This window comes from Nerophis ophidion, linkage group LG10 (genome assembly GCF_033978795.1).
Source record: "Nerophis ophidion isolate RoL-2023_Sa linkage group LG10, RoL_Noph_v1.0, whole genome shotgun sequence".
NCBI lineage: Eukaryota > Metazoa > Chordata > Actinopteri > Syngnathiformes > Syngnathidae > Nerophis > Nerophis ophidion.
The window spans coordinates 7,617,801-7,761,979 of NC_084620.1; the positions used below are offsets into that span (position 1 = coordinate 7,617,801).

General features: G+C 42.3%; 5 protein-coding genes and 2 long non-coding RNA genes across 11 annotated transcripts in view; 3 read left to right on the plus strand and 4 right to left on the minus strand.

The window, feature by feature from the left end:
- The first annotated feature begins 6,338 nt into the window (after positions 1 to 6,338).
- prmt8b (protein arginine methyltransferase 8b) lies at positions 6,339 to 32,639 on the plus strand. 2 transcript variants are annotated; one of them, XM_061912210.1, is made up of 10 exons: positions 6,339 to 6,618; positions 14,986 to 15,198; positions 16,711 to 16,866; positions 19,941 to 20,004; positions 22,647 to 22,789; positions 22,864 to 22,951; positions 23,017 to 23,132; positions 28,420 to 28,570; positions 31,078 to 31,199; positions 31,273 to 32,629. In XM_061912210.1, exons 1-10 carry the CDS (start codon positions 6,550 to 6,552, stop codon positions 31,354 to 31,356), a joined length of 1,206 nt encoding a protein of 401 aa, XP_061768194.1. In that variant the 5' UTR covers positions 6,339 to 6,549; the 3' UTR covers positions 31,357 to 32,629. The 2 variants fall into 2 exon arrangements, with proteins under 2 accessions (XP_061768194.1, XP_061768195.1); XM_061912211.1 differs by lacking the exon at positions 14,986 to 15,198 and having other exon boundaries at positions 31,273 to 32,639.
- On the minus strand, positions 22,156 to 31,377 carry LOC133560103 (uncharacterized). Its single transcript, XR_009808385.1, has 3 exons — positions 30,928 to 31,377; positions 22,616 to 22,688; positions 22,156 to 22,543 (listed from the first exon to the last, which is right to left on the minus strand). It is a non-coding gene; the product is annotated as an uncharacterized LOC133560103 (long non-coding RNA).
- A 1,513-nt stretch (positions 32,640 to 34,152) lies between the features above and the next one.
- Positions 34,153 to 67,752, minus strand: cracr2ab (calcium release activated channel regulator 2Ab). 4 transcript variants are annotated; one of them, XM_061912207.1, is made up of 18 exons: positions 67,455 to 67,752; positions 67,268 to 67,379; positions 55,986 to 56,172; positions 55,771 to 55,917; positions 52,363 to 52,453; positions 52,207 to 52,302; positions 46,254 to 46,441; positions 46,109 to 46,180; positions 45,998 to 46,046; positions 41,900 to 41,982; positions 41,211 to 41,769; positions 39,465 to 39,600; positions 39,085 to 39,166; positions 38,800 to 38,914; positions 38,628 to 38,729; positions 35,430 to 35,506; positions 35,260 to 35,357; positions 34,153 to 35,160 (listed from the first exon to the last, which is right to left on the minus strand). In XM_061912207.1, the coding sequence occupies exons 1-17, from the start codon at positions 67,581 to 67,583 to the stop codon at positions 35,270 to 35,272; spliced, it is 2,313 nt and encodes a 770-aa protein (XP_061768191.1). In that variant the 5' UTR covers positions 67,584 to 67,752; the 3' UTR covers positions 34,153 to 35,160; positions 35,260 to 35,269. The 4 variants fall into 4 exon arrangements, with proteins under 4 accessions (XP_061768191.1, XP_061768192.1, XP_061768190.1 ...); XM_061912208.1 differs by having other exon boundaries at positions 34,153 to 35,357; positions 41,211 to 41,676; positions 67,455 to 67,751; XM_061912206.1 differs by having other exon boundaries at positions 34,153 to 35,357; positions 67,455 to 67,751.
- Positions 67,753 to 93,659: 25,907 nt separating this feature from the next.
- ccdc59 (coiled-coil domain containing 59) lies at positions 93,660 to 101,981 on the minus strand. Its single transcript, XM_061912213.1, has 4 exons — positions 101,329 to 101,981; positions 95,448 to 95,793; positions 95,264 to 95,372; positions 93,660 to 95,185 (listed from the first exon to the last, which is right to left on the minus strand). Exons 1-4 carry the CDS (start codon positions 101,474 to 101,476, stop codon positions 95,009 to 95,011), a joined length of 780 nt encoding a protein of 259 aa, XP_061768197.1. The 5' UTR covers positions 101,477 to 101,981; the 3' UTR covers positions 93,660 to 95,008.
- mettl25 (methyltransferase like 25) lies at positions 101,650 to 116,405 on the plus strand. The gene is made up of 11 exons (XM_061912214.1): positions 101,650 to 102,034; positions 105,474 to 105,781; positions 105,826 to 106,308; positions 106,373 to 106,520; positions 109,710 to 109,804; positions 109,879 to 109,908; positions 110,211 to 110,284; positions 113,109 to 113,202; positions 113,282 to 113,356; positions 113,560 to 113,631; positions 116,014 to 116,405. Exons 1-11 carry the CDS (start codon positions 101,731 to 101,733, stop codon positions 116,140 to 116,142), a joined length of 1,812 nt encoding a protein of 603 aa, XP_061768198.1. The 5' UTR covers positions 101,650 to 101,730; the 3' UTR covers positions 116,143 to 116,405.
- LOC133560106 (uncharacterized) lies at positions 104,601 to 106,012 on the minus strand. Its single transcript, XR_009808386.1, has 2 exons — positions 105,856 to 106,012; positions 104,601 to 105,738 (listed from the first exon to the last, which is right to left on the minus strand). It is a non-coding gene; the product is annotated as an uncharacterized LOC133560106 (long non-coding RNA).
- A 17,068-nt stretch (positions 116,406 to 133,473) lies between the features above and the next one.
- The window catches only part of tmtc2a (transmembrane O-mannosyltransferase targeting cadherins 2a), a 119,393-nt gene continuing 108,687 nt past the window's right edge, over positions 133,474 to 144,179 (plus strand). The window contains exon 1 of the mRNA XM_061912215.1: positions 133,474 to 133,844. Coding sequence (XP_061768199.1) covers positions 133,762 to 133,844 — 83 coding nt within the window. The 5' untranslated portion in view covers positions 133,474 to 133,761. The remainder of the gene's footprint in view (positions 133,845 to 144,179) is intronic.

Below are 144,179 nucleotides of genomic sequence, written 5' to 3' on the forward strand. Positions count from 1 at the left end.
TGTAATGAATCCTGTTTAATGCTGAATTGAATACTGCGACTGTGGATGTTTGAACTGCAGATTTACTCCTACAGATTTGAACGCCTGTTGAGACAGTGGGTGCAAACTATAGGAGTTTAAATTAAAGTATGGGACTAATCCAATTCAATGAGAGCCAAATGCCAGAGTTAAAACATAAAAGCAACATTTCAAAATACAAACCCCGTTTCCATATGAGTTGGGAAAGCAGGTTAGACGTAAATATAAACGGAATACAATGATTTGCGAATCATTTTCAACCCATATTCAGTTGAATATGCTACAAAGACAACATAATTGATGTTCAAACTCCCCAAAAAAATTTATTTTGCAAATAATCATTAACTTTAGAATTTGATGCCAGCAACACGTGACAAAGAAGTTGGGAAAGGTGGCAATAAATACTGATAAAGTTGAGAAATGCTCCTCAAACACTTACTTGGAACATCCCACAGTTTGCAGACTAATTGGGAACAGTTGGGTGCCATGATTGGGTATAAAAGCAGCTTCCATGAAATGCTAAGTACTTCACAAACAAGGATGGGGCGAGGGTCACCAATTTGTAAGCAAATTGTCGAACAGTTTTAGAACATTTCTCAACAAGCCATTGCAAGGAATTTAGGGATTTTACCATCTATGGTCCGCAAAATCATCAAAAAGTTCAGAGAATCTGGAGAAATCACTGCACGTAAGCGATTATATTACGGACTTTTGATCCCTCAGGCGGTACTGCATTAACAACCGAAATCAGTGTGTAAAGGATATCACCACATGGGCTCAGGACCACTTCATAAAACCACTGTCATTAACTACAGTTCGTTTCTACATCTGTAAGTGCAAGTTAAAACTCTACTATGCAAAGCCAAACCCATTGATCAACAACACCAAGGAACGCAGCCGGCTTGCCTGGACCCAAGCTCATCTAAGATGGACTGATGCAAAGTGCAAAAGTGTTTTGTGGTCTGACAAGTCCACATTTCAAATTATATTTGGAAACTGTGGACGTGGTGTCCTCCGGAACAAAGAGGAAAATAACCATCCAGATTGTTATAGGCGCAAAGTTCAAAAGCCAGCATCTGTGATGGTATGGGGGTGTATTAGTGCCCAAGGCATGGGTAACTTACACATCTGTGAAGGCACCATTAATGCTGAAAGGTCCATACAGGTTTTGGAGCAACATATGTTGTCATCCAAGCAACGTTATCATTGACGCCCCTGCTTATTTCAGCAAGACAATGCAAACAGCGTGGTTTCGTAGTAAAAGAGTGCGGGTACTTTCCTGGCCCGCCTGCAGTCCAGACATGTCTCCCATCGAAAATGTGTGGCGCATTATGAAGCGTAAAATACAACAGCGGAGACCCCGGACTGTTGAACGACTAAAGCTCTACATAAAACAAGAATGAGAAATAATTCGACTTTCAAAGCTTCAACAATTAGTTTCCTCCGTTCCCAAACGTTTATTGAGTGTTGTTAAAAGAAAAGGTGATGTAACACAGTGGCGAACATGCCCTTTCCCAACTACTTTGGCACGTGTTGCAGCCATGAAATTCTAAGATGATTATTATTTGCAAAAAAAATAAAGTTTATGAGTTTGAATATAAAATACCTTGTCTTTGTAGTGCATTAATCTGAATATGGGTTGAAAAGGATTTGCAAATCATTGTATTCTGTTTATATTTACATCAAACACAATTTCCCAACTCATATTGAAACGGGGTTTGTATGATAATAATACCTTTCAAAAGACAACAGTGAACTAGTTATTGCTTTTTTGTTGTTGTTTTTACACACATGCACAGCATCATTCGGCTAGCTTTGTTTGATTTGATATTCCCCCCACCCCCTCGTGTACAGTATTTAACTATATTAAGTTAAACGACAGTACAACCAGAAGTTTTAAAACTCTGTGATTTTCAATGGACATCTTGTATTGAATCTGTTCTACAATCGGGCGGAAGGCGGCATACACCCTGGACAAGTCGCCACCTCATCGCAGGGCCAACACAGATAGACCGACAACATTCACACTCACATTCACACACTAGGGCCAATTTAGTGTTGCCAATCAACCTATCCCCAGGTGCATGTCTTTGAAATTGGGAGGAAGCCGGAGTACCCGGAGGGAACCCACGCAGTCACGGGGAGAACATGCAAACTCCACACAGAAAGATCACGAGCCCGGGATTGAACCCAGGACTACTTAGGACCTTCGTATTGTGAGGCAGACGCACTAACCCCTCTGTCACCGTGCTGACCTTGAATCTGGTTTAATGGTGCACTAATACCGTGACAGTGGACGTTCAAACTGCAGATCTATTCAGCGAGGCAGCTGTATGGGTGGGACTTGTGAGAAATTAAAGTAAGGAACAAATCCAATCCAATGAGAGCCAATGCAAGCATTTCCAAAAATCTACGTTTCCAAAAACAATAATGACTACTTTGAACTACAACAATGGGATAATTATTGTTTTTTAGAAACAGACTGCATCATTCGGCCAGCTGCTTTTTATATATTTGACACCCTCATCTACAATATTTGGACAAATTAACCTAAAATGGAGGCAGCACAGTGGAACGGGGGTTACTGCATGTGCCTCACAATATGAAGGTCCCGGGTTCTATCCCCGGGCTCGGGGTCTTTCTGTGTGGAGTTTGCATGTTCTCCCCATGACTGCGTGGGTTCCCTCCAGGTACTCCGGCTTCCCCCCACCTCCAAAGGCATACACCTGGGGATAGGTTGATTGGCAACACTACATTGGGATGAATGTGAGTGTGAATGTTGTCTGTCTGTCCGTGTTGGCCCTGCGATGAAGTGGCGACCTATTTAGGGTGTGCCCCACCTTCTGCCTGAATGCAGCTGAGATAGGCTCCAGCACCCCTCGACATCAAAAGGGACAAGCGGTAGAACATGGATTGTGAAGTCAATTATATTTATATAACACTTTTCTCTAGTTACTCAAACTGCTTTTACATAGTGAAACCCAATATCTAAGTTACATTCTCCCAATCCTCTGCTGTATCAGCTCAGCTCGTCGAGTTTGGAGGAGGAGGAATGCTGAGTTGCATCCCAGGAGCACCGTGCCTGCTGTGGGGCATGGGGGTGGAGGCGTCGTGCTTTGGGGCTGTTTTTCTGCTAGGGGGGACGGGACGATTGATCCGTGTTAAGGAAAGTGGAGCTTTTTGGTATGGGCTCGGCTCGTGGTGTTTGGAGGAGGAGGAGTGCTGAGTTGCATCCCAAGAACACCATAACTACTGTGAAGCATGGGTGTGGAAACATCATGCTTCCTCCTCTCCAAGGTTCTCATAGTCATCATTGTCACCAATGTCCCACTGGGTGTGAGTTTTCCTTGCCCTTATGTGGGCCTACCGAGGATGTCATAGTGGTTTGTGCAGCCCTTTGAGACACTAGTGATTTAGGGCTATATAAGTAAACATTGATTGATTGATTGATTGACATTTAAACCAGTTTGGGTGTCACTGGGAGCAGTTGGGTAAAGTGTCTTGAGGCAGTGACAAGGATGGCAGAAGCGGGGATCGAACCTGGAACCCTCAAGATGCTGGCACGGCCACTCTACCAACCGAGCTATACCGTCCGATTGAATCGTTACCTGAAATGGCAGTACTATTAATAGCAAATAGCTTTATAATACTGTAATTTTCTATGGAGCTTTTGTATTGAAGCCAATTGGATTGTGACAATGGATGTTTAAAGGCCTACTGAAACCCACTACTACCAACCACACAGTCTGATAGTTTATATATCAATGATGAAATATTAACTGCAACACATGCCAATACGGCCTTTTCAGTTTACTAAATTGCAGTTTTAAATTTCCCGCGGAGTTTCTTGTTGAAAACGTCGCGGAATGATGACGCATGTGGGTGACGTCACGGACTGTAAGGAAATATTAGCGCTGCACCACTCGCGGCTAAAAGTCGTCTGCTTTAACCGCATAATTACACAGTATTTTGGACATCTGTGTTGCTGAATCTTTTGCAATTTGTTCAATTAATAATGGCGAAGTAGAAGTAGAAAGATGGAGTTGGGAAGCTTTAGCCTTTAGCCACACAAACACACGGTGATTCCTTGTTTAACATTCCCAGAGGTGAAACTTTACTATGGATCAGAGCGGTCAAGCGAACATGGTTCCCGACCACTTGTCAACCAGCAGTTTTTGGTGAGAAAATTGTTGTAAAAAGTCCCCTCTTACCGGAGATCAGCTGAGCTTGCGCCGCCCGTACAGCTGCCGTCGACTTCCCTCAGACACTGGCCTCAAGACACCCGTGGACACACCCCTCTGACTATCAGGTACTATCAAACTCATTAAAACACTAGCAACACAATAGAAAGATAAGGGATTTCCCAGAATTATCCTAGTAAATGTGTCCAAAAACATCTGAATCCGTCGCAATGCAATCGCCTTTTTTTTTTCTTTCTAGTCCTTCGCTATCAATATCCTCAAACACAAATCTTTCATCCTCGCTCAAATTAATGGGGAAATTGTCGTTTTCTCGGTCCGAATAGCTCTTTTTGTTGGAGGCTCCCATTAAAAACAATGTGAATATGTGAGGAGCTGTCACGCCAAATTTCTTTCCCCATACAAAAACCATTTCTCCCCCCATTTACTTCCGGGGTCATGATTAATACAGACGTTTTGTTAACGCTATTTATAAAAATATAACGCTATATTATAAAAATATAACGCTATATTATAAAAATATAACGCTATATTATAAAAATATAACGCTATATTATAAAAATGCAGACGTTTTGTTAACGCTATATTATAAAAAAAATTCAAAAAACATTTTACAAACACAAGCTATGGATGACGCATTTACTTCCGGGGTCACGTTTCCTCTTATGTCATCCCATAGCTTGTGTTAGTGAATTGTTTTTTAAATTTTTTTATAATATAGCGTTAACAAAACGTCTGTATTTTTATAATATGCAATACAAAAAGCGGCTGCTAGACTTTCGACAAGAACAAGAAAGTTTGATCATATTACACCTGTACTGGCTCACCTGCACTGGCTTCCTGTGCACTTAAGATGTGACTTTAAGGTTTTACTACTTACGTATAAAACACTACACGGTCTAGCTCCAGCCTATCTTGCCGATTGTATTGTACCATATGTCCCGGCAAGAAATCTGCGTTCAAAGGACTCCGGCTTATTAGTGATTCCTAGAGCCCAAAAAAAGTCTGCGGGCTATAGAGCGTTTTCCGTTCGGGCTCCAGTACTCTGGAATGCCCTCCCGGTAACAGTTCGAGATGCTACCTCAGTAGAAGCATTTAAGTCTCACCTTAAAACTCATCTGTATACTCTAGCCTTTAAATAGACCTCCTTTTTAGACCAGTTGATCTGCCACTTCTCTTCTTTCTCCTATGTCCCCCCCTCCCTTGTGGAGGGGGTCCGGTCCGATGACCATGGATGAAGTACTGGCTGTCCAGAGTCGAGACCCAGGATGGACCGCTCGTCGGGACCCAGGATGGACCGCTCGCCTGTATCGGTTGGGGACATCTCTACGCTGCTGATCCGCCTCCGCTTGAGATGGTCTCCTGTGGACGGGACTCTCGCTGCTGTCTTGGATCCGCTTGAACTGAACTCTTGCGGCTGTGTTGGAGCCACTATGGATTGAACTTTCACAGTATCATGTTAGACCCGCTCGACATCCATTGCTTTCGGTCCCCTAGAGGGGGGGGGGTCCTCTCCAAGGTTTCTCATAGTCAGCATTGTCACTGGCGTCCCACTGGATGTGAATTCTCCCTGCCCACTGGGTGTGAGTTTTCCTTGCCCTTTTGTGGGTTCTTTCGAGGATGTTGTAGTCGTAATGATTTGTGCAGTCCTTTGAGACATTTGTGATTTGGGGCTATATAAATAAACATCGATTGATTGATAATATAGCTTCATATTTTTATATTATAGCGTTAACAAAACGTCTGTATTAATCATGATCCCAGAAGTAAATGGGGGAGGGGTTGTAGGGAGAAGAAATTTGGCGTGACAGCGCCCTGCAACTCGTGACGTCACACGCACATACTTCCGGTAACGGCAGGGCTTTTCTATTAGCGACCAAAAGTTGCAAACTTTATCGTCAATGTTCTCTACTAAATCCTTTCAGCAAAAATATGGCAATATCGCGAAATGATCAAGTATGACACAGAGAATGGACCTGCTATCCCCGTTTAAATAAGAACATCTCATTTCAGTAGGCCTTTAAACTGCAGATTTATTCCCACAGATTTGAACGCCCCTCAACTAAAGAGAGAGAGGTGCGCGCACACGCTCTCCAAAGTTCGTGGGAGCCCTCACGACCACGCAAGTGTCTCCTCATGTGGACTTCGTGTCGCCTTTCAAATGCGCACGGCGGAAGAGGGGCTCGAACCTGCAACCTCCCACCTGCATTGCACATTAAACTTTTTTGACGGCGCGCATTTTCCGCGGGTGTGTCCAATCGAATGAAGCCGTGAGCGGCTCACAAATCCCGCACAGTTGCACTGAGTTGGTGCGGAAATCTCGCCGCCTCTCATGGGACTCGCTCATTCGTCACGGTGTTTGCTGCTCCGGCGGAAGATGGCGGAGGCGGACGGTTCCGAGGTAGGACCTTGAAAGGGGTGTCTTGTCATTAACGTCTGTTGTTTTGCAGCATTAATTCCACGCAGCAAAAACTGCTGCATTAACAACAAAAGAAGCGCACGATTTGTGGCTCCATTTGATGTAAATGTCGCGTCTTGTTCTCCTGCCAAAGGACACTTCCGCTGTCCTTGGTGCTGAAACCCAACCGAGCGCCTTTTTTTGTTAAACACGCTTACTTTCACCTATTTTTAGCCAGACGCAAACTATTAATTATAGCGGGGGGGTTGACTAGTAGTCACGTGACCAGGCTTCCATTCATTTGGAATGAGCAGTGACTGAAAATGAGAAAGTTGAAGAGAACGTCTAAAACCGCCTCCAAAACAATGCCAGCACCTGTTTGACTATAGCATTGGTTCTTAACCTTTTTTTTTTTAGTTATGTACCCCCTGTGAACATTTTTTTTAATTCAAGTACCCCCTAATCCATGGGTTTCAAACTCTGGCCCGCGGGCCAAATTTGACCCGCCGTGTAATTTCATTTGGCCCTTGAGGCAATATCAAATTAAACATTAGAGCTGGCCTGCCGGTATTATACAGCGGCGATGCCGATCTAACACCGCTAATCCTCATACTTGCTAACCCTACCGAGACTCCAGAAGTTCAGAGCCCCTCCCGAAAATCTCCTGGGGGAACCATTCTCCCAAATTTCTACCGATTTCCACTTGAACAACAATATTGTTTTAATGGTACTTCCTTTAGCCTTCTCTACAACCTTGCATCACGTCCGCTTTCCCTAAATACAAACATTGTGCCGTCCTTGTGAATTAGTGAATTATATTTATATAGCGCTTTTCTCTAGTGACTCAAAGCGCTTTACATAGTGACACCCAATATTTAAGTTACATTTAAACCAGTGTGGGTGGCACTGGGAGCAGGTGGGTAAAGTGTCTTGCCCAAGGACACAACGGCATTGACTAGGATGGCGGAAGCGGGAATCGAACCTGCAACCCTCAAGTTGCTGGCACGGCCGCTCTACCAACCGAGCTAAACCGCCGTCACACAATATAAGCAGATTTTACACATACAAGTTAATGAAAGGCATGCTTGATCAGGTCACACTCAGGGTGGCTGAATAAACAACTTTAACGCTTTTACAAATATGCGCCACACCGTGAACCCACACCAAACAAGCATGACAAACACATTTCGGGAGAACATCCGCACCGTAACACAACATAAACACAACAGAAGAAATACTCAGAACCCCTTGCAGCGCTAACACCTCTGGGACGCTACAATATATAATTTGATATGCCATTGATATTTTTTATTATTATTATTGTTTATTTGAAACTGCCAATTAACAACAAATCCACTAGTGAAACTAGTGGATGGAGAGATCGACAGGCGGATCGGTGCGGCGTCTTCAGTAACGCGGACGTTGTACCGATCAGTTGTGGTGAAGAAGGAGCTGAGCTGGAAGGCAAAGCTCTCAATTTACCGGTCGATCTACGTTCCCATCCTCACCTATGGTCATGAGCTTAGGGTCATGACCGAAAGGATAAGATCACGGGTACAAGCGGCCGAAATGAGTTTCCTCCGCCGTGTGGCGGGGCTCTCCCTTAGAGATAGGGTGAGAAGCTCTGTCATCCGGGAGGAACTCAAAGTAAAGCCGCTGCTCCTTCAAATCGAGAGGAGCCAGATGAGGTGGTTCGGGCATCTGGTCAGGATGCCACCCGAACGCCTCCCTAGGGAGGTGTTTAGGGCACGTCCAACCGGTAGGAGGCCACGGGGAAGACCCAGGACACGTTGGGAAGACTATGTCTCCCGGCTGGCCTGGGAACGCCTCGGGATCCCCCGGGAAGAGCTAGACGAAGTGGCTGGGGAGAGGGAAGTCTGGGTTTCCCTGCTTAGGCTGTTGCCCCCGCGACCCGACCTCGGATAAGCGGAAGATGATGGATGGATGGATGGATTTATTTGAAACTCTATTTTGCATGTCATTATAAAATTATATAAGCCTTGCTTGTTCAATATTCAATGCAAAACTTGTTTGGGTCCCTATTAAAAGGCTAATTTGTTCAACCTTGGCCCGCGGCTTTGTTCAGTTTAAAATGTTGGCCCACTCTGTATTTGAGTTTGACACCCCTGCCCTAATCAGAGCAAAGCATTTTTGGTTGAAAAATAAGAGATAAAGGAGTAAAATACAGCACTATGTCATCAGTTTCTGATTTATCAAATTGTATAACAGTGCAAAATATTGCTCATTTGTAGTGGTCTTTCTTGAACTATTTGGAAAAAAAGACATAAAAATAACTAAAAACTTGTTGAAAAATAAAGAAGTGATTCAATTATAAATAAAGATTTCTACACATAGAAGTAATCATCAACTTAAAGTGCCCTCTTTGGAGATTGTAAAACAGATCCATCTGGATTCATGAACTTAACTATAAACATTTCTTCACAAAAAAGAAATCTTTAACATCAATATTTACGGAATATGTCCACAAAAAATCTAGCTGTCAACACTGAATATTGCATCGTTGCATTTCTTTTCACAGTTTATGAACTTACATTCATATTTTGTTGAAGTATTATTCAATGAATATATTTATAAAGGATTTTTGAATTGTTGCTATTTTTTAAATATTTTTAAAAAAATCTCACATACCCCTTGGCATACCTTCAAATACGCCCAGGGGTACGCGTACCCCCATTTGAGAACCACTGGACTATAGTGTGAAAGTACACCGGTTAGGTACACCTGCGGGGATTGTTATCCAATCATCCATAACAAGAAGAGGTTGAAAGCTGTTTCTAATATTTTGACCCTTGTGCTGCAAAAGAGTGGAGCCGAAAAGCACAATTTTTCTTCACCCGTTTCTTGTTTTGGAAGACAATATAGCGCAGGCGTGGCCATGCTTGGCCCTTGCTAAATTGGGGACCAATTCCCCCATTACATTTGTTTACACTTTTTTTTTTTTTTTTTTTAAATATGTGTGAACTTTAAACGTGGATGTAATTTGATGATTGTTTTGGACTAAAATGTTACATTGTTCAATAATTACATAGTTTTGTGTGCAAAATAACACATTTGACGTCATTTAACTTAGGGGTGTCAAGATGTGGCAGCACGGTGGAGGAGGGGTTAGAGCGTCTGCCTCACAGTACGAAGGTCCTGAGTAGTCCTGGGTTCAATCCCGGGCTCGTGATCTTTCTGTGTGGAGTTTGCATGTTCTCCCCGTGACTCCGTGGGTTCCCTTTCGGGTACTCCGGCTTCCTCCCACCTCCAAAGACATGCACCTGGGGATAGGTTGATTGGCAACACTAAATTGGCCCTAGTGTGTGAATGTGAGTGTGAATGTTGTCTGTCTATCTGTGTTGGCCCTGCCATGAGGTGGGGACATGTCCACGGTGTACCTCGCCTTCCGTCTAATTGTAGCTGAGATAGGCACCAGCGCCCCCAAAGGGAATAACCGGTAGAAAATGGATGGATGGATGGACATTTGGGGCGGTATAGCTCGGTTGGTAGAGCGGCCGTGCCAGCAACTTGAGGGTTCCAGGTTCGATCCATCCTAGTCACTGCCGTTGAGTCCGTGGGCAAAACACTTTACCCACCTGCTCCCAGTGCCACCCACACTGGTGTAAATGTAACTTAGATATTGGGTTTCACTATGTAAAAGTGCTTTGAGTCACTAGAGAAAAGCGCTATATAAATATAATTCACTTCACTTCACATTGTTCAAGAATTACATTGTTTTGCGTGCAAAATTAACACATTTTACATCATTAAACTTAGGGGTGTCATGATGTATCAATTCACTTTTGATACGATACCGATATTGGAGCCTCGAGTATTAGCGGATACCGATATAAAGTCGATAGGATATCATCAGAAATCATACTTGTATTATTTTGCAGTGTGGAATGTTAGAAAAGGTTTGAGCAAGTGAAATTAGTCAAGCCGAACAATGGTAGACATGAAGAACACCTCTTTATTATCAACTATTTGGAATGGACCTACGTTGTCTTTAAGTTGAAGTGGAGTGGTAATTGTTTTTTGGGCACAATAATTCATGTAATCACGCTAATGACGCAGTAAGTTGAATGATGCGGACAAGTTTGGTAATGGATACGTTCTGATACAGTTCTGCCATGGAGACTTTGTATGTGTAGAAAATAGGCAACTATAATTTGTTTATATTGACTAATGTGCTGTTTTAGACGGCAATATTGTTCAATGAAAGACACTTATTACGTACAGTACAGTGCAGCTTGTGTGCTTAGCTGTTGTGTAGCTGCTCGCTCTTAGTAGCCTATAGCCTACCATGTTTACCTTTTGTAAATGAATTGACTAAAATAGAAGAAAAGACCAACCAAGTGTGTTTATTGGAGGACATTTAGGTGTTAACTGGCTGTCCAGCTTTTCACAAGTAAACACGCTGCAGGACTGCTTGTATCGCACTTTATATCTCACATTTTACATGCAAGCACATATAAGCCATACTTGTCTTTTTGATGAAGTCAGGCTATATTCGATAATATTATATCAGATTGGGACACTTCTAATTAAAACAAAAAAAAGCAATTCTTCTTGACACCGTTAATGCCGGGGATTGAGTCCCACGTCTGCCTTTCAAACCCAGACCATATTGCCGCACGGCACGAAAAAGGGTGACAATTACAAGAGCAATTTGCCATGTAATACTCATCAGGGACTGAGGAGGAAAGGGCTAGGAACAATATTGCGGAACAATTTCAAGTGAAGCGCCCTGTTATGTTCATTAATTAGTTTTTTTACATGCATTTATTTGAGGGGCTCCCCTATTACTAATGAATACATACAGCAGTCCATCATCTTCCGCTTATCCGAGGTCGGGTCGCGGGGGCAACAGCCTAAGCAGGGAAACCCAGACTTCCCTCTCCCCAGCCACTTCGTCTAGCTCTTCCCGGGGGATCCCGAGGCGTTCCCAGGCCAGCCAGGAGACATAGTCTTCCCAACGTGTCCTGGGTCTTCCCCGTGGCCTCCTACCGGTTGGACGTGCCCTAAACACCTCCCTCGGGAGGCGTTCGGGTGGCATCCTGACCAGATGCCCGAACCACCTCATCTGGCTCCTCTCGATGTGAAGGAGCAGCGGCTTTACTTTGAGTTCCTCCCGGATGGCAGAGCTTCTCACCCTATCTCTAAGGGAGAGACCCGCCACCCGGCGGAGGAAACTCATTTCGGCCGCTTGTACCCGTGATCTTATCCTTTCGGTCATGACCATAGGTGAGGATGGGAACGTAGATCGACCGGTAAATTGAGAGCTTTGCCTTCCGGCTCAGCTCCTTCTTCACCACAACGGATCGATACAACGTCTGCATTACTGAAGACGCCGCACCGATCCGCCTGTCGATCTCACGATCCACTGTTCCCTCACTCGTGAACAAGACTCCTAGGTACTTGAACTCCTCCACTTGGGGCAGGGTCTCCTCCCCAACCTGGAGATGGCACTCCACCCTTTTCCGGGCGAGAACCATGGACTCGGACTTGGAGGTGCTGATTCTCATTCCGGCCGCTTCACACTCGGCTGCAAACCGATCCAGCGAGAGCTGAAGATCCCGGTCAGATGAAGCCATCAGGACCACATCATCTGCAAAAAGCAGAGACCTAATCCTGCGGTTACCAAACCGGAACCCCTCAACGCCTTGACTGCGCCTAGAAATTCTGTCCATAAAAGTTATGAACAGAATCGGTGACGAGATCCGCCCGGAGTTCCTTAAGGCCCTGGATGCTGTGGGGCTGTCTTGGTTGACAAGACTTTGCAGCATCGCGTGGACATCGGGGGCGGTACCTCTGGATTGACAGACCGGGGTGGTGGTCCCTCTCTTTAAGAAGGGGGACCGGAGGGTGTGTTCCAACTATCGTGGGATCACACTCCTCAGCCTTCCCGGTAAGGTTTATTCAGGTGTACTGGAGAGGAGGCTTCGCCGGATAGTCGAACCTCGGATTCAGGAGGAACAGTGTGGTTTTCGTCCTGGTCGTGGAACTGTGGACCAGCTCTATACTCTCGGCAGGGTTCTTGAGGGTGCATGGGAGTTTGCCCAACCAGTCTACATGTGCTTTGTGGACTTGGAGAAGGCATTCGACCGTGTCCCTCGGGAAGACCTGTGGGGAGTGCTCAGAGAGTATGGGGTATCGGACTGTCTTATTGTGGCGGTCCGTTCCCTGTACGATCAGTGCCAGAGCTTGGTCCGCATTGCCGGCAGTAAGTCGAACACATTTCCAGTGAGGGTTGGACTCCGCCAAGGCTGTCCTTTGTCACATACAGCAGTGGTTTTTAAAAAGTAGCACCTTAGAAAACACATGTCTCTCCAAGTACCACCATAATGACCAACGGTAAAACACCGCAATGTAGTAGGCCTAAGTATTCATTACAGCAAGGCAGAGGGTTTTAGTTAACAAGTATATAGTATATCATATTTTTGGCCATTGTAACATTACTCACAGTTTGAACAGTAACACTGTGTTTGAGTATAGACAAAACAAAAACAAAACTGTACTTTAATCAAGTGATTCTTTGGCTAGTCGTAGCTTGAACCCGCATACACCACAGTTGTAGAATCCCCAGTCAGAATTGTGTCAAGAAGGTTCGCAAATGTTTATGTTTTTAGTGATTTTGCTCTAGAATAATTAGTTATTAAACAATTTATTTTTCCACAAAACATCCATCAAAATCAAATAAAGTTAGATTTTTTTAAGAAGTAGTTCAATCATTTCACATTAGTAAAAAAAAGTGTTACGTTTGGAACGCATATTGAATGCGCGAGTTACCATCCCAAGATGCTGCAGGACTCGGACAAGGCAGGATTGCAGGTAGGAGCTTGTTTTAATATAAAAATGACAAAAGAACACCGACAAAAGGCAAAGAAACGGCGTGCTTACGCATGGGAAGCTAAATGCTAATGGTTAGCAAGCATCGAGTTCAAAGTCCAAGAGTGTCGACCTGCAGAGCGCACGCCAAGCGAAGACATGATTTAGCAAGGTAAATACAGTGGGGCAAAAAATTATTTAGTCAGCCACCGATTGTGCAAGTTCTCCCACTTAAAATGATGACAGAGGTCTGTAATTTTCATCTTAGGTACACTTCAACTGTGAGAGACAGAATGTGGGGAAAAAATCCAGGAATTCACATTGTAGGAATTTTAAAGAATTTATTTGTAAATTATTGTGGAAAATAAGTATTTGGTCAACCATTCAAAGCTGATGGAAGGAGGTTTTGGCTCAAAATCTCACGATACATGGCCCTATTCATTTTTTCCTTAACACGGATCAATCGTCCTGTCTCCTTAGCAGAAAAACAGCCACAAAGCATGATGTTTCCACCCCCATGCTTCACAGTAGGTGTGGTGTTCTTGGGATGCAACTCAGTATTCTTCTTCCTCCAAACACGACGAGTTGAGTTTATACCAAAATGGATACACTGATGATACAGCAGAGGATTGGGAGAATGTCATGTGGTCAGATGAAACCAAAATAGAACTTTTTGGAATAAACTCAACTCGTTGTGTTTGGCGGAAGAAGAATAGTGAGTTGCATCCCAAGAACACCATACCTACTGTGAAGCATGGGGGTGGAAACATCATGCTTTTGGGCTGTTTTTTCTGCTAAGGGGACAGGATGATTGATCCTTGTTAAGGAAAGAATGAATGGGGCCATGTATCGTGAGATTTTGAACCAAAACCTCCTTCAATCAGTGAGAGCTTTGAATGGTTGACCAAATACTTATTTTCCACCATAATTTCCAAATAAATTCTTTAAAATTCCTACAATGTGAACTCCTGGATTTTTGTTCACATTCTGCCTCTCACAGTTGAAGTGTACCTATGATGAACATTACAGACCTCTGTCATCATTTTAAGTGGGAGAACTTGCACAATCGGTGGCTGACTAAATAATTTTTTGCCCCACTGTACAAAGGCAGAATAACAAACGTGACCGTTGCATAGAGCAAACAAAACATCCAGGACGAACACAGGTAGCAGGCAGGCTTAAATACTCAAACAATAATCAAAAACAGGTGTGCGTCAGAAAGTCAGTGCAGGTGGAGCAAATGAAGTCGCCATGGTGACAAATACAAACAAGGAAGTGCACACACAACTCAGGGAACGGAAGAGTCCAAAAAATGATTAGAAAACACACAAAAGGACTCAAGAACAAAACTATGTCCGATCCGGGGGGCGGATCGTGACAAAAAGTTTAAAAAAAAAATCTTGTAAATGAAGGGTGTCAAATAAAATTCTGCCAGAGGGTTATTTTTCAAACACATCACTTGACTGTAACAAAGATGGCAGCATGATGCAGGTGATCACTAACAAAATGATTTCCTTTGACGTCTCCTCCCCCCGCTAGCGGCACCAGGCCGTCACTTCCCATTTCTCCCAGTCTCCCCAGCCGCCCCCTCTGTCCAAACCAGTGCCTAGCAACAACGCCCACCACGCGCACCGCGTCAGTGCCCTGTCCGCCTCGTCCACTCGCAGCAAAGGCGCCAAGCTGATGAGTCCCGAGGAGATGACATCACGGGATTACTACTTTGACTCCTACGCCCACTTTGGCATCCATGAGGTAAACTCAAATCCATGCAGTATCAAGTCCACAGCATACTTGCCAACCTTGAGATTTTGGGAGATGGGGGGTGGGGCGCAGGTGTTGTTTGGGGGCGTGGTTGGGGCGGGGGGCGTGGTTAAGAGTGGAGGGGTGTATATTTACAGCCAATTCATCAACTCGAGTATTTCATACATATATATATATATACACAGTTATATATGTATGAAATACTTAACTTTCAGTGATTTCTAGCTATATATATTTATTTTATTATATATATATATATATATATATATATATATATATATATATATATATATATATATATATATATATATATATATATATATAATTAAATAAATAGTTGAATTTCAGACGGCACCTATCAAATACACGGTGATAAAAACACAGTTGTTCCACTAACTGTACTGTGCTTGCTGGTTACTAAAAAAAACAAAAAAAACAACACTTACCTTTCACTATTTGAGTAACGTCACTTCTCAGTTTCCAGAAGATGGCGCTAGTATGTGCTTTGCCCTGCCGTCTCTCGCTGTCAGCTCAGTTCGTTTTTGTGTTGTTTGCGTCTATTTTCGTCTCTGTCAGCTCACTGCTTGTGTATGACCGCCAAACACTGTTGGATCTTTGCCCCTCACCCACTGATATGATTAAGTTCGACGTTGGTTTTTCGACGTCCCAGTCAGCTTTTTCCCCTGGCCGGATTCCTACCTTCCTTTCCCGCCTCATGGCTCCTCTCCCCCGCCACCTGCGGGGTGTGTGTCGGGCCCCACCTGGATTAGCTGCGCCCTTGGACGTGCTGGCCCCCGCCAGGTTCGGTCTTGTGAAAGCAAGATCTTTGACAAACAAAACATTTATCCTGAAGGATTTCTTTACTTCCCGCGGACTTGATTTCCTCTGCGTGACGGAAACATGGCTGAGAGCCGGGGAGTCCGCCCTTCTTAATGAACTTCTGCCTCTGGAGTGTTCCTACTTTAATTCTCCGCGGTCGTCCGGCCGAAAATGAAGAGGATTAGAAGTCGTTTTTAAAAATGTCTTTAAATGTAGTTATATCCGCCTGCAATCATCCTTTTCAAGCTTCGAACTGTGCATGTTTGAGCTGGGGGGGGGGGGGGGAGATTTTCGGGAGAAAATTTCTTCCGGGAGGTTTTCGGGAGAGGCGCTGAATTCCGGGAGTCTCCCGGAAAATCCGGGAGGGTTGGCAAGTATGCTCCACAGGTCAATTTCCACACACAACTAGTTAGCTAATGACGTTGGATGGAAACAAGGTGCATGTTAAAAGATAAATGAGGGCGTCTTTCGTTCTCCCAGCGGCGTCCAAATTTAGCAGTTAGATAAAGAAGGCCTTTTGCACAAAGAGAGCGCCCCCGATTAGAGCTGAGGGGGAAGTAGCGAGGAAGATATCAGGTTTCTCTCGGGGGATTTGCGATATACGCTCCCGTCTATTTCAAGACGCCGACGAAGGCTTTTGACCCACATTAAAAAACATGTCAACTTCCTGTCTGACTCATCCAGGAGATGCTGAAGGACGAGGTGCGCACGCTCACCTACCGCAACGCCATGTACCACAACAAGCACGTGTTCAAGGACAAGATCGTGTTGGACGTCGGCAGCGGGACGGGGATTTTGTCCATGTTTGCCGCCAACGCCGGCGCCAAACACGTCTACGGGGTGAGCCAAGGCCAGCGATGGGTACTGAAACCCGGTTCATAAAGGCCACGGTGTAAACGGGTAGTAACCAAAAACCAAAAATAACTTTTCAGTGCGTAAGTTGGTGCTAAATAAATGCTGACTCAGCAACCTCCAACAAGTGCTTTTTTAAGTCAATCAATCAATCAATCAATGTTTACTTATATAGCCCTAAATCACTAGTGTCTCAAAGGGCTGCACAAACCACTACGACATCCTCGGTAGGCCCATGGGACGTCGGTGACAATGATGACTATGAGAACATGATACTGTGATACTGATGATACTGATGACTATGAGAACATATGAGAACATGATACTGTGAAAGATCAATCCATAATGGATCCAACACAGTCGCGAGAGTCCAGTCCAAAGCGGATCCAACACAGCAGCGAGAGTCCCGTTCACAGCGGAGCCAGCAGGAAACCATCCCAAGCGGAGGCTGATCAGCACCGCAGAGATGTCCCCAGCCGATACACAGGCGAGCAGTACATGGCCACCGGATCGGACCGGACTCCCTCCACAAAGGAGAGTGGGACATAGAAGAAAAAGAAAAGAAACGGCAGATCAACTGGTCTAAAAAGGGAGTCTATTTAAAGGCTAGAGTATACAAATGAGTTTTAAGGTGAGACTTAAATGATTCTACTGAGGGGGCATCTCGAACTATTACCGGGAGGGCATTCCAGAGTACTGGAGCCCGAAATGAAAAAGCTCTACAGCCCGCAGACTTTTTTTGGGCTTTGGGGATCACTAATAAGCCGGAGTCCTTTGAACGCAGATTTCTTGCCGGGACATATGGTACAATACAATCGGCAAGATAGGATGGAGCTAGACCGTGTAGTATTTTATACGTAAGTAGTAAAACCTTAAAGTCACATCTTAAGTCACAAATTGTAAGTAATGTGCTATGAAAAAAAAAGGTTAGTCGATTTTACGTTAAAATACAAAACAAACTGGCAGCTCAGTTGCCAGAATTAATGCCAAAATAACAGTGGAACCAATGCTCTGTAAAATCCATGACTGTAGATCAAATCAGTCACCAGAATTTAAAAAAACAAACAAAAAAACACTTCTACTTAAAGGCCTTCTAAAACCCACTACTACCGACCACGCAGTCTGATAGTTTATACATCAAGGATGAAATATTAACATTGCAACACATGCCAATACAGCCTTTTTAGTTTACTAAATTACAATTTTAAATTTCCCGTGGAGTTTCTTGTTGAAAACGTCGCGGAATGATGACGTGTGTTTGTGACGTCTCGGGTTGTAGCGGACATATTAGCCCAGCACCAATTACGGCTAAAAGTCGTCGCTTTTTATCGCATAATTACACAGTAATTTGGACATCTGTGTTGCTGAATCTTTTGCAATTTGTTCAATTAATAATGGAGACTATAAAGAATAATGCTGTTGGTGGAAAGCGGTGGATTGCAGCTGCCTTTAGCACCGAAACACAGCCGGTGTTTGTTTGTTGTGAGGCTTTAACACAGAGCGATCAAGCATACATGTTTCTCTACGTCAACCAGCAAGTTTTTGGATGCGAAAATTGTGATATCAAGTCGGCTCTTACCGGAGACTTCAGTGGATTATGTGACCTCATCCTGCAGCTCAAAAAGGCAGCTGTGATCTTGGCTCCTCAGCTTCTCTCAGAGACACTGCTGTTCACCGCAGTCATCCGACTTTCATGTATGACTTTACAATCTCAATAAAACACTATTAAAACAATAAGCAGATAAGGGATCTTCCAAAATTGTCCTAGTAAATGTGTCTAATTACATCTGAAACGCTCACACTGCTGCCGCCTGGAGCCGTCGCCTTTTCTTTTTTTTAAATTGTATTTCTTTTTTTTTTTTTTAGTGCCTTACTCTAACTTTCCTCATCCACAAATCTTTCATCCTCGCTCAAATTAATGGGAAAATCGTCGCTTTCTCGGTCCGAATAGCTCTTGCTGCTGGAGGCTATGATTATAAACAATGTGAGGATGTGGGGAGCCCTACAACCCGTGACGTCACGCGCACATCGTCTGCTACTTCCGGTAAAGGCAAGGCTTTTTAATTAGTGACCAAAAGTTGCGAACTTTAACGTCGATGTTCTCTACTAAATCCTTTCAGCAAAAATATGGCAATATCGCGAAATGATCAAGTATGACACATAGAATGGACCTGCTATCCCCGTTTGAATAAGAAAATCTCATTTCAGTAGGCCTTTAAAACATCCTTTAGTTTATATACTTTCCAAAAGGGACAAGCGGTAGAAAATGGATGTATGGATGGGTATTTCAATTTCTAGCTTATTCAACTTGAATGTCACAGAATTCTCTGAAAATAAAAAGGTTCAGGGTTTTTTGGGTTGGTTTTATAAAAATGTTCACGTTTTCTGTTTTTCTAAGCACCGATTTGGGCAGCACTTAAGCACCGCCATCCATTTAGAACACAGGCGTCCCAACTTCATTCATCAACTGCCGCAGACTAAAAAGCTAAAACATGTGTGGGCCATTTAGATATTTCTTTATATATATATATATAAAATTATTTTTAAAGAAAACATGTTGTGTTATCGGTGACACAGCGTATTATTATTATTGGTTATAAATATCAACATTTCTGCTTTTTCTCATTAAATTGTGTCTTTTTGCTTTTTTTTCTGACATTTTTTTTTCTTTAATTTTATTTGGACAACATGCTGAGCGCTAACAAAACTCGAGCTGCAGGTCACAACTTTGGACATTCCTGGTTTTAAAAGTAGCTGTTTTAAATTTCTGTTTTAAAAAATGATGATAAAATGTATTAAAAACAGTAGATTCCTGCTGTAAAATGGTGCAATAAAATGACCAATAACGTTATACTGTTTATGTACGGAGGGTCAATTAAATAAATGTTTAAGTAATTGCTTAAATGTGTAATTATTTAATTATAATTTGAATTTAATACATAAATGTGTGATGAAACGTGCCATCCATTAATTGTATTGTAAATGTACGTATAATTATTTATTCATTTCAATATTTAATTAATCATTCATAACATAAGTGCTTTTCTTCCCTGTACCCTCAGATCGAATGTTCCAGCATATCGGAATATTCCGAGAAGATCATCAAGTCCAACCACCTTCACAATGGTAAGCAATGTGCTAATAAACATTTGCATATTCCCAACATTACTGTCAACATTATGAGTCACGGCTCTGAGGGGGAATTCATCCTACTATGTCAAAAAGACATCAACTCCCTCGCCATCGGTTGTGATGCTGACACCTGCTGTCTTTACAGATGGAAGATGAGTATTTTACAAATCAAGTTTTGACCCTCGGGAGCAATTATTGTTTGATTTGGCATAAGCTGCACAAATGGTAGAGAACGCAAATTGCCCCAGGAATGTGATGAATGAAGACTTGAATGTATAAGATATCATAGTAATACACTGTTACTGTGCAAACAGTGCCCCTGGTGGCTGTAAGTGGTATAAAAAAATGATATCGCACTTCAATGTTAGCGGCCTCACTCTTTTGCGGAATTTTTTCCTTTTTTTTTTAAAGCTATTTATAAAAAAAATTCCTTAAATAAAGCCATTTCGAACATTAAAATGTCTAAAAGAAGTACAAATATCAATACTACACAAGTATGGGCCACGAGATGAGACCAAAACAATCACAGCGTACTGCTCAGTATCGTGGCCACTGATTGGCTGAGCCTTAGGCTGCATTACTATATTGAATTACAGGAGTGTAAATGTGAATACATGGGTGTTAATTCATGTGTTCATGCTCTAGCTATTAAAAATTTCAATTTAAATTAATTCCTACTTTGCGGATATTCATTTACCACGGTTAGGCCCGGAACCAATTAACAGCGATAAATGAGGGTTTACTCTACAAGTCGAAAAAATATTAAATATTGGTCAATAACTGTGAATGTTGTCTGTTTATCTGTGTTGGCCCAGCGATGAGGTGGTGACTTGTCCAGGGTGTACCGAACCTTCCGCCTATATGCAGCTGAGATAGGCTCAAGCAACCCCCATTACACCCAAAAGGGAGAAGCGGTAGAAAATGAATGGATGGATGGAAAAAATATATATATTTATGTATGAATTTTCTTGCTTTAAACTTGAATTTTGTTCAAGTAAAAAAACAAACATTTTTCAATTTAATAATGAATAAGTTACAGAAAAGCAAATTAATTTGCCAGAATCAGGCCTATTTCAGTAACAGCGATAAATAAGGGTTTACTATACAGGTATAAAATATTAGAAATGACCCGAATTTGGTTGATAAATTCAATTAATTAAATCAAACTTAATGAAAAATAACATGAAAGAATAAAACCAAATATTTGTATTACCGTATTTCCTTGAATTGCCGCCGGGGCGCTAATTAATTTAAAACCTCTTCTCACTCCTGCGCTTACCAAAGGCATGCGGTAAAAGTAAGCATGCGCTAATTACATTAAAACTTCTTCTCCCTCTGGCACTGACCAAAGGTATGCAGTAAAAATTTGAGTGTGATGTAAGCTTGGACCTTAAATCCTACTGAATAGCTCTTAATCTTCTTCCCTTTATGCGATTTCAAATTACCGGTATTCAAATCAGCCTCATCCATTTTGAAAATGATGACAGGGGAAGTGTCACTCGTGACGTTACGAGTTTGACCAGGCGGTAATACTATTATTTATTCATTATTTTGCGAAGCGAGTTTGACCCGGCAGTAATTCAAGGCAGGCGCATATTAAATAACCTCCGGCAATTCAAGGAAACACGGTATCTTAACTTCAACATTGTTCAAGGAACAACAGTTCAATGATGAGTAGAGGATGAATACAAAATATTGAAAGTTGTTGGAATATCAAGCACTACAACGAGCTAATGCAACAAAATTTAGTTTTTATCTTGACAGTAAAAGCAAGACTAAGTCCAGTCTAATATTGTGGAAGAGCCAGACAAAGTTACTCATCAATAATTAGTGAAGTGAAGTATATTTATATAGCGCTTTTTCTCTAGTGAAACCCAATATCTAAGTTACATTCAAACCAGTGTGGGTGGCACTGGGAGCAGGTGGGTAAAGCGTCCCGCCCAAGGACACAACGGCAGTGACTAGGATGGCGGGAGCGGGAATCGAACCTGCAACCCTCAAGTTGCTGGCACGGCCACTCTACCAACCGAGCTAAACCGCCCCGTCCATCCATCCATTTTCTACCGCTTATTCCCTTTCGGGGTCGCGGGGGGCGATGGCGCCTATCTCAGCTACAATCGGGCGGAAGGCGGTGTACACCCTGGACAAGTCGCCACCTCATCGCAGGGCCAACACAGATAGACAGACAACATTCACACCCACATTCACACACTAGGGCCAATTTTAGTGTTGCCAATCAACCTATCCCCAGGTGCATGTCTTTGGAAGTGGGAGGAAGCCGGAGTACCCGGAGGGAACCCACGCATTCACGGGGAGAACATGCAAACTCCACACAGAAAGATCCCGAGCCTGGATTTGAACCCAGGACTGCAGGAACTTCGTATTGTGAGGCAGACGCACTAACCCCTCTGCCACCGTGAAGCCCCTAAACCGCCCCGTAATAGTAAATATTACAAATACATGGTGTAAAATACTTACCAGCAAAATACGCCCACAGATGTCCAAAGATGGTCCAAAAGAAGCTGGAATTGTCCTGTAACACGAGACAAATGTCAACCAACAACGCATTTGTGGGATGATTTTTGGATTCCCAGCGGAATGTCACCTGCAGCTTAGTTTCTTTTCCCCGCATGCAGTCATCACCATCTTCAAAGGCAAGGTGGAGGAGGTGGAGCTCCCTGTGGAGAAGGTGGACATCATCATCTCCGAGTGGATGGGCTACTGCCTCTTCTACGAGTCCATGCTCAACACCGTCATCTTCGCCAGGGACAAGTGGCTGGTACGGTACGCCAAAGGGGGGGGGGTGCTGGCGACCTTTGACCTCTAGAGTGCTAACGCTCTGGTTGTTCTCAGAAACCCGGAGGTCTGATGTTTCCTGACCGTGCTGCTCTTTATGTGGTGGCCATCGAGGACAGGCAGTACAAAGACTTCAAGATCCACTGTGAGTTATTCTGCTTGAAGCACTTTCAAAAATGCAAACAGTACTTTAGGTGGTTGTGTGTACAGGGTGGGAGAACGTGTACGGCTTTGATATGAGCTGCATCCGCAATGTGGCCATCAAGGAGCCTTTGGTGGACGTGGTGGACCCCAAGCAGGTGCTCACCAACACCTGTCTGCTTAAGGTACGCACACATACTGTACTCTAATACTGCACTCTCACACTGTACTCTAATGCTGTACTCTGATACTGCACTCTAATACTGTACTCTAACACAGTACTCTGATACTGCACTCTAATACTGTCCTCTAACACAGTACTCTGATACTGTACTCTAATACTGTCCTCTAACACAGTACTCTGATACTGTACTCTAATACTGTCCTCTAACACAGTACTCTGATACTGTACTAATACTGTCCTCTAACACAGTACTCTGATACTGTACTCTAATACTGTCCTCTAACACAGTACTCTGATACTGTACTCTAATACTGTCCTCTAACACAGTACTCTGATACTGTACTCTAATACTGTCCTCTAACACAGTACTCTGATACTGTACTCTAATACTGTCCTCTAACACAGTACTCTGATACTGTACTAATACTGTCCTCTAACACAGTACTCTGATACTGTACTCTAATACTGTCCTCTAACACAGTACTCTGATACTGTACTCTAATACTGTCCTCTAACACAGTACTCTGATACTGTACTCTAATACAATACTCTAATACTGTACTCTGACACTGTACTCTGACACTGTACTCTGATACTGCACTCTAATACTGTATTCTAACACAGTACTCTAATACTGTACTCTGATACTGTACTCTAATACTGTCCTCTAATACAGTACTCTGATACTGTACTCTAATACAATACTCTAATACTGTATTCTAACACGGTACTCTAATACTGTATCAATCAATCAATCAATGTTTACTTATATAGCCCTAAATCACTAGTGTCTCAAAGGGCTGCACAAACCACCACGACATCCTCGGTAGGCCCACATAAGGGCAAGGAAAACTCACACCCAGTGGGACGTCGGTGACAATAATGACTATGAGAACCTTAGAGAGGAGGAAAGCAATGGATGTCGAGCGGGTCTAACATGATACTGTGAAAGTTCAATCCACAATGGATCCAACACAGTCGCAAGAGTCCAGTCCAAAGCGGGTCCAACTCAGCAGAGAGAGTCCCGTTCACAGCGGAGCCACCAGGAAACCATCCCAAGCGGAGGCGGATCAGCAGCGCAGAGATGTCCCCAGCCGATACACAGGCAAGCAGTACATGGCCACCGGATCGGACCGGACCCCCTCCACAAGGGAGAGTGGGACATAGAAGAAAAAGAAAAGAAACAGCAGATCAACTGGTCTAAAAAGGGAGTCTATTTAAAGGCTACAGTATACAAATGAGTTTTAAGGTGAGACTTAAATGCTTCTACTGAGGTGGCATCTCGAACTGTTACTGATACTGTACTCTAATACAATACTCTAATACTGTACTCTGACACTGTACTCTGATACTGCACTCTAATACTGTCCTCTAACACAGTACTCTGATACTGTACTCTAATACAATACTCTAATACTGTACTCTGACACTGTACTCTAATACAATACTCTAATACTGTACTCTGACACTGCACTCTAATACTGTATTCTAACATAGTACTCTAATACTGTACTTTGATACTGTACTCTAATACAATACTCTAATACTGTACCGTAATACGGCACTCTAATACTGTACCCTAATACTGTACCCTAATACTGCACTCTAATACGGCACTCTAATACTGTACCCTGATACTGTACCCTAATACAGCACTCTAATAATGTACTTTAAGGGTTGGAATTGGGGGTTAAATCACCATAAATGATTCCCGGGCGCAGCACCGCTGTTGCCCACTGCTCCCCTCACTTCCCGGGGGGTGATCAAGGGGATGTGTCAAATGCAGAGGACTAATCTCACCACACTTAGTGTGTATGTGACAATCATTGGTAGTTTAACTTTTAACTTTAACTTAATACGGTACTCTAATACGGTACTCTAACTCGGCACTCTAATACTGTACCCTAATACTGTACTCTAATACGGCACACTAATACAGTACTCTAATATGGCACTCTAATACTGTACCGTATTGGGCACCCTATTACTGTACTCTAATACGGCACTCTAATACTGTACCCTAATACTGTACTCTAATACGGCACTCTAATACAGTACTCTAATATGGCACGCTAATACTGCCCTGTAATACTGTACCGTAATAGGGCACCCTATTACTGTACTCTAATACGGCACTCTAATACAGTACTCTAATATGGCACTCTAATACTGTACCGTAATAGGGCACCCTATTACTGTACTCTAATACGGCACTCTAATACAGTACTCTAATATGGCACTCTAATACTGTACCGTAATAGGCACCCTATTACTGTACTCTAATACGGCACTCTAATACAGTACTCTAATATGGCACTCTAATACTGTACCGTAATAGGGCACCCTATTACTGTACTCTAATACGGCACTCTAATACAGTACTCTAATATGGCACTCTAATACTGTACCGTAATAGGGCACCCTATTACTGTACCCTAATACGGCACTCTAATATTGTACCCTAATACGGTACTTTAATTCGGCAGTCTAATACTGTACCCTATTACGGCACTCTAATACTGTACCCTAATACTGTACTCTAATACGGCATCTAGTACGGCACCCTAATACTGTACTCTAATACTGTACCGTAATACGGCACTCCAATACGGCACCCTGATACTGCACTCTAATACGGCACTCTAATACAGTACTCTAGTACTGTCCCGTAATAAGGCACTCTAACACTGTATCCGAATACAGCACTCGAATACTGCACTCTAATACGGCACTCTAACACTGTACTCTCACACTGTACTCTAATACGGCACTCTAATAATGTACTCAAATACGGCACTCTAATACGGGACCCTAACACTGTTCCCTAATACCGTGTACTCTAATACGGCACTCTAATACAGTACTCTAATACAGTACTGTAATACGGCACTCTGACACTGTACCCTAACACTGTACTCTAATACGGCACTCTAATAATCTACTCAAATACGGCACTCTGATTCGGCACCCTAACACTGTTCCCTAATACGGCACTCTAATACTGTACCGTAATACGGCACTCTAACACTGTACTCTCACACTGTACCCTAATACAGCACTCTAATACTGTACTCTAATACAATACACTAATACGGTAGTCTAATACAATAAACTAATATGTCACTCTAATAAAATGCACTAATATGGCACTCTAATACAGTACTCTAATAAAATACACTAATACGGCACTCTAATACAGTACTTTAATACAATACACTAATACAGTACTCTAATACTGTACCGTAATATGGCACTCTGACACTGTACCCTAACACTGTACCCTAATACGGCACTCTAATACTGTACTCTAATACAATACACTAATACGGTAGTCTAATACAATAAACTAATATGTCACTCTAATACAGTACTCTAATAAAATACACTAATATGGCACTCTAATACAGTACTCTAATACAATACACTAATATGGCATTCTAATATAGTACTCTAATAAAATGCACTAATATGGCACTCTAATACAGTACTCTAATAAAATACACTAATATGGCATTCTAATATAGTACTCTAATAAAATGCACTAATATGGCACTCTAATACAGTACTCTAATAAAATACACTAATACGGCACTCTAATACAGTACTTTAATACAATACACTAATACAGTACTCTAATACTGTACCGTAATACGGCACTCTAACACTGTACTCTCACACTGTACCCTAATACGGCACTCTAATACTGTACTCTAATAAAATACACTAATATGGCACTCTAATACAGTACTCTAATACAATACACTAATATGGCATTCTAATATAGTACTCTAATAAAATGCACTAATATGGCACTCTAATAAAATGCACTAATATGGCACTCTAATACAGTACTCTAATAAAATACACTAATATGGCATTCTAATATAGTACTCTAATAAAATGCACTAATATGGCACTCTAATACAGTACTCTAATAAAATACACTAATACGGCACTCTAATACAGTACTTTAATACAATACACTAATACAGTACTCTAATACTGTACCGTAATACGGCACTCTAACACTGTACTCTCACACTGTACCCTAATACGGCACTCTAATACTGTACTCTAATACAATACACTAATACGGTAGTCTAATACAATAAACTAATATGTCACTCTAATACAGTACTCTAATAAAATACACTAATATGGCACTCTAATACAGTACTCTAATACAATACACTAATATGGCATTCTAATATAGTACTCTAATAAAATGCACTAATATGGCACTCTAATAAAATGCACTAATATGTCACTCTAATACAGTACTCTAATAAAATACACTAATACGGCACTCTAATACAGTACTTTAATACAATACACTAATACAGTACTCTAATACTGTACCGTAATATGGCACTCTGACACTGTACCCTAACACTGTACCCTAATACGGCACTCTAACACTGTACTCTAATACAATACACTAATACGGTAGTCTAATACAATAAACTAATATGGCATTCTAATACAGTACTCTAATAAAATACACTAATATGGCACTCTAATACAGTACTCTAATAAAATACACTAATATGGCATTCTAATATAGTACTCTCATAAAATGCACTAATATGACACTCTAATAAAATGCACTAATATGGCATTCTAATACAGTACTCTAATAAAATACACTAATATGGCACTCTAATAAAATGCACTAATATGGCACTCTAATAAAATGCACTAATATGGCATTCTAATGCAGTACTCTAATAAAATACACTAATATGGCACTCTAATACAGTACTCTAATAAAATACACTAATATGGCATTCTAATATAGTACTCTAATAAAATGCACTAATATGGCACTCTAATAAAATGCACTAATATGGCACTCTAATAAAATGCACTAATATGGCACTCTAATACAGTACTTTAATACAATACACTAATACAGTACTCTAATACAGTACAGTGGTTTTTCGTGGCTTGGTTTAGCTCCGCCCACAGACCAGTGCCAGTGGTTGGAGACCCCTGCCAAAGTAAAGCAGAATTGATGGCACAAGACTATATTAATGCAGTGTGTGTGTGTGGTCCTGAACACACCCACACAGCATGTGTAGTGTGAGCGGTGCTCGTTAGCCAGCCGTGATTCAACCTGTGGGCTTTCACACACTCTCACACACATGAATAATAATCCTGCAAGATATTATACACACATGTGCCTGCGCTCTATTTGTAAGTGTGGTGGGAGTGTTAAAAATAAATGAGAGCTAAGCTGACTTGATTTTGTTGCCACACACACACACACACACACACACACACGACAGGAAGTGGACATCTACACGGTGAAGCCAGACGACCTCGCCTTCACGTCGGCGTTCTGCCTGCAGATCCAGCGTAACGACTACGTGCACGCGCTGGTCACCTACTTCACCATCGAGTTCACCAAGTGTCACAAGAAGACGGGCTTCTCCACAGGTGAGGCCCACTTGCACGCCACACTGGACAAGTGTGGACATCACAGCATATCATAGCATTTGTTGCTAGGGAACAATGGTGGGAGGTGAAGGACTTCAAGGGAGACAGCAGCTTGAGAACAATGTTTGACTTTATACAGTGGGGCAAAAAAGTATTTAGTCAGCCACCGATTGTGCAAGTTCTCCCACTTAAAATGATGACAGAGGTCTGTAATTTTCATCATAGGTACACTTCAACTGTGAGAGACAGAATGTGCAAAAAAAATCCAGGAATTCACATTGTAGGAATTTTAAAGAATTTATTTGTAAATTATGGTGGAAAATAAGTATTTGGTCAACCATTCAAAGCTCTCACTGATGGAAGGAGGTTTTGGCTCAAAATCTCACGATACATGGCCTCATTCATTCTTTCCTTAACACGGATCAATGGTCCTGTCCCCTTAGCAAAAAAAAAAGCTCCAAAGCATGATGTTTCCACCCCCATGCTTCACAGTAGGTATGGTGTTCTTGGGATGCAACTCAGTATTCTTCTTCCTCCAAACACAAAGAATTGAGTTTATACCAAAAAGTTCTATTTTAGTTTCATGTGACCACAAGACATTCTCCCAATCCTCTGCTGTATCATCCATGTATCCATTTTGGTATAAACTCAACTCGTCGTGTTTGGAGGAAGAAGAATACTGAGTTACATCCCAAGAACACCACACCTACTGTGAAGCATGGGGGTGGAAACATCATGCTTTGGGGCTGTTTTTCTGCTAAGGGGATAGGACGATTGATCCGTGTTAAGGAAAGAATGAATGGGGCCATGTATCGTGAGATTTTGAGCCAAAACCTCCTTCCATCAGTGAGAGCTTTGAATGGTTGACCAAATACTTATTTTCCACCATAATTTACTAATAAATGTTTTAAAATTCCTACAATTTGAATTCTTGGAGCTTTTTTTTTCACATTCTGTCTCTCAGAATGTGAAAAGTGTACGTATGATGAAAATTACAGACCTCTTTCATCATTTTAAGGGGGAGAACTTGCACAATCGGTGGCTGACTAAATACTTTTTTGCCCCACTGTGTATATATATATATATATATATATATATATGTATATATATATGTATATATATATATATATATATATATGTATATATATATGTATATATATATATATATATATATATATATATATATATATATATATATATATATATATATATATATATATATATATATATATATATATATATATATGGTCTTTCTTTTTTTAAAGAATTACAACATAATTGGGTGGATTTTTCTCAAATGCAAAGAAAGTATTTGTTCTTGACTTTTCTGAAATATTTTTTATTCTTGACTTTTCGCAAGGAAAAGAATTAGGGTATGTTCTTGATTTTCCGAAAATAAAATATTTTTTTGTTGCATGAATGAAAAAAAAAAAAAAGTTTCCTTTTTTTTCTGAAATGATAAACATTTTGTTTTTTCCCCATCTTTTTTTTCTAGCAAAAACTTTTTTTCTTGATTTTTCTCCTCAAAGAATTAGTTTTTCTCAGTTTTTCTGTGGGGAAAAAAAATTATTTTTTTTATTTCCGTTTTCTTTTTCCAGTCTTGATTATCTGAAAAAAAAAAAACATTGTTTTTATTTTTGAGTTTTCTGTAAAAAAAAAAAAAAGAATTTGATTGTTTTGTAAGAAAAAGACCTTCAAGCTATTAATTTTTGTCAATGAAAAAAACGTCTTTAATTTCATATTACAGAAAAAAAGTTTTTGTCCTGTCTTTTCTAGAAAAAAAATATTTTTCTACATTTTTTCCCAAATTTTTTTTTTCAAGAAAAATACTTTTATTTTTTTTAAGTTAACACACCACTCATGACATCCTCACAATTTGCAATAATAAAAACCTAAAAATATTTGTCATCATTTTTTTGAGCTGCTGTGCCTCTCTTGACATCATCCTCCTTACACTTTAAAAACTGTATTCTTTAAACTGAAAAAATCAGGAAAATTTATGTTTTTCTTTATTTTCCTCTAGCTGCTGCGCCTCCTCTTCCTTCGCACTTGCTGTTTTTAACCCCCCCAAAAACAGGAAAAAAGTGTTTTTCTTCATTGTTGTCAAGTTAAACGCCTCCTTTAAGTATTTTGCCTGTAAGAATGTCATAAATGTATTGAAGAATGATTGTTTAGCAAGACATGTTTTGATTCAAACACTGAAGTGGATTAGTAGCAGGTGTACCTAATGTTGTGGCTTAAGTAGCAAACACTTATTGGCAAAAGGAGGATAGTGAGCGCACAAAACATGGCGTGCAGAGGAAGTGCGGCGTATGCCTGGCTGTTACGTAAGCTCATGCTGACACGTTGAGACTTACATAACGTGCGGTAGAGGAGGTTCTATGTTTGGCTTCAATTGTTGGGCCCGAGGCTGAGGATGACCGCTGCTAACATCTGGGCGATGTCCTCCATGTTCACACGTCGTCTGGGGATGCTCTCCTCCTTTCCGACTGCTTTGCTCTTCTCAGCTCCAGACGCTGCCAGCACGCACTGGAAACAGACGGTGTTCTACTTGGAGGACTACCTGACTGTGAAGAAGGGCGAGGAGATATTCGGCAGCATCGCCATCAGGCCCAACGAGAAGAATGTGGTAAAGAAACCCACCTTGAAAAGTGTCTTCTTGCACCAGCTGACTGTTTCTGTTCTTGCTGGGACGTCCACAGCGTGACCTGGAGTTCACCCTGGAGCTGGACTTTAAGGGACAGCTGTGTGAAGCCGCCATCTCCCACGACTATAAGATGCGTTAAGGGTTGAGCGGGCCCACGAAACTCCCCTCTAATACGCCGGACGACCCCCTTCCCCAAACCCCCCGCGGAGCTGACCTGCAGCTGACCTGCGGCGAGGGCGAGCATCATGCCGGACGCCATCCGATCCGGCCTATACGTGATGTCATCAGTATCAGCAATAACACAAAGAACTCTTGGATGAATGTAACATCCTAAAAAAAAAAACCTTCTCTTTCTCACTAATTTAATATCTTGATGCAGCTAACTGGACGTGGCCGAGGGTCTCCGCTTGTGAAGATTGATCATGTCGTGTGTTTGTTTTTGCATGAGAAGAAAAGCTTCTGCTTACTCGGAAAGTAACGAAAAGTCGATGTTTAGTGCGCGAATAAGCCTGAGGAAAACACGTGAATAAAACAGTGGAGAGTAAAGCACCTTTTCCAGCAGGTTTTCATTTCAACTACGTGACAAATTCTTTTATTCGTCCTGGCATCAGTATCAAATATGTGATTACATGAAAAATTCAGCTGATTCTAACGTAACCGTAATATTAATAACATGTTTTTATATAAAAACTACCTATGGCGTGATTCTGCAATGTTTCAAAAGAAAACAAGGAAGTGATATCATCTTACTGGACAAGAGCACTTCTCATGTGAGATGGAGGACTTCAGCAGCAAAAGAATGATAAAGAATAAGAAAAAAATATTAGTGGGTGTCCCAATGCAACTTATTCACTTGCGATGCGATACTATTATTAACCTGATATGATATCAGCAGGAATCAGACACTTTTAATAGTTTTGAGCAGGGGTCCCCCAAACTTTTTGACTTGGGGGCCGCATTGAGTTAAAACAATTTGGCCGGGGGCTGGGCATACAGGTATATGTATATATATCCGTATATGTGTATATATATATGTGTATATATATCCATCCATCCATCCATCATCTTCCGCTTATCCGAGGTCGGGTCGCGGGGGCAACAGCCTAAGCAGGGAAACCCAGACTTCCCTCTCCCCAGCCACTTCGTCTAGCTCTTCCCGGGGGATCCCGAGGCGTTCCCAGGCCAGCCGGGAGACATAGTCTTCCCAACGTGTCCTGGGTCTTCCCCGTGGCCTCCTACCGGTTGGACGTGCCCTAAACACCTCCCTAGGGAGGCGTTCGGGTGGCATCCTGACCAGATGCCCGAACCACCTCATCTGGCTCCTCTCGATGTGGAGGAGCAGCGGCTTTACTTTGAGTTCCTCCCGGATGGCAGAGCTTCTCACCCTATCTCTAAGGGAGAGCCCCGCCACACGGCGGAGGAAACTCATTTCGGCCGCTTGTACCCGTGATCTTATCCTTTCGGTCATGACCCGAAGCTCATGACCATAGGTGAGGATGGGAACGTAGATCGACCGGTAAATTGAGAGCTTTGCCTTCCGGCTCAGCTCCTTCTTCACCACAACGGATCGGTACAACGTCCGCATTACTGAAGACGCCACACCGATCCGCCTGTCGATCTCACGATCCACTCTTCCCTCACTCGTGAACAAGACTCCTAGGTACTTGAACTCCTCCACTTGGGGCAGGGTCTCCTCCCCAACCCGGAGATGGCACTCCACCCTTTTCCGGGCGAGAACCATGGACTCGGACTTGGAGGTGCTGATTCTCATTCCGGGCGCTTCACACTCGGCTGCGAACCGATCCAGCGAGAACTGAAGATCCCGGTCAGATGAAGCCATCAGGACCACATCATCTGCAAAAAGCAGAGACCTAATCCTGCGGTTACCAAACCGGAACCCCTCAACGCCTTGACTGCGCCTAGAAATTCTGTCCATAAAAGTTATGAACAGAATCGGTGACAAAGGACAGCCTTGGCGGAGTCCAACCCTCACTGGAAATGTGTTCGACTTACTGCCGGCAATGCGAACCAAGCTCTGGCACTGATCGTACAGGGAGCGGACCGGCACAATAAGACAGTCCGATACCCCATACTCTCTGAGCACTCCCCACAGGACTTCCCGAGGGACACGGTCGAATGCCTTCTCCAAGTCCACAAAGCACATGTAGACTGGTTGGGCAAACTCCCATGCACCCTCAAGAACCCTGCCGAGAGTATAGAGCTGGTCCACAGTTCCACGACCAGGACGAAAACCACACTGTTCCTCCTGAATCCGAGGTTCGACTATCCGACGTAGCCTCCTCTCCAGTACACCTGAATAAACCTTACCGGGAAGGCTGAGGAGTGTGATCCCACGATAGTTGGAACACACCCTCCGGTCCCCCTTCTTAAACAGAGGAACCACCACCCCGGTCTGCCAATCCAGAGGTACCGCCCCCGATGTCCACGCGATGCTGCAAAGTCTTGTCAACCAATATATATATATATATATATATATATATATATATATATATATATATATATATATATATATATATATATATATATATATATATACATATATATACATATATATATATACAGTACATACATATATACTGTATATATATATACACATACATATACATATATACATACATAGCATACACATATATACATACATATATACATACATATATATATATATACATACATATATATATATATATATATATATATATATATAAACACATATATACATATGTATATATATACATACATACATATATTCGTCGCCCACTAATTGACTGAAAGGGAGTGCTCGCCCGACACTGCATATATATATATATATATATATATATATATATATATATATATATATATATATATATATATATATATATATATATATATATATATACACATATATACATATATACATACATATATTCGTCGCCCACTAATTGACTGAAAGAGCGTGCTCGTCCGACACTGCAGCGCGAACGCAATGATGTCACATTTTCGATGGGAGCAAAGATTTTTCGACAATATGATTTACCTGAGCGGCTAGGAGACACCGAGTGTAACTAGCGGTGGAAAATGGATTAGAAAAGACAGATTTCAAAAAATAATAATTAGAATTATAATATATATTTTTTTTAAACTTGGGACTTCCCGCGGGCCGGATTTTGGATGCTGGCGGCAGCATCCGGCCCGTGGTCCGTAGTTTGGGGACCCCTGATTTTGAGTGTGCAGTGTTAGAAAATGTTGGATCAAGTGACATTAGAGAGCAACGGTAGGCATGAAAAACACTAACCTATTTATTAATCGTCTGAAGTGGACTTATGCTGGTTTTAAGTTAAAGTGGAATAATAATTATTAAACTACTGATGCAGACACGTTTGTTACTGGATACTTTCTAACACTTTTCTGCCTTCCCGACTTTGTATGAGTAAGTAATATGTAACTATAATTATTTGATACTCGTCTATATTTTTTCAGTTGGCATCTGTTGTGTAGATGCGAGCTCCTAGTAGCCTATAGCCTGTCATGTTTACCTTTTGTAAACACACTGCTTGTATCGCACATTATGTCACACATATAATACCATACTTGTTACGATGTCTGTTATAAATATTGGATTGAGAGACCCCAATTATATATATGAGGGGTAAAAAAAATCATGTTAATATTTTTTTTACTAATAAGGTTTGAGCTATAATATTTGACAGAAAATATAGTTTTTTTTTTCTAAAGATATCTTTTGTCTGAAGGAAATATTTATTTTTATTTTTTAATGGATAAATGTTTCTTTATTTTGACAAGCTACCATACCTCCTGTGAAGTCCTGTGTCTCACACTTCAAAAGCAGTTGTTCTACAACTCAACATAAACTTCATATGCCTGATTTTCCCTAATTTTTCTCAAGATGCTCCCCTTCTGTAAATTGCTGTACTTCCACCACCTTCCAAAAAAAAACAGAAATTAGCACACATCCGTAATTTGCAGGACACAAACATCCTAATGTCTGAGTCTTTGCTTAACGTGTTAGTCAAAAGTTGACCTCCACATCTTCACTTGCAGCAGGCTTTCTTCCTTAAGGGCTGAGCGCTCAGAATGACAGTGGTGTCTCGAACCTTGTCCTCTTGCTCCATCAACACTCTGAAAGCGCAATAAATAGCATCAATGCGCTTCATGATGGGATGTAGCTACACGCCAACTTCATGTCGTTACCTGGCCAGGTGAGTGAGGGACTCGGTCACGTTCTTTCCCGTGTAGGCGCTGACCTCGTAGAACATCACCTTGCTCTCCTGCGTATGGAATAACAACACATTATTAGCCCTTAGAGGTCCTTCAAATATTCCCACTTATTTGTCTGTAATGACAAAAAATAATCAGCTTCTCAAAAATTGCTGTATCAATCAATCAATCAATCAATCAATGTTTACTTATATAGCCCTAAATCACTAGTGTCTCAAAGGGCTGCACAAACCACCACGACATCCTCGGTAGGCCCACATAAGGGCAAGGAAAACTCACACCCAGTGGGACATCGGTGACAATAATGACCCAGTGGGACGTCGGTGACAATGATGACTATGAGAACCTTGGAGAGGAGGAAAGCAATGGATGTCGAGCGGGTCTAACATGATACTGTGAAAGTTCAATCCACAATGGATCCAACACAGTCGCGAGAGTCCAGTCCAAAGAGGATCCAACACAGCAGCGAGAGTCCCGTTCACAGCGGAGCCAGCAGGAAACCATCCCAAGCGGAGGCGGATCAGCAGCGCAGAGATGTCCCCAGCCGATACACAGGCAAGCAGTACATGGCCACCGGATCGGACCGGACCGGACCCCCTCCACAGGGGAGAGTGGGACATGTAAAAAATCATTTTTTTCTACTTTAAGGGCAATTTTCTTAAAATATTATTTCCAATTACATCATTCTAATTCTTTTGGAGGATTTTAACTCTTTAAAGGCTAGTATGTTCGCATGTTACATAATTAATATTTCATACCTGTTTTTCTATTGGGAATAAACAAAATTAAACTAAAACCATAATTTTTTTCCCCAAACACTTACAAAAAAACTACCACCATTGGGCAGATAAATATATTTAAAAACTCAACAATCAAAACACATAAATAAGTGGTCCAAATTGATATGTTAGATAAAAAAAATACCTGTACATTAACGATCAGCTTCATTTTTTTCAGATAAAATCAAGTAAAAATAGCCTTTGCAACAAGTCATTTTGGTCACAATGAATATTTGAACAGTCAAACACTTTCTGTGTGTGACTGTGCGCAATTTTAAAAAGTTTTTTTTTGTCGAAATCCTCTGGCAAATTATTACACAACATATTAAAAACATATCAAATAAAAGAACAATAGTATAGAATAATTCTAAAAATATATAAAAAAATAAATACTGATCATATAAAACAATAACAAAACATAACTAATAATAATAACAATGTATAACAGTAACATAAAATAAATAATTAATACTAGTAATAAAATAATGATAGTATAAAATATAGATAATACAAAATAATAACCAACAATACAAAAATATAACATTAGTAATTTAAAAAAATTAAGGAATAAAAATCATATCAATTAATGATAATTAAAAATGATAATTTATAACAATAATAAAAATAGCATACAAGAATGGTAATTAAAATACAATAAAAAAATTACTTCTTCTTTCAAATCAGACAAGCATAATAAAACTTAACTAATGATAATAAAATCACATAAGACCAATTAAGTATTAATGATATATAACTAAAATGATAAAATAATATAACATTTTACAAAATGGTCCTGTAAGACAGGGGTAGGGAACCTATGGCTCTCGAGCCAGATGTGGCTCTTTTGATGACTGCATCTGGCTCTCTGATAAATCTTAGCTGTCATTGCTTTAACACGCTGAATAATTCCGCTGGTAGTCACAGTGTTAACAATAACTTTCAAAATATAAAACATTCTCATCCATTTTAATGCAACCATCCATTTTCTATCGCACCTGTTCAAGAAGTCGCAATAATGGTAAGAAGTATTATATTAAATATTGGTTAGCTTTAGAATAACAATGTTATTAAAAATAATAAGAGACTTACTATACTGTTGTTATAAAATGTTGGTCTTAAAAATGCACGCATTTAGTTGTATTCAGTGTTAAAAAATATTATATGGCTTTCACGGGAAAAACATTTGAAAATATTTGGCTTTCATGGCTCTCTCAGCCAAAAAGGTTCCCGACCCCTGCTGTGAGATATCTTAAGGTTTTTAATGGAACTCCATTGAATGGATGGATGGCACTCCATCCAGCTGTATAATCACTCGCCATATCTGTCTATTACCTGACACCTTCTATGTTAGCGACCTCTCTTCAATCAATCAATCAATGTTTACTTATATAGCCCTAAATCACTAGTGTCTCAAAGGGCTGCACAGACCACCACGACATCCTCGGTAGGCCCACATAAGGGCAAGGAAAACTCACACCCAGTGGGACATCGGTGACAATGATGACCCAGTGGGACGTCGGTGACAATGATGACTATGAGAACCTTGGAGAGGAGGAAAGCAATGGATGTCGAGCGGGTCTAACATGATACTGTGAAAGTTCAATCCACAATGGATCCAACACAGTCGCGAGAGTCCAGTCCAAAGCGGATCCAACACAGCAGCGAGAGTCCCGTTCACAGCGGAGCCAGCAGGAAACCATCCCAAGCGGAGGCGGACCAGCAGCGCAGAGATGTCCCCAGCCGATACACAGGCGAGCAGTACATGGCCACCGGATCGGACCGGACCCCCTTTGTTTATAATGTATATTTTCTGCTGGATATACTCTTTATTTTATGCTGCCTTTTTTTTTTTTGCTGCAGCTGTTACATATACTGTAATATTGTACACGGTAATTGGGATTTGTTGTATCTTGTATATATTATATAAAAATATAATATAATATAATACTATAAAATATGAGTATATATTATATACTGTATATATAATATGTAAATAGCTCGGTTGGTAGAGTGGCCGTGCCAGCAACTTGAGGGTTGCAGGTTCGATTCCCGCTTGTGCCATCGTAGTCACTGCCGTTGTGTCCTTGGGCAAGACACTTTACCCACCTACTCCCAGTGCCACCCACACTGGTTTAAATGTAACTTAGATATTGGGTGTCACTATGTAAAGCGCTTTGAGTCACTTGAGAAAAGCGCTATATAAATATAATTCACTTCACTTCACTTCACATATGTTATAGTTTAAATTGCTACTATAGTACTACTAATTTATAACTGCATTATCCTTTCCATCCTTTGTGACTGAGCTACCGTGTGGAACCATTTCGCTTGTGGATCAAGAAAGTTTGTCTAAGTCTAAGTCTAAGTCTAAGTCTAAGTCTAAGGAACCAACCTGAGCCAGTTGTTCTGCCTCTTTTAAGGACACCTCCCTGTCTGCATCCATGTCCATCTTGTTGCCCAGCAACAGGATTTGGACCCCTTCTCCAGCAGCATCCTAACAAAAACAAGTAAATAGCCTAAATGTCAGTTTCGGTACAACTTCAGCATGGTGCTGGAGTTCAGACCTTGACGTTGGCGAGCCACGGACTCACGGCCTTGAAGCTCTCCTCCATGGTGACGTCGTACATCACCACCACGCCGTCGGCCTTGCGGAAAAACTGCTTGGTGATGCTGCGGTACCTGTGCCAAAAACACTTACTAAGAAGAAGTGCTGCTGCTGCTGCTGCTCCCAGAGCGCTGCAAATTCCAGAAAACTGTCCGCTGATTTATCGCCACTTCCTGCTGAGCTTGCACGTTGATGTGACGGGTCGGGAGATTAGAGAGTGGGAGGAAAAATTATCGCTGCTCACCTCTCTTGACCTGCCGTGTCCCACAGCTGCATGGCTACTTGCATATTGTTGAGGGTTAAGATCTTCACGCTGAAGTCAATCCCTATTAAGTATAAACATACAATAACAATTACTTAAAAGGATAGGAGTTTTCATTTGGGTTTTTTAAAGGAAAATGATCCAACAGAACTAGAACTAGGAGGTAAAAGTACATAATTCAACACCAGCATGATAGTCTCTGAGTGTTATAATGCAGTGACACAAGTCAGCCGCTAGAGGGCACAATAAAATGAAAGGAAAAGTAATCCCATTGAACATAATCTTCCATGCAATGTGTGTGACTCCACAAGCCTTTTCATGTGATGCGCTAGTTATGAGGAGGAGGACGTGCGGCTTCTCACCCACAGTGGCCGTGGTGGACGGGTGGAAATGTCCTTCGCAGAAAGAGCGCAGAAGTGACGTCTTGCCCACGCTGGAGTTTCCCACCAGGACCACTTTAAAGAGGCGGCTCGGCCCCAACAAGGGCGCCTCTTCTGCCTTTTAAGGAGAGAATTGATAGATAAACTTTAGGACACACACACACATTGTTCAAGGCCATGTGCAAGGGTCTCTTTCTGTCATTCTTAACGGGAGGTCCCGGAAGGACTGTTAACTGATTTTGAATAGAAAGACACAAAATAATCCATCAAGCCAAAACAGGACACACTGGATCATGACACTTATTCGGGCAATTACGGCAAAAGTCAAAAGAGAAGTCAATTAATTAATGCGATCAATCCAAATGAAAGCCGGATTAACTCGCCTGCCAGGGGAGCAGAGTCAACTCGCCCTGGCCAGCGAGTTTATTTGTGCCGGCTTGAATACAGTGGGGCAAAAAAGTATTTAGTCAGCCACCGATTGTGCAAGTTCTCCCACTTAAAATGATGACAGAGGTCTGTAATTTTCATCATAGGTACACTTTAACTCTGAAAGACAGAATGTGGGGAAAAAAATACAGGAATTCACATTGTAGGAATTTTAAAGAATTTATTTGTAATTTATGGTGGAAAATAAGTATTTGGTCACTTCAAACAAGGAAAATCTCACGCTCTCACAGACCTGTAACTTCTTCTTTAAAAAGCTCTTCTGTCCTCCACTCGTTACCTGTATTAAGGGAACTTGTTTGAACTCGTTATCTGTATAAAAGACACCTGTCCACAGCCTCAAACAGTCAGACTCCAAACTCCACTATGGCCAACACCAAAGTGCTGTCGAAGAACACCAGGAAAAGAATTGTAGACCTGCACCAGACTGGGAAGAGTGAATCTACAATAGGCAAGCAGCTTGGTGTGAAAAAAGCAACCGTGGGAGCAATTATCCACTGATAATCTCCCTCGATCTGGGGCTCCATGCAAGATCTCATCCCGTGGGGTCAAAATGATCATGAGAACGGTGAGCAAAAATCCCAGTGCCACACGGGGGGACCTGGTGAATGACCTGCAGAGAGCTGTGACCAAAGTAACAAAGGTTACCATCAGTAACACACTACGCCGACAGGGAATCAAATCCTGCAGTGCCAGATGTGTCCCCCTGCTAAGCCAGTGCATGTCTAGGCCCATCTGAAGTTTGCCAGAGAGCACATTGATGATACAGCAGAGGATTGGGAGAATGCCATGTGGTCAGATGAAACAAAAATAGAACTTTTTGGTATAAACTCAACTTGTCGTGTTTGGAGGAAGAAGAATAATGAGTTGCACTCCAAGAACACCACACCTACTGTGAAGCATGGGGGTGGAAACATCATGCTTTTGGGCTGTTTTTCTGCTAAGGGGACAGGACGATTGATCCGTGTTAAGGAAAGAATGAATGGGGCCATGTATCGTGAGATTTTGAGCCAAAACTTCCTTCCATCAGTGAGAGCTTTGAATGGTTGACCAAATACTTATTTTCCACCATAATCTACAAATAAATTCTTTAAAATTCCTACAATGTGAATTCCTGGATTTTTTTTTCACATTCTGTCTCTCACAGTTGAAGTGTACCTATGATGAAAATTACAGACCTCTGTCATCATTTTAAGTGGGAGAACTTGCACAATCGGTGGCTGACTAAATACTTTTTTGCCCCACTGTAAGTTTAAAGACTTCAAGGGGTATGATGTTGCCTACATGCTGGGTCTCCTTTCCTACAGGTTGCCCCCGTGGTGACATGGGGGTCTTTTTTCGGAATAACTGGAGCTTCTGTGACTGCGTCGCCAAGACGACGCTGGAGTCCAAATCGCTCTGTGCTTCCTCTGCATCCTCTTCTTCGCTGAGCTGGTGCAGCAACAGCTGGGGTCCACCTTGGAGGAGGTGGGGCAGGTGGTCCTCTTCAATGGAGATGACACGCCTCAAAGGCCACCCGTCCGGGGGCGCATCCAGCTCCTCATCCCCGACATCTGTCTTCCTCTCCGCCTCCGGCCTCTTGGCTCGCTCCCTGGCGGTCCTCCTCAAGCTGGAGGACCTGGCAATGGCCTTCTTGGCCTTGGTCCTCATATTGTGAAACTTAGCTGGGGCAGGGCCCATGTAGCCGTTGGACAACCCGACGCTCTTCTTCACCCCCGAGGAGTTGATGGCAGCGGTGGCGTCGTCCTCACTACAGGAGGAGGAAGCAACAAACACGATTTGAAGGTGCTCTACAGGCAAGGCCTCCAGAGACTCGTAGGAGCCCTCCAGCACCACAGGAGATCTTTGGAAACAGGAGAAACAGAGGATGGTCTTCCATGAAAATGTGACTTGATTGCAAAAAAAAAGGCAGATATCCTCTGTTTGTCCTCTTTGATTGTGAAATAACCAAGATCAAAGATGGGACGAATCACCTTTTCACAGGCTGGTTGCTGTCGTCAAATATGTTGGTCAGGCTGGCTCTCTGCTTCTGCTTCTTTCTTAGGGATGTTCTCGGCTTGTTTGAGGAAAAGAAAACATGTTAATGGTCTTTTCATTCCTAGTGCTGCAGCGCGTTGAAAAAACACGATGGAATGCAAACAATTGGTGGGCGGAGTCACAAATCTGATTAGTTAAAGTTAAGTTTAACTAATCTATCTTGCCGATTGTATTGTACCGTATGTCCCGGCAAGAAATCTGCGTTCAAAAGACTCCGGCTTATTAGTGATTCCTAGAGCTCAAAAAAAGTCTGCGGGCTATAGAGCATTTTCCGTTCGGGCTCCAGTACTCTGGAATGCCCTCCCGGTAACAGTTCGAGATGCTACCTCAGTAGAAGCATTTAAGTCTCATCTTAAAACTCATTTGTATACTCTAGCCTTTAAATAGACCTTTTTAGACCAGTTGATCTGCCGCTTCTTTTCTTTCTCCTATGTCCCCCCCCTCCCTTGTGGAGGGGGTCCGGTCCGATGACCATGGATGAAGTACTGACTGTCCAGAGTCGAGACCCAGGATGGACCGCTCGTCGGGACCCAGGATGGACCGCTCGCCTGTATCGGTTGGGGACATCTCTACGCTGCTGATCCGCTTCAGATGGTTTCCTGTGGACGGGACTCTCGCTGCTGTCTTGGAGCCACTATGGATTGAACTTTCACAGTATCATGTTGGACCCGCTCGACATCCATTGCTTTCGGTCCCCTAGAGGGGGGGGTTGCCCACATCTGAGGTCCTCTCCAAGGTTTCTCATAGTCAGCATTGTCGCTGGCGTCCCACTGAATGTGAATTCTCCCTGCCCACTGGGTGTGAGTTTTCCTTGCCCTTTTGTGGGTTCTTCCGAGGATGTTGTAGTCGTAATGATTTGTGCAGTCCTTTGAGACATTTGTGATTTGGGGCTATATAAATAAACATTGATTGATTGATTGAAGTTAAAGTACCAAATGATTGTCACACACACAGTAGGTGTGGTTAAATTAGTCCTCTGCATTTGACCCATCCCCTTGATCACCCCCTGGGAAGTGAGGGGAGCAGTGGGCAGCAGCGGTGCCGCGCCCTGGAATCATTTATGGGGATTTAACCCCCAATTCCAACCCTTGATGCTGAGTGCCAAGCAGGGAGGCAATGGGTCCCATTTTTTTTTACAGTCTTCGGTATGACTCGACCGGGGTTTAAACTCCCAACCTACCGATCTCAGGGCGGACACTCTAACCACAAGTGAAATAAATACAATGAAATCGTTAAAAATTACTTTAAATAAACAATAAAAAATTGCCATAAAATAAATCAGTCAAATAAATAGTAAGTAATAATTACTATTTCACATATTTATATTAAAAAAAAAGAAAGAAAAATGACATGAAATACATAAATCAGTCACGGCATGGATATATTGTTTTTTTAATATGTAAAATCATTATAATTCTTATTTGCGTTTATTTATTTATTTGAAATCTGCGTTCAAAGGACTCGGGCTTGTTAGTGATTCCCAAAGCCCAAAAAAAGTCTGCGGGCTATAGAGCGTTTTCCGTTCGGGCTCCAGTACTCTGGAATGCCCTCCCGGTAACAGTTCGAGATGCCACCTCAGTAGAAGCATTTAAGTCTCACCTTAAAACTCATTTGTATACTCTAGCCTTTAAATAGACTCCCTTTTTAGACCAGTTGATCTGCCGTTTCTTTTCTTTTTCTTCTATGTCCCACTCTCCCTTGTGGAGGGGGTCCGGTCCGATCCGGTGGCCATGTACTGCTTGCCTGTGTATCGGCTGGGGACATCTCTGCGCTGCTGATCCGCCTCCGCTTGGGATGGTTTCCTGCTGGCTCCGCTGTGAACGGGACTCTCGCTGCTGTGTTGGATCCGCTTTGGACTGGACTCTCGCGACTGTGTTGGATCCATTGTGGATTGAACTTTCACAGTATCATGTTAGACCCGCTCGACATCCATTGCTTTCCTCCTCTCTAAGGTTCTCATAGTCATTATTGTCACCAATGTCCCACTGGGTCATTATTGTCACCGATGTCCCACTGGGTGTGAGTTTTCCTTGCCCTTATGTGGGCCTACCGAGGATGTCGTAGTGGTTTGTGCAGCCCTTTGAGACACTAGTGATTTAGGGCTATATAAGTAAACATTGATTGATTGATTGATTGATTGATTGATTGATTTAGGTATTTTTATCAGTAATGTTATTAGTATTAGTTCAATTCAACAAAAATGTTGTGAAATAAAAGGAAAGTATTTTGGTCATGAAATACTAGTAATTAACAGTTTTATTCAAGGACTCCAGGAGCTTTATTTGTCATACCCGTGCACATTTGCACATGTACAGTAAATAATTTGGAGTCAGGTCCTGGCAAGTATTAAAGTTTAATTTAAAGTACCAATGATTGTCACACACACACTAGATGTGGCGAAATTATTCTCTGCATTTGACCCATCACCCTTGATTACCCCCTGGGAGGTGAGGGGAGCAGTGGGCAGCAGCGGTGCCGCGCCCGGGAATCATTTATGGTGATTCAACCCCCAATTTCAACCCTTGATGCTGAGTGCCAAGCAGGGAGGCAATGGGTCCCATTTTTATAGTCTTAGGTATGACTCGGCCGGGGTTTGAACTCATAACCTACCCATCTCAATCTAAGTTTGTTTATATTACCCTTAATCACATGGGTCTCAAAGGGCTGCACAAGCCACAACGAAATCCTTGGCTCAGATACCACATCAGGGCAAGAAAAAAAGTCAACCCAAAGGGAGTAATGAGATGCCTTGGAGTGGACCTCAGATGTGGGGGGACCCCCCACCCCCATGGGCAATGGATTCAGGGTGGTAACAGGCAGTGAATTAGCATGACCTCACATAAAACGGATGGATGTGACGCTACTAACATGCTTTCTTTCTTTTTATCATTTAAAAAAAATACTAAAACGTTTACAAAAAAGTAATGAAAAATAAACAGGCAATTAAAAAAAACTGTAATAATAATTTTTATTCTTATCAGTAATATTAATATTATTAGTATGGTAGTAATGGTTGTAGCAGTATCCTTTAAATTCACGTTTTATATATATATACACACACACACACACACATATATATATATATATATATATATATATATATATATATATATATATATATATATATATTTATTCCTCAAATTAATATTTCTATGAAATATAATTTTTTTTAAAAAATCAATCACAAAATCAATCACAAAATCAATATTTTGGATGTTAAATACAAATGAAGTCAAGTCAATTATATTTATATAGCGCTTTTCTCTAGTGACTCAAAGCGCTTTACATAGTGAAACCCAATATCTAAGTTACATTTAAACCAGTCTGGGTGACACTGGGAGCAGGTGGGTAAAGTGTCTTGCCCAAGGACACAACGGCAGTGACTAGGATGTCGGAAGCGGGAATCGAACCTGCAACCCTCAAGTTGCTGGCACGGCCGCTCTACCAACCGAGCTATGCCGCCCCACATAAGCTTTTCTTATCAGTTATACTATTGTTATTTGCATTAGTTACAGTAGTAGCATTGTTTACATTTACATTAAGTCCACATATGCGGTCCTCTCCAAGGTTTCTCATGGTCATCATTGTCCCCGACGTCCCACTGGGTGTCAGTTTTCCTTGCCCTTATGTGGGCTCTACCGAGGATGTCGTTGTGGTTTGTGCAGCCCTTTGAGACACTAGTGATTTAGGGATATATAAATAATCATTGATTGATTGATTGATATTATTATTCAAAATATAATTACTTCATATTGCTTTAAACCTTCATAGCTGCTCTTTGTGCTTTTCTAACAACAATTTTTAAAGCAGGATGAAATTAAAACATATATTTTTTTGTTAATTTGCAAAGCTGCTGTTGTTTCTTTATACTTATGCTGTTTTTTTAGGTGATATGGACTTTCTTTAATGTCATGTACATTGCTATTCATAATTTTTAAGGGCATTAACTGTCTTTTCCCTCCTACATGATACTATTTAAGAGCATACAGTATTATCAGTCAGGCAATGAGATAATAATGGAAAAGTTTACTTACCACTCCACTACGTATGTCCCGATCGTCCTTTAGGTGTTTGTTCATCTCTCTGGGAGGATTGACGAGAATTAAAACAACTTTGAAGCACGTGAAAAAAATGCCAGGATGTACCTGAGGAGGTCAAGTTGCTTCATCAGGCTCTGCTTCTCTCTCTGGAGTCCTTCTGTAACCCGGTACATTTCCCTGAAATGATGATTACACTTGAGCTGTTTTGCTCCTGCGTGCACAGCTTGATAAACTACAAAAATGGCCGCACATCTCCTTCTCCTGGTGCAGCCTGGCCGCCTGCTCCTGCAGCATGGCCAGTTGCTCCTGGGCAACCAGCAGCTCCTGGCTGGTGGTCTCCAGCGCTCGCGACAGCTCGTCGTTGGTCGTCTTCAGCTTGACGTTCTCTACGTGGCTCTCCTGCTTCTCGCTGTTCAGCTCGCGGCACTGCAGCTCCAACTAGAAGGCACCAAAAACACAACGACAAACATGTCACGATACCAGGATTTCAGGCGTCGATACCAATGAATTTCCACCGTTCTTGATGTTCATTCAATACCACGATTAAAATAAAAACTGAACCAATTTACTTTTAAGTTTACAGTTTTGTCTTTCAAGTATTTCAAAGTGTCAAGTATTTAAGACCACTGTGCAACATCCATCCATCCATTTTCTACCGCTTATTCCCTTTTGGGAATCGGGCGGAAGGCGGGGTACACCCTGGACAAGTCGCCACCTCATCGCAGGGCCAACACAGATAGACAGACAACATTCACACTCACATTCACACACTAGGGCCAATTTAGTGTTGCCAATCAACCTATCCCCAGGTGCATGTCTTTGGAAGTGGGAGGAAGCCGGAGTACCCGGAGGGAACCCACGCATTCACGGGGAGAACATCCAAACTCCACACAGAAAGATCTCGAGCCTGGGATTGAACCCAGGACTGCAGGACCTTCGTATTATGAGGCAGACGCACTAACCCCTCTGCCACCGTGAAGCCCTGGCTAATTGTCATTGGTGAAAAATAACTGTAAGGAAAAAATATTAGCATTACAGCATGTTAACCTTTCAAGCTATTTTTGCTTCGCTAATTTTGCAGCTGTAACCCTTAAGAGTCATATAACTTGCTTAAAGCAACCCACACAGCTGCCTGTTTTTAAAGCATTATAATTGGCTGATTGTCATTGGTGAAAAATAACTGTAAGGAAAAAATATTAGCATTACAGCATGCTAACCTTTCAAGCTATTTTTGCTTCGCTAATTTTGTATCTGAAACCCTTAAGAGTCACATAACATGGTATTATCACGCCCTCATTGGGGTCCTTCAGGCATTAAAGGGTCTGTCACGCCAAATGTCTTCCGGGGGGAAGGTTTGCCAATCAACCTATCCCCAGGTGCATGTCTTTGGAAGTGGGAGGAAGCCGGAGTACCCGGAGGGAACCCACGCATTCACGGGGAGAACATGCAAACTCCACACAGAAAGATCTCGAGCCTGGGATTGAACCCAGGACTGCAGGACCTTCGTATTGTGAGGCAGACGCACTAACCCCTCTGCCACCGTGAAGCCCTCGATACCAATGAATTTCCACCATTCTTGATGTTCACTCAATACCACGATTAAAATAAAAACTGAACCAATTTACTTTTAAATTTACTGTTTTGTTTTTTAAGTGTTTCAAAGTGTCAAGTATTTAAGACCACTGTGCAACAACAGAATTAAAATATCAATATGAGCTGTCGAGGTGTAGCCATGCATTCAAAACAAAACAAACAATAATATGTTTGTAAGTACAATCCTAAATAACTAACAATAAAGCAATGAATATTTTACATTCTCAAAAGAACAGCACTGGTGTGGAGCCTTCAAGTATATAAAACTAACAGTATTGTTATTAATATCCTTTAAATATGGTGGTAGTGTGACATCATCGTGTCATTTGTAATAAAATAGGCTAATTAAAAGGTTAAAACATGTATTTAAGACCAATCTTAGTACTAATAAGAAATATTACACAAACAATTCAGCCTTTTCTTATTACGTTTTGCCATTTTGCTATATTTTTGTTTTTGTTTATTTTATTCCGCCCAAGCGTCATAAAATGAAATGCGTTCAGCAAAGGGCCCTGAGGCCCCACTAAAATGAGTAAAGCAGTGGGGTTCAAAGTGTCACCAAACGACAGAAAAGTGTCTCTAAGCTGTGTTTTCTTTACACTTATGGAAGGGATAAAGTTTCTGGAGCCTTTCCGCACACTCCTTGGGCTTGTGGTGGCGGATCTCTGCACTCACTCGCACGGTGAATACTTTACTGACTGCTTGAATTTGATTAGCAAAAAAACACAAGATACACCTCTCTTTCACTTTGAGTATGTTGTGTCCCACCAAGGCCTTCTCTGCTGGCCTAACATAACCAGAAATCATGATCATAATTAAAGATAAAAAATTTTTTTTTATTTACTTTCCCTAAATATCTAAAAGTATTCATATTCTCTTCACGTCATATTATGCTCCTTCCAGTGCTGTATTTTTAGTTTAAGTTTGTATCCAATCAGAGTTCAACTAGCTTATGTTGCCATGCTGTACCTAATCTGCCCCGAGGCCTTCATAATCAACAATGTGCACTGTAAGTGAACGGGGACATACAGGTGATAGATAGTTGCGATAGCCAATCAGATCACAGGTTATTGTCAATAAGGTCTTCTAACTGGCCTAAGGTTGAACATGACATTTACGCGTCCTGTAATTGGATACTCATCTGGATCGTTAGCGGATGAATTGGAGAACACAAAGTTGAGAGATAGTTGTGATAGCCAATCAGATCACACATTTTTGACAGTAGCCTATCCAAGTAGCCTGATGTTAACGAGACTGTGATTGGATACTCACTTGTCATTCCAAAGTGAGTATCCATTCACAAGTTTCAATTTAGCAGGAAGCAGGAAGTGTTGCGCCGTAGCCAGACCGGGATAGCAGAGAAGGAGAACAAAATGTTGATTAGGTGGCAGACATATATTTGCAAGGCCATTTTCAAGAAGGATATTTAGAGAGAAAGTACATCTTGTGAGACGATGTCGGTCAACCCTGGAAGCTAGCTCAGTTGTACGCCATTTCCACTCAAATAAGTCGAAAAGAAGCTCCAGCAAGAAATCTGCGTTCAAAAGACTCTGGCTTATTAGTGATTCCCAGAGCCCCAAAAAAGTCTGCGGGCTATAGAGCGTTTTCCGTTCGGGCTCCAGTACTCTGGAATGCCCTCCCGGTAACAGTTTGAGATGCTACCTCAGTAGAAGCATTTAAGTCTCACCTTAAAACTCATTTGTATACTCTAGCCTTTAAATAGACCTCCTTTTTAGACCAGTTGATCTGCCGCTTTTCTTTTTCTCCTATGTCCCCCCCTCCCTTGTGAAGGGGGTCCGGTCCGATGACCATGGATGAAGTACTGGCTGTCCAGAGTCGAGACCCAGGATGGACCGCTCGTCGGGACCCAGGATGGACCGCTTGCCTGTGTATCGGTTGGGGACATCTCTACGCTGCTGATCCGACTCCGCTTGGGATGGTTTCCTGTGGACGGGACTCTCGCTGCTGTCTTGGATCCGCTTTGAACTGAACTCTCGCGGCTGTGTTGGAGCCACTATGGATTGAACTTTCACAGTATCATGGTAGACGCGCTCGACATTCATTGCTTTCGGTCCCCCTAGAGGGGTGGGGGGGGTGCCCACATTTGAGGTCCTCTCCAAGGTTTCTCATAGTCAGCATTGCCACTGGCGTCCCACTGGGTGTGAATTCTCCCTGCCCACTGGGTGTGAGTTTTCCTTGCCCTTATGTGGGTTCTTCCGAGGATGTCGTTGTCGTAATGATTTGTGCAGTCCTTTGAGACATTTGTGATTTAGGGCTATATAAATAAACATTGATTGATTGATTGATTGACAATGAGGGGTACCACTGGCTTATATGGTGTTGAATAGGTGCTACAAATTGTGAGTTCAAACATATTTTTTTCCACTTTTAATATGTTTTTGCAATTTTAATTTTGACAGTACCACATCAATCAATCAATGTTTACTTATATAGCCCTAAATCACTAGTGTCTCAAAGGGCTGCACAAACCACCACGACATCCTCGGTAAGCCCACATAAGGGCAAGGAAAACTCACACCCAGTGGGACATCGGTGACAATAATGACCCAGTGGGACGTCGGTGACAATGATGACTATGAGAACCTTAGAGAGGAGGAAAGCAATGGATGTCGAGCGGGTCTAACATGATACTGTGAAAGTTCAATCCACAATGGATCCAACACAGTCGCGAGAGTCCAGTCCAAAGCGGATCCAACACAGCAGCGAGAGTCCCGTTCACAGCGGAGCCAGCAGGAAACCATCCCAAGCGGAGGCGGATCAGCATCGCAGAGATGTCCCCAGCCGATACACAGGCAAGCAGTACATGGCCACCGGATCGGACCGGACCCCCTCCACAAGGGAGAGTGGGACATAGAAGAAAAAGAAAAGAAACGGCAGATCAACTGGTCTAAAAAGGGAGTCTATTTAAAGGCTAGAGTATACAAATGAGTTTTAAGGTGAGACTTAAATGCTTCTACTGAGGTGGCATCTCGAACTGTTACCGGGAGGGCATTCCAGAGTACTGGAGCCCGAACGGAAAACGCTCTATAGCCCGCAGACTTTTTTTGGGCTTTGGGAATCACTAACAAGCCGGAGTCCTTTGAACGCAGATTTCTTGCCGGGACATATGGTACAATACAATCGGCAAGATAGGATGGAGCTAGACCGTGTAGTATTTTATACGTAAGTAGTAAAACCTTAAAGTCACATCTTAAGTGCACAGGAAGCCAGTGCAGGTGAGCCAGTACAGGCGTAATGTGATCAAACTTTCTTGTTCTTGTCAAAAGTCTAGCAGCCGCATTTTGTACCAACTGTAATCTTTTAATGCTAGACATGGGGAGATCCGAAAATAATACGTTACAGTAGTCGAGGCGAGACGTAACAAACGCATGGATAATGATCTCAGCGTCTTTAGTGGACAGAATGGAGCGAATTTTAGCGATATTACGGAGATGAAAGAAGGCCGTTTTAGTAACGCTTTTAATGTGTGCCTCAAAGGAGAGAGTTGGGTCGAAGATAATACCCAGATTCTTTACTGTGTCGCCTTGTTTAATTGTTTGGTTGTCAAATGTTAGAGTTGTATTATTAAATAGAGTTCGGTGTCTAGCAGGACCGATAATCAGCATTTCCGTTTTTTTGGCGTTGAGTTGCAAAAAGTTAGCGGACATCCATTGTTTAATTTCATTAAGACACGCCTCCAGCTGACTACAATCCGGCGTGTTGGTCAGCTTTAGGGGCATGTAGAGTTGGGTGTCATCAGCATAACAGTGAAAGCTAATACCGTATTTGCGTATGATGTCACCTAGCGGCAGCATGTAGATGCTGAAGAGTGCAGGGCCAAGGACCGAACCCTGGGGAACTCCGCACGTTACCTTAACGTAGTCCGAGGTCACATTGTTATGGGAGACACACTGCATCCTATCAGTAAGATAAGAGTTAAACCAAGACAGGGCTAAGATATGTTTTAATTGCTGATGCGTTTTGATTTTTAAATGCGCCAGAAAATAACCCATTTTGTACACGGTTGATGTGCTTTACTGCCCAGTAATATGTAGATGTATTTCTGTATAGTATTTCTCCAGCAATGGTAATGTGGTGACATCAATTATGGTATTTTGAGAGGTAATCATTGAAGTCGGACATCACTGAAGACCTAGGTGGGAAACGCACGGCCCGCCACTGACTTTGAGTACGTACATTTATTGGCTAAATATAACAACAAAGTGGCTAAAGTGCATCACAGATCATTTCTGCTACGTCACATTCTACAGTAAAGTAAGCGGAGTTATGTCACATCTACAGTTATACCTCACTTCCACTATCATTTGTTTAAGAACAAATGATAGTGGAAGAGAAGCACCAAATCTACATCTGTTACAGAATTTCACAAATAAATAAATATTTGGAAAAAATTTATATCTTTTTTTTAATTTTTTATAAATCACACATCAATAATTGATGCGGCTTGCCAAGGAAAAGGTGTTGTACAGTATTCGGCACTGACGATTCTGAAATAAAGCAGGTGTCGATGAATGATTTGCATGTTGGTATCAAACTATTGATACTTTTGTCAACCCTGTTGTGATTTTAAACCACAATGTGCCACAAACCCTCTTCTGCTTCTGGAAAAGATGCTCCAGCTCTTTCTCCTTAGAAGACAGCTGGTGCTCCAAGTCCTGGCTCCGTGACTGGAGGCGTTCTGAGTCCTGCAAACAAACGTGTCGAGGGTCACGGGAGAGGAGGAGGTGCCTGACAAGGACTTGCACCTTCAGCAGGAGCTTGTCTTTCTCCGTTTTGATCTGCGCCTCCATCTCCTCGTACAGATGTCGGATCTCGCTGTCGTGCGTCGCCGCCTTCCTGCAGAGGAGAGCGCCATCCTGTCATAACTCATCCATTGTTGACTAATGCGAGCTTAGAGATTCATTAGGATTGTTATCTACAGAAGTTGCAAGTTTATGGGAACCCCAATCTAATGTTATAAAGTACAGGCCAAAAGTTTGGACACGCCTTCTCAGTCAATGTGTTTTGTCACTGAAGGCATCACAACTATGAATGAACACGTTTAGTTATGTACGTAACCCATGTGTAATGTTCATATTGTTTGTGGGTGTGATGGTAATTAATTAACATAACATTAATATGTTTAATTTAACATACAAGTGTTTTATTGTGAGGGATTAAAAGCCACAAAATTCAACGGGTCCATCAGACCCACGAACGCTGGCTAAGTAACAACAATATGAACGTTGCACGGAACATTTCTCTGCCGGTTTCTGCACCCCACCGGGATTCTTCTTTTGTGTTTCTGCACTTGCGGCTCCCACACAAGGTTGCAACATTGTTTGTCAACATGGTCTGCTCTCATTTTCTCGCACATTTGACCCTCTGATGTTCTGTGTACCTACCACTCTGTCCTCCTCCTGTTCAGGCCTGTGTGTGTGTGTGGGTGTGTGTGTGTGTGTGTGTGTGGTACACAGAACATCAATTTCCACACTTCTATTATCCCCGGGTACAGTGGACCCGGACTTCTTATATGTAGTCCGACACTGATTGTTATTTCTTCTTCGGTACTCTTGTCTTGTTCTGTATATTGTACAGTATGTTGTATTTCTATAGTGTTTTGTATATTGTACAGGAATGCTTATTATTTTTATTGGATAGTAGTCTGTTTATTTCAATTGTTAGTTTTTTCCTTTATTACCTCTTGTGTTATTTATTTCACCCCATATTTGTTGCCACAACCGCACCTTAAATTGGAGTCTTTAATCTCGTTATATGCAAATATAATGACAATAAAGTCCATTCTATTCTATTCCATTCTATTCTAGTAGAAATGTGTAGGGGAGATGTACGGTGTGTGGTCATTAAATATGTATTCTGATATATGTTCTTCACAGAAAATGAGCCAGAGTCAGTCAGTCTCAGTTTAAAAAATTAATTGGTTGTATCCATTTTCTTCTAATAACATTTTTTAAACGGGTCCCACAGACACTAACACAACAAAAAAGGTGAATTAACTGAAAACATGTTTTTTATTCTAGTTTCTTCAAACAAGCCACCCTTTGCTCTGATTACTGCTTTGCACACTCTTGGCATTCTCTCGATGAACTTCAAGCACACCTGTGAAGTTAAAAAAAACATTTCCAAAAGTAATCAGAGCAAACGGTAGCTATTTTGAAGAAACTAGAATATAAAAAGTGTTTTCGGTTAATTCACCTTATTTTGTTGAATACATAACTCCGTGTGTTCATTCATAGTTTTGATGCCTTCAGTGAAATTCTACAATGTAAATAAATAGTCATGAAAATAAAGAACATGCGTTGAATGTCATGTCAGAACATGTCAGACTTAGCCCAGTCTTGGTTTAACTCTTATCTTACTGATAGGATGCAGTGTGTCTCCCATAACAGTGTGACCTCGGACTACGTTAAGGTAACGTGTGGAGTTCCCCAGGGTTTGGTCCTTGGCCCTGCACTCTTCAGCATCTACATGCTGCCGCTAGGTGACATCATACGCAAATACGGTGTTAGCTTTCACTCTTATGCTGATGACACCCAACTCTACATGCCCCTAAAGCTGACCAACACGCCGGATTGTAGTCAGCTGGAGGCGTGTCTTAATAAAATTAAACAATGGATGTCCGCTAACTTTTTGCAACTCAACGCCAAAAAAACGGAAATGCTGATTATCGGTCCTGCTAGACACCGAACTCTATTTAATAATACAACTCTAACATTTGACAACCAAACAATTAAACAAGGTGACTCGGTAAAGAATCTGGGTATTATCTTCGACCCAACTCTCTCCTTTGAGGCACACATTAAAAGCGTTACTAAAACGGCCTTCTTTCATCTCCGCAATATCGCTAAAATTCGCTCCATTCTGTCCACTAAAGACGCTGAGATCATTATCCATGCGTTTGTTACGTCTCGCCTCGACTACTGTAACGTATTATTTTCGGGTCTCCCCATGTCTAGCATTAAAAGATTACAGTTGGTACAAAATGCGGCTGCTAGACTTTTGACAAGAACAAGAAAGTTTGATCACATTACGCCTGTACTGGCTCACCTGCACTGGCTTCCTGTGCACTTAAGATGTGACTTTAAGGTTTTACTACTTACGTATGAAATACTACACGGTCTAGCTCCATCCTATCTTGCCGATTGTATTGTACCATATGTCCCGGCAAGAAATCTGCGTTCAAAGGACTCCGGCTTATTAGTGATTCCCAAAGCCCAAAAAAAGTCTGCGGGCTATAGAGCGTTTTCCGTTCGGGCTCCAGTACTCTGGAATGCCCTCCCGGTAACAGTTCGAGATGCCACCTCAGTAGAAGCATTTAAGTCTCACCTTAAAACTCATTTGTATACTCTAGCCTTTAAATAGACTCCCTTTTTAGACCAGTTGATCTGCCGTTTCTTTTCTTTTTCTTCTATGTCCCACTCTCCCTTGTGGAGGGGGTCCGGTCCGATCCGGTGGCCATGTACTGCTTGCCTGTGTATCGGCTGGGGACGACTCTGCGCTGCTGATCCGCCTCCGCTTGGGATGGTTTCCTGCTGGCTCTGCTGTGAACGGGACTCTCGCTGCTGTGTTGGATCCGCTTTGGACTGGACTCTCGCGACTGTGTTGGATCCATTATGGATTGAACTTTCACGGTATCATGTTAGACCCGCTCGACATCCATTGCTTACCTCCTCTCCAAGGTTCTCATAGTCATCATTGTCACCTACGTCCCACTGGGTCGTTATTGTTACCGATGTCCCACTGGGTGTGAGTTTTCCTTGCCCTTATGTGGGCCTACCGAGGATGTCGTGGTGGTTTGTGCAGCCCTTTGAGACACTAGTGATTTAGGGCTATATAAGTAAACATTGATTGATTGATTGATTGAATGAGAAGGTGTGTCCAAACTTTTGGCCTGTACTGTATGTCACTTTATGTTGCACATTTGATTTAAAAAATAGTTGCACCTTGGACACCTTGAGTATAAATAATCTCTAAAATCGACCACTTTATGTTTTCTCACGGGCAGAGCTGCAGATTAGCGATCATCTGACGCGGCTAAAAGGTTATCCGGTATGGAATTAAACACACCGTTACGTCACAGAAAATGACATAATGAACGTCAGTCATTGAAGCGTAAGAGCGTGTAAGTCAGCCAGTGGTGTGTGTCGTCTCACCTCTGGAGGGCGCTCTCCATCTCACGCTTCTCCTGGTGGGCCTCCTTTATCTGATGGGTGACCCTGGCGAGGAACTCCTCGAAGTTGGACAGCAGGTGGGGCTCGTCCCGCCTGAGCTGAGCCCACAGGCTCCGCACCTCGTCCGGGCTGCAGGAACAGTCCCAGGTCAGGTGACCCAGAATGTCTTCAGTTGAAAAGACAATGATGTCACTCACTCCTCAAACACATGACTCGCTCCCAAGCTCTCCAGCAGCATACAGAAGTGCTCTTCCTCGTCTTCGCCGCCTGACAGCTTGGCTTCCCATTGGCTCTGGTAGAGGGCCTCCTTGGTTCTGAACCCTGAACCAGTTGCCTGGTTCGGCTCGTCGGGCATCGAAATCCGCCGGCCTTGAAGGAACTGACCTGAAATAAACCCACATGTGACAACAAAGTTTCAAATACAGATTTAAAACTGAAAATGAAATTGCTCAGTTTTAACAAAAGTATCGCATCCGAACACTTTTAATATTACAAACCCCGTTTCCATATTAGTTGGAAAATTGTGTTGGATGTAAATATAAACGGAATACAATGATTTGCAAATCCTTTTCAACCCATATTCAGTTAAATATGCTACAAAGACAACATATTTGATGTTAAAACTTATAAAAAAAAATGTTGTTGCAAACAATCATTAACTTTAGAATTTGATGCCAGCAACACGTGACAAAGAAGTTGGGAAAGGTGGCAATAAATACTGAAAAAGTTGAGGAATGCTCATCAAACACTTATTTGGAACATCCCACAGGTGTGCAGGCTAATTGGGAACAGGTGGGTGCCATGATTGGGTATAAAAACAGCTTCCATGAAATGCTGAGTCATTCAAAAACAAGGATGGGGCGAGGGTCACCAATTTGTAAGCAAATTGTCGAACAGTTTTAGAACAACATTTCTCAACAAGCTATTGCAAGGAATTTAAGGATTTTATCATCTACGGTCAGTTATCATCAAAAGCTTCAGAGAATCCGGAGAAATCACTGCACGTAAGCGATGATATTACAGACCTTTGATCCCTCAGGCGGTACTGCATCAAAAACCAGCATCAGTGTGTAAAGGATATCACCACAGGGGATCAGGAACACTTCATAAAACCACTGTCAGTAACTACAGTTGGTCGCTACATCTGTAAGTGCAAGTTAAAACTCTACTACGCAAAGCTAAAGCCATTTATCAACAACACAAAGGAACGCCGCCGGCTTCTCTGGGCCCGAGATCATCTAAGATGGTCTGATGCAAAGTGGAAAAGTGTTCTGTGGTCTGACGAGTTCACATTTCAAATTAAATTTGGAAACTGTGGACATGGCGTCCTCCGGAACAAAGAGGAAAATAACAATCCGGATTGTTATAGGCGCAAAGTTCAAAAGCCAGCATCTGCGATGGTATGGGGGTGTATTAGTGCCCAAGGCATGGGTAACTTACACATCTGTGAAGGCACCATTAATGCTGAAAGGTCCATACAGGTTTTGGAGCAACATATGTTGTCATCCAAGCAACGTTATCATGGACGCCCCTGCTTATTTCAGCAAAACGATGTCAAAACACGTGTTACAACAGCGTGGCTTTGTAGTAAAAGAGTGCGGGTACTTTCCTGGCCCGCCTGCAGTCCAGACATGTCTCCCATCGAAAATGTGTGACAACAAGACCCCGGACTGTTCAACAACTTAAGTTGTACATCTAGCAAGAATGGTAAAGAATTCCAATTTCCAGTTTCCTCAGCTCCCAAACGTTTATTGAGTGTTGTTGAAAGAAAATGTGATGCAACACTGTGGTGAACTTGCCCTTTCCCAACTACTTTGGCACGTGTTGCAGCCATGAAATTCTAAGTTAATTATTTGCAAAAAAAAACAAGGTTTATGAGTTTGAACATCAAATATCTTGTCTTTGTAGTGGATTCATCTGAATATGGGTTGAAAAGGATTTGTCATTGTATTCTGTTTATATTTACATCTAACACAATTTCCCAACTCATATAGAAACAGGTTTGTACATTTAAGTGGATTCACATGTACTTTATCTCATTATGTGAATCATAACTGACTTAACTATTCAGAATTAATTGATGTAAAGTATGCAAAAATGAAGGACAGAAAGTAAACGTGGGTTAGTACTGGAATTGCTATGAGGTAGAAAAGGGGTAGGATTTAATAAGCTCTGCTTATTCCTACTCTTTTTCAGACATGTTGTAAACAAAGATTAAAAATGCGATGTATCTTATTGAAATTATATACATGTTCGAAATAAACTTCAACCAACTTATTTATTACCCACTGTTTATTTAGCTCATTTTTCTTACAAATTGAATGTCAATATTTAGTTTGTATTTCCATGACATTTATCCAAGTGTGGAATTTTAATACAATAATACATATCCCAAAAATATTTTGTGAATTTCAGTCAGATGAGGATTTAATTAAATGTTTTAACCTTATACATACTTTAACCCAAGAACATTTTTAAAGCTTTAACAATAACATGAGTACCTATTTTTGGAAGTGTATTTTTAAGTTTATTTAGCCATTGCCATGCTTGAAAATGCTTAATTAAGGCCAAAAATATTAAAAGATTTAACAGTGTCTGATAAAATAATGATATTGGTGCCTTGAATATCATCCGATACCGAAATTAAACCGACCCAAAAGGGAATAAGTGGTAGAAAAATGGATGGATGGATGATATCAGCACAAATCATACATATTTGTAATATTTTGTAATGTGAAATGTTAGAAAAGGTTTGATCAAGTAACATTTGTCAACCAAAAAACAATGGTAGGTATGAAAAACAATAACCCCTTTATTATTAACCATCTGGAAGAAACTTACGCTGTCATTAATAAAAATTGTTTTTGGCGACACATAGTGGCCACAATAATAAATGAAGTTACGCTCATGAGGCAATAAGCTGAATGATGTGGACACGTTTCTTACTTGATACGTTTTAATACACTTCTGCCTTGGAGACTTTGTATGTGTAAGTTATATGCAACTATAGTTATTTGATACTTGTTTATTTTGACAAATGTGTTGTTTCAGACTGCAATATTGCTTAAGATAGATAGATAGTACTTTATTGGTTCCTTCAGGAGAGTTCCTTCAGGAAAATTAAAATTCCAGCAGCAGTGTACAGAGTTGAGATCAATTTAAATAAAAGTAAAAAGTAAATAATGGGGGTTTAAATGGAAACATCCATCCATCCATCCATCATCTTCCGCTTATCCGAGGTCGGGTCGCGGGGGCAGCAGCCTAAGCAGGGAAGCCCAGACTTCCCTATCTCCAGCCACTTCGTCTAGCTCTTCCCGGGGGATCCCGAGGCGTTCCCAGGCCAGCCGGGAGACATAGTCTTCCCAACGTGTCCTGGGTCTTCCCCGTGGCCTCCTACCAGCTGGACGTGCCCTAAACACATCCCTAGGGAGGCGTTCGGGTGGCATCCTGACCAGATGCCCGAACCACCTCATCTGGCTCCTCTCGATGTGGAGGAGCAGCGGCTTTACGTTGAGCTCCTCCCGGATGGCAGAGCTTCTCACCCTATCTCTAAGGGAGAGCCCCGCCACACGGCGGAGGAAACTCATTTCGGCCGCTTGTACCCGTGATCTTATCCTTTCGGTCATGAGCTTTGGGTCATGACCGAAAGGTGAGGATGGGAACGTAGATCGACCGGTAAATTGAGAGCTTTGCCTTCCGGCTCAGCTCCTTCTTCACCACAACGGATCGATACAACGTCCGCATTACTGAAGACGCCGCACCGATCCGCCTGTCGATCTCACGATCCACTCTTCCCCCACTCGTGAACAAGACTCCTAGGTACTTGAACTCCTCCACTTGGGGCAGGGTCTCCTCCCCAACCCGGAGATGGCACTCCACCCTTTTCCGGGCGAGAACCATGGACTCGGACTTGGAGGTGCTGATTCTCATTCCGGTCGCTTCACACAAAATAGAGAAATATTACAATAAGAATAAAAACTAAAAAGCAACAATGGGAATAAAAATATAACAGTAAAATAAGGCTATAACAAGACAAAGTAGGCAGTAGTGTCCTTGTTATGAAAATGTATTGCACTGTTATTGTTTTGCATCCCCTGTCATCCTAGTACCCCCCATCCCAGAGAGGAGTTGTACAATCTAATGGTGTGTGGGACAAAGGAGTTTTTGAGTCTATTAGTCCTGCACTTGGGATGAAGCAGTCTAACACTGAACAGGCTCCTCTGGCTACTGATAACACTATGCAGAGGGTGACTGGCATCATCCAGGATGCTCACTAGTTTGTCAACAGTCCTCTTCTCTGCCACCGTCACCAGTGAGTCCAGTTTCATTCCCATTGTAGAACCGGCCCGCCTGATCAGTTTCTCAAGTCTGGAGAGTCTTAAATATGGACACTTATCGCATGTTCTTTTGTGTGCTTAACTATTGTATAGCTGCTAGCTCCTCGTAGCCTATGGCCTACTATGTTTACCTTTTGTAAATGACTTGACTAAAATAGAAGAAAAGAGAAACCTTATGTGTCCTTTGAAGAACATTTATGTTAATTCAGAAGGCCTTTGACACTGTTAACCACGCTATACTGTTGGATAAGCTCCGAGCAATCGGATTCGACGAAACCTCATCGAGCTGGATGCAATCTTACTTGGAGGGGAGGAAACAGGTGGTAGAGGTGAATGGCACCATGTCCCCTCCCCTCTCAGTAAGCTGTGGAGTCCCCCAAGGCAGGATACTAGGACCTTTACTGTTCCTAATATACGTAAATGACATGCCATCAGCATGACACTGTGAATTGTTCATGTTTGCGGATGACTCGGCCCTGCTGGTATCCGGCAAGGACAAGTCACAGGTGGAACAAATCCTCAGTGCTGAACTCCTCAATATTTGCACCTGGCTCGCTGACAACAAGCTATCCATACACTTAGGTAAAACGGAATCCATCCTATTTGGGTCCCATATCAAACTTAAGAAGGTCAGTGACTTCACTATAAAAGTGGGTGACATTGTTATCACCAGGAAGGATGAGATCACCTACCTAGGTTCCATTCTAGAGGCTAATCTTTCCTGTGATAAAATGGCAACCAAGGTGATCAAAAAGGTCAATCAATCAATGTTTATTTATATAGCCCCAAATCACAAATGTCTCAAAGGACTGCACAAATCATTACGACTACAACATCCTCGGAAGAACCCACAAAAGGGCAAGGAAAACTCACACCCAGTGGGCAGGGAGAATTCACATCCAGTGGGACGCCAGTGACAATGCTGACTATGAGAAACCTTGGAGAGGACCTCAGATGTGGGCAACCCCCCCCCCCCTCTAGGGGACCGAAAGCAATGGATGTCGAGTGGGTCTAACATGATACTGTGAAAGTTCAATCCATAGTGGCTCCAAGACAGCAGCGAGAGTCCCGTCCACAGGAAACCATCTCAAGCGGATCAGCAGCGTAGAGATGTCCCCAACCGATACAGGCGAGCGGTCCATCCTGGGTCCCGACGAGCGGTCCATCCTGGGTCTCGACTCTGGACAGCCAGTACTTCATCCATGGTCATCGGACCGGACCCCTTCCACAAGGGAGGGGGGGACATAGGAGAAAGAACCAAGGAACGAGATTCCTCTACAGAATCTCCTCTCTAGTCAACAAAAGCACCTTGAGGATTCTAGCGGGAACTCTCATTCAACCCTTCTTCGATTACGCTTGCACCTCCTGGTACCCCAGCACCTCCAAAACCCTCAAATCTAGACTCCAAACATCCCAGAATAAGCTAGTCCGGTTACTTTTAGACCTCCACCCCAGATCACACCTCAATCCAACCCACTTCTCCAAAGTGGGCTGGCTCAGGGTGGAGGACAGAGTAAAACAACTTGCAGTGAGCCTGGTCTATAAAATCCGCTACACCTCCTTGATACCGAAGTACATGTCAAACTACTTCCTTAACGTAAATGACCGCCATAACCACAACACCAGGGGGAGCTCCACAAACCACGTTACACCCAGATTCCGATCTAACAAAGGTCTTAACTCATTCTCTTTCTATGCCACATCAATGTGGAATGCACTCCCAACAGGTGTAAAAGTAAGTGCATCTCTTTCCTCCTTCAAAACCGCTCTAAAACAACACCTCCAGGCAACTTCAACACTTTACTAACACCCTCCTCCATTCACATCCCATCTCCCCGGATTATAAACAACTCAAATGTACTTCTAATGTATATACTTGTTCTTATGCTATGTGAACTCACTATGTTCTCTGCTGGCTGTACATATCCTACTAAATAAGACCTACACTGTTTCAATGTCCATTTCTCGGTTGATGCAATTGTTGATGACTGAAGTACTGATATCAACCAAAGCTCCTCATCCCACCCCCCGGATTGTAAATAATGCAAATAATTCAATGTACATACTATGATGATTAACTTGTGTGATGACTGTATTATGTTGATAGTATATATTTGTACCATGAATTGATTAACGTGGACCCCGACTTAAACAAGTTGAAAAACTTATTCGGGTGTTACCATTTAGTGGTCAATTGTACGGAATATGTACTGTACTGTGCAATCTACTAATAAAAGTATCAATCAATCAATCAATCAACTAGTTGTCCAGTATTGGATAAGGAAAACCACTGCAGGAATGTTTGTATCAGACATTTTAGATAAAAGCTGATATTATCGGATACTTGTGTTTTTTGACGGTATCGGGCTGATAAACGAACTCAAAATTGGATCGGGAAAAAAATAACATTTGCCTGAATGCATTTATTTTTTTACTCATAAGCCATAGTCAAACGAAAACAGCAAAGAACCGTGATGTCATTTTTTTAATAAATATATTTAAAAAACACATTGATAAAGTTAACCAGAAATATTTGAAGCGTGAAGTGATTGAGCGACGAATGTACCTATTTTTTCACCAAAAAGCTTTTTAATTACATTTATCAATGTGTGTACTCTGAAATACATTGAAATTATTGTAAAAAATAGTTGTTTTTTTTCATGCATGTATTCTAAAATGTGTTTCAACTTTTACTGAATATAACCTAGTGTAAAACACACACAAAAAATGGTTAATGTTGGTCAAACATGTCAAGAAAATACAACTACGTGAAATTTTTAGTTCTGTGGTCAGATGAAACAGAAATTGAGCTGTTTGGCCACAATACCCCAGCAATATGTTTGGAGGAGAAAAGGTGAGGCCTTGTATCCCAGGAACACCAGGCCTACCATCAAGCATGGTGGTGGTAGTATTATGCTCTGGGCCTGTTTTTCTGTCAATGGAACTGGTGCTTTACAGAGAGTAAATGGGACAATGAAAAAGGAGGATTACCTGCAAATTCTTCAGGACAACCTAAAATCATCAGCCCCGAGTTTGGGTCTTGGGTGCAGTTGGGACAATGACCCCAAACACAGGTCAAAAGTGGTAAATGAATGGCTAAACCAGGCTTGAATTTAGATTTTAGAATGGTCTTCCCAAATTACTGACTTAAATGTGTGGACAATGCTGAAGAAACAAGTCCATGTCAGAAAACCAACACATTTAGCTGAACTGCACAACTTTTGTAAAGAGGAGTGGTCAAAAATTCAACCAGAAGCTTGTGGATGGCTACCAAAAGCACCTTATTGCAGTGAAACTTGCCAAGGGACATGTAACCAAACATTAACATTTTGATCCAGCAGATTTGGTCACATTTTCAGCAGACCCATAATACATTTATAAAAGAACCAAACTTAATGAATGTTTTTTTTAGACCAACAAGTATGTGCTCTAATCACTATCGCAAAAAAATAAGAGTTGTAGAAATTATTGGAAATGCAAGACAGTCATGACATTATGTTTGTATACAGTAGCCCGTAAGGACCAGATGAGTAGCCCGCTGGCCTGTTCTAAAAATAGCTCAAATAGCAGCACTTACCAGTGAGCTGCCTCTATTTTTCAAATTTTATTTATTTACTAGCTGGTCTCGCTTTGCTCGATATTTTTAATTGTAAGAGAGACAAAACTCAAATAGAATTTGAAAATCCAAGAAAATATTTTAAAGACTTGGTCTTTACTTGTTCAAATAAATTCATGTATTTTTTTACTTTGCTTCTTATAACTTTCAGAAAGACAATTTTAGAGAAAAAATACCACCTTAAAAATGATTTTAGGATTTTTAAACACATACCATTTTACCTTTTAAATTCCTTCCTCTTCTTTCCTGACAATTTAAATCAATGTTCAAGTAAAAAAAAAATTTTATTGTAAAGAATAATAAATACATTTTAATTTAATTCGTCATTTTAGCGTCTGTTTTTTCGACGAAGAATATTTGTAAAATATTTATTCAAACCTATTGTGATTAAAATTCAAAAAAAATATTCAGGCAAATCTAGAAAATCTGTAGAATCAAATTTAAATCTTATTTCAAAGTCTTTTGAATTTAAAAAAAATTTTTTTTTTCTGGAAAATCTAAAATAAATAATGGTTTGTTTGTCTTTGTTAGCTTGGTCCAATTTGTTATGTATTCTAAGAAAGTACATATTGGATTTTAACCTATTTAGAATATGTCATCAAAATTCTAAAATTAATCTTAATCAGGAAAAAATACTATTGATGTTCCATAAATTATTTCCAAAAGATTCAAATCAGCTAGTTTTTCTTTTTTTCGGTAGAAATTTGAATTTCAAAAAGTCGAAATTGAAGATAAACTATGTTTCAAAATTAAATTTAATTTTTTTTCGTGTTTTCTCCTCTTTTAAACCTTTCAACTAAGTATTTTTTTCATCATTTATTCTCTACAAAAAAACTTCCGTAAAAGGAAAAAAATTGTACGACGGAATGACACACTGAAATACAATTTATTTGTGTATCAAACTGGTAGCCCTTCGCATTAATCAGTACCCAAGAATAGCTCTTGGTTCCCAAAGCTTGGTGACACCTGCTCTACTGTGTATATCAGGGGTGCCCATTACGTCGATCGCGAGCTACCAGTCGACCGCGGGAGGGGGGTGTCAGTCGATCTCCAGCCAGGCTTTTAAAAAAAATAGACCTAAAAATTAGTGATCATCAATCTTCACCAAGACGTCACTTAAATGACATTTACGGTAACGGAGGGTCCTGTGAGATGACGCTGGCTGCTGCAAGATCATTATTATGAAAATATGACCGAGAGGAAGGCGAGAAACACTTTTTATTTCAACAGACTCTCGCGCCGTACCTTCCATCAAAACTCTAAAGGCCGACTGCACATTTCCTATCTTCACAATAAAAGCCCTGCTTCATGCTGCCTGCGCTAACTAAATACAGAGTCTCGGAAAACTGGCGAGCACAAGCGATCCCTCAGAAAGCTGGCGTGGTGGAACAAGCTCAGTGATGAGCTGAAGACATGCAATTCTTTGGTAAGGTTTAAGAAAACATTGAAAGGTGAAATAATTGAAAATTATAAAATATAGTCACAATTACTTTCATCCCATTGATTTTTGATTTTTTTTTTTTTTTTATGTTGATGTTCCAGGCAATCTAATTTTCTGTGAAGGTATAGGATAGGCAAATATAAGCTTTGGCTTCAGCCTATTCCTTTTTTGGTCATTCTTTTTCTTTTCTTTTATGTGTAAATGTGCATTATTGTATACATATAACATGTACTGTAAAAGTGATCACACACAATGGTTGATTGATTTGATTTGATTGATTATATGACCGAAATAAACTTATTTCATTCATTTCATTTAATTTCACATCAATTGTGCACGCCAGCTTTCCGAGACGCTTATTTAGTTAGCGCAGGCAGCATGAAGCAGGGCTTTTATTGTGAAGATAGGAAATGTGCAGTCGGCCTTTAGAGTTTTGACGGAAGGGACGGCGCGAAAGTCTGTTGAAATAAAAAGTGTTTCTCGCCTTCCTCTCTGTCATTTTTTCATAATAATGAACTGGCAGCAGCCAGCGTCATCTAACAAGACCCTCGGGTGCCGTGAATGTCAATCAAGCAAGCTACGGAATTTGCCGCCAATGTTTTCCTTGTAAAGTGTATGGAAGCTGGATGAATTAGATGCCTAAAACCAACCACTTTCATGTGGTATTGTACAGAAAGGACAACTTTTTTTCTCCTCCATTTGAAAATGTGGGCGTTATCATCATTACTGTCTGATTCCGATCAATGCGAGTCATCAGAATCAGGTAATACACCAACTTATATTCTTGTCTTCGTGAAAGAAAGACATCTATATGTGTTACACATGCTTGTATTATCATTAAACACATTTAACTTGTTTACAAAAATGTCTCTTTCATAAATAAATAAATATAAATGATACATATAAATGAGGTAGATCCCCTCGAGTTGGTCAATTGAAAAGTAGCTCGCCTGCAGAAAAAGTGTGGGCATCCCTGGTGACCATAGGTGAGGATGGGAACGTAGATCGACCGGTAAATTGAGAGCTTTGCCTTCCGGCTCAGCTCCTTCTTCACCACAACGGATAGATACAACGTCCGCATTACTGAAGACGCCGCACCGAATCGCCTGTCGATCTCACGATCCACTCTTCCCTCACTCATGAACAAGACTCCTAGGTACTTGAACTCCTCCACTTGGGGCAGGGTCTCCTCCCCAACCCGGAAAACAAATCAGTGTTATTGATATTAGTGTTAACATATATTTTTCTTACATAATATTGTTTTGCTATATTTTTCAATTGTCGCTGCGTATTGTACTTTGTTATGAATTGTTCGAGAGTCTAAGAGACTTCTCTGTCCCGGCAAGAAATCTGCGTTCAAAGGACTCCGGCTTGTTAGTGATTCCCAAAGCCCAAAAAAAGTCTGCGGGCTATAGAGCGTTTTCCGTTCGGGCTCCAGTACTCTGGAGTGCCCTCCCGGTAACAGTTCGAGATGCCACCTCAGTAGAAGCATTTAAGTCTCACCTTAAAACTCATTTGTATACTCTAGCCTTTAAATAGACTCCCTTTTTAGACCAGTTGATCTGCCGTTTCTTTTCTTTTTCTTCTATGTCCCACTCTCCCTTGTGGAGGGGGTCCGGTCCGTTCCGGTGGCCATGTACTGCTTGCCTGTGTATCGGCTGGGGACATCTCTGCGCTGCTGATCCGCCTCCGCTTGGGATGGTTTCCTGCTGGCTCCGCTGTGAACGGGACTCTCGCTGCTGTGTTGGATCCGCTTTGAACTGGACTCTCGCGACTGTGTTGGATCCATTGTGGATTGAACTTTCACAGTATCATGTTAGACCCGCTCGACATCCATTGCTTTCCTCCTCTCTAAGGTTCTCATAGTCATTATTGTCACCGATGTCCCACTGGGTGTGAGTTTTCCTTGCCCTTATGTGGGCCTACCGAGGATGTCGTGGTGGTTTGTGCAGCCCTTTGAGACACTAGTGATTTAGGGCTATATAAGTAAACATTGATTGATTGATTGATTGATATATATTCCTAACAAAACAACCCTAATGTATAAACCGTAGCCTGGGTGGAGGTATCAACACTGGGACGTACTGAATCCAGAAGAGAAGGCCTCCAGCGTGAGGTATCCACTGTGCTCCGTGTCCAGGGAGTCAAAGACGTCCTCCAGCTCCTCAGCAGACAGCGGCAGCTCCCTGTGGAGCCTCTGACATCAACACACACTGTCCATCAAAAACTAAATTAATTAATCAATCGATCAAAAGACCCCATCTGCTCTCACCCTCATGTCAGTGCGCGTGATGAAGCCTTTGCTCTCCACATCGCACGTCTGGAAGAACTCCCTGGTCTTGTCCAGCAGGGCGATGTGACCCCAGCCCTTGGTCCTCCTGCTGTCCTGCTGGCCAGCCATGCTCGTCCTACAGAGGCATGTAGGTCAGTGTGGACTCAAGACGCCGGGCCTCCTCACCGGGTGGCGCTAATCGCCCTGAGCCTTTTCGGTTGCCGTGGCGACGGAGGAAAAAAACCGCCACATGAGAAGCCAAGTTTGTGCTCTTGAATTTGCTGTAATGTTTGGAATGCCACACTGTTCAACTTCTCACCTTTTATAGGACTTACAAAACAACAAGTAGACACCGCACACTTGGGAAAAAAAACAGGTAGTAAATTTTACGGGGGGAGAAAAAAAAAAAAAGTTGAGTTGTCTGAATTTTACTGTAAAAAACACCAACTAACTGTTTGCTGGCGGCTAGAGCGCTAATTGTTAGTTGGCAACTACTGTGCTAATCGCTAGCTGAAAACTACAGCGCTAATGGCTAGCTGAGAACTAAAGTGGTACCCGGGGGGTTTTTCACCACTGTACGCTTCAAATACCGGACAGCAGTTGCACACAGCATCCTCTTTCTACCACGCCCAGGTAGTGTTTACACTGTGCCTTTAGCTTTAAACTTGCGAATTATGCTCCCAACTGTGTCTCTTGGAATGTGTAATGTCTTTGCTATTTTCTTATATCCATATCCTTTCTTGTGAAGAGAAATTACCTCCTGTCTTGACTTCTTTGACCACTCCCTGGACTTCACCATGTTGCAAATACACCATTGACCATCTACAAGAAGCTGAGCGTCACAGCGACTTTTTTAATCAGTTTAATTGTTGCTCGTTATGGTTCTAATCACATCTACAGGTGTTTTGTACACCTAATTGAAAAGACCTTATTCAAATTCTGTTCTTAAAGAGTTATGATTTTAAAGGGGTTGAATAATTTTGTCAATGAGATATTAAGAGAAATGACACTGTTACAAAATATAATGTAATTCAAGTTGCGTTTGTCTATTTAATGCATCTTCATTTGATATGACTATAAACAAAATACGGAATAAATGTCCTACTTGCTAAAACACCAAAATTGTGTGGGGGTTGAATCATTTTGATCACAACTGTATCAACTAGAGCGCTAATCGCTAGCGGATGAATAATGCGGTAATTGGTAGATTGCAACTGGAACGCTTATCACTAGCTGACAACTACTGCTCCAATCGCCAGCTGGCTGCTAGTGTGCAAATTGCTAGGTGGCAAGAAGTGCGCAAGTCATGAGCAGGCAACTGCTGTGCTAATCGTTTGCTGGAAACTAGTGCGTTAATCACAAATTGGCAATTGGCTCATTAATCGCCAGCTGGCAAATAGTGTTCAAATTGCAAGCTAGCAACTAGGGGACTGATCACAAGCTGGCAACTGGTGCCTTAATCGCTGACAACTAGCGCTCTAATCGCCATCTAGCAACTCACGTGCAAATCGCAGCTAACAACTAGTGGACTAATTAAAAGGTGGCAATTGGTGCATTAGGGCTTCACGGTGGAAGAGGGGTTAGTGCGTCTGCCTCACAATACGAAGGTCCTGCAGTCCTGGGTTCAAATCCAGGCTCGGGATCTTTCTGTGTGGAGTTTGCATGTTCTCCCCGTGACTGCGTGGGTTCCCTCCGGGTACTCCGGCTTCCTCCCACTTCCAAAGACATGCACCTGGGGATAGGTTGATTGGCAACACTAAATTGGCCCTAGTGTGTGAATGTGAGTGTGAATGTTGTCTGTCTATCTGTGTTGGCCCTGCGATGAGGTACCGACTTGTCCAGGGTGTACCCCGCCTTCCGCCCGATTGTAGCTGAGATAGGCGCCAGCGCCCCCCGCGTCCCCAAAAGGGAATAAGCGGTAGAAAATGGATGGATGGATGGCAATTGGTGCATTAATCACTGACAACTTGCGCTATAATCGCCAGCTGGCAACTAGCGTGCAAATTGCAAACTAGCAACTAGTGGACTAATCCCAAATTGGCAACTGGCGCATTGTTTGCTAGCTGACAACAAGCGCTCTAATCGCCAGCTGGCAACTAGCGTGCAAATTGCAAACTAGCAACTAGTGGACTAATCCCAAATTGGCAACTGGCGCATTGTTTGCTAGCTGACAACAAGCGCTCTAATCGCCAGCTGGCAACTAGCGTGCAAATTGCAAACTAGCAACTAGTGGACTAATCCCAAATTGACAACTGGCGCATTGTTTGCTAGCTGACAACAAGCGCTCTAATCGCCAGCTGGCAACTAGCGTGCAAATTGCAAACTAGCAACTAGTGGACTAATCCCAAATTGGCAACTGGCGCATTGTTTGCTAGCTGACAACAAGCGCTCTAATCGCCAGCTGGCAACTAGCGTGCAAATTGCAAACTAGCAACTAGTGGACTAATCCCAAATTGACAACTGGCGCATTGTTTGCTAGCTGACAACAAGCGCTCTAATCGCCAGCTGGCAACTAGCGTGCAAATTGCAAACTAGCAACTGTGGACTAATCCCAAATTGGCAACTGGCGCATTGTTTGCTAGCTGACAACAAGCGCTCTAATCGCCAGCTGGCAACTAGCGTGCAAATTGCAAACTAGCAACTGTGGACTAATCCCAAATTGACAACTGGCGCATTGTTTGCTAGCTGACAACAAGCGCTCTAATCGCCAGCTGGCAACTAGCGTGCAAATTGCAAACTAGCAACTAGTGGACTAATCCCAAATTGGCAACTGGCGCATTGTTTGCTAGCTGACAACAAGCGCTCTAATCGCCAGCTGGCAACTGGCGTGCAAATTGCAAACTAGCAACTAGTGGACTAATCCCAAATTGGCAACTGGCGCATTGTTTGCTAGCTGACAACAAGCGCTCTAATCGCCAGCTGGCAACTAGCGTGCAAATTGCAAACTAGCAAGTGTGGACTAATCCCAAATTGACAACTGGCGCATTGTTTGCTAGCTGACAACAAGCGCTCTAATCGCCAGCTGGCAACTAGCGTGCAAATTGCAAACTAGCAACTAGTGGACTAATCCCAAATTGGCAACTGGCGCATTGTTTGCTAGCTGACAACAAGCGCTCTAATCGCCAGCTGGCAACTAGCGTGCAAATTGCAAACTAGCAACTGTGGACTAATCCCAAATTGGCAACTGGCGCATTGTTTGCTAGCTGACAACAAGCACTCTAATCGCCAGCTGGCAACTAGCGTGCAAATTGCAAACTAGCAAGTGTGGACTAATCCCAAATTGACAACTGGCGCATTGTTTGCTAGCTGACAACAAGCGCTCTAATCGCCAGCTGGCAACTAGCGTGCAAATTGCAAACTAGCAACTAGTGGACTAATCCCAAATTGGCAACTGGCGCATTGTTTGCTAGCTGACAACAAGCGCTCTAATCGCCAGCTGGCAACTAGCGTGCAAATTGCAAACTAGCAACTGTGGACTAATCCCAAATTGGCAACTGGCGCATTGTTTGCTAGCTGACAACAAGCGCTCTAATCGCCAGCTGGCAACTAGCGTGCAAATTGCAAACTAGCAACTAGTGGACTAATCCCAAATTGGCAACTGGCGCATTGTTTGCTAGCTGACAACAAGCGCTCTAATCGTCAGCTGGCAACTAGCGTGCAAATTGCAAACTAGCAACTGTGGACTAATCCCAAATTGGCAACTGGCGCATTGTTTGCTAGCTGACAACAAGCGCTCTAATCGCCAGCTGGCAACTAGCGTGCAAATTGCAAACTAGCAACTAGTGGACTAATCCCAAATTGGCAACTGGCGCATTGTTTGCTAGCTGACAACAAGCGCTCTAATTGCCAGCTGGCAACTAGCGTGCAAATTGCAAACTAGCAACTAGTGGACTAATCCCAAATTGACAACTGGCGCATTGTTTGCTAGCTGACAACAAGCGCTCTAATCGCCACCTGGCAACTAGCGTGCAAATTGCAAACTAGCAACTAGTGGACTAATCCCAAATTGGCAACTGGCGCATTGTTTGCTGGCTGACAACAAGCGCTCTAATCGCCAGCTGGCAACTAGCGTGCAAATTGCAAACTAGCAACTAGTGGACTAATCCCAAATTGGCAACTGGCGCATTGTTTGCTAGCTGACAACAAGCGCTCTAATCGCCAGCTGGCAACTAGCGTGCAAATTGCAAACTAGCAACTAGTGGACTAATCCCAAATTGGCAACTGGCGCATTGTTTGCTAGCTGACAACAAGCGCTCTAATCGCCAGCTGGCAACTAGCGTGCAAATTGCAAACTAGCAACTAGTGGACTAATCCCAAATTGGCAACTGGCGCATTGTTTGCTAGCTGACAACAAGCGCTCTAATCGCCAGCTGGCAACTAGCTTTCAAATTGCAAACTAGCAACTAGTGGACTAATCCCAAATTGGCAACTGGCGCATTGTTTGCTAGCTGACAACAAGCGCTCTAATCGCCAGCTGGCAACTAGCGTATAAATTGCAAACTAGCAACTGTGGACTAATCCCAAATTGGCAACTGGCGCATTGTTTGCTAGCTGACAACAAGCGCTCTAATCGCCAGCTGGCAACTAGCATGCAAATTGCAAACTAGCAACTAGTGGACTAATCCCAAATTGGCAACTGGCGCATTGTTTGCTAGCTGACAACAAGCGCTCTAATCGCCAGCTGGCAACTAGTGTGCAAATTGCAAACTAGCAACTAGTGGACTAATCCCAAATTGGCAACTGGCGCATTGTTTGCTAGCTGACAACAAGCGCTCTAATCGCCAGCTGGCAACTAGCGTGCAAATTGCAAACTAGCAACTAGTGGACTAATCCCAAATTGGCAACTGGCGCATTGTTTGCTAGCTGACAACAAGCACTCTAATCGCCAGCTGGCAACTAGCATGCAAATTGCAAACTAGCAACTAGTGGACTAATCCCAAATTGGCAACTGGCGCATTGTTTGCTAGCTGACAACAAGCGCTCTAATCGCCAGCTGGCAACTAGCGTGCAAATTGCAAACTAGCAACTAGTGGACTAATCCCAAATTGGCAACTGGCGCATTGTTTGCTAGCTGACAACAAGCGCTCTAATTGCCAGCTGGCAACTAGCGTGCAAATTGCAAACTAGCAACTAGTGGACTAATCCCAAATTGACAACTGGCGCATTGTTTGCTAGCTGACAACAAGCGCTCTAATCGCCACCTGGCAACTAGCGTGCAAATTGCAAACTAGCAACTAGTGGACTAATCCCAAATTGGCAACTGGCGCATTGTTTGCTGGCTGACAACAAGCGCTCTAATCGCCAGCTGGCAACTAGCGTGCAAATTGCAAACTAGCAACTAGTGGACTAATCCCAAATTGGCAACTGGCGCATTGTTTGCTAGCTGACAACAAGCGCTCTAATCGCCAGCTGGCAACTAGCGTGCAAATTGCAAACTAGCAACTGTGGACTAATCCCAAATTGGCAACTGGCGCATTGTTTGCTAGCTGACAACAAGCACTCTAATCGCCAGCTGGCAACTAGCGTGCAAATTGCAAACTAGCAAGTGTGGACTAATCCCAAATTGACAACTGGCGCATTGTTTGCTAGCTGACAACAAGCGCTCTAATCGCCAGCTGGCAACTAGCGTGCAAATTGCAAACTAGCAACTAGTGGACTAATCCCAAATTGGCAACTGGCGCATTGTTTGCTAGCTGACAACAAGCGCTCTAATCGCCAGCTGGCAACTAGCGTGCAAATTGCAAACTAGCAACTGTGGACTAATCCCAAATTGGCAACTGGCGCATTGTTTGCTAGCTGACAACAAGCGCTCTAATCGCCAGCTGGCAACTAGCGTGCAAATTGCAAACTAGCAACTAGTGGACTAATCCCAAATTGGCAACTGGCGCATTGTTTGCTAGCTGACAACAAGCGCTCTAATCGTCAGCTGGCAACTAGCGTGCAAATTGCAAACTAGCAACTGTGGACTAATCCCAAATTGGCAACTGGCGCATTGTTTGCTAGCTGACAACAAGCGCTCTAATCGCCAGCTGGCAACTAGCGTGCAAATTGCAAACTAGCAACTAGTGGACTAATCCCAAATTGGCAACTGGCGCATTGTTTGCTAGCTGACAACAAGCGCTCTAATTGCCAGCTGGCAACTAGCGTGCAAATTGCAAACTAGCAACTAGTGGACTAATCCCAAATTGACAACTGGCGCATTGTTTGCTAGCTGACAACAAGCGCTCTAATCGCCACCTGGCAACTAGCGTGCAAATTGCAAACTAGCAACTAGTGGACTAATCCCAAATTGGCAACTGGCGCATTGTTTGCTGGCTGACAACAAGCGCTCTAATCGCCAGCTGGCAACTAGCGTGCAAATTGCAAACTAGCAACTAGTGGACTAATCCCAAATTGGCAACTGGCGCATTGTTTGCTAGCTGACAACAAGCGCTCTAATCGCCAGCTGGCAACTAGCGTGCAAATTGCAAACTAGCAACTAGTGGACTAATCCCAAATTGGCAACTGGCGCATTGTTTGCTAGCTGACAACAAGCGCTCTAATCGCCAGCTGGCAACTAGCGTGCAAATTGCAAACTAGCAACTAGTGGACTAATCCCAAATTGGCAACTGGCGCATTGTTTGCTAGCTGACAACAAGCGCTCTAATCGCCAGCTGGCAACTAGCTTTCAAATTGCAAACTAGCAACTAGTGGACTAATCCCAAATTGGCAACTGGCGCATTGTTTGCTAGCTGACAACAAGCGCTCTAATCGCCAGCTGGCAACTAGCGTATAAATTGCAAACTAGCAACTGTGGACTAATCCCAAATTGGCAACTGGCGCATTGTTTGCTAGCTGACAACAAGCACTCTAATCGCCAGCTGGCAACTAGCGTGCAAATTGCAAACTAGCAACTAGTGGACTAATCCCAAATTGGCAACTGGCGCATTGTTTGCTAGCTGACAACAAGCGCTCTAATCGCCAGCTGGCAACTAGCGTGCAAATTGCAAACTAGCAACTAGTGGACTAATCCCAAATTGGCAACTGGCGCATTGTTTGCTAGCTGACAACAAGCGCTCTAATTGCCAGCTGGCAACTAGCGTGCAAATTGCAAACTAGCAACTAGTGGACTAATCCCAAATTGACAACTGGCGCATTGTTTGCTAGCTGACAACAAGCGCTCTAATCGCCACCTGGCAACTAGCGTGCAAATTGCAAACTAGCAACTAGTGGACTAATCCCAAATTGGCAACTGGCGCATTGTTTGCTGGCTGACAACAAGCGCTCTAATCGCCAGCTGGCAACTAGCGTGCAAATTGCAAACTAGCAACTAGTGGACTAATCCCAAATTGGCAACTGGCGCATTGTTTGCTAGCTGACAACAAGCGCTCTAATCGCCAGCTGGCAACTAGCGTGCAAATTGCAAACTAGCAACTAGTGGACTAATCCCAAATTGGCAACTGGCGCATTGTTTGCTAGCTGACAACAAGCGCTCTAATCGCCAGCTGGCAACTAGCGTGCAAATTGCAAACTAGCAACTAGTGGACTAATCCCAAATTGGCAACTGGCGCATTGTTTGCTAGCTGACAACAAGCGCTCTAATCGCCAGCTGGCAACTAGCTTTCAAATTGCAAACTAGCAACTAGTGGACTAATCCCAAATTGGCAACTGGCGCATTGTTTGCTAGCTGACAACAAGCGCTCTAATCGCCAGCTGGCAACTAGCGTGCAAATTGCAAACTAGCAACTGTGGACTAATCCCAAATTGACAACTGGCGCATTGTTTGATAGCTGACAACAAGCGCTCTAATCGCCAGCTGGCAACTAGCGTGCAAATTGCAAACTAGCAACTGTGGACTAATCCCAAATTGACAACTGGCGCATTGTTTGCTAGCTGACAACAAGCGCTCTAATCGCCAGCTGGCAACTAGCGTGCAAATTGCAAACTAGCAACTAGTGGACTAATCCCAAATTGGCAACTGGCGCATTGTTTGCTAGCTGACAACAAGCGCTCTAATCGCCAGCTGGCAACTAGCGTGCAAATTGCAAACTAGCAACTTGTGGACTAATCCCAAATTGGCAACTGGCGCATTGTTTGCTAGCTGACAACAAGCGCTCTAATCGCCAGCTGGGAACTAGCGTGCAAATTGCAAACTAGCAACTTGTGGACTAATCCCAAATTGGCAACTGGCGCATTGTTTGCTAGCTGACAACAAGCGCTCTAATCGCCAGCTGGCAACTAGCGTGCAAATTGCAAACTAGCAACTAGTGGACTAATCCCAAATTGGCAACTGGCGCATTGTTTGCTAGCTGACAACAAGCGCTCTAATCGCCAGCTGGCAACTAGCGTGCAAATTGCAAACTAGCAACTGTGGACTAATCCCAAATTGGCAACTGGCGCATTGTTTGCTAGCTGACAACAAGCGCTCTAATCGCCAGCTGGCAACTAGCGTGCAAATTGCAAACTAGCAACTAGTGGACTAATCCCAAATTGGCAACTGGCGCATTGTTTGCTAGCTGACAACAAGCGCTCTAATCGCCAGCTGGCAACTAGCGTGCAAATTGCAAACTAGCAACTAGTGGACTAATCCCAAGATGGCAACTGGCGCATTGTTTGCTAGCTGACAACAAGCGCTCTAATCGCCAGCTGGCAACTAGCGTGCAAATTGCAAACTAGCAACTAGTGGACTTATCCCAAATTGGCAACTGGCGCATTGTTTGCCAGCTGACAACAAGCGCTCTAATCGCCAGCTGGCAACTAGCGTGCAAATTGCAAACTAGCAACTGTGGACTAATCCCAAATTGGCAACTGGCGTATTGTTTGCTAGCTGACAACAAGCGCTCTAATCGCCAGCTGGCAACTAGCGTGCAAATTCCAAACTAGCAACTAGTGGACTAATCCCAAATTGGCAACTGGCGCATTGTTTGCTAGCTGACAACAAGCGCTCTAATCGCCAGCTGGCAACTAGCGTGCAAATTGCAAACTAGCAACTGTGGACTAATCCCAAATTGGCAACTGGCGCATTGTTTGCTAGCTGACAACAAGCGCTCTAATCGCCAGCTGGCAACTAGCGTGCAAATTGCAAACTAGCAACTAGTGGACTAATCCCAAATTGACAACTGGCGCATTGTTTGCTAGCTGACAACAAGCGCTCTAATCGCCAGCTGGCAACTAGCGTGCAAATTGCAAACTAGCAACTAGTGGACTAATCCCAAATTGGCAACTGGCGCATTGTTTGCTAGCTGACAACAAGCGCTCTAATTGCCAGCTGGCAACTAGCGTGCAAATTGCAAACTAGCAACTGTGGACTAATCCCAAATTGGCAACTGGCGCATTGTTTGCTAGCTGACAACAAGCGCTCCAATCGCCAGCTGGCAACTAGCGTGCAAATTGCAAACTAGCAACTAGTGGACTAATCCCAAATTGGCAACTGGCGCATTGTTTGCTAGCTGACAACAAGCGCTCTAATCGCCAGCTGGCAACTAGCGTGCAAATTGCAAACTAGCAACTAGTGGACTAATCCCAAATTGGCAACTGGCGCATTGTTTGCTAGCTGACAACAAGGGCTCTAATCGCCAGCTGGCAACTAGCGTGCAAATTGCAAACTAGCAACTGTGGACTAATCCCAAATTGGCAACTGGCGCATTGTTTGCTAGCTGACAACAAGCGCTCTAATCGCCAGCTGGCAACTAGCGTGCAAATTGCAAACTAGCAACTGTGGACTAATCCCAAATTGGCAACTGGCGCATTGTTTGCTAGCTGACAACAAGCGCTCTAATCGCCAGCTGGCAACTAGCGTGCAAATTGCAAACTAGCAACTAGTGGACTAATCCCAAATTGGCAACTGGCGCATTGTTTGCTAGCTGACAACAAGGGCTCTAATCGCCAGCTGGCAACTAGCGTGCAAATTGCAAACTAGCAACTGTGGACTAATCCCAAATTGGCAACTGGCGCATTGTTTGCTAGCTGACAACAAGGGCTCTAATCGCCAGCTGGCAAATAGTGTTCAAATTGCAAGCTAGCAACTAGGGGACTGATCACAAGCTGGCAACTGGTGCATTAATCGCTGACAACTAGCGCTCTAATCGCCATCTAGCAACTCACGTGCAAATCGCAGCTAACAACTAGTGGACTAATTAAAAGGTGGCAATTGGTGCATTAGGGCTTCACGGTGGCAGAGGGGTTAGTGCGTCTGCCTCACAATACGAAGGTCCTGCAGTCCTGGGTTCAAATCCAGGCTCGGGATCTTTCTGTGTGGAGTTTGCATGTTCTCCCCGTGACTGCGTGGGTTCCCTCCGGGTACTCCGGCTTCCTCCCACTTCCAAAGACATGCACCTGGGGATAGGTTGATTGGCAACACTAAATGGGCCCTAGTGTGTGAATGTGAGTGTGAATGTTGTCTGTCTATCTGTGTTGGCCCTGCGATGAGGTGGCGACTTGTCCAGGGTGTACACCGCCTTCCGCCCGATTGTAGCTGAGATAGGCGCCAGCACCCCCCGCGTCCCCAAAAGGGAATAAGCGGTAGAAAATGGATGGATGGATGGCAATTGGTGCATTAATCACTGACAACTTGCGCTCTAATCGCCAGCCGGCAACTAGCGTGCAAATTGCAAACTAGCAACTAGTGGACTAATCCCAAATTGGCAACTGGCGCATTGTTTGCTAGCTGACAACAAGCGCTCTAATCGCCAGCTGGCAACTAGCGTGCAAATTGCAAACTAGCAACTAGTGGACTAATCCCAAATTGGCAACTGGCGCATTGTTTGCTAGCTGAGAACAAGCGCTCTAATCGCCAGCTGGCAACTAGCGTGCAAATTGCAAACTAGCAACTAGTGGACTAATCCCAAATTGGCAACTGGCGCATTGTTTGCTAGCTGAGAACAAGCGCTCTAATCGCCAGCTGGCAACTAGCGTGCAAATTGCAAACTAGCAACTAGTGGACTAATCCCAAATTGGCAACTGGCGCATTGTTTGCTAGCTGACAACAAGGGCTCTAATCGCCAGCTGGCAACTAGCGTGCAAATTGCAAACTAGCAACTGTGGACTAATCCCAAATTGGCAACTGGCGCATTGTTTGCTAGCTGACAACAAGCGCTCTAATCGCCAGCTGGCAACTAGCGTGCAAATTGCAAACTAGCAACTAGTGGACTAATCCCAAATTGGCAACTGGCGCATTGTTTGCTAGCTGACAACAAGGGCTCTAATCGCCAGCTGGCAACTAGCGTGCAAATTGCAAACTAGCAACTGTGGACTAATCCCAAATTGGCAACTGGCGCATTGTTTGCTAGCTGACAACAAGGGCTCTAATCGCCAGCTGGCAACTAGCGTGCAAATTGCAAACTAGCAACTGTGGACTAATCCCAAATTGGCAACTGGCGCATTGTTTGCTAGCTGACAACAAGGGCTCTAATCGCCAGCTGGCAACTAGCGTGCAAATTGCAAACTAGCAACTGTGGACTAATCCCAAATTGGCAACTGGCGCATTGTTTGTTAGCTGACAACAAGCGCTCTAATCGCCAGCTGGCAACTAGCGTGCAAATTGCAAACTAGCAACTAGTGGACTAATCCCAAATTGGCAACTGGCGCATTGTTTGCTAGCTGACAACAAGGGCTCTAATCGCCAGCTGGCAACTAGCGTGCAAATTGCAAACTAGCAACTGTGGACTAATCCCAAATTGGCAACTGGCGCATTGTTTGTTAGCTGACAACAAGCGCTCTAATCGCCAGCTGGCAACTAGCGTGCAAATTGCAAACTAGCAACTGTGGACTAATCCCAAATTGGCAACTGGCGCATTGTTTGCTAGCTGACAACAAGGGCTCTAATCGCCAGCTGGCAACTAGCGTGCAAATTGCAAACTAGCAACTAGTGGACTAATCCCAAATTGGCAACTGGCGCATTGTTTGCTAGCTGACAACAAGCGCTCTAATCGCCAGCTGGCAACTAGCGTGCAAATTGCAAACTAGCAACTGTGGACTAATCCCAAATTGGCAACTGGCGCATTGTTTGCTAGCTGACAACAAGCGCTCTAATCGCCAGCTGGCAACTAGCGTGCAAATTGCAAACTAGCAACTGTGGACTAATCCCAAATTGACAACTCGCGCATTGTTTGCTAGCTGACAACAAGCGGTCTAATCGCCAGCTGGCAACTAGCGTGCAAATTGCAAACTAGCAACTAGTGGACTAATCCCAAATTGGCAACTGGCGCATTGTTTGCTAGCTGACAACAAGCGCTCTAATCGCCAGCTGGCAACTAGCGTGCAAATTGCAAACTAGCAACTAGTGGACTAATCCCAAATTGGCAACTGGCGCATTGTTTGCTAGCTGACAACAAGCGCTCTAATCGCCAGCTGGCAACTAGCGTGCAAATTGCAAACTAGCAACTAGTGGACTAATCCCAAATTGGCAACTGGCGCATTGTTTGCTAGCTGAAAACAAGCGCTCTAATCGCCAGCTGGCAACTAGCGTGCAAATTGCAAACTAGCAACTAGTGGACTAATCCCAAATTGGCAACTGGCGCATTGTTTGCTAGCTGACAACAAGCGCTCTAATCGCCAGCTGGCAACTAGCGTGCAAATTGCAAACTAGCAACTAGTGGACTAATCCCAAATTGGCAACTGGCGCATTGTTTGCTAGCTGACAACAAGCGCTCTAATCGCCAGCTGGCAACTAGCGTGCAAATTGCAAACTAGCAACTAGTGGACTAATCCCAAATTGGCAACTGGCGCATTGTTTGCTAGCTGACAACAAGCGCTCTAATCACCAGCTGGCAACTAGCGTGCAAATTGCAAACTAGCAACTAGTGGACTAATCCCAAATTGGCAACTGGCGCATTGTTTGCTAGCTGACAACAAGCGCTCTAATCGCCAGCTGGCAACTAGCGTGCAAATTGCAAACTAGCAACTAGTGGACTAATCCCAAATTGGCAACTGGCGCATTGTTTGCTAGCTGACAACAAGCGCTCTAATCGCCAGCTGGCAACTAGCGTGCAAATTGCAAACTAGCAACTAGTGGACTAATCCCAAATTGGCAACTGGCGCATTGTTTGCTAGCTGACAACAAGCGCTCTAATCACCAGCTGGCAACTAGCGTGCAAATTGCAAACTAGCAACTAGTGGACTAATCCCAAATTGGCAACTGGCGCATTGTTTGCTAGCTGACAACAAGCGCTCTAATCGCCAGCTGGCAACTAGCGTGCAAATTGCAAACTAGCAACTAGTGGACTAATCCCAAATTGGCAACTGGCGCATTGTTTGCTAGCTGACAACAAGCGCTCTAATCGCCAGCTGGCAACTAGCGTGCAAATTGCAAACTAGCAACTAGTGGACTAATCCCAAATTGGCAACTGGCGCATTGTTTGCTAGCTGACAACAAGCGCTCTAATCACCAGCTGGCAACTAGCGTGCAAATTGCAAACTAGCAACTAGTGGACTAATCCCAAATTGGCAACTGGCGCATTGTTTGCTAGCTGACAACAAGCGCTCTAATCACCAGCTGGCAACTAGCGTGCAAATTGCAAACTAGCAACTAGTGGACTAATCCCAAATTGGCAACTGGCGCATTGTTTGCTAGCTGACAACAAGCGCTCTAATCGCCAGCTGGCAACTAGCGTGCAAATTGCAAACTAGCAACTAGTGGACTAATCCCAAATTGGCAACTGGCGCATTGTTTGCTAGCTGACAACAAGCGCTCTAATCGCCAGCTGGCAACTAGCGTGCAAATTGCAAACTAGCAACTAGTGGACTAATCCCAAATTGACAACTGGCGCATTGTTTGCTAGCTGACAACAAGCGCTCTAATCGCCAGCTGGCAACTAGCGTGCAAATTGCAAACTAGCAACTGTGGACTAATCCCAAATTGACAACTGGCGCATTGTTTGCTAGCTGACAACAAGCGGTCTATTCGCCAGCTGGCAACTAGCGTGCAAATTCCAAACTAGCAACTGTGGACTAATCCCAAATTGACAACTGGCGCATTGTTTGCTAGCTGACAACAAGCGCTCTAATCGCCAGCTGGCAACTAGCGTGCAAATTGCAAACTAGCAACTAGTGGACTAATCCCAAATTGACAACTGGCGCATTGTTTGCTAGCTGACAACAAGCGCTCTAATCGCCAGCTGGCAACTAGCGTGCAAATTGCAAACTAGCAACTAGTGGACTAATCCCAAATTGGCAACTGGCGCATTGTTTGCTAGCCGACAACAAGCGCTCTAATCGCCAGCTGGCAACTAGCGTGCAAATTGCAAACTAGCAACTGTGGACTAATCCCAAATTGGCAACTGGCGCATTGTTTGCTAGCCGACAACAAGCGCTCTAATCGCCAGCTGGCAACTAGCGTGCAAATTGCAAACTAGCAACTAGTGGACTAATCCCAAATTGGCAACTGGCGCATTGTTTGCTAGCTGACAACAAGCGCTCTAATCGCCAGCTGGCAACTAGTGTGCAAATTGCAAACTAGCAACTAGTGGACTAATCCCAAATTGGCAACTGGCGCATTGTTTGCTAGCTGACAACAAGCGCTCTAATCGCCAGCTGGCAACTAGCGTGCAAATTGCAAACTAGCAACTGTGGACTAATCCCAAATTGGCAACTGGCGCATTGTTTGCTAACTGACAACAAGCGCTCTAATCGCCAGCTGGCAACTAGCGTGCAAATTGCAAACTAGCAACTGTGGACTAATCCCAAATTGGCAACTGGCGCATTGTTTGCTAGCTGACAACAAGCGCTCTAATCACCAGCTGGCAACTAGCGTGCAAATTGCAAACTAGCAACTAGTGGACTAATCCCAAATTGGCAACTGGCGCATTGTTTGCTAGCTGACAACAAGCGCTCTAATCACCAGCTGGCAACTAGCGTGCAAATTGCAAACTAGCAACTAGTGGACTAATCCCAAATTGGCAACTGGCGCATTGTTTGCTAGCTGACAACAAGCGCTCTAATCGCCAGCTGGCAACTAGCGTGCAAATTGCAAACTAGCAACTAGTGGACTAATCCCAAATTGGCAACTGGCGCATTGTTTGCTAGCTGACAACAAGCGCTCTAATCGCCAGCTGGCAACTAGCGTGCAAATTGCAAACTAGCAACTAGTGGACTAATCCCAAATTGGCAACTGGCGCATTGTTTGCTAGCTGACAACAAGCGCTCTAATCACCAGCTGGCAACTAGCGTGCAAATTGCAAACTAGCAACTAGTGGACTAATCCCAAATTGGCAACTGGCGCATTGTTTGCTAGCTGACAACAAGCGCTCTAATCGCCAGCTGGCAACTAGCGTGCAAATTGCAAACTAGCAACTAGTGGACTAATCCCAAATTGGCAACTGGCGCATTGTTTGCTAGCTGACAACAAGCGCTCTAATCGCCAGCTGGCAACTAGCGTGCAAATTGCAAACTAGCAACTAGTGGACTAATCCCAAATTGGCAACTGGCGCATTGTTTGCTAGCTGACAACAAGCGCTCTAATCACCAGCTGGCAACTAGCGTGCAAATTGCAAACTAGCAACTAGTGGACTAATCCCAAATTGGCAACTGGCGCATTGTTTGCTAGCTGACAACAAGCGCTCTAATCACCAGCTGGCAACTAGCGTGCAAATTGCAAACTAGCAACTAGTGGACTAATCCCAAATTGGCAACTGGCGCATTGTTTGCTAGCTGACAACAAGCGCTCTAATCGCCAGCTGGCAACTAGCGTGCAAATTGCAAACTAGCAACTAGTGGACTAATCCCAAATTGGCAACTGGCGCATTGTTTGCTAGCTGACAACAAGCGCTCTAATCGCCAGCTGGCAACTAGCGTGCAAATTGCAAACTAGCAACTGTGGACTAATCCCAAATTGACAACTGGCGCATTGTTTGCTAGCTGACAACAAGCGGTCTATTCGCCAGCTGGCAACTAGCGTGCAAATTCCAAACTAGCAACTGTGGACTAATCCCAAATTGACAACTGGCGCATTGTTTGCTAGCTGACAACAAGCGCTCTAATCGCCAGCTGGCAACTAGCGTGCAAATTGCAAACTAGCAACTGTGGACTAATCCCAAATTGACAACTGGCGCATTGTTTGCTAGCTGACAACAAGCGCTCTAATCGCCAGCTGGCAACTAGCGTGCAAATTGCAAACTAGCAACTAGTGGACTAATCCCAAATTGACAACTGGCGCATTGTTTGCTAGCTGACAACAAGCGCTCTAATCGCCAGCTGGCAACTAGCGTGCAAATTGCAAACTAGCAACTAGTGGACTAATCCCAAATTGGCAACTGGCGCATTGTTTGCTAGCCGACAACAAGCGCTCTAATCGCCAGCTGGCAACTAGCGTGCAAATTGCAAACTAGCAACTGTGGACTAATCCCAAATTGGCAACTGGCGCATTGTTTGCTAGCCGACAACAAGCGCTCTAATCGCCAGCTGGCAACTAGCGTGCAAATTGCAAACTAGCAACTAGTGGACTAATCCCAAATTGGCAACTGGCGCATTGTTTGCTAGCTGACAACAAGCGCTCTAATCGCCAGCTGGCAACTAGTGTGCAAATTGCAAACTAGCAACTAGTGGACTAATCCCAAATTGGCAACTGGCGCATTGTTTGCTAGCTGACAACAAGCGCTCTAATCGCCAGCTGGCAACTAGCGTGCAAATTGCAAACTAGCAACTGTGGACTAATCCCAAATTGGCAACTGGCGCATTGTTTGCTAACTGACAACAAGCGCTCTAATCGCCAGCTGGCAACTAGCGTGCAAATTGCAAACTAGCAACTAGTGGACTAATCCCAAATTGGCAACTGGCGCATTGTTTGCTAGCTGACAACAAGTGCTCTAATCGCCAGCTGGAAACTAGCGTGCAAATTGCAAACTAGCAACTGTGGACTAATCCCAAATTGACAACTGGCGCATTGTTTGCTAGCTGACAACAAGCGCTCTAATCGCCAGCTGGCAACTAGCGTGCAAATTGCCAGCTGGCAACTAGCGTGCAAATTGCAAACTAGCAACTAGTGGACTAATCCCAAATTGGCAACTGGCGCATTGTTTGCTAGCTGACAACAAGCGCTCTAATCGCCAGCTGGCAACTAGCGTGCAAATTGCAAACTAGCAACTAGTGGACTAATCCCAAATTGGCAACTGGCGCATTGTTTGCTAGCTGACAACAAGCGCTCTAATCGCCAGCTGGCAACTAGCGTGCAAATTGCAAACTAGCAACTGTGGACTAATCCCAAATTGGCAACTGGCGCATTGTTTGCTAGCTGACAACAAGCGGTCTAATCGCCAGCTGGCAACTAGCGTGCAAATTGCAAACTAGCAACTAGTGGACTAATCCCAAATTGGCAACTGGCGCATTGTTTGCTAGCTGACAACAAGCGCTCTAATCGCCAGCTGGCAACTAGTGTGCAAATTGCAAACTAGCAACTAGTGGACTAATCCCAAATTGGCAACTGGCGCATTGTTTGCTAGCTGACAACAAGCGCTCTAATCGCCAGCTGGCAACTAGCGTGCAAATTGCAAACTAGCAACTGTGGACTAATCCCAAATTGGCAACTGGCGCATTGTTTGCTAACTGACAACAAGCGCTCTAATCGCCAGCTGGCAACTAGCGTGCAAATTGCAAACTAGCAACTAGTGGACTAATCCCAAATTGGCAACTGGCGCATTGTTTGCTAGCTGACAACAAGTGCTCTAATCGCCAGCTGGAAACTAGCGTGCAAATTGCAAACTAGCAACTGTGGACTAATCCCAAATTGACAACTGGCGCATTGTTTGCTAGCTGACAACAAGCGCTCTAATCGCCAGCTGGCAACTAGCGTGCAAATTGCCAGCTGGCAACTAGCGTGCAAATTGCAAACTAGCAACTAGTGGACTAATCCCAAATTGGCAACTGGCGCATTGTTTGCTAGCTGACAACAAGCGCTCTAATCGCCAGCTGGCAACTAGCGTGCAAATTGCAAACTAGCAACTAGTGGACTAATCCCAAATTGGCAACTGGCGCATTGTTTGCTAGCTGACAACAAGCGCTCTAATCGCCAGCTGGCAACTAGCGTGCAAATTGCAAACTAGCAACTGTGGACTAATCCCAAATTGGCAACTGGCGCATTGTTTGCTAGCTGACAACAAGCGGTCTAATCGCCAGCTGGCAACTAGCGTGCAAATTGCAAACTAGCAACTAGTGGACTAATCCCAAATTGGCAACTGGCGCATTGTTTGCTAGCTGACAACAAGCGGTCTAATCGCCAGCTGGCAACTAGCGTGCAAATTGCAAACTAGCAACTGTGGACTAATCCCAAATTGGCAACTGGCGCATTGTTTGCTAGCTGACAACAAGCGGTCTAATCGCCAGCTGGCAACTAGCGTGCAAATTGCAAACTAGCAACTGTGGACTAATCCCAAATTGGCAACTGGCGCATTGTTTGCTAGCTGACAACAAGCGCTCTAATCGCCAGCTGGCAACTAGCGTGCAAATTGCAAACTAGCAACTAGTGGACTAATCCCAAATTGGCAACTGGCGCATTGTTTGCTAGCTGACAACAAGCGCTCTAATCGCCAGCTGGCAACTAGCGTGCAAATTGCAAACTAGCAACTAGTGGACTAATCCCAAATTGGCAACTGGCGCATTGTTTGCTAGCTGACAACAAGCGCTCTAATCGCCAGCTGGCAACTAGCGTGCAAATTGCAAACTAGCAACTAGTGGACTAATCCCAAATTGGCAACTGGCGCATTGTTTGCTAGCTGACAACAAGCGCTCTAATCGCCAGCTGGCAACTAGCGTGCAAATTGCAAACTAGCAACTAGTGGACTAATCCCAAATTGGCAACTGGCGCATTGTTTGCTAGCTGACAACAAGCGCTCTAATCGCCAGCTGGCAACTAGGGTGCAAATTGCAAACTAGCAACTAGTGGACTAATCTCAAATTGGCAACTGGCGCATTGTTTGCTAGCTGACAACAAGCGCTCTAATCGCCAGCTGGCAACTAGGGTGCAAATTGCAAACTAGCAACTAATGGACTTATCCCAAATTGGCAACTGGCGCATTGTTTGCTAGCTGACAACAAGCGCTCTAATCGCCAGCTGGCAACTAGCGTGCAAATTGCAAACTAGCAACTAGTGGACTAATCCCAAATTGGCAACTGGCGCATTGTTTGCTAGCTGACAACAAGCGGTCTAATCGCCAGCTGGCAACTAGCGTGCAAATTGCAAACTAGCAACTAGTGGACTAATCCCAAATTGGCAACTGGCGCATTGTTTGCTAGCTGACAACAAGCGCTCTAATCGCCAGCTGGCAACTAGCGTGCAAATTGCAAACTAGCAACTAGTGGACTAATCCCAAATTGGCAACTGGCGCATTGTTTGCTAGCTGACAACAAGCGCTCTAATCGTCAGCTGGCAACTAGCGTGCAAATTGCAAACTAGCAACTAATGGACTAATCCCAAATTGGCAACTGGCGCATTGTTTGCTAGCTGACAACAAGCGCTCTAATCGCCAGCTGGCAACTAGGTTGCAAATTGCAAACTAGCAACTAGTGGACTAATCCCAAATTGGCAACTGGCGCATTGTTTGCTAGCTGACAACAAGCGCTCTAATCGCCAGCTGGCAACTAGGGTGCAAATTGCAAACTAGCAACTAATGGACTAATCCCAAATTGGCAACTGGCGCATTGTTTGCTAGCTGACAACAAGCGCTCTAATCGCCAGCTGGCAACTAGGGTGCAAATTGCAAACTAGCAACTAATGGACTAATCCCAAATTGGCAACTGGCGCATTGTTTGCTAGCTGACAACAAGCGCTCTAATCGCCAGCTGGCAACTAGCGTGCAAATTGCAAACTAGCAACTGTGGACTAATCCCAAATTGGCAACTGGCGCATTGTTTGCTAGCTGACAACAAGCGCTCTAATCGCCAGCTGGCAACTAGCGTGCAAATTGCAAACTAGCAACTGTGGACTAATCCCAAATTGGCAACTGGCGCATTGTTTGCTAGCTGACAACAAGCGCTCTAATCGCCAGCTGGCAACTAGCGTGCAAATTGCAAACTAGCAACTAGTGGACTAATCCCAAATTGGCAACTGGCGCATTGTTTGCTAGCTGACAACAAGCGCTCTAATCGCCAGCTGGCAACTAGCGTGCAAATTGCAAACTAGCAACTGTGGACTAATCCCAAATTGGCAACTGGCGCATTGTTTGCTAGCTGACAACAAGCGGTCTAATCGCTAGCTGGCAACTAGCGTGCAAATTGCAAACTAGCAACTAGTGGACTAATCCCAAATTGGCAACTGGCGCATTGTTTGCTAGCTGACAACAAGCGGTCTAATCGCCAGCTGGCAACTAGCGTGCAAATTGCAAACTAGCAACTGTTGACTAATCCCAAATTGGCAACTGGCGCATTGTTTGCCAGCTGACAACAAGCGCTCTAATCGCCAGCTGGCAACTAGCGTGCAAATTGCAAACTAGCAACTGGTGGACTAATCCCAAATTGGCAACTGGCGCATTGTTTGCTAGCTGACAACAAGCGGTCTAATCGCCAGCTGGCAACTAGCGTGCAAATTGCAAACTAGCAACTAGTGGACTAATCCCAAATTGGCAACTGGCGCATTGTTTGCTAGCTGACAACAAGCGCTCTAATCGCCAGCTGGCAACTAGCGTGCAAATTGCAAACTAGCAACTAGTGGACTACTCCCAAATTGGCAACTGGCGCATTGTTTGCTAGCTGACAACAAGCGCTCTAATCGCCAGCTGGCAACTAGCATGCAAATTGCAAACTAGCAACTAGTGGACTAATCCCAAATTGGCAACTGGCGCATTGTTTGCTAGCTGACAACAAGCGCTCTAATCGCCAGCTGGCAACCAGCGTGCAAATTGCAAACTAGCAACTGTGGACTAATCCCAAATTGACAACTGGCGCATTGTTTGCTAGCTGACAACAAGCGCTCTAATCGCCAGCTGGCAACTAGCGTGCAAATTGCAAACTAGCAACTTGTGGACTAATCCCAAATTGGCAACTGGCGCATTGTTTGCTAGCTGACAACAAGCGCTCTAATCGCCAGCTGGCAACTAGCGTGCAAATCGGTAGCTAGCAACTAGTGCACTAATCACAAGCTGGCAACTGTCGCATTAATAGCTAGCTGACTTCTGGAGCTCTAATCGCTAGCTATCTTTAATGCTAAAATAAATATATATACTATATATTTATAAGAGTGGCCGTGCGCAACCCGGGGGTCCCTGGTTCAAATCCCACCCAGTACCAACTTCGTCACGTCCGTTGTGTCCTGAGCAAGACACTTCACCCTTGCTCCTGATGGGTGCTGGTTAGCGCCTTGCATGGCAGCTCCCTCCATCAGTGTGTGAATGTGTGTGTGAATGGGTAAATGTGGAAGTAGTGTCAAAGCGCTTTGAGTACCTTGAAGGTAGAAAAGCGCTATACAAGTACAACCCATTTATTTATTTATTTATAAGTGAAGTGAATTATATTTATATAGCGCTTTTTCTCTAGTGACTCAAAGCGCTTTAAATAGTGAAACCCAATATCTAAGTTACATTTAAACCAGTGTGGGTGGCACTGGGAGCAGGTGGGTAAAGTGTCTTGCCCAAGGACACAACGGCAGTGACTAGGATGGCAGAAGCGGGAATCGAACCTGCAACCCTCAAGTTGCTGGCACGGCCACTCTACCAACCGAGCTAAACCGCCCCACATATAAGTATGTATTCATGTTAAATGCTATCATTTATTCACATTCAACAGCGTGAAAGTGTGTTGGCTCATAATTCATGTGTATTTAGATACTTTTAAACTTGTGGTAAAAATTACGGGATGAAATAAATAAATATATATATTTTTAAAAAATCTACCAGAAATGTCACGGCCCCCTGCGGGGTTTAAAGTCAAACCTGCTTAAAATTTGAGTCTAGTCAACAGTAGCCAGCTTATTTCCAAGATCCCAGCATTCTTCTTTTAAAGATCCAGAGGAATGGCTTATCTTAATGCCTGACCCTGCACAACACATGACGACGTAATGCTTTAACACTGCTCATTGTTATACTGCAGATGCAAACAAACAAAAATACTGCACACACTTTCAATGTGCAAAACAAAAACAACAAAAATGGAGCAGTGACACAGCACTAAAATTGCCATCGTTATTTGTTTCCCACTCTCTCGCTTGCTGAATAATGCATGAGCTTGTATGAAAACCAGTAGAGTCAGAGGGAGGTCTTACCTAAGTGATGGCAACAGCAGCAAGGAGTGACGAGAGCCTTTGAGCAATTCCAGCCTCGCTTGATGAAAGTTATTTGCACACATGTGATGCCAGGAGGACGCGGCCCACAAACTTTTCCTGCCCCCCTATGGTCATCTCTGGATGCCAAGTGTGCATCCATGGGTTAGTACCTTAGAACTGCAACAAAAGAAGGGCATACAAATATTACAAGTGTTGAAGCACAAAAAAGTACTAAAAACTATGTCCATCCATCCATCCATTTTCTACCGCTTATTCCCTTTCGGGGTCGCGGGGGGCGCTGGCGCCTATCTCAGCTACAATCGGGCGGAAGGCGGGGTACACCCTGGACAAGTCGCCACCTTATCGCAGGGCTAAAAACTATGTCTTCAACTGAAAAAAAAAGAGAAGCAAACACATAATATTAAACATGATTTGCATATTTTTTGATTCAAAACCAAATAAATGTGCACAGATTCCAACAGCTGATTAACGCCATCTTGTGGTCAAAAGCATTAATACCTGAGACTCTATGGCAGGGGTCGGGAACCTTTTTGGCTGAGAGAGCCAGGAAAGCCAAATATTTCAAAATGTAAGAGCCATATAACATTTTTTAACACTGAATACAACTAAATTTGTGCATTTTTAAGTATGACCAACATTTGTAGAGTGTAATAAGTCTCTTATTCTTTTTAACAACATTGTTATTATAAAAGTTAACCATCCATCCATCCATCCATTTTCTGCCGCTTATTCCCGTTCGGGGTCGCGGGGGGCGCTGGCGCCTATCTCAGCTGCAATCGGGCGGAAGGCGGGATACACCCTGGACAAGTCACCACCTCATCACAGGGCCAACACAGATAGACAGACAACATTCACACTCACATTCACACACTAGGGCCAATTTAGTGTTGCCAATCAACCTATCCCCAGGTGCATGTCTTTGGAGGTGGGAGGAAGCCGGAGTACCCGGAGGGAACCCACGCATTCACGGGGAGAACATGCAAACTCCACACAGAAAGATCCCGAGCCTGGATTTGAACCCAGGACTGCAGGACCTTCGTATTGTGAGGCAGACGCACTAACCCCTCTGCCACCGTGAAGCCCCAAAAGTTAACCAATAATACATATAATTCTTCTTACCATTAATGCGACATCTTGAACAGGTGCGGTAGAAAACGGATGGTTGGATTAAAATGCATGAGAATGTTTTATCATTTGAACGTTATTTTTAACAGCGGAATTATTAATTATCAATCAATCAATCAATGTTTATTTATATAGCCCCAAATCACAAATGTCTCAAAGGACTGCACAAATCATTACGACTACGACATCCTCGGAAGAACCCACAAAAGGGCAAGGAAAACTCACACCCAGTGGGAAGGGAGAATTCACATCCAGTGGGACGCCAGTGACAATGCTGACTATGAGAAACCTTGGAGAGGACCTCAGATGTGGGCAACCGCCCCTCTCTAGGGGACCGAAAGCAATGGATGTCGAGCGGGTCTAACATGATACTGTGAAAGTACTTATCGTGTTATGCAATGTCAGCTAAGATTTATCTGAGAGCCATATGCAGTCATCTGGCTCTAGAGCCATATGCAGTCATCTGGCTCTAGAGCCATAGGTTCCCTACCCCTGGTTTAAGCATTAGACATCTTTTTACCTGCACACTGCCTCCCGCTGTTTCCCACATCTACAAAGCAATTAGCTACCGACTGCCACCTACTGATATGGAAGAGTATTACACGGTTACTCGGCATAGCTCGGTTGGTAGAGCGGCCGTGCTAGCAACCTGAGGGTTCCAGGTTCGATTCCCGCTTCCGCCATCCTAGTCACTGCCGTTGTGTCCTTGGGCAAGACACTTTACACACCTGCCCCCAGTGCCACCCACACTGGTTTAAACGTAACTTAGATATTGGGTGGCACTTTGTAAAGCGCTTTGAGTCACTAGAGAAAAGCGCTATATAAATATAATTATCTGAGAGCCATATGTAGTCATCAAAAGAGCCACATCTGGCTCTAGAGCCATAGGTTCCCTACCCCTGCTCTATGGGGTTAGGTTTTAATACACTGTCCGGGGTATTCTGATACAACATTTTCACTTTTGATACCGATATTGGCTGATACAAATATTGATCCAATACGATATCAGCAGCAATCATACACACTTATCATATTGTAGCGTGAAAAGTGAAGTGAAATTAGTCACACAGAACAATGGTAGGCATGAAAAACACTAACCTATTTACTGTTAACAGTCTAGAATGGACTGCTGTCTTTAAGTTGAAGTGGAGTGATATATATATATATTTTTTTTTTTGCCGACACCTTGTTATAGAATATGTAATGGTGGCGTGTTAGTCAACAAACTTGCATGGATTTGATTTTTAGACCATTTTCAAGCCGCTTTTTGACCGTCTTATTTTCATGCCCAAGTCCTCCTCCAGACTAAGCAGATCCTTGACTGGGTCTACTCCTCGTCAGCCATGTTGTAGTTTACAGCGCTTCCATATCGAGTCTACTGACGGGTCTAAGTTTGAACTAAAGTATACGCTGCTTTGTATTAGAAAGGGCAACAGTGGAGGATTCATGTGCATGTACGAGCCAGTCTGCCCCGCAAGAGGAAAGAGGAAAAAGAAGGAACTTATTGACGACAACTACATTCAGGTAAACCTCTTCCATATGTGGAGATAACCTCGGACATATCAAAAGGCAAAATATGTCACTTAAGTCTCCATATTCCAAATGGCTCGTTTTGAAGAGGGCAATACTGTATTGTTTTTTATACAAACCCCGTTTCCATATGAGTTGGGAAATTGTGTTAGACGTAAATATAAATGGAATACAATGATTTGCAAATCATTTTCAACCCATATTCAGTTGAATATGCTACAAAGACAACATATTTAATTTCAAAGTGATAAACAATTTTTTTTGCAAATAATCATTAACTTTAGAATTTGATGCCAGCAACACGTGACAAAGAAGTTGGGAAAGGTGGCAATAAATACTGATAAAGTTGCGGAATGCTCATCAAACACTTATATGGAACATCCCACAGGTGTGCAGGCTAATTGGGAACATTTGGTTGCCATGATTGGGTATAAAAGCAGCTTCCATGAAATGCTAAGTAATTCACAAACAAGGATGGGGCGAGGGTCACCACTTTGTAAGCAAATTGTCGAACAGTTTTAGAAAAACATTTCTCAACGAGCTATTGCAAGGAATTTAGGGATTTTACCATCTACGGTCCGTAAAATCATCAAAATGTTCAAAGAATCTGGAGAAATCACTGCACGTAAGCGATATTACGGACTTTTGATCCCTCAGGTGGTACTGCATCAAAAAACGACATCAGTCTGTAAAAGATATCACCACATGGGCTCAGGTACACTTCGTAAAACCACTGTCAGTAACTACAGTTGGTCGCTACATCTGTAAGTGCAAGTTAAAACTCTACTATGCAAAGCCAAACCCATTTATCAACAATATCCAGAAACGCATCCGGCTTGGCTGGGCCCAATCTCACCTGAGATGGACTGATGCAAAGTGGAAAGGTGTTCTGTGGTCTGACGAGTCCACATTTGAAATTATATTTGGAAACTGTGGACGTGGTGTCCTCAAGAACAAAGAGGAAAATAACCATTCGGATTATTATAGGCGCAAAGTTCAAAAGCCAGCATCTGTGATGGTATGGGAGTGTATTAGTGCCCAAGGCATGGGTAACTTACACATCTGTGAAGGCACCATTAATGCTGAATGGTCCTTAGAGGTTTTGGAGCAACATATGTTGTCATCCAAGCAACGTTATCATGGACGCCCCTGCTTATTTCAGCAAGACAAGTGTTACAACAGCGTAACTTCGGAAAAAAAGCGTGCGGGTACTTTCCTGGCCCGCCTGCAGTCCAGACCTGTCTCCCATGGAAAATGTGTGGCGCATTATGAAGCGTAAAATACGACAGCGGAGACCCCGGACTGTTGAACGACTGAAGCTCTACATTAAACAACAATGAGAAAGAATTCCACTTTCAAAGCTTCAACAATTAGTTTCCTCAGTTCCCAAACGTTTATTGAGTGTTGTAAAAAGAAAAGGTGATGTAACAGTGGTGAACATGTCCTTTCCGAACTACTTTGGCACGTGTTGCAGCCATGAAATGTTCAAGTTAATGATTATTTGCACACAAAAAAAATTTTGAGTTTAAATATCTTGTCTTTGTAGTGCATTCAACTGAATATGGGTTGAAAATGATTTGCAAATCATTGTATTCCGTTCATATTTACATCTAACACAATTTCCCAACTCATATAGAAACGGGGTTTGTATGTATCCGCTATGTCTCCACGGTTTGATTTCTAATTTTCTGGACTTAAGGAGATCCCAAATACACAACATTGTGGATTGAACTTTCACAGTATCATGTTAGACCCGCTCGACATCCATTGCTTTCCTCCTCTCCAAGGTTCTCATAGTCATCATTGTCACCGACGTCCCACTGGGTGTGAATTTTTCCTTGCCCTTATGTGGGCCTACCGAGGATGTCGTTGTGGTTTTTGATTGATTGATTGATTGATACTTTTATTAGTAGATTGCACAGTACAGTACATATTCCGTACAATTGACCACTAAATGGTAACACCCGAATAAGTTTTTCAACTTGTTTAAGTCGGGGTTCACATTAATCAATTCATGGTTTGTGCAGCCCTTTGAGACACTAGTGATTTAGGGCTATATAAGTAAACATTGATTGAACTGGTACCAACATAACAGGGCCCTTTTAAGTTAAGCTCATGACACAATAGGTTGAATGATGCAGACACATTTGTTACAGGATACTTTTTAATGTGTTCCTGCCTTGGAGACTTTGTATGTGTAAGTAATATACAACTATAATTATTTGATACTTTTTTATATTGACAAAAAGTCGTATAAGACTGCAATATTCTTCATTGAAGGACTTGTATGACGTACAGTATGTCTAGCTTGTGTGCTCAGCTGTTGTGTAGCCGCTAGCTCCTAGTAGCCTGGCTTGTTTACCTTTTGTAAACGACTTGATAAAAATAGAAGAAGATAGCAACCCTGTGTGCTTACTGGAGGACTTTAGATGTTAACGGGCTGCCCATCCTAGCACAAGTAAACACGCTGCAGGACTGCCTCGATCAGAAAGTTTAGATTAGAGCAGACACTACTTTTTTTCTGCTAATGTCAGACCAATATCAATATTGGATGAAATCTCCCTTTTATCTGTCTCAGTTAGCATACAATGTGACAAACTAGTCTGTATCAGTCTACACAATTGAGTGCCGACACATAAAATCCCACAAATTGTTGACTTAGTCTCTGCACTGAGTCAGGACCGTTCAGAATGGATTACTAACAAAACCGAATCTAACTTCAGTTCTTTGAAGTTTCTGAGTTTTTCTGTATCTTCTGAAGCAAGTAGTCCATCTGAAGATTTAAGTTAGGCTGTCCCTTCTTGGTCTTTTTGCACAGCATCTGAAAGGACTCCATTTTTCTCTGTTTGTACTTGCGGACAGCCTCCTCTCGCTGCTGCTTGTTCGCGAGGAACTCCTGATAAGACAGTTTGTCGTCTACGGATTAGAATTGGACAACCAGGCACTAATTATGTCATAACGGCGATGATGTCACCTCTTTCTTTTTCCTCCGATTCTCTTGGGCTTGTTTGTACTCCTCTTTTGACCTCTGGAATGACGTCGTCTTCTGCATTTTTTTCTTCATGCGGTTGCTCATGGGAAGCCTTAAAAGAGAGATATGCAAGTTGGATTCATTTGGCCTTGAGAATAAAAAATATACTGCATAAGTCAATACCTACATTTCTGGTGCTGATGTGGACCCCTCAGTAGTCGCATCTGCCGCCTCAGATGCTGTAATTTCCGCATCAGAACCGGCTGTTTCAGCTGCTTGTGGAGCCTCGTCCTCCATGTCTGCCTCATTGTCCCGTCCTTTCCTTCTCAGCTTGGCCCTGTTCACTCGGTTTGTCCACGCCTCGCGCTTCAGTTTCTCTTCCTCGGCCATGTATAAATGTTTGAGGTGTTCAGGGTAGTCCGCCCTGTACAGCTTCGTCGTCTGTGGGGTCATGTTCTTCTTCTTCTCCTTCCGCAGAAGCTTGTTGTACTCATGCTGCAGTTTCTCCTTCCGCTTAAGTGCAAAGCCTTTACCTAAGATGTGGAGAGAAACTCATGATAATCAAAAGCAGGGTTTCCATTTTTATTGTCTTCGATCGTGGCACACCGCCACGGCAAATACGCAACATTTGTTACAAGTTGTTTTTAATAAAGATAAAGTGACTAAAAAGATCAATCAATCAATCAATGTTTACTTATATAGCCCTAAATCACTAGTGTCTCAAAGGGCTGCACAAACCACCACGACATCCTCGGTAGGCCCACATAAGGGCAAGGAAAACTCACACCCAGTGGGACATCGGTGACAATAATGACTATGAGAACCTTGGAGAGGAGGAAAGCAATGGATGTCGAGCGGGTCTAACATGATACTGTGAAAGTTCAATCCACAATGGATCCAACACAGTCGCGAGAGTCCAGTTCAAAGCGGATCCAACACAGCAGCGAGAGTCCAGTTCAAAGCGGATCCAACACAGCAGCGAGAGTCCCGTCACAGCGGAGCCAGCAGGAAACCATCCCAAGCGGAGGCGGATCAGCAGTGCAGAGATGTCCCCAGCCGATACACAGGCAAGCAGTACATGGCCACCGGAACGGACCGGACCCCCTCCACAAGGGAGAGTGGGACATAGAAGAAAAAGAAAAGAAACGGCAGATCAACTGGTCTAAAAAGGGAGTCTATTTAAAGGCTAGAGTATACAAATGAGTTTTAAGGTGAGACTTAAATGCTTCTACTGAGGTGGCATCTCGAACTGTTACCGGGAGGGCATTCCAGAGTACTGGAGCCCGAACGGAAAACGCTCTATAGCCCGCAGACTTTTTTTGGGCTTTGGGAATCACTAACAAGCCGGAGTCCTTTGAACGCAGATTTCTTGCCGGGACAGAGAAGTCTCTTAGACTCTCGAACAATTCATAACAAAGTACAATACGCAGCGACAATTGAAAAATATAGCAAAACAATATTATGTAAGAAAAATATATGTTAACACTAATATCAATAACACTGATTTGTTTTCCGGGTTGGGGAGGAGACCCTGCCCCAAGTGGAGGAGTTCAAGTACCTAGTAGTCTTGTTCATGAGTGAGGGAAGAGTGGCTCGTGAGATCGATAGGCGGATCGGTGCGGCGTCTTCAGTAATGCGGACGTTGTATCGATCCGTTGTGGTGAAGAAGGAGCTGAGCCGGAAGGCAAAGCTCTCAATTTACCGGTCGATCTACGTTCCCATCCTCACCTATAGTCATGAGCTTTGGGTCATGACCGAAAGGATAAGATCACGGGTACAAACGGCCGAAATGAATTTCCTCCGCCGTGTGGCAGGGCTCTCCCTTAGAGATAGGGTGAGAAGCTCTGCCATCCGGGAGGAGCTCAACGTAAAGCCGCTGCTCCTTCACATCGAGAGGAGCCAGATGAGGTGGTTCGGGCATCTGGTCAGGATGCCACCCGAACGCCTCCCTAGGGAGGTGTTTAGGGCACGTCCAGCTGGTAGGAGGCCACGGGGAAGACCCAGGACACGTTGGGAAGACTATGTCTCCCGGCTGGCCTGGGAACGCCTCGGGATCCCCCGAGAGGGGACGAAGTGGCTGGGGAGAGGGAAGTCTGGGCTTCCCTGCTTAGGCTGCTGCCCCCGCGACCCGACCTCGGATAAGCGGAAGATGATGGATGGATGACTTGTTTTAAAAGTATGTATAATTTAGTCAGCCTTTTTAAAGACATTGTTTTTATTTTATTTTATAAACCTTCATTTATTTATAATATGAACATTTACATACAAATCAAGATATAATAATAATAAAAAAACAAGCACAGAAACAGTACAAAACAGCGTCAGGGGGTTATAAACTCAAAAAAGTTACTAAAATAGAATGCAAAATATATATATGTAACAAAATGTAAAGAAGTAGGCTCACACAAGATCCATAAATAATCCAAATTTGGAACACAGCATCAGTTTTCACAGCTTTTTGGCTGTTAGGGGTAGAGGGCGTTTTAAAGTAGAGTTGTAAAAAAAATTTTTAAAGGGACAAAATATAGGTCGGTTATTGAGAAACTTACATTTTTGAATATAAAACTTAGCCAATAGTATAATGATTTTGCAAAGGTAAAATTCCTTTTCAATTTTTTTTTCATACTGTATAAATCATGTTTAAAACAAAGCACTAATTTGTCATGAATATTGATGCACAAGAAAGTACTAAAACTCTGATGTCAACTGAAAAAAATTATATGAAACATGATTTGCATATGTATTGATTCAAAACAAAATATTAAATGTGCACAGATTTGAACAGTTGCTTAACGCCATCTTTTGGTCAAAAACATTAATACCCGAGTCTTCATGGGGTCAGGTTTTCATATATTGTCAGGGATATTCTGATACAATATTTTCACTTTTTGATACCAATATTGGGGAATTGGCTGATACAGATATTGATCCAATATGATATCAGCAGCAATCGTACACACTTTTATCATATTGTAGCGTGAAAAGCGAAGTGAAATTAGTCAAACAACAATGGTATGAAAAACACTAACCTATTTACTTTTAACCCTCTAGAATGGACTTGTGCTGTCTTTAAGTTGAAGTGGAGTGGTATTTTTTGGGGGCGACACCTTGTTGTCTATAAAACATGTAATGGTGACGCGTTAGTGGAAAAATTGCATTGATTTTATTTTTAGACCATTTTCAAGCCGCTTTTTGACGGTCTTATTTTCGTGCCCAAGTCCTCCTCCAGACTAAGCAGCTCTTTGATTGCGTCTTCTCCTCGTCGGCCATGTTGTAGTTTATAGCGCCTCCGTATCGAGTCTACTGACGGGTCTAAGTTTGAACTAAAGTAGACGCTACTTTGTATTACAAAGGGCAACAGTGGAGGATGAATGTGCACATACGAGCCAGTCTGCCTCGCAAGAGGACAGAGAAAAAGAAGGAACTTATTGACTACAACTGATTTAAAAAAAAATAAAAAAATCATACAGTGTGAATCATCTTCAAAACAAAGCACAAATGTGTCATGAATATTGTCTAGGATGAAACGACAGAAGCCCTGCCATAGTGATCCAGTACTTTCATTTTAAAGACATGGTTTGCGTCATAGAACATATGATGAGGTCATATTGACCGCGCCCCCACCGCCACAGGTTCCTTGGCAATCTAGAAAAAACCCTGGAACAGCAGATGAAGAGTTATCATAACTTAACACACATGGTTGTTACGGAATTCTCTTTACAATGAGATAAAAGATTGTAAAAAATATATTTCAATTGGGGCTTCACGGTGGCAGAGGGGTTAGTGCGTCTGCCTCACAATACGAAGGTCCTGCAGTCCTGGGTTCAAATCCAGGCTCGGGATCTTTCTGTGTGGAGTTTGCATGTTCTCCCCGTGAATGCGTGGGTTCCCTCCGGGTACTCCGGCTTCCTCCCACTTCCAAAGACATGCACCTGGGGATAGGTTGATTGGCAACACTAAATTGGCCCTAGTGTGTGAATGTGAGTGTGAATGTTGTCTGTCTATCTGTGTTGGCCCTGCGATGAGGTGGCGACTTGTCCAGGGTGAACCCCGCCTTCCGCCCGATTGTAGCTGAGATAGGCGCCAGCGCCCCCCGCGACCCCAAAAGGGAAAAAGCGGTAGAAAATGGATGGATGGATATTTCAATTGAAAAAAATAATATTTAAAGCCAGAACAATAAGATCATATTAAAGTTAATATACCAATGATTGTCACACACACTCTAGGTGTGGTGAAATTTGTCCTCTGCATTTGACCCATCCCCTTGATCACCCCCTGGGAGGTGAGGGGAGCAGTGTGCAACAGCGGTGCCACGCCCGGGAATCATTTATGGTGATTTAACCCCCAATTCCAACCCTTGATGCAGAGTGCCAAGCAGGGAGGCAATGGGTCCCATTTTTAAAGTCTTTGGTATGACTCGGCCGGAGTTTGAACTCACAACCTGCTGGTCTCAGGGCGAACACTCAAACCACTAAGCCACTGAGTAGGTATGGACGGCTGTAAGGGTCTACATCCAACCATTCATCCATTTTCTACCGCTTGTCCCTTTTTTGTGTCGCCACCTCATCGCAGGGCATTTTGCTTTATATTTATGATTTTACTTATTTTTTGTCTGGTTTTGTATTTGTTTTGTATCATCCCTTGAGAAGCATAGTACTTTTTTTGTTCGGTTTCTACTTCATGAAGTTGTGCACTTGTTTTTTTGTATGTTTTGTGTTTGGTTTCATGATATTTGGATGTATTTGTTTGGTGTGTATGCTTGTGAATCTGGGCTATCCATTAAGTAAAACTACTCATTATGTTGAAGGGGGCAGGCAATATAAAGGCCTACTGAAACCCACTACTACCGAGCACGCAGTCTGATAGTTTATATATCAATGATGAAATATTAACATTGCAACACATGCCAATACGGCCTTTTTAGTTTACTAAATTGAAATTTTAAATTTTGCGCAGAGCTATCATGCTAAAACGTCGCTGTATGATTACGCGTGCGTGTAACGTCACGCATTGTAGAGGACATTTTGTTCCAGCACCGTTCACAGCTATAAGTCGTCTCTTTTCATCGCATAATTCCACAGCATCATGGACATCTGTGTTGCTGAATTTTTGCAATTTGTTCAATGAATAATGGAGACGTCAAAGAAGAAAGCTATAGGTGGGAAGCGGTGTATTGCGGCCGCCTTTAGCAACACAAACACAGCAGGTGTTTCATTGTTTACATTCCCGAAAGATGACGGTGAATCTTTACTATGGAACAGAGCGGTCAAGCGAACACGGTTGGATTGGACCACACACACAAAGTACATTGTATTAGGCAGCGATCATTTCGAAAGAGGGTCCTTTGCGAAGGGCAGAGATGGGCATTGGGCACCACCGTCGACTGGTGCTAAAGAAAGGTGCGAGGCCGACCTTCAGGTTGTACAGATACAACCATATAATCTCACTAAAACACTAGTAACACAATAAGCAGATAAGGGATTTTCCAGAATTATCCTGGTAAATTTGTCTAATACCATCCGAATCGCTCCCACTGTATAGTCTTTTTTTCCTTTTTGTAATTCTTCACTCTCACTTTCCTCATCCACGAATCTTCCATCCTCTCTCAAATTAATGGGGAAATCGTCGCTTTCACTGTCCGAATCGCTCTCGCTGCTGGTGGCCATGATTGTAAACAATGTGCAGATGTGAGGAGCTCCACAACCCGTGACGTCACGCGCTCATCGTCTGCTACTTCCGGTACAGGCAAGGCTTTTTTTTATTAGCGACCAAAAGTTGCGAACTTTATCGTCTACTAAATCCTTTCAGCAAAAATATGGCAATATCACGGAATGATCGAGTATGACACATAGAATGGACCTGCTATCCCAGTTTAAATAAGAAAATCTCATTTCAGTAGGCCTTTGAAGTCCGAACAATACGTAGCACAACAAGCGGCTAAGGTGGAAAAACGCCATAAGTTGTAGCCAAAATATTACTATATAAATGCATGTATATCCCTATATAAATGTATATATAATCCTATATAAACGCATATAGAAGTAACACGAGTAGATGCGAACACGTACCTTCTTTCACACTTCCTCGAAATATTTTGTCCTCGGGAACCCATTTCTTCTTCTTTTTGACGCCATCGGTTGGTTTTGTTGATTTCTTCCAGTTGCCTTCTTTCCGTTGGAAAGCATTTGTCTTCATTTTCTGATTAATCGGCGCCATTAGACTTGAATATTATAGTGTTTGCGCTCGTGCTCCGACGACGTTGTCCTAGGCGGTCGCGGAGTGATGACGTTTCACGACAGACGTGAATAAACAAGCTCAGTTTAGCAGATTGATATGGCGTACATTTCCCTTATCCGCTTTCATTTTTAAGTTAATATTTCATTATTAAAATATTAAAATAGACTGCAAATAGGACTAACTAACAGAAGCTTAAAACAGGGCTTCCAGGCGCCTTAAGCAAAATCGATTATATGTTTTCAACTACTAATGCCTGGAAAATATATGCTGTTGACTACAGGCTCGGTTCACATCAGTCTTCCTTACTTTTGCAGTTTTTCAACATGATTCCCTTCTCGATGGACCTCACAGAGGTCCAGAAACGAATAGATAAAGTCACTCGGTTCTTAGGTGCAACTCTGACTATCGCCAACGCTCACACTGTGGAGTTCTACACTCACGACGTGTGGAGCCGTTTTGTGGCCGTGTCATCCGAGGAGGTTCTGTCTGCCATTGGCACAAGCGGCCACCAGGGGGAGCCACAAGTCATAAAAGAAGGTGACTGATTGATTGATTGATTGATTGATTGATTGAAACGTTTATTACATATTCCCTACAATTGACCACTAAATAATAACGACCAAATAGGTTTTTCAACGTGTTATAGTCAGGGTCCACGTTAAAGGCCTACTGAAATGAGATTTTCTTATTTAAACGGGGATAGCAGTTCCATTCTATGTGTCATACTTGATCATTTCGCGATATTGCCATATTTTTGCTGAAAGGATTTAGTAGAGAACATCGACGATAAAGTTCGCAACGTTTGGTCGCTAATAAAAAAAACCTTGCCTGTACCGAAAGTAGCAGACGATGTGCATTGTAGGGCTCCTCACATCCGCACATTGTTTACAATCATAGCCACCAGAAGCTAGAGCGATTCGGACCGAGAAAGCAACAATTTCCCCATTAATTTGAGCGAGGATGAAAGATTTGTGGATGAGGATAGTGAGAGTGAAGGACTAGAAAAAAAGAAAAAAAAGATGAGGGCAGTGGAAGCGATTCAGATGTTATTAGACACATTTACTAAGATAATTCTGGAAAATCCCTTATCTGCTTATTGTGTTACTAGTGTTTTAGTGAGATTATATAGTCATACCTGAAAGTCGGAGGGGTGTGTTGACCGCCAGTGTCTCTGAGGGAAGCCACGGAGGAGCCAAGAGAGTCGCAGCTGCCGCTTTGACAGCTGCAGGAGGAACGACACAATCCTCCGCTCATGTCTACGGTAAGAGCCGACTTATTACCACATTTTCTCACCGAAACCTGCCGGTCGACATGTGGTAGAGAACCATGTTCGCTTGACCGCTCTGTTCCATATTAAAGCTTCGCCGTCATCTTTAGGGAATGTAAACAAAGAAACACCGGCTGTGTTTGTTTTGCTACAGCCGACCGCAATACACCGCTTTCCACCAACATTTTTGTTCTTTGTAGTCTCTATTATTAATTGAACAAATTGCAAAAGATGTCCGGAAATCTGTGTAATTATGCGATTACAGCAGACTACTTATAGCTTGGATCGGGCTGGAAGAACATGTCCGCTACAGCCGGTGACGTCCGCGACGTTTTCAACAGGATACCTCGCGGGAAATTTAAAATTGCAATTTAGTAAAATAAAAAAGCCGTATTGGCATGTGTTGCAATGTTAATATTTCATCATTGATATATAAACTATCGGACTGCGTGGTCGGTAGTAGTGGGTTTCAGTAGGCCTTTGATCAATTCATGATATTAATCAATTATTGTTTATATAAGGGTTGGTGACCCAAAATGTTGAAAGAGTCATATCGGACCAAAAATACAACAAAAAAAAAAATCTGTTTGCAGCCTCAAAAAATGACAAGTAAATAAGTGTTATAATGAAGACAGATGTTAGCTTTATTAGGCTACTTACTATCAAAGGCTAACGCAAATCTTCGTTGACAGAAATGCTGTATTTTAATTTTTATTCTGCACATATTTGCAACCCTGGAAATCATTAGTAAAGCGGAGGCTTCTCACAGGAGGAGACAACTTCTGGAAATGACTGGCTCAGAATGACCAAATGTACAGATGTGTGTGTCCAAGTTAAAGGAAACGGCAGGCTGTCTTCTTCTAGTGGATTTATTACAATTTTTGCGAGCTGGGTAACGTTTGCTGTGGTCTGGAACAACATGGCACACAAATGCAGCCAATGTTACGTACAGATAATGTGTCATGAGACATGCGAATATAAATTAAATACGCAGAGGACATTAAGGAAATTAAATGAGCTCGAATATACCTAAAAACAAGGCATAATGATGCAATATGTAGATACAGCTAGCCCAGTGGTTCTTAACCCTGTTGGAGGTATCAAACCCCACCAGTTTCATATGCGCATTCACCGAACCCTTCTTTAGTGAAAAATAACGTTTTTTTTTTGTTTTTTATCTAATTCAAGACAAAGTTAGATGTTTTTGGTAACACTTTAGAATGGGGAACACATTATAAGTAACAAAGACTTATTTTAGAGTTATTTGGTTAGGGTTAGGGTCAGGATTAGAGAGTTAGGGTTATAATAAGGCCATGCCGACTAAGGCATTAATAAGTACTTAATGATGACTAGTTAAGAGCCAATATGTTACTAATTTTCCTGATATCAAGCAACTAATTAATGGTGACTATGTTCCCCATACTAAAGTGTTACCATGGTTTTTTTACAGGTGCGCAAAAGGAACAGTGCATGAACATCACCTTGTTCAAACAAAACCCAACACAGTGCATAAACTCACAACAAATTACACACCTGCAAATCAGTCAGCTGTTGCCGTATCCGTAATACGCCGACAGGGAGAAGTTTGTATTTACACGATGAGTCGGGTCTGTTTTGACCCCTGCCGAACCCCTGAGGCCGACTCACCCAACCCCCTAGGGTTCGATCGAACCCAGGTTAAGAACCACTGAGCTAGCCTAAACAGCATGTTAACATCGATTAGCTTGCTGTCATGCACTGACCAAATATGCCTGATAAATACTCCAAGTCAATAATATCAACAAAGCTCACCTTTGTGCATTCACGCACAGCATGAAACATTTGGTGGATGTCAGGTTCAAACACTGATGACATCTATTAATCAGACAAGAAGCAAGGAACCAAGCAGACACAGAGTTAAATAGGGCTCATGAGGAGAACGCGGGCACTGCACACTTAGTCACAGTCTCGCCCTATGCTCTAAGGTCCAGTTTCCGCGTTCCCCTTTTTATTCAGAATTCCATAGTCAACATCACTGAAGCTGCCTCTCTAAAAGGAGTGGTCACATATATTATGCAAAGCAGGTCCAGGACGCATAGTACGTGACGGAATGGGATTTTTCCTTGTCGCCGAGTTCGTCCGCGTGTTGTCATCTTATCTTCGTTGAGATCCTTGAAGTCTCTGTCTCGTCTGCGTGCTGTCATCCCATCAATGCCGAGGTCTCCGAAGTCCTTGGCTGCCAGTGAGCCAAAACTGTGATAACATCATGCTCAGACAAGAAGTTTTGTCCTTGCATAGATTAGAACAAAAGTTCAACTTGAGCACAATAGCTAATAACTAAAGCAACAGACTTTAATCATTCTAAAGTTAGTGTGATAATATATACATGATTATTCTAACAGTGGACAAAATGAGACAAAGAAGAAGTGGTATAAAACTGTGGCAGCATCGGAGAAAGTTGTATGAGATCAAAGATTGCTGAAATTTGAAGGACAAAAGTGTGGGATTTCTAAAAATTAGGAAGGTTTGTGTGATGTTTGTTCCACTACAGAAAATATTCACAAACAATATTTTTTTCTTCATCTTTTTCCATTTGCACACATGTTTGAAAGAGGTCCAGCGAGCCACTAGGGCGGCGATATAGTGCCACATGCGGCTCTCGAGCTGTGGGTTGCTGACCCTAGGTTTACATCGACTGATTCTGCATTCTAATGTATTCCTTTATAACAGAGCAATCCAAGACCACATTTGGGTTTTGCCACGATACAAACCGCCTGGTCGATGTCCATGAACTTTTGCGAGAAGCAAAGGCCCACTCAATTCCTGGTCTGGGACTCTGCATGAGCCGCAATGAGCTTCTGGAGGTCCTCAGACGAAACATGTCTGAATTGGGCGATACTTCCACGGATGAGTTGGAGCCGGACGAGTTTATGAACACAAAGAAATCCCATGAGGTCCAATCCATGTCGGAGGTGGTGGACTGTTTAGCCAAGTGCTGTGGAGTCAAGCAGGAAAGTATGATATCTAAATGTAAACATGTTAGGACTTGTAGGACTCATGGATCTCCATGTCATCCATGCAGGTGATAGACGTGGGTTCAGGGAAGGGCTACCTGAGCTCCTTCCTGTCCCTGCAGCACGGCCTCCGGGTCTTCGGCATCGACTCGTCCAGCACCAACACCCACGGAGCCCAGGAGAGAAACCGGAAGTTGAAGAAGTTCTCCAAGGTCTACCACAAACGCAGAAAGGCTAAAAGGGAACAAGAAGAAGAAGAGGTTGCAGAGCTGAAAGCTGGAGATGAAGGTGGGCCACGGGAGGTTCTGCGGATACCAGACTCTGCAGAGGACACAGAGGAGCTCTTCCTCAGCGCCTTGTCATTGGACGTGATGCAGCCCGGGAGGACGTCTCCTCGGTCGCTGACTGATGAAGAGAGGGAGAGGAGGAAGAAGGAAAACCTGGAGAGGAAAGCCCAGAACAGGAAAAGCAACACAGACGCCGTCTTTTCACCGCTCACGTCATACGTTACCGCGGAAACGGAGCTTCGGGAACTCATCGATGACCTGGAGGTGAGCTAATCAGACATGGCGTCAGCTGGACTTTTATGTCTTACTAGTTTGTCTTCTTTTCTAGGATGCGGTCTTGGTGGGCCTGCACACGTGTGGCGACCTGGCTCCAAGCACTCTCAGGATGTTTGTGGCCAAAGCGGAGCTGCTGGCCGTCTGCAGCGTGGGATGCTGCTACCATCAGCTCTCTGAGGAGTTTCAACCTGACCTGCAGGGTATTACATTAAACACACACACTCGATTGTTTTATCAAACCAAGAAGAGAAGAGGTCAACTGCTTTATAACACGTACACAAACTTACCATAGCAAAACGATAGCAGCCGGCAATGGAGAGATGTTGCTATGCTAACTTAGCTCATATTAAAGGCCTACTGAAAGCCACTACTACCTACCACGCAGTCTGATAGTTTATATATCAATGATGAAATATTAACATTGCAACACATGCCAATACGGCCTTTTTAGTTTACTAAATCGCAATTTTAAATTTCCTGCGAAGTCTCCTGTTGAAAATGTCGCATGACGTCACCGGTTGTAGCGGACATGTTCTTCCAGCCCGATCCAAGCTATAAGTAGTCTGCTTTAATCGCATAATTACACAGTATTTTGGATATCTGTGTTGCTGAATCTTTTGCAATTTGTTCAATTAATAATGGAGAAGTCAAAGAAGAAAGATGTAGGTGAGAAGCGGTGTATTGCGGCCGGTTGTAGCAACACAAACACAGCTGGTGTTTCCTTGTTTACATTCCCGAAGGTGAAGCTTTTCTATGGATCAGAGCGGTCAAGCGGACATGGTTCCCGACCACATGTCAACCGGCAGGTTTCGGTGAGAAAATTGTGCTAGTAAGTCGGCTCTTACCGTAGACATGAGCGGAGCGTTCGTCCTCCTGCAGCTGCGAACTATTACCTCCTCTCACCGGAGACACTGGCTGTCACCACACATGTGGCCACACCCCTCCGACATTCAGGTACTATATAATCTCACTAAAACACTAGTAACACAATAAGCAGATAAGGGATTTTCTAGAATTATCCTAGTAAATGTGTCTAATAACATCTGAATCGGTCCCACTGCCCTCGCCTTTTTTTTCTTCTTTCTAGTCCTTCACGCTCACTATCCTCATCCACGAATCTTTCATCCTCGCTCAAATTAATGGAGAAATCGTCACTTTCTCGGTCCGAATAACTCTCGCTGCTGGTGGCCATGATTGTAAACAATGTGAGGATGTGAGGAGCTCCACAACCCGTGACGTCACGCGCACATCGTCTGCTACATCCGGTACAGGCAAGTTGCGAACTTTATCGTCGATGTTCTCTACTAAATCCTTTCAGCAAAAATATGGCAATATCGCAAAATGATCAAGTATGACACATAGAATGGACCTGCTATCCCCGTTTAAATAAGAAAATCTAATTTCGGTAGGCCTTTAGGGGAACCTCACTAAATTCTCTTTTAGTGCAATTTTCGGTTTGGACTACTTGACCTGACAAACTTTTTGAAGCGTTGACTTTTGATGACATTTTCCTTGTCAATCGGTTCTTTGCAGTTGTGTTGAGGTAAACACAATATTGTTTAACCTTTAAATGTGTTATAATACTTTATAAAACTCCTCAACTATAACACAATATTTATACCAACTCTATATTGTCTACATGTTGGGTCTGAATAGTGTATGGGGAGAAATGTTTGTCTTTTTATGCAACCCCTGCCCAAAAATTGATTATTAACCAAAAGAAATAAACATTTGCCAACAAAAACATACATTTTAAATATAAAAGTATCCATATATATTTAAAAAAGTTGTTTCTTGCAATTATTTTTTGTTTTCAAACTGATAATTGGGTTGCCAATAATTTTTTGGGTACAAATCTTTTTTCTTGGTTGCTTATTTGTTTTTTTGGGTTACAAATCCATTTTTTTGGTCGAAAATAATTTCTTTGGTTGCAAATTGTTTTGTTGCAACTCAAATTCAATGTCTTTTAAGGCAAACAAAAAAAGATTATCAACCAGAAAAAAATATTTGCGCAAAATAAAAATGTTTTTAAAAATATATTTTTAAACAAAAATGGTGTTACTAGCAATCCATTTTTGGGGTTGCAAACCTTTTTTTGGGGGTTGCTTATTAATTTCTTGGGGGTTAAAAATGGTTTTTTTTAGTTCAGAATCTATTTTTTGATAACGATTTAGCTTCAATCCCAAAAAAGGATTATATATATATATATATATATATATATATATATATATATATATATATAGCGCTTTTTCTCTAGTGACTCAAAGCGCTCTACATAGTGAAACCCAATATCTAAGTTACATTCAAACCAGTGTGGGTGGCACTGGGAGCAGGTGGGTGAAGTGTCTTGCCCAAGGACACAACAGCAGTGACTAGGATGGCGGAAGCGGGAATCGAACCTGCAACCCTCAAGTTGCTGGCACGGCCACTCTACCGACCGAGCTAAACCGCCCCACAATCTAGACTCCAAAAATCCCAGAACAAGCTAGTCCGGTTACTTTTAGACCTCCACCCCAGATCACACCTCACTCCAACCCACTTCTCCAAAGTGGGCTGGCTCAGGGTGGAGGACAGACTAAAACAACTTGCACTGAGCCTGGTCTATAAAATTTGCTACACCTCCCTGATACCAAAGTACATGTCAAACTACTTCCTTAACGTAAATGACCGCCATAACCACAACACCAGGGGGAGCTCCACAAACCACGTTAAACCCAGATTTCGATCTAACAAAGGTCCTAACTCATTCTCTTTCTATGCCACATCAATGTGGAATCCACTCCCAACAGGTATAAAAGTAAGTGCATCTCTATGTTCCTTCAAAAACGCTCTAAAACAACACCTCCAGGCAATTCAACCCTTTACTAACACCCTCCTCCATTCACATCCCATCTCCCCAGATTATAAACAACTCAAATGTACTTCTAATGTATTTACTTGTTCTTATGCTATCTGAACTCACTATGTTCTCTGCTGGCTGTACATATCCTACTAAGTAAGACCTACACTGCTTCAATGTCCATTTCTCTGTTGATTCAATTGTTGATGACTGAAGTACTGATATCAACCAAAGCTCCCCATTCCACTCCGCGGATTGTAAATAATGTAAATAATTCAATGTATATACTATGATGATTAACTTGTGTGATGACTGAATTGATTAACGTGGACCCCGACTTAAACAAGTTGAAAAACTTATTCGGGTGTTACCATTTAGTGGTCAATTGTACGGAATATGTACTGAACTGTGCAATCTACTAACAAAACTATCAATCTATCAATCAAAAAGTCTCCATTTAGACTCCCCCAACAGCAACTCCTGCCACAAATAGATTGCAGTTCTGAGGGAAGCACTGTACAGACTAATGGTTTACGGTTAACGTCCGCAGATTGTTTGGGTTCCGTGTTCGGGTTCCCTTTGAGTCAGCACCTCCGCCGCCACTCGTGGTTTTGCGGCAGAAACGCCCGCATGTCGGCGTGCTTGGTGAGTGACTTCAAGTCAAGTATGACAAGGCACTGCAGTTTGATTTTAATGCGCTTCTGTTTCCTTTGGAACAGGCGCTGGAGAGAGTTACAGTGGGCCAGGGGGTGAGTAGGCGAATACTGTTTGACACCATCAATACTCCTGTGAATTCAAAACAAAAATCAATCAAATCATTTCCAGCGACAGCCGCCCCAGACGCCATTGTTTAAGAGCGCCTTTGTTTGGGGGAAGTGGCGCTGGCAGCTCCAGGGCCAAAGCCCGCACGGCAACAGCGGACGCCATTTATGTGGAATGTTTATAAATATTAATGCAATCACGGCGAGACGAATCACTAGTGGGAAGCACGAATGCGAAAGCAGACTTGATTGAACTCAACGAGTCTTAATTATTTTGTTTTTTCACACAGATCCAAATGGAGTCTCTGTTCTACCGGGCAGTCCTGCATGTTATCCTCAGGGATCACTACCACACCCATAAAAGGTAACAGGAAGTTGCTCTGTTTATGAAGTGTGGTGTATTAGTGGTACACCATGATTATTATTGTCTTCTTTTTTATTATTATTACTTTATTGCAATTGTTTCACAAAATTGCACAATATATTGTCTAGTAACATTGCTTCTTTTTGTAAAAAAAAAAAAAAAAAATAGATGCAGTGAATGTTGCACAATACAAACATAAGCTCTGCAAAAGATAATAATAAATTAAATAAAAATATACCTTATTTTTCGGACTGTAAGTCGCAGTTTTTTTTCATAGTTTGGCCGGGGGTGCGACATATACTCCGGAGCGACTTATGTGTGAAATCATTAACACATTACCGCAGGGGTGTCAAACTCAAATACAGAGTGGGCCAAAATTTAAAACTAAACAAAGCCGCGGGCCAAGGTTGAACAAATGAACCTTTTAATAGGGTCCCAAACAAGTTTTGCATTAAATATTGAACAAGAAAGGCTTATATAACTTTAGTGAGATGCAAAATCGAGTTTAAAATAATAATAACAATAATTAAAAAATATCAACGGCATATCAAATATAATTTAAATACAAATTGAATGCCTCTTTTCTATTTGCAGCCTTCTGAGGTAAATATCAAAATAAACTTTTTCCACAGGGTAATAATACATTTGAAAGTAAAATAACAATAAGGAATGAATCAAACATTCAAGCCTTGAAGTAGCAAGAGAAAGGGAATGAATAAAACGTTAATTATTGCTCAGTTTGCTACACTGATTTGCTTTAACAATGTTTATACAACCTAATAGTGCAAAATCAACTTAAAAAAAAAAAACATCACAGAAATAACATTTAAATAAAAAATGTAATGCCTCTTTTGTATTTGCAACCTTCTGAAGTAAATATCAACCTTAACTTTTTCTACTAGCTAATACATTTGAAAATAAAATAACAATGAGGTGGTTGGGGTTGGGGGTTGCCGGGGTTTGGTAGTAGCGGGGGTGGATATTGTTGCGTCCCGGAAGACTTAGTGCTGCAAGGGGTTCTGGGTATTTGTTCTGTTGTGTTTCGGTGCGGTTGTTCTCCCGAATTGTGTTTGTCATTCTTGTTTGGTCAGGGTTCACAGTGTGGGGCATATTTGTAACAGTGTTGTAGTTGTTTATACGGCCACTCTCAGTGTGACCTGTATGGCTGTTGTTCAAATATGCCTTGCATTCACTTTTGTGTGTGTGTGTGTGTGTGTACAAGCCGCATATACTATGTGACTTGGCCGGCACACTGTATGTATAGAGGAAAAGCGGACGTAACGACAGGTTGTGGAGAACGCTAAAGGCAGTGCCTTTAAGGCACGACCCCAATATTGTTGTCCGGGGAGAAGTTCGGGAGAATGGTTGCCCCGGGAGATTTTCGGGAGGGGCACTGAACTTCGGGAGTCTCCCAAGAAAATCAGTAGGGTTGGCAAGTATGAGTATAAGCAGCGAATGCGGTGTTACAGCTGCACCGCCGCTATATAACACCGGCGGGCCAGCTGTAATGTTAATTTGATATTGCCTCAAAGGCCAAAGGGCCAGAATTTGCCATCCATGCATTACCGTAAAATATCAAATAATATTTTCATAGTTTGGCCGGGGGTGCGACATATACTCCGGAGCGACTTATGTGTGAAATTAACACATTACTGTAAAATATCAAATAATATTATGCCAGATGAGGTGGTTCGGGCATCTGGTAAGGATGCCACCTGAACGCCTCCCTAGGGAGGAGTTTAGGGCACATCCAACCGGTAGGAGGCCAAGGGGAAGACCCAGGACACGTTGGGAAGACTATGTCTCCCGGCTGGCCTGGGAACGCCTCGGGATCCCCAGGGAAGAGCTAGACGAAGTGGCTGGGGAGAGGGAAGTCTGGGCTTCCCTGCTTAGGCTGCTGCCCCCGCGATCCGACCTCGGATAAGCAGAAGAAGATGGACGGATTATGTATCTCATTCGCGGAAGAGACGAAGAAAATGTCAGCAATCGTCACACACACGTCAACCAATAAGAATTCAGCGGGGGAGGGTCATGGCAGAAGTGCATTGTGGGTCATGGAATGCTAACGGCTATATGCTACTGCCATAGCTATTAAAATGGATCATTTCCTCGTTGGCAGTGACTTATAAAAACTGAGAAGGGCTGAACAAAAATGGCACCGAAAATTAAATCATGTACTGCAGATTACAAGCTGGACGTAGTGAAATATGCAGCAGAAAACGACAAGAGGAAGCGGCGCATACCTTTGGAGTTGGCAGAGTTGTTTAGAAGCAACATCGAGGAGGAAGGTTTCATCGGATTTATCGATTAGGAGTGACAGATTGTTTGGTAAACTTATAGCATGTTCTATATGTTATAGTTATTTGAATGATTCTTACCATAATATGTTACCTTAACCTACCAGGCACGTTCTCCGCTGGTTATTTATGCCTCATATAACGTACACTTATTCAGCCAGTTGTTCACTGTTCTTTATTTATTTTAAATTGCCTTTCCAATGTCTATTCTTGGTGTTGGATTTTATCAAATAAAATTTCCCCCAGAAATGCGATTTATACTCCAGTGCGACGTATATATGTTTTTTTCCTTCTTTATTATGCATTTTCGGCCGGTGCGACTTATACTCCGTAGCGATTTATAATCCGAAAAATACGGTATACTGTTTTGAATAATGTATGCATATTACACAATTACATTTAAAAAATAAATTGTTTTAATTATAGAACATTTTTCTAATAAATCTTTTTAATGTTACATATTTTTTTACGAATAAAATGACTTAATCCAGCATCCAATCATCAATAATTCCTTCCTCTCGCTGCAGTGAAAAGCGAGTGGGGAACGTCTACTCCAAGTCTAAATCCTTTGAGGATTACATTCGGCGGGCTCTTCGAAAACTGGACCTGGACGATTCGCAAGTCTGAACCACAATATTAGAATTTTTTTGTTTTATATTTTTACATATTTAGTCCGATGGTCCGTCTCCTTCACACACAGCTTTCTGACGGGGACATCCGACGGTACCACGATGACTTCAGCCCGCGCCGGTCAGAAATGCATGCCTTTAATCTGGTGAGCTATTCGCACATAATCATCATCATTTAGTCCACTTCGGGTAAGACATTGTCATCCCTTCCCGTAAAGCCAGGCCAATAAACCGTTAAATGAGCTCATTATAGCCTGATGCAGAGATGATTATACAGTGAAATGACTTCTGTGGCGTTATTCATGTTTTTTTATGTGTGTGACACTAAAACCTACTTTGGTGTGTGCAGTTGAAGGTGACTCTTGCGCCCTGCATTGAAGGCCTCATTCTCTTGGATCGCCTCTGCTTCCTTAAAGAACAGGTACAAAAAAACAGAGCTCTGTGAGATCATTTTAGCTTATAAAATATACCAAAAATACAGTTGGCTTTGTTCAAAGCGGCCTGTAGCAATAATGACCTTCAAACATGAGGAGGATTGTGCCGATAACGTTGTATAATCAAAAAACTGAGCAGGAAGTGATGGCTGGGCATGTAAAAGATCCATGTGGCAGGGTATCCCAGAGACTGCCAAGATACCTGTAGTGGTGGGGGCGTGGTCACCGTGGCGTCATCTAATAATTTGCAAAATCTGCAAGAAATAATTTTCTTAAAAAATTTTTTTCACGTGTTTTTTTTTACAATTGACTCTCCTTAGTTTTATACAGCTTCTAAATGTGTGTTTAAACTCCTGCGCAACACTTTGTGAAACTTTTATTGTTTTCTAAAATGTGCTATATAAATAAAGTCATTTGGATTGGATAAAAAGGCAAAACAATTTAAGCATACTATTTCCTTGAATTGCCGCAGGGCATATAGTATGCGCCTGCCTTGAATTACTGCCGGGTCAAACTCTCTTCTCAAAATAATTAGAGCATGCTTAGTGTTATTGCCGGGTCAAACTCCATACGTCACGAGGGACACGTCCCCTGTCATCATTTTCAAAATGGAGGAGGCTGATTTCGATAACGGTAATGTAAAATCGCATAAAGGGAAGAAGATTAAGAGCTATTCAGTAAGATTTAAGGTCCAAGCTTACATCACACTCAAATTTTTACCGCATACCTTTGGTAAGTTCCGGAGTGAGAAGAGGTTTTAAAATAATTAGCGCATGCTTACTTTTACCGCATGCCTTTGGTAAGCGCAGGAGTGAGAAGAGGTTTTAAAATAATTAGCGCATGCTTACTTTTACCGCATGCCTTTGGTAAGTGCAGGAGTGAGAAGAGGTTTTAAAATACTTAGCGCCCCGGCGGAAATTCAAGGAAATAGGGTACTTTAAAAAAATATATATTTTATTATTCTTAGTATAAATATATATTTTTTAATTTTACAGCCATATTTTCATTTGTTGCTTATTGTACAAAGTACTTTGAGAATTTTTCAAGTGTCATTTTAGATATTTTTAATGACTTTTAAAAAACATTTCAAACTACGAGCAACAAATCTAATCTTCTGGTGTTATTATAAAATGTAGTCATGTTAAGAAGCTTTTAACTTCCGTCCCATGATGAAAGAGGCAACCCTTAGCAAGTATGATGTCATACTTGCGTCGCGCTGCTTCAGTTGAACTTTCTCTACTTAAAAGTCACCACTGTCCTCTTAATATTTGCACATTTGGTAGATTGCTGTCCAGGGGTATTATATCTGGTTATGTCTACATTGCAGACAACCCTCTAGACAATGGTGTGCGTTTTGTTTACATCCTGTTTGGGCGACGCGGTTTTCGGTAAACAAAGTATTTTTTCAGTGGTTAAGTTTTCGGTACATCACTTGTCAATAGTGTGCAAATAATAGGCTATATATGTATCCATTCAAGCTGTAACCACCTGCTGGTGATAATGCTTAATGTTTGTCTGGTTTGGATTTAATGTCAGTTTTTCCCATGTTTGTAAACACACCATCTGTGCCTGAAAGGGGATTGGCGGAGAATGAGGAATCAATCAATGTTTATTTATATAGCCCTAAATCACAAGTGTCTCAAAGGGCTGTACAAACCACAACGACATCCGCGGTACAGAGCACACATAAGGGCAAGGAAAAACTAACCCCAGTGGGATGTCGATGTGAATGACTATGAGAAACCTTGGAGAGGACCGAAAGCAATGGACGTCATGTCGGTCTAACATGATATTGTGAAAGTCCAGTCCATAGTGGATCTAACATAATATTGTGAAAGTCCAGTCCATAGTGGATCTAACATAGTAGTGAGAGTCCAGTCCATAGTGGCTCTAACATAATAATGAGAGTCCAGTCCATAGTGGATCTAACATAATATTGTGAAAGTCCAGTCCATAGTGGATCTAACATAGTAGTGAGAGTCCAGTCCATAGTGGCTCTAACATAATAATGAGAGTCCAGTCCATAGTGGGGCCAGCAGGAGACCATCCCAAGCAGCGCAGAGATGTCCCCTAGAAAGTGTTGTTGTGTTTTCGGGGGGGAAGCGCAGACTCACCTGGACGAAAGTGTGTACGCGGGAGGTAAAACATGTTGGAATTGTGCCATTTGATATCATCGGATTGGTAATAAAAGTTAAAAATAGTGTCGGACTGTGTGTGATTTCTTCTGCAGGCTACAATAAATTATATTATTTTAATTTATTTTAAAGTAAAAAAAAAACATATTTTCAAAGTGTGGCGGTAATAAAAATTCTGGCGAAATCAAGATCATGTACACTCAGCTTAATAAATTGTGCAATTCTTTTCCACAGGAAGATGGATCTTTCGCTGCTTTGGTGCAACTTTTCGACCCGCTTCTGTCACCAAGATGTTACGCTATCGTAGGACTGAAGGACCAAAGGAACAGGAAGCAACCAAAAGGCGATGGCATGAATTCCTAGGATTTGCTTTACATCATTTAAAAAATGAATTGGACTTTTAACAAATGAATTGGACTTTTACTGATGAGCTTCTCAGATGGACTGTAACAATAAGGTCGTACAGTCAAACAATCTCGGTGGCAACTTTTTTGCCCACTTGTGACGCCAAGGTACTACATTACTGTTGGATTGATGGACCATACAAACAGTAACCAAAAGGTATTGCTAATCATTCCTAAGATCTGTTTTCCGTGACTTTAAAAGTAAAGTGAGGTTTTTCTGATGAGCGTCTCAGATGGATCATCTCAATCAAGTCGTACAAACAATAACTAATTATTAATTGGTGGTGCATTAAAATCAGATGTAAACAAAAAACATGTTGCAGAAATCCCAATCATAGACACTAATTTTTATCAATCCACAATTTCCAGTAAATATTTGGACTAATTTGTCAAAAGGAGAACTTTGCTCTGTTAGATCAGTTAACCATTGTTGGGCTGCAACCAATAAATACCTGTTTCTCAGCTGCGGCACTCAGTTGTAATACACTTTTCCACCACTTGTGGCAGTCATGACAATGTTAAACAGAAAAAGTCTGGAGCTAAAGTCATTGAGATGTTTCTTAAGCGCAAAAATTATGACTAAAGTGGCAAATCTGTATTTTCATTTGCGCTTTAATATATAATACATTTCAGTTCAGTTAAGAAGCATATTCATTATCAAATTAGTTTGAGGTGGCGACTTGTGGACAAGTGGTAGACAATGGATGGATTTATTTTGGCACAACATAATTGTATGTAAATACATTTTCTGTCAGTTATTTATGAGTCTCTTGTTATGCAGTATATTTGGTCAGTACTTATTTTTCCAATCAGCCTGACCTAAGCCTAAGGTGTATGTTTTAAATGAATAAGTATATTTTTGATTAACACATGGTTTCATATCATTAGACAAGGTTGTAAACTGTAAGTAGGTTAGATATACAGTACAATGCTCAGTTATGGCCCCGAGGTCAAAAAAAGTTAAGAAACCCTGTGTTAGATCATTCAATCACAACATTTTACAGCAGAATGGATATTTTGTTGCTTTGGTTTAACTTTTTGACCCGCTTCTGTCGCCAGGATGTTACACTATTGCAGGACTGTCAATGGAAGGAACAGGAAGTTACCAAAATGTGTTCCTAGTTATTCCTATAGGATAGCTTTACATTAGATATTCCGGATAAAAATGTTCGATGAATCATCTGGATAACGTCGTACTAATAATCAATCAATGTTTACTTATATAGCCCTAAATCACTAGTGTCTCAAAGGGCTGCACAAACCACTACGACATCCTCAGTAGGCCCACATAAGGGCAAGGAAAACTCACACCCAGTGGGACATCGGTGACAATGATTGATGACTATGAGAACCTTGGAGAGGAGGAAAGCAATGGATGTCGAGCGGGTCTAACATGATACTGTGAAAGTTCAATCCATAATGGATCCAACACAGTCGCGAGAGTCCAGTCCAAAGCGGATCCAACACAGCAGCGAGAGTCCCGTTCACAGCGGAGCCAGCAGGAAACCATCCCAAGCGGAGGCGGATCAGCAGCGCAGAGATGTCCCCAGCCGATACACAGGCGAGCAGTACATGGCCACCGGATCGGACCGGACTCCCTCCACAAAGGAGAGTGTGACATAGAAGAAAAGGAAAAGAAACGGCAGATCAACTGGTCTAAAAAGGGAGTCTATTTAAAGGCTAGAGTATACAAATGAGTTTTAAGGTGAGATTTAAATGCTTCTACTGAGGTGGCATCTCGAACTGTTACCGGGAGGGCATTCCAGAGTACTGGAGCCCGAAATGAAAAAGCTCTACAGCCCGCAGACTTTTTTTGGGCTTTGGGAATCACTAATAAGCCGGAGTCCTTTGAACGCAGATTTCTTGCCGGGACATATGGTACAATACAATCGGCAAGATAGGCTGGAGCTAGACCGTGTAGTATTTTATACGTAAGTAGTAAAACCTTAAAGTCACATCTTAAGTGCACAGGAAGCCAGTGCAGATGAGCCAGTACAGGCGTAATGTGATCAAACTTTCTTGTTCTTGTCAAAAGTCTAGCAGCCGCATTTTGTACCAACTGTAATCTTTTAATGCCAGACATGGGGAGACCCGAAAAAAATACGTTACAGTAATCGAGACGAGACGTAACGCATGGATAATGATCTCAGCGTCTTTAGTGGACAGAATGGAGCGAATTTTAGCGATATTGCGGAGATGAAAGAAGGCCGTTTTAGTAACGCTTTTAATGTGTGCCTCAAAGGAGAGAGTTGGGTCGAAGATAATACCCAGATTCTTTACCGTGTCGCCTTGTTTAATTGTTTGGTTGTCAAATGGTAGAGTTGTATTATTAAATAGAGTTCGGTGTCTAGCAGGACCGATAATCAGCATTTCGGTTTTTTTGGCGTTGAGTTCCAAAAAGTTAGCGGACATCCATTGTTTAATTTCATTAAGACACGCCTCCAGCTGACTACAATCCGACATGTTTGTCAGCTTTAGGGGCATGTAGAGTTGGGTGTCATCAGCATAACAGTGAAAGCTAACACCGTATTTGCGTATGATGTCACCTAGCGGCAGCATGTAGATGCTGAAGAGTGCAGGGCCAAGGACCGAACCCTGGGGAACTCCACACGTTACCTTAACGTAGTCCGAGGTCACATTGTTATGGGAGACACACTGCATCCTATCAGTAAGATAAGAGTTAAACCAAGACAGGGCTAAGTCTGACATACCAATTCGTGTTTTGATACGTTCTAATAAAATATTATGATCGACAGTATCGAAAATAAAAAAAAGCGACCAAGAGGGGTTTGCAGTGGGGCTGGCGCCTATCTCAGCTGCACTCGGGCTGAAAGAAGGGTACACCCGGGGTTCCCTAAATCATCTGTTTGGAGATCTCTACTTCGGTGCAACTTTTTGACCCACTTCTGAAATCAAGGTATTCCATTATTGTCAGATTGACGGACCTTAAGAACAGACTCACCAAAATTTGCCAGGCATTCCTTGATACTGTTTTCTGTGACTTTATAAAAGCGAAGTGAGGTTTTCCTGATGAACGTCTCAGATGTGTCATCTTGATAATGTTGTACAACCAAAACCTGATTGAGAGACAGGAAGTAATATAATCAGATGTAAACAAAGAACATGTTGCAGAGATCACAATCATACATACTCAGCTCAACTCAACAGTTTCCGGTGAATATTTGGATTAATTTGTCAAAAGGTGGACTTGGTTCTGTTAGATCATCAGACCTTTTGGACAATTCAATTCTACAGCATAATGGATCCTGTGCTGCTTTGGTGCAACTTTTTGACCCGCTTCTGTCGCCAAGTTGTTACACTATCGTAGGACTGTAGGACCACAGGAACAGGAAGTTACCAAACTGTGTTCCTAGTTATTCTTCGGATTGCTTTACACAAGATTTTATTGGAAAAAATGTCAGATGGATGGTCCCGATAAAATCGTACTATCAAAAAAATGACCAGAGGCGAAAGGAAGTGATTAGTGGTGCATGAAAATGAGATTAAATCAAACAATTTTGCAGAAATACCAAACATAGAAAGTCAGCTCTTTAAAGCAACAGTTTCTGCAAAATATACAGTGGGGCAAAAAAGTATTTAGTAAGCCACCGGTTGTGCAAATTCTCCCCCTTAAAATGGTGACAGAGGTCTGTAATTTTCATCAGAGGTACACTTCAACTGTGAGAGACAGAATGTGAAAAAAAATCCAGGAATTCACATTCTAGGAATTTTAAAGAATGTATTTGTAAATTATGGTGGAAAATAAGTATTTGGTCAACCATTCAAAGCTCTCACTGATGGAAGGAGGTTTTGGCTCAAATTCTCACGATACATGGCCCCATTCATTCTTTCCTTAACACGGATCAATCGTCCTGTCCCCTTAGCAGAAAAACAGCCCCAAAGCATGATGTTTCCACCACCATGCTTCACAGTAGGTGTGGTGTTCTTGGGATGCAACTCAGTATTCTTCTTCCTCCAAACACGACGAGTTGAGTTTATGCTAAAATGGATACATGGATGCTACAGCAGAGGATTGGGAGAATGTCATGTGGTCAGATGAAACCAAAATAGAACTTTTTTGGTATAAACTCAACTCGTCGTGTTTGGAGGAAGAAAAATACTGAGTTGCATCCCAAGAACACCATACCTACTGAAAACCACGTGGGTGGAAACATCATGCTTTAGGGCTGTTTTTCTGCTAGGGGGACAGGACGATTGATCCGTGTTAAGGAAAGAATGAATGGGGCCATGTATCGTGAGATTTCGAGCCAAAACCTCCTTCCATCAGTGAGAGCTTTGAATGGTTGACCAAATACTTATTTTCCACCATAATTTACAAATAAATTCTTTAAAATTCTAACAATGTGAATTCCTGGATTTTTTTTTCACATTCTGTCTCTCACAGTTGAAGTGTACCTATGATGAAAATTACAGACCTCTGTCATCATTTTAAGTGGGAGAACTTGCACAATCGGTGGCTGACTAAATCCTTTTTTGCCCCGCTGTATGGACTTATTTATCAAAGGTTGGACTTGGTTCCCTTAAGTCATCTAATCAAGACATATTGAACATCTCAACTTTTGTGCGACTTTTTGACCCACTTCTGATGCCAAGTTATTAAATTGTCGGATTGATGGACCATATGAACAGAGTCACCAGAATGTTTTGCCAATCATTCCTAGGACTTTTTTTTTTTACAAGAAAAGGGAGGTTTTACTCAGATGGATCATCTCGATAAGGTCATACAATCCAAAAAACTAATCAGGAGAAAGTGGAAGTGATGTCGGTGCATAAAAATGCTCCATGTGTTGATACAAGGTGATATAATCAAAGAACATGCCATGTTTTTGTGATGTCCAGCTCTGCAAGCCAGCAGCTATACAATAAATATATTGACAGAAAAGTGGGTTTTGACTGATGATGTTCGACTTTCTGCTGCAAAAGTCATGCAACACATGGCTGGAAAACACCTGGTAAAAGCGACAGTCCTGTTTCTGATTGAATTATGTCATTTTTCCCCCCACCTTTATGTTCAAGCACGTCGGGGCAGCCCGGGGAGCCCTTTGGGGGTGTTTCAGGTGGACCTAGATGGCCTCTGTTTGGCTGCCCGGATCTGGAAAGAGCATTTTGCGGTTCCCCCGGTTGAGGATGGAAGAGGCCTTGACCTCTCTTTAATCTGTACAGCTGTTTTGCTCGCTCTCGCAATAAATCACGACGGTCGTATGCTTGGAAATGAATATTACGCAGCCGGGCAGACGCATGAATTATGTATGGAATCAGACGTCGTGTCAGGCTGCAGCGGTGGAGGTGCACCACAAATCTCTTCTTGTGTTGTTTCCTGAAATAAAAGTACGCCGTTTGCACCATTCCTGTCGATTTCACACGTGTGGTCAGGAAATATTTTCACGTTAAAAGAGTCAGGATGAAGTCTTTTTGGCAGGAATTAGCCAATAAATATGAATGGATTCTTTCACAACAACACACCAGGGTGCAGGTTTGCATTTGTTTCCTTGCTCCAGTGTTAATGTTATTACCATCAGTGTGCTATTATTACTTATCGAGATGGAAAAGACCGCGGCACGGCCTCTCCAGCTGTGATGATCAGTTTCCTGCGTGATGTTTATCTGCAGGGGTGAAGAAGCAGTGGTTCCGGAGTAAATAGCAAAGGGAAATGGCACACTATGTTTGGCCTACAGCGCAAAGGAAAGGAAATGCTGTCAGTGGCAAAGGTTTGATCTCTTTTGTTTCCCATGTGTCTCTTAAATTAGACATTTTGTGCACAGATCTTTTTTAATAAATGTTTTAATTCAAGCAGGAACCAGGTGATAATAAAAAAATCTTTAATGTTAAACATGTGGGAAGAATACCTTTTCACATAAGATATACATCATAACAAATACACCACTGAACTGATTCGCATACTTTTAAAACATTATTTACCCACTATATTTTATCTTTTTTTTTTTCAAATTGGTATTTTATTAAAAAAAACACTATTCAAAACTTTTTTTTTTATACCTGTTTTTGTTAGTTTTGTATTATCATAATGTTATATACTTTTAATGTGTTTAGTATTTTTAGGACTATAATAAAAACATTTTTGTCCAAATAATTTGAAATGAACATTTTAATGATAAATTATTTATCTAAACCATATTTCTATTCAATGATTTAAAATGTATTTAATTTAAATATGGGCTTCACGGTGGTAGAGGGGTTAGTGCGTCTGCCTCACAATACGAAGGTCCTGCAGTCCTGGGTTCAAATCCAGGCTCGGGATCTTTCTGTGTGGAGTTTGCATGTTCTCCCCGTGACTGCGTGGGTTCCCTCCGGGTACTCCGGCTTCCTCCCACTTCCAAAGACATGCACCTGGGGATAGATTGATTGGCAACACTAAATTGGCCCTAGTGTGTGAATGTGAGTGTGAATGTTGTCTGTCTATCTGTGTTGGCCCTGCGATGAGGTGGCGACCTGTCCAGGGTGTACCCCGCCTTCCGCCCGATTGTAGCTGAGATAGGCGCCAGCGCCCCCGCGACCCCGAAAGGGAATAAGCGGTAGAAAATGGATGGATGGATGGATGGATGGATTTAATTTAAACATATTAAAGACTCCCCTCCCTCCATTTTGTTTAATATTTTGAATGAAAATATTAATGTTGCATCATTTACTCACAACTTATATTCCATATTTGTGAATGTATTTATTTTTTAATATTTTTAAGACTTTTTAGAGAACTTTTGTTCAAATTATTTTTTACATAATTAATACATATTAATGATACATTACGGATGGATGGTATTTACCAATATATTTATGAAATATTTTAAAAGCATTTTAAATTAAATATGTATATTTATATATTTTTTAAATATATAAATGTATGTGTAAAATATTTTTTATCTTGCATTTATTTATTTACATCCATTCATCCATCCATCTTCTTCCGTTCATCCGAGATCAGGCCACAGGGGCAGCAGCCTAAGCAGGGAAGCCCAGACTTCCCTCTCCCCAGTCACTTCGTCCAGCTCCTCCCGGGGGATCCCGAGACATTCCCAGGCCAGCCGGGAGACATAGTCTTCCTAACGTGTCCTGGGTCTTCCCACGTGGCCTCCTACCGGTCGGACGTGCCCGAAACACCTCCCTAGGGAGGCGTTTGGGTGTCATCCTGACCAGATGCCATAACCACCTCATCTAGCTCCTCTCGATGATATATACATTTGAAATGTTTTAATTTTTGTGTTGATCACCAAAAATAGTTATTTTCTCAATGCACCTTATGATTATTAAAAAGGTTACTAAATTTAATTTAATTAATAATAATTACAATAAATAATGAAATAATAATAATAAATACAAACAAATAATTTAATAAATAAAAAAATAATGTAATAAAATAATGAATAAAAAGGTTTACAATTTCAACCTTCCAGAAATCACCTTGTTTTCATGAATTTGAATAAAAATATGTTACATCATTGGACCTTTATAATATTTAATGTTTCCCATGCACATTTTGGTCCATTAGGTGTTCAAAACCCGACATGCAAGGAAGTGAAGTGAGCTATAAATGAAAGATAATTACTGTAAGTATAGTCCATATCAATCAATCAATCAATGTTTATTTATATAGCCCTCAATCACAAATGTTTCAAAGGACTGTACAAACCACTACGACATTCTCGGAAGAACCCACATAAGGGCAAGGAGAACTCACACCCAGTGGGACAATAGTGACAATGATGACTATGAGAACCTCGGAGAGGACCTCAAATGTGGGCAACCCCCCCACTCTAGGGGACCGAAAGCTATGGATGTCGAGCGGGTCTAACATGATACTGTGAAAGTTCAATCCATAGTGGCTCCAACACAGCCACGAGAGTTCAGTTCAAAGCGGATCCAAGACAGCAGCGAGAGTCCCGTCCACAGGAAACCATCCCAAGCGGAGTTGGATCAGCATCGTAGAGATGTCCCCAACCGATACACAGGCGAGCGGTCCATCCTGGGTCCCGACTCTGGACAGCCAGTACTTCATTCATGGTCATCGGACCGGACCCCCTCCACAAGGCAGGGGGGGGGACAGAGGAGAAAAAGAAAAGAAGCGACAGATCAACTGGTCTAAAAATTAGGTCTATTTAAAGGCTAGAGTATACAAATGAGTTTTAAGGTGAGACTTAAATGCTTCTACTGAGGTAGCATCTCGATATAAACATATAAACAAATGCCGCTGAATGTGTTTGCTTAATTACTGATACATATATTGCCAAAAGTATTTGGCCACCTGCCTTTACTCACATATGGACTTGAAGTGCCATCCCATGGAACTGTCCAAAAGGTTTTGGTATCCTGGAATATTCAAAGTTCCTTTCACTGGAACTAAGGGCCAAGCCCGAATCCTGAAAAACAAACGCCACACCATAATTCCCCCTCCACCAAATTTCACACTTGGCACATTGCTGTCCGAAATGTAGCGTTCTCCTGGCAACCTCCAAACCCGGACTGGTCCATCAGAATGCCAGATGTAAAAGCGTGATTCATCAATCCAGAGACGGCGTCTCCACTGCTCTAGAGTCCAGTGGCGACCTGCATTACACCACTGCATCCCACGCTCTGCATTTGACTTGGTGATTTATGGCTTAGATTCTGCTGCTCGGCCATGGAAACCAATTCCATGAAGCTCTCTGCGTACTGTACGTGGGCTAATTGGATGGTCACATGGAGTTTGGAGCTCTGGCGCAACTGACCGTGCAGAAAGTCTTTGCACTATCAGCTGACCCTCTCTCCGTCAGTTTACGTGGTCTACCACTTGGTGGATGACTGACTTGCTGTTGTTCCCAAACTCTTCACTTTTCTTATAATAAAGTCGACTCTGGAATATTTATGAGCGACGAAATTTCACGACTGAATTTGTTGCACAGGTGGCATCCTATGACATTTCCACGCTAGAAATCAGAGAGAGCGGCCCATTCTTTCACAAATGTTTGTAGAAACAGTCTCCATGCCCAAGTGCTTGATTTGATACACCAGGCCAAGTGATCAGGACACCTGTATGTCATAATTTGGATGTGTGGCCAAATACTTTTGGCAATATAGCGTATTTTGTGAATAGATTCTCGAGCACCATGCAGTAAACAAGACAAGTGTTGCTGTAACTTGTTTATCTAGTTTTGTACTCAATGCAACAATGTTGTTCCTTTCTGGTCCTAATCCTTAATCACTTGTGCTGGCAGAAAGAAGCACTGAGACTCGACCTCAGCTTGTTCCAGCGGGCTCAGTAAGGGTGCAATTATTGGGTGAATGCTGAAAAACATTACATAATCCAAAAGCTAGTACGGTTTAAGTCAAATATTTTGTTGCCTCATGCGCACGCCAACTTTTTAAATAATTTCGTAGGAATACTCCCCCGAAGTCAAATATTTTGTTAATTCATGCATGCTACCTGTTCATGCTTCTTACGGTAACGTGCCAGCTATTTTAGTGCATTTTGCAAGTAAAATATCTTGTTACGGGCTTCACAGTGGCAGAGGGGTTAGTGCGTCTGCCTCACAATACGAAGGTCCTGCAGTCCTGGGTTCAAATCCAGGCTCGGGATCTTTCTGTGTGGAGTTTGCATGTTCTCCCCGTGAATGCGTGGGTTCCCTCCGGGTACTCCGGCTTCCTCCCACTTCCAAAGACATGCACCTGGGGATAGGTTGATTGGCAACACTAAATTGGCCCTAGTGTGTGAATGTGAGTGTGAATGTTGTCTGTCTATCTGTGTTGGCCCTGCGATGAGGTGGCGACTTGTCCAGGGTGTACCCTGCCTTCCGCCCGATTGTAGCTGAGATAGGCGCCAGCGCCCCCCGCGACCCCAAAAGGGAATAAGCGGTAGAAAATGGATGGATGGATGGAATATCTTGTTACTTCATGCATGCTGGCAGTATGGCGGAAGAGGGGTTAGTGCTGGTGCCTCACAAAGAGAAGGTTCTGGGTTTGAGCCCCGTGGTCGTGGTCTCGTGGAGTTTGCATGTTAAAAGGAGAAACCACGGAAGGGGAAAAGGGCTGAAGAAAGGTGGTTAATGCTCGTGCCTCACAATAAGAAGGTTCTGGATTCGATTCCTGAGCTTGGGGTCTTTTTGTGTGGAGTTTGCATGTTCTCCCCGTGACTGCGCGGGTTCCCTCCGGGTACTCCGGCTTCCTCCCACTTCCAAAGACATGCACCTGGAGATAGGTTGATTGGCAACACTAAATTGGCCCTAGTGTGTGAATGTTGTTTGTCTATCTGTGTTGGCCCTGCCATGAGGTGGCGACTTGTCCGGAGTATACCCCCGCCTTCCGCCCAAATGCAGCTGAGATAGGCCCCATGGACCTCTTTTTTTTTTTTTTTTTTTTTTTAACCTTATTTTGCATTTGTACACCAGAGCCGTAAATGTAGTTACTTGGCTTGGCGCATATTAAATATTACCATGTTAACATGCCAAAGTTAGCATCCTAGCCTTTTAGCTCATTTTGCAGGCACATACCTCAAAGTGAAATAGTGTGTTACGTGACGCATGTTAACTGTTAGCATGCTGACATTAGCATGATAGCTTTTTGGCCTATTTTGCAGATAAACATCTCAGACTTAAATATATGCATGCTAGCTGTTTTAGCCCATTTTACAGTTTTTTTTTACAGTTATATATATATATATATATAAAATAAATACTCAAATTTCAGTGTTCATTTATTTACAAGTATACACACACATAACACTCCTCTACTCATTGTTGTATTTGAAAGTACAATGCTTTGCAGCCAGTAGCAAAGCCTTTGAAGGAGCATAGGTATGGGCAGCATCTGTGATATTTAATTTGCAGGATAGGAGTGAGTTTAGGGTTGAATTCTCTGTCACTAACTTTTTCGGGACATTAGTACTTGCCGTAGTTTTGAAGCAATGCATGATGAGAATCCGGATGTTGTGTGTCAGTGTATTAACGTGATGGCTGGCATAAACACACGCTGAGAAATAGCTCTGTGCCTGCCCATTTTATGGGTTATAGATAAACCTATGGATAACGGAGACATATATAATAGTCTCCTTCTTGTTGTGTGTGCAGTTGTACACTCTCCAAAAGCCGTAGATGTTTAACGTGACTGGGCTGGCACGCTGTTTATAAGTAGGAAAAGTGGACGTGACGACAGGCTGTCCTCACTTAGGTCCGGCTGGAAATTGGGAGAAATTCGGGAGAATGGTTGTCTCAGGAGAGGCACTGAAATTCGGAAGTCCCCCGGATAATTCAGGAGGGTTGGCAAGTATGATATAACTCAAAGTGAAATATTGTGTTACGTCATGCATGTTAACTGTTAGCATGCTAACATTAGCCTGATAGCTTTTTGGCATATTTTGCAGATAAACATATCAGACTTAAATATAAGCACACTAGCTGTTTCAGCACATTTCACAGGTATTCTCCTAAGAGTCAAATACTTTGTTACTTTGCACATGTCAACTGTTAACATTTTAACATTAGCATGATAGCCTTTTAGCTCATTTTTTGCAAGCATATACCTCAAAGTGAAATACTGTGTTCCATTACGCATGTTAACTGTTAGCATGCTAACATTAACATGATAGCTTTTAGAATATTGTGCAGATAAAAATCTCAGACTTAAATGTAAGCATGCTAGCTGTTCTAGCACATTTTACAGGTATTTGCCTCAGAGTCCAAAAATATGTTACTTTGAACATGTCAACTGTTAACATTTTAACATTAGCATGATAGCCTTTTAGCTCATTTTTTGCAAGCATATACCTCAAAGTGAAATACTGTGTTCCATTACGCATGTTAACTGTTAGCATGCTAACATTAACATGATAGCTTTTAGAATATTGTGCACATAAAAATCTCAGACTTAAATATAAGCATGCTAGCTGTTCTAGCACATTTTACAGGTATTTGCCTCAGAGTCCAAAAATATGTTACTTTGAACATGTCAACTGTTAACATGTTAACGTTAGCATGTCAGCTTTTTTAGCTAATTTTGCAGGCACATACCTCAAAGTGAAACATTGTGTTACGTCACACATGTTAACTGTTAGCATGCTAACATTAGCATGATAGCTTTTTTTGGCATATTTTGCAGATAAACATATCAGACTTAAATATAAGCACTCTAGCTGTTTCAGCACATTTTACAGGTATTCCCCTAAGAGTCAAATACTTTGTTACTTTGCACATGTCAACTGTTAACATTTTAACATTAGCATGATAGCCTTTTAGCTCATTTTTTGCAAGCATATACCTCAAAGTGAAATACTGTGTTCCATTACGCATGTTAACTGTTAGCATGCTAACATTAACATGATAGCTTTTAGAATATTGTGCAGATAAAAATCTCAGACTTAAATATAAGCATGCTAGCTGCTGTAGCACATTTTACAGGTATTTGCCTCAGAGTCCAAAAATATGTTACTTTGAACATGTCAACTGTTTACATGTTAACGTTAGCATGTCAGCTTTTTTAGCTAATTTTGCAGGCACATACCTCAAAGTGAAACATTGTGTTACGTCACACATGTTAACTGTTAGCATGCTAACATTAGTATGATAGCTTTTTGGCATATTTTGCAGATAAACATATCAGACTTAAATATAAGCACTCTAGCTGTTTCAGCACATTTCACAGGTATTCTCCTAAGAGTCAAATACTTTGTTACTTTGCACATGTCAACTGTTAACATTTTAACATTAGCATGATAGCCTTTTAGCTCATTTTTTGCAAGCATATACCTCAAAGTGAAATACTGTGTTCATTACGCATGTTAACTGTTAGCATGCTAACATTAACATGATAGCTTTTAGAATATTGTGCAGATAAAAATCTCAGACTTAAATATAAGCATGCTAGCTGTTCTAGCACATTTTACAGGTATTTGCCTCAGAGTCCAAAAATATGTTACTTTGAACATGTCAACTGTTAACATGTTAACGTTAGCATGTCAGCTTTTTTAGCTAATTTTGCAGGCACATACCTCAAAGTGAAACATTGTGTTACGTCACACATGTTAACTGTTAGCGTGCTAACATTAGCATGATAGCTTTTTAGCGTATTTTACAGATAAACATATCAGACTTAAATATAAGCACTCTAGCTGTTTCAGCACATTTCAGAGGTATTCTCCTAAGAGTCAAATACTTTGTTACTTTGCACATGTCAACTGTTAGCATGCTAACATTAACATGATAGCTTTTTGGCATGTTTTGCAGATAATCATATCAGACTTAAATATAAGCACTCTAGCTGTTTCAGCACATTTCACAGGTATTCTCCTAAGAGTCAAATACTTTGTTACTTTGCACATGTCCACTGTTAACATTTTAACATTAGCATGATAGCCTTTTAGCTCATTTTTTGCAAGCATATACCTCAAAGTGAAATACTGTGTTCCATTACGCATGTTAACTGTTAGCATGCTAACATTAACATGATAGCTTTTAGAATATTGTGCAGATAAAAATCTCAGACTTAAATATAAGCATGCTAGCTGTTCTAGCACATTTTACAGGTATTTGCCTCAGAGTCCAAAAATATGTTACTTTGAACAGGTCAACTGTTAACATGTTAACGTTAGCATGTCAGCTTTTTGAGCTAATTTTGCAGGCACATACCTCAAAGTGAAACATTGTGTTACGTCACACATGTTAACTGTTAGCATGCTAACATTAGCATGATAGCTTTTTAGCGTATTTTGCAGATAAACATATCAGACTTAAATATAAGCACTCTAGCTGTTTCAGCACATTTCACAGGTATTCTCCTAAGAGTCAAATACTTTGTTACTTTGCACATGTCAACTGTTAACATTTTAACATTAGCATGATAGCCTTTTAGCTCATTTTTTGCAAGCATATACCTCAAAGTGAAATACTGTGTTCCATTACGCATGTTAACTGTTAGCATGCTAACATTAACATGATAGCTTTTAGAATATTGTGCAGATAAAAATCTCAGACTTAAATATAAGCATGCTAGCTGTTCTAGCACATTTTACAGGTATTCGAGTCAAACAATGTGTTATTTGGCACATGTCAACTGTTAACATGTTAATGTTAGCATGGCAGCTGTTTTAGCACGCTTAAAGTCAAATAATTTGTTGCTTCAATCATGCTAACTGTTAATCAGCTAGCTATTCCGGTATAGCCCTCAGAATCAAATATGTTGTTACTTCACAAATGCTAACTGTTAGCAGGCTAATGTTAACATGTTCGCGTGCTAACTTTTTTTAAGCTCATTTTACAGATATACACCAGAGTGGTATATTTTGTTACTTACTGCAATTTGGCCAGCCCGCAAAACCTTTGCAGCATGCACTCAGACTCAATTTGTACCGAAATATCTAGATGTAAATCATGTTGGTGCATTGAAGGAGACCATGCTACCAAAACATTGTCTTCCTAATTAGTCTCTTTAGGATAGCTAACCTCAGCCTGTCTCGCCCTGTGCATGCTTCTCCATCTGTGGTGTCCTCCCTGCAGAGTTCCGCCTCAGAAACCTCCGACAGCGTGCCAGGCTTTGGTGCAGCTGGTCGTCAGCGGGACCCGGCTGGCGTCCATATGTGCCCTCGCCGTATAAATGACCCGATTCATTCACTCTTTCTCATAACATGCAAACGACTCCTGGCCTCCTACAAGTCAACACGATGATGACCTGCTTTGTAGGGCGGATGACACGCGTGCTGACCCCGACACTGCAGGGGGAGCTTTCAAAATATCACCACCGCACATCACTGATCCTTTCTATCCATCCATCGTTTTCTACCGCTTGTCCCTATTGGGGTCGCGGGGGGGTGCTAGAGCCTCTCAGCTGCATTGAAAATCTGAATAACCAGAACTGATTTGATTTAATATCTACTGTACCAGTTTTTCTTTCTGGGTATAACCTTATTGTCACAGTATGTTGGTGACAAACCCCAAGATGCAGAGAAGGTGGCAGGCATTGTGCAGGTAAACATGATTTAATTTAACACTAAAACAAGAACAAACAAAAAGCGCGCACAAGGCGGAGAACAAACTTGGCTATGAACAAAAACTAGGACAAAGGCTAACTGTGGACTAGAAACAAAAACACTTACTGTGACACGAAGGAACTATGACATCAGCAGAGTGAACAGAAGTAGACACAGCTACATTGATAAGTATTAATGACATTGACAGGTAGTGGTGACAATAATCCAGCACTGACTGGAGGGGAAGGCAGCTTTAAATAGTATCTGGCTGATTGACACCAGGTGTGGCCAGGTGCCAATCAGCCACAGCTGGGGAGACACAGCACTCAGGGAGACATAAAGGGAAACGGAAGAAAATAAGAGCACTGACAGGAAACAAAGACAAACGTAGAGGAAAAACTAAAACATGGCCAAACCTTCAAGAACAAGCCTGACACTTATGGTACAGTTTTTTTTTTTTTTTTTAAAAGGGGGAGGTGAAGCAGCTTAAGAAAAATAAAGAAAAACTTTTCTTTCAACCCCGGTAGGCTCAATTCAGTTATGTTTAACAGCAAAATTAACTAATGTTTACTTTCTAGAGTGAGGAAACACAATATTTTTTTCAAATGTAATCTCTAAATCAGAATGAATGAATGTTTGTTTTTGCATGGTTTATATGTGATCATTGGGGCACAAATACTTAGTTTATTGTGGTTAAATAGTATTATATATCAGTATCTTTGGGTTGTTTGAGAAGCATTATTATTAATAACATTACTGTTTCATCATTTAAATATTGTATAATCTCCATTTTATCATCACCTTTATTTAGTTTTTTTTAGTCCTCGTAGTTAATGCATTGCACATATTTTACATAAATTTCTCAGTTATGTATAAAATAGACCACATTTATGATAACCATAGATTGCAGGTGATTATTATTATATTAATGGGGCTGTTTGCAACATTTACATTTAAAGTCCAATATATAATGATTAGTATAGTAATTATTATTGGTAGTACAGTCACACCTCACTCTATTACATGGGTGTCGAACTCTGGTTCGCGGGCCAAATCCGGCCCGCCGTGTAATTTAATTTGGCCCTTGAGGCAATATCAATTTAGCATTAGAGCTGGCCCGCCGGTGTTATACCGCATCGGTGCTGCTGTAACACCGCATTCACCGCTAATACTCATACTTGCCAACCTCCTAATTTTCCCGGTAGACTCCCGAAGTTCAGTGCCCCTCCCGAAAATCTCCCGGGGCAACCATTCTCCCGAATTTCTACCGTTTTCCACCTGGACAACAATATTGGGGGCGTGCATTTAAGGCACTGCCTTTAGCGTTCTCTACAACCTGTCGTCACGTCCGCTTTCCCTCCATACTAACAGCGTGTTACATAATATTTGTGGCTTTTAACACACACACACACACACACACACACACACACACACACACACACACACACACACACACACACACACACACACACCTATTTGGTCAACAGCCATACAGGTCACACTGAGGGTGGCCGTATGAACAACTTTAGCACTGTTACAAATATGCGCCACACTGTGAACCCACACCAAACAAGAATGACAAACACATTCCGGGTGAACATCCGCACCGTGACACAACAGAACAAATACCCAGGATCCCTTGCAGCACTAACTCTTCCGGGAAACTTCCAACAAACTGACCAATAATTAACGTTTTATTCATGCATTTTCTCTTGCTACTTCAAGGCTTCATTATAGTTATTTTATTTTCAAATTAATTATTAGCCTGTTGAAAAAAAATGATATTTACCTCAGAAGATTGCAAATAGAAAAAAAGGCATTACATTTTTATTTAAATTTTATTTGATATGCCATTGATATTTTTTTTTAAATATTATTAGTATTATTTGAAACTGGATTTTGCATGTCACTAAAGTTATATAAGCCTTGCTTGTTCAATATTTAATACAAAACTTGTTTGGGTCCCTATTAAAAGGTTAATTTGTTCAACCTTTGTTCCGTTTAAAATGTTGGCCCACTCTGTATTTGAGTTCGACACCCCTGCTCTATTGCAACCTTTTTTGGCCTGGGTTTTTTATTATTTATTTTCTGCATATTTTTGGCCTAAATTAAGCATTTTCTAAGCATAACATTGATAAATGAACAAAAAAATGTTTTTATATTACAGTCGTATTAGCCAGTCCCGGCCTTGCCAGCCCACATAGCCGTGCCCACCCCTGGGTTGGAAGATGATTATTTTATTTTTTTATTTGATTGTTTACGATGTTTTGTAAACCCGCACCAGCTCCCTCCGAGTGCGCATGCGCGGCCCCCCCTTAGAAAGCCCCACGCGTGCCTCTCTCCGCTGCTGTCGAGCCGCCGATGCTCAGCCTGACAACACCCACCCAGCGATGGCTCCTCGCCTCTCGCCACGGTTCTGACCCGTTACCGAGCGGCCCCCGGGGGACGGGGGAGCGAAACATGGCCGGCCGTGAGACACTTTACGCGGGGTGGGAGAAGCCCCGGAGAGCCACGCTGCCGAGCGGCTGAATTCCACACAACACGAGACCGAATTGTTCATCTTCAAAGACTTCGTCATCCCGTCGGTACTGTTCGTACTGGAACCCACGAGAGATGATCACGGAGCTGCTCTGCACCGCCGTGGCCGTGGGGGTGTACGTGAACACGCTGGATGCCGACTTCTGCTACGACGACAGGTTAGGGGGGACTACTACCATCACCCTGGTTACCATGGCGACGCTGCTTGTTTGCTTTGTTGTCAATCACTGCTGCACTTTGCATTGTTGACCCTAATTTCCACCCTTTAAAGGTGGAAATCAAACATTTTTATAGACGTTGACCATTTACTGTAATAAGTTTGATCTGTTATTAAGTATAAAGTCGCTAAAATGTATAAAACACGTGTGTCCGAAGTGCGGCCCGGGGGCCATTTGCGGCACGCAGCTAATCGTTTACCGGCCCCCCCCACACATTCTGCAAAAATTGATAGTATTGCAAAAAATGAAAAAAACATTTAAAAATAGTGGAATGAGGTGAAATCGAATGAGAAAAAGTTGCAATGTTGACACAAAGCTGCCATGCAGGCACTCCCCCCCCCCCATTTGTCTTTATTTATTTATTTTTTTCCATTGCTCAAAAAAAAGCACAAAAAAATCTATGTTATAATGAATTATTACTTAAAAATTATCACTTTAAAAGGTTTATGTGGAAAAAATATTGCATATGTTGTGTGGTTGCCATGTAAAAACATCAAAGTTTTGACAAAAGAGCATAAAACAAACAAAATAATAGTTCAAACTTCCATCCATCCATTTCCTACCGCTTATTCCCTTTCGGGGTCGCGGGGGGGGGCTGGCGCCTATCTCAAGCTACAATCGGGCGGAAGACGGGTACACCCTGGACAAGTCGCCACCTCATCGCAGGGCCAACACAGATAGACAGACAACATTCACACTCACATTCACACACTCGGGACAATTTTAGTGTTGCCAATCAACCTATCCCCAGGTGCATGTCTTTGGAGGTGGAGGAAGCCGGAGTACCCGGAGGAACCCACGCAGTCACGGGGGAGAACATGCAAACTCCACACAGAAAGATCCCGAGCCTGGATTTGAACCCAGGGACTGCAGGACCTTCGTATTGTGAGGCAGACGCACTAACCCCTCTTCCACCGTGAAGCCCGGGCACCCACACATTCTGCAAAAATTGATAGTATTGCAAAAATTAAAAAAAAAACATTTAAAAAAAGTGGAATGAGGTGAAATCGAATGAGAAAAAGTTGCAATGTTGACACAAAGCTGCCATGCAGGCAGTTCCCCCCCCCCATTTGTCTTTATTTATTAATTTTTTTCCATTGCTCAAAAAAAGCACAAAAAAATCTATGTTATGATGAATTATTACTTAAAAATTATCACTTTAAAAGGTTTATGTGGAAAAAAATATTGCATATGTGTGTGGTTGCCATGTAAAAACATCAAAGTTTTGACAAAAGAGCATAAAACAAACAAAATAATAGTTCAAACTTCCATCCATCCATTTTCTACCGCTTATTCCCTTTCGGGGTCGCGGGGGGCGCTGGCGCCTATCTCAGCTACAATCGGGCGGAAGGCGGGGTACACCCTGGACAAGTCGCCACTCATCGCAGGGCCAACACAGATAGACAGACAACATTCACACTCACATTCACACACTCGGGACAATTTTAGTGTTGCCAATCAACCTATCCCCAGGTGCATGTCTTTGGAGGTGGGAGGAAGTCGGAGTACCCGGAGGGAACCCACGCAGTCACGGGGAGAACATGCAAACTCCACACAGAAAGATCCCGAGCCTGGATTTGAACCCAGGACTGCAGGACCTTCGTATTGTGAGGCAGACGCACTAACCCCTCTTCCACCGTGAAGCCCGGCCCCCCACACATTCTGCAAAAATTGATTAGTATTGCAAAAATTAAAAAAAAAAACATTTAAAAAGAGTGGAATGAGGTGAAATCGAATGAGAAAAAGTTGCAATGTTGACAAAAAAACATTTAAAAAAAGTGGAATGAGGTGAAATCGAATGAGAAAAAGTTGCAATGTTGACACAAAGCTGCCATGCAGGCAGTCCCCCCCCCCCCCCCATTTGTCTTTATTTTTTTTTCTTCCATTGTTAAAAAAAAAGGACAAAAAAATCTATGTTATAATGAATTATTACTTAAAAATTATCACTTTAAAATGTTTTATGTGGAAAAAATATTGCATATGTTGTGTGGTTGCCATGTAAAAACATCAACGTTTTGACAAAAGAGCATAAAACAAACAAAATAATAGTTCAAACTTCCATCCATCCATTTTCTACCGCTTATTCCCTTTCGGGGTCGCGGGGGGCGCTGGCGCCTATCTCAGCTACAATCGGGCGGAAGGCGGGGTACACCCTGGACAAGTCGCCACCTCATCGCAGGGCCAACACAGATAGACAGACAACATTCACACTCACATTCACACACTAGGGCCAATTTAGTGTTGCCAATCAACCTATCCCCAGGTGCATGTCTTTGGAAGTGGGAGGAAGCCAGAGTACCCGGAGGGAACCCACGCAGTCACGGGGAGAACATGCAAACTCCACACAGAAAGATCCCGAGCCTGGATTTGAACCCAGGACTGCAGGACCTTCGTATTGTGAGGCAGACGCACTAATCCCTCTGCCACCGTGAAGCCCGGCCCCCCACACATTCTGCAAAATTGATAGTTTTGCAAAAATTAAAAAAAAAAACATTTAAAAAAAGTGGAATGAGGTGAAATCGAATGAGAAAAAGTTGCAATGTTGACACAAAGCTGCCATGCAGGCAGTTTCCCCCCCCCATTTGTCTTTATTTATTTATTTTTTTCCATTGCTCAAAAAAAAAGGACAAAAAAATCTATGTTATAATGAATTATTACTTAAAAAATTATCACTTTAAAAGGTTTATGTGGAAAAAATATTGCATATGTTGTGTGGTTGCCATGTAAAAACATCAAAGTTTTGACAAAAGAGCATAAAACAAACAAAATAATACTTCAAACTTCCATCCATCCATTTTCTACCGCTTATTCCCTTTCGGGGTCGCGTGGGGCGCTGGCGCCTATCTCAGCTACAATCGGGCGGAAGGCGGGGTACACCCTGGACAAGTCGCCACCTCATCGCCAGGGCCAACACAGATAGACAGACAACATTCACACTCACATTCACACTCTAGGGACAATTTTAGTGTTGCCAATCAACCTATCCCCAGGTGCATGTCTTTGGAAGTGGGAGGAAGCCGGAGTACCCGGAGGGAACCCACGCAGTCACGGGGAGAACATGCAAACTCCACACAGAAAGATCCCGAGCCTGGATTTGAACCCAGGACTGCAGGACCTTCGTATTGTGAGGCAGACGCACTAACCCCTCTCCCACCGTGAAGCCCGGCCCCCCACACATTCTGCAAAAATTGATAGTATTGCAAAAATTAAAAAAAAAAACATTTAAAAAAAGTGGAATGAGGTGAAATCGAATGAGAAAAAAGTTGCAATGTTGACAAAAAAACATTTAAAAAAGTGGAATGAGGTGAAATCGAATGAGAAAAAGTTGCAATGTTGACACAAAGCTGCCATGCAGGCACTTCCCCCCCCCCCATTTGTCTTTATTTTTTTTTTCTTCCATTGTTCAAAAAAAAGGACAAAAAAATCTATGTTATAATGAATTATTACTTAAAAATTATCACTTTAAAATGTTTTATGTGGAAAAAATATTGCATATGTTGTGTGGTTGCCATATAAAAACATCAACGTTTTGACAAAAGAGCATAAAACAAAAAAAATAATAGTTCAAACTTAAAATCGACAAATATATCGGATGTTGATCTTGAAATTTAAGTGTTGAAAAAAAAATAAAAATGTATCACTTTATGAGTGGGGAACGTTTCGGATCTCAAATATATTTAGTGGGATTTTATTTAACTTTTCACTGTGATTACTTAAAAATATTAAATAATTAAAATCAATGGTGTCCTGCATTATTGATCTTTGAGAGCTATAATTGATAAATAAGGTGAATTTCTTCATGTCTACAGGGCTCTACTAATGGTATAAATCGCGTTTTGAAGGCTTTAAATCAGGGGTCACCAAACTTTTTGACTCTGGGGCCGCGTTGTAAAAAATATTCTGAGCGCGATGATGTCTGGCTATTGATGGGAAAATTATTTTTTAGGCAAAATTATTTGCTTGAGCGGCTAGGAGACACCGAGAGTAACAAGTGGTAGAAAATAGATTATAAAGGGCAGATATTAAAAAATAAAAATAATTTTTTTTAAATCTTGGGACTTCCCGCGGGCCGGATTTTGGACGCTGGCGGGCCGGATCCATAGTTTGGGGACCGCACGCTTTAAATTGTTGTTCTTATGATCTTGGTACGAAAACATTTGATTTGTAAGTAATAAATCCTGTGGAAATTCATTTACCACGGTCAACCCCAGAAACTAAGACAAACACCGGCAAACAAGGGTAAATCGTATTAGTAATATTGCTTCAACAATATTAATAAAATATATTCATTTGAAAAAAAACTTTTTTTTTGCAATCATCATTAAGTCAATCAAGTTCACTTATAACGCAAAGCCCTTAATCACAAATGTCTCAAAGGGCTACTTTTATTTAATGTTCTATTCTATTTTTATTTTCCCCCCCTCTTTTTATAGTCAATTCAATGTTCTGCATTAATTTGTCAGTTATTTGTAAAAAATATGTTGTGTGGTTGTCATATAAAAACATCAAAGTTTTGAAAAAAGAGCATAAAACAAACAAAATAATAGTTCAAACCTAAAATCGACAAATATATCAGAAGTTGATCTTGAAATTTAAGTGTTAAAAGTTAAAAAAAAATAAAAAAATAAAAATATATCACTTTATGAGTGGGGAACGTTTTGGATCTCAAATATATTTAGTAGGATTTTATTTAACTTTTCACTGTGATTACTCAAAAATATTAAATAATTAAAATCAATGGTGTCCTGCATTATTGATCTTTGAGGGCTTTAATTGATAAATAAAGGAACCCTCCTGAGGAATCAATAAAAAACTATCTATCTAAATACTGCATATTTCAGTTTTACTATAAAAAACAAAGTTGTCTTTGACAGAAAAGGCATAAAAACTTATTCGTTTTACTTTATATCAACCTCAAGTTGATGTAGAGATTTAATGTAAGCATTAAATAAAATTTTAAAAAAATAATAATTGACTTATTTTTAACATTTTAGTGACTGTGACCCTCTAGGCTCCCTAGGAGCTCTAAGGATAAAAAAATAAATAAAAATCCATATATTTGGTTGTTGATGCTTGAATTTTTCTGTGTGCGGCCCTCTGTGGAAAAGTTTGGACACCCCTGGTATAAAACAATAAATCCAATGTAATAAAATGCAGTCGTATAACTCGGTTACCATAATAAATCTCTGTCAAAACATACCAATTGTACAAAAACTAAAGTTTGGTTTGCAATAAATACATAATGTAAATTCAAAGAGCCTGTTTATAAACCCAAAAATATGGACATAAAACACATTTGTGAATTTATTTTGTAAATTTTACCATAAAAAACAAAAATGAGCAAATCACTCACCAGTATTTTTTTGCACCATACTGTAAAATGAAAACTAATACTGTATTGTTGTATTTTCAGAATCATTCTGGTAATTGAGCTGCCATTTTTTACTCTAAAATCTATGACCAATGTTTTTACAGTGCATCACTTTAAATGTAAAAACGGTACCACTTTTAATTTTTATCCATAAAAAAAAAATCTGTAAAATCTCACTTTTTATTTATTTATTTATTTTTTACAGTGTAGATCAGTGATTCGCAATTTTTTCATCAAGTACCACCTCAGAAAATACTTGGCTTGCAAAGTACCATCATAATGACCAACATTAAAATACAGTTGAATAGTAGGCATTAGGGTTGTCCCGATACCAATGATGTAATACCAAAATTTAATAAAGTGAATAAAGGGAACTAGGAAAAATGGCAATATTGGCTTTATTTTTAACAGAAAATATTACACTGCATTAAACACTCACATTCGAAGTACAATTTTACAAGAAATTAAAGGGCATTAACAAATTGGTAGTTTCTTGTTGCACTCATATAACAATTTACAATTTTCCATATTACATATAGTCTGCTACAATCAAGGACTAGGTTACAATAGAACAGAAAGTTTTATTGGCATTATATTAAATTTTTCATGATTTATGGTTGCTACTCCTGGTCTGTGCTTTAAGAGAAATACAATTATTAGTAAGTACTAAAAACAAAACTATGGATACATGTACACAGATAAGCCATGTAAAACACACATTTGTTCAAGATAAAACACAAATTGTAGGAATTTGTTACAAAATGTAGTAATTTCAATTGCATTAGTTGACTGCTAATTGGGCAGTTTGAACTGCGCTAATATTTGGCCAACCAAGCAGCTGTGTGCGCGCCTACGTATCTACATGTTATGTATCTACATCAGGGGTCGGCAACCCGCGGCTCCAGAGCCACATGCGGCTCTTTAGCGGCGCCCTATCGGCTCTCTGTAGCTTTTTCAAAAAATATATGAATAATGGAAATAATGAGGGGGAAAAAAACATATTTTTTGTTTTAATTTGGTTCTGTAGGAGGACAAACATGACACAAACCTCCCTAATTGCTATAAAGCACACTGTTTGTATTAAACGTGCTTCACCGATTCGAGTATTTGGCGAGCGCCGTTTTGTCCTACTGATTTTGGCGGTCCTTGAACTCCCCTAGTTTGTTTACATGCATAAATTTCTCCGACTTTCTAAGACGTGCTCTATGCCACTTCTTTTTCCGTCTCATTTTGTCCACCAAACTTATAACGTTGTGCATGAATGCACGAAGGTGAGTTTTGTTGATGTTATTGACTTGTGTGGAGTGTGCTAATCAGACATATTTGGTCCCTGCATGACGGCAAGCTAATCGATGCTAACATGCTATTTTAGGCTACCTAAATGTACACATTGCAACATTATGCCTCATTTGTAGCTATATTTGAGCTCATTTAGTTTCCTTTAAGTCCTCTTATTCAATGTATATCTCAGGACACACTATCTGTATGTAATATGGCTTTTAAATTTGTTTTTGCGGCTCCAGACAGATTTTTTTTCGTATTTTTGGTCCAATATGGCTCAACATTTTGGGTTGCCGACCCCTGATCTACATGTTATGTATCTACATGTGCACAACAGGGGAGCTGGCTAACTTATGAGAGTAGTGTATGTGTGTTTGTTTGTGAGAATAACAATGTGTTGGCTGAGTGACGTCAGTGAGTGAGTGGGCGAGTTAAGAGAGAGCAGCGGGACAGGGGTAACAACAACATTATTACCTGTCACTTTTATAATAGAATAGAGTTTTATTGTCATTATTACAGTGAACAGGTTCAAAGAGCAACAAAATTGGAGCAGATCCCCTGAGGTGCATACACAATAATTTAGTAATATAAATAGTAAAAAAAAGATAAAAAAAGATTATATCTATATATATATGCACATATCCCTACAAATGCATACATACATATATACATACATATATACATATATATATATATATATATATATATATATATATATATATACACACACACACATATACACACATAACATTATTGCACATTATAGTCCAAAAAAATAAAAAGACATGACACATAAGGACATGATGGACACATTGTGCTCATTCAGTGCCTGTTTAATGCTACCATGGCTCTCGAAACGTCATGTTGTCGAAACTTGGACTTTGGTGCAGTTTTCGGCGTGGATAGTTTTCCCGAGATGCAAAAGAAGGTGACGGTACATGGCGTGAAGGTAAATACATGTTTTGATTATACTATAAAAGTGCAAACAAAAGGCGCTCACAGCGGAGAAAAAAAACTCGACTAAGTAAAAACAAAACTAACACTAAGCCAGAAGTATGGACATAAAACTAAAACACTTACGGTGACGAGAGCAGGGCAGCATGAACTATGAAAATTGCATGAGGCAGTAAACATAGCATGAAACAGAGTAAACCAAGCATGAAACAATCAACGACCAACTGAAAAACCGGGCTTAAATAGATATGTCATGATTCACAACAGGTGCGTGAATCTCAAGAGGACAGGTGGAAATGGGTCGCCATGGTGACAGAACAAGGGAGTGAAATAAATCATGAACTAATGGAGTTTTTAAGTAACACAACCTAATTAAACAAAACATGATCATAAGACGGGCTTCACGGTGGCAGAGGGGTTAGTGCGTCTGCCTCACAATACAAAGTTCCTGCAGTCCTGGGTTCAAATCAGGCCCGGGATCTTTCTGTGTGGAGTTTGCATGTTCTCCCCGTGAATGCGTGGGTTCCCTCCGGGTACTCCGGCTTCCTCCCACTTCCAAAGACATGCACTGGGGATAGGTTGATTGGCAACACTAAATTGGCCCTAGTGTGTGAAAGTTGTCTGTCTATCTGTGTTGGCCCTGTGATGAGGTGGCGACTTGTCCAGGGTGTACCCTGCCTTCCGCCCGATTGTAGCTGAGATAGGCGCCAGTGCCCCCCGCGACCCCGAAAGGGAATAAGCGGTAGAAAATGGATGGATGGATGATCATAAGACGGGCTTCACGGTGGCAGAGGGGTTAGTGCGTCTGCCTCACAATACGAAGTTCCTGCAGTCCTGGGTTCAAATCCAGGCCCGGGATCTTTCTGTGTGGAGTTTGCATGTTCTCCCCGTGAATGCGTGGGTTCCCTCCGGGTACTCCGGCTTCCTCCCACTTCCAAAGACATGCACCTGGGGATAGGTTGATTGGCAACACTAAATTGGCCCTAGTGTGTGAATGTGAGTGTGAATGTTGTCTGTCTATCTGTGTTGGCCCTGCGATGAGGTGGCGACTTGTCCAGGGTGTACCCCGCCTTCCGCCCGATTGTAGCTGAGATAGGCGCCAGTGCCCCCCGCAACCCCAAAAAGGGAATAAGCGGTAGAAAATGGATGGATGATCATAAGACATGACACTTGTGCAGATCTGAAAATAATTATTTAAATGTTTACCTAAGTTTGACGCAAAGGTGGTAATACTAATTGCCACGTTTGGCTAGGCGTGTCTTAAATCAGCTGTTGTGAGAGTAGCGTATGTGTGTGTGTTCCTTTAAGAATGGCATTATGTGTGGTGAGGAAGTGAGTAAGTGAGTGGGCAAGTAAGGAGAGGTAATGGTAGCAAGTGCAGGAGTGTTAATAGCATGGTGGATGTTCGGTTGTGGCCTGTGGAAATGATAAATGAAGTGACCAAGTTGGAAATAATCTTCGGCCTCGTCATTCGGGCGGAAGGCGGTGTACACCCTGGACAAGTCACTACCTCATCACAGGGCCAACACAGATCGACAGAGAACATTCTAACTCACATTCACACACTAGGGCCAATTTAGTGTTGCCAATCAACCTATCCCCAGGTGCATGTTTTTGGCGGCGGGAGGAAGCCGGAGTACCCGGAGGGAACCACGCCGTCACTGGAAGGACATGCAAACTCCACACAGAAAAATCCCGAGCGCAGGATTCGAACCCATTGCCGGGTAAAGTGAAGGGTGTTACCCCCGACAAAACATCGGCTCTGGGGGAACGTCTCACCTGCTCTCCTCAAACATGGTCTGGGAGCCAACAAGGAGGAAAGGTGTAAAACAACACTTTTGGGGCGGTATAGCTCGGTTGGTAGAGTGGCCATGCCAGCAACTTGAGGGTTGCAGGTTCGATCCCCGCTTCCGCCATCCTAGTCACTGCCGTTGTGTCCTTGGGCAAGACACTTTACCCACCTGCTCCCAGTGCCACCCACACTGGTTTAAATGTAACTTAGGTAATGGCTTTCACTATGTGAAGCGCTTTGAATCTCTAGAGCAGGGGTCGGGAACATTATTGGCTGAGAAAGCCAAGAATACAAATATTTTTTAAAATGTATTTCCGTAAGAGCCATATAATATTTTTCTTCAACACTGAACACAACTAAACGTGTGCATTTTTAAGTAAGACCAACATTTGTACAGTGTAACAGGTCTCCTATATAATGTAATAACATTGTTGTTCTGAAGCTAACTATGGAGGGGGCGTGGCATGCGGGCCTGCAGCGAAGCAGGGTTTGCCAGGACTGTAGATGGCCTACTTGGGGCCTTGTTATCTAATCACCTGTCGCTCTGTTATAAGCAGCAGCCAGGACGAGAGACGGTGTTGGGGCTGGAGCCAGAGCGCGAGCGAGAAGGAAAGAGAAAAAGACAATTGCTGGAAAGCAACTGAGAGGCTTATTTAAAAATAAAACAATATTCGAACCCTGAAACAGGCTCTCATGTCGGTGCTTGGTGGTCTGAAGAACCCCCAGGAGGGCTAGTCCCACATTAACCAATAATAAATAAATAACTTCTTACCATTAATGCAACTTCTTGAACAGCTGCAGTAGAAAATGAATGGATGGATTAAAAATGAATGTTTTATATTTTGAACGTTATTTTTAACACTGTGATTACAGGTGG

Coding starts and splice junctions, on each gene's coding strand:
- mettl25 (XM_061912214.1), top strand. CDS start 101,731: ATGTTTTCAACTACTAATGCCTGGAAAATATATGCTGTTGACTACAGG. Junction 102,035..105,473: donor GCCACAAGTCATAAAAGAAG/GTGACTGATTGA, acceptor CCTTTATAACAG/AGCAATCCAAGACCACATTT. Junction 105,782..105,825: donor TGATATCTAAATGTAAACAT/GTTAGGACTTGT, acceptor TCATCCATGCAG/GTGATAGACGTGGGTTCAGG.
- ccdc59 (XM_061912213.1), bottom strand. CDS start 101,476: ATGGCGCCGATTAATCAGAAAATGAAGACAAATGCTTTCCAACGGAAA. Junction 95,794..101,328: donor TCGAGGAAGTGTGAAAGAAG/GTACGTGTTCGC, acceptor TCCACATCTTAG/GTAAAGGCTTTGCACTTAAG. Junction 95,186..95,263: donor ATCGGAGGAAAAAGAAAGAG/GTGACATCATCG, acceptor CTGTCTTATCAG/GAGTTCCTCGCGAACAAGCA.
- prmt8b (XM_061912210.1), top strand. CDS start 6,550: ATGGGACTCGCTCATTCGTCACGGTGTTTGCTGCTCCGGCGGAAGATG. Junction 16,867..19,940: donor GCGCCAAACACGTCTACGGG/GTGAGCCAAGGC, acceptor CTGTACCCTCAG/ATCGAATGTTCCAGCATATC. Junction 28,571..31,077: donor GAAGACGGGCTTCTCCACAG/GTGAGGCCCACT, acceptor TGCTCTTCTCAG/CTCCAGACGCTGCCAGCACG.
- cracr2ab (XM_061912207.1), bottom strand. CDS start 67,583: ATGGCTGGCCAGCAGGACAGCAGGAGGACCAAGGGCTGGGGTCACATC. Junction 46,442..52,206: donor TTTTCCAGAAGCAGAAGAGG/GTTTGTGGCACA, acceptor GGTGCCTTCTAG/TTGGAGCTGCAGTGCCGCGA. Junction 46,181..46,253: donor CTGCACCAGGAGAAGGAGAT/GTGCGGCCATTT, acceptor TCATCATTTCAG/GGAAATGTACCGGGTTACAG.